Source organism: Nomascus leucogenys, chromosome 9 (genome assembly GCF_006542625.1).
Source record: "Nomascus leucogenys isolate Asia chromosome 9, Asia_NLE_v1, whole genome shotgun sequence".
Taxonomy (NCBI): domain Eukaryota; kingdom Metazoa; phylum Chordata; class Mammalia; order Primates; family Hylobatidae; genus Nomascus; species Nomascus leucogenys.
This window is the reverse complement of record NC_044389.1, coordinates 48,278,438-48,422,616: the sequence shown is the minus strand read 5'-3', so window position 1 is coordinate 48,422,616 and position 144,179 is coordinate 48,278,438. Positions and strand designations below refer to the sequence as shown.

Genomic DNA, 144,179 nt, shown 5'->3' with positions numbered 1-144,179 from the left:
GTGCAGCAAGGTGGGGGTGGTGGCAGGGTAAGTCTTTTCAAAGGAGAAGCAATGGTCTGAATATCTGTCCCCACTATGATTCATATGTTGAAATCCTAACCCCAGGCACTGATATTAGGAGGTGGGGTCTTTCGGAGGTGATTAGGTTATGGGAGATTAGTGGCCTTATAAAAGAGACCCCAGGCCAGGCACAGTGGCTCATGACTTTAATCCCAGCACTTTGGGAGGCCGAGGTGGGCAGATCACCTGAGGTCAGGAGTTCGAGACCAGCCTGGCCAACATGGTGAAACCCTGTCTCTACTAAAAATACAAAAATCAGCAAGGCATGGTGGTACACACCTGTAATCCCAGGTACCCAGGAGGCTGAGGCAGGAGAATTGCTTGAACCTAGGAGGTGGAGGTTGCAGTGAGCCAAGATCGTGCCACTACACTTCAGCCTGGGTGACAGAGCAAGACTCTGTCTCGTGAAGAAAAAAAAAAAAAAAGACACCCCAGACAGATCCTTCATTCCTCCTGCCACACATGAGGTTACAAGGAGAAAATACCTGTTTTTGAGGAATGGGCTCTCACCAGACACTGAATCCTCTGGCTGCTTGATATTGAACTTCCCAATCTCCAGAACTTTGAGAAATAAATTTCTGTAGTTTATAAGCCACCCAGTCTATGGTATTTTGTTATAGCATTCTGAATGGACTAGAGAGAGGAAAAGCATAAGCAAAATAGTAGGAAGGCAGAAACGAATATAGTTTATTTAAAAAATAGTGGGGTTGTTTTGAAATGAACATTTCTTTTGGAAAAGAAGAAGATGAAAGCAAGGAAAAAAGGCCAAAAGAAGAAAATAAAACCTACAAGGGGAAAGGAGATGAGGGTCTGTTGCATATGCAATCGATTGGCATTCAGAATCTATTTCCCTTGCCCCTGGTATATGTATGTACTGCAGAAGCTAGATAGCAAAAAAAGGCATTTTCTCAGCCCCCTTGAAGTAGGGATTGTGGATGTTAATTAGGTTCCACCAGCCAGGCCAGCTTCCAGGCGTGTAACCTGTGTTGCATAGGACCCCTTGCTCAGAAGGGCTCCAGGTTTGTTTTAATGCTCTGCTGCTGCAGTCTTGAAATCCTGAATAATTTTCGCCTTGAATTCGTGTTTTGTAAGTGAAGTCCAATGGAACAATGGAGCATGAGCAGAGAAGATATATGCAAGATGGGTGTCCACTGTGGTCCCTTGCTGCCGCGTTCCCATGCAGCTTCAGGAGTGCCCCTGAGCACAGAATCTGGTGGACCTAAGATGCATGAGAGTTCAGCCAGGCTCAAAATCAGCACAGAGTAAGCGTATCAGAGAAACAACTGAGTCCGCAGGCTGCTGAGGGCCGTGAAAGGCCACGCTCTCCATTTGAGACAGTATTTACCTGGAACACAAAAAGATGAAGCTATTCTAAGGAACATGAACCACCGAGGTACCCTCATCACATGTTTTCCTACTTGTGTATTTCTTACCTCTCTGTATTAGGCAACCACTTATGCTGAAAATAAAGACATAGAAGGAAAGGAAAAGATGGGGCAACACGTAATTCCTTTTCCTTTCTGTCTTTCCTTATTCATAAGCAAAGCCAAAGGTAGGGAACATTAATGGAATGTCAGCATATCAAGAAATAAAATACAAACAGCTGAGTTTGTTTTATGCCGTGTTTTTGCTGTTCTGGTAAGAACAGAATATCTAAGTATGTCTACAAGCTACCAGGTACAAATCGTGTGCTTTTGGTGATTCTACATATAAGTGAAATGCGATTATATTTGCTTCTGCAACTGGTATTGTACAACGTAAAAATGAATGTTAAAATTCATACTAATAATTTTAATGTTTAATTTTTCCTTCCTTAGAAAGACATTAATACCAACTAAAAAAACACCATGACAAGAGAAATACCACAGAAAGAAGGAAAAAGCTTTCTATTTTAGTACGTTTGGTGGCACTTTTTTCCTCCTTTATGAGCAAAGTGCCCCACATATTATGTAGCAAACAAACCCTGTTCACAAGTTTGCTTCCCATGTGTGAGATCTGGAAGGCAACAATAGTGTGGACACGACCTTCCTTCCTACACACTACCTGCATCAAGGTCATTGCCACTGCCTGAGGCCAGCCATGTTTCATGATTTAAGACACTTTCATCACAAGATGAAAACAAATGTGAATCCCAAAGTAATGTTTAAATTAGTTTCGGGGTTCTTTTACTTATCCCAAAGCTAATTCAGGGTTTTCAGAATAATATCATTTTAAAATTGATTTTAATTTTTATTGAGGTAATACTTTTGTATAATTTAACATTTCAAATAGCATGTGATTTTTTAAATTTAGATATAATTCGCAAACCCTACAATTCAGCTTTTCGAAGTATACAATTTAGTAGTTTTTAGTATACTCACAAAGTGATGCAACCATCACCACCATTCTAATTACAAATATTTTCATCATCCCAAAAAAGAAACCGTGTACCTTATTGGCAGTCACACCCCATTTCCCCTCTCCCAAGCTCCTGTCAGTTACTAATCTATTTTCTGTCTCTGTGGATTTGTTTATTCTGAATATTTTGTACAAATGGAATCATACGATATGAGATCTTTTGTGTCTGGCTTCTTTCACTTAGCACAATGTTTTCAAGATTCATTCTTGTCGTAACAGGTATCAATACATCATTCCTTTTTATGGTTAATATTCCATTGTATAGATATGCCACATTTTGTTTATCCATTCATCCACTGAAGTATATAAAGTTGTGTGTTTTGTGACTTTGTGGGTTTTGTTTGTTTGTTTTTTGAGACAAGGTCTCATTCTGTTACCCTGGTTGGAGAACAGTAGTGCAACCATGGTTCACTGCAGCCTCTACTCCCCAGGTCAGGCCATTCTCCTGCTTCAGCCTTCAGAGTAGCGGGGACTAAAGTCACACGCCATCGGGCTTAGCTAATTTTGAAAAAATTTTTTGTAGAGACAGAATCCTGCTAAGTTGCCCAGGTTGGTCTCAAACACCTGGGCTCAAGTTATCTCCCCCACCCCTACCCCACTTCAGACTCCCAAGGTGCTAGGATTATAGGCATGAGCCACCATGCCTGGCCTGCAGTCCATAAAGTTTTAATGAAATAAGAGTAGTCGGTCAGGTGCAGTGGCTCACGTCTATAATCCCAGCACTTTGGGAGGCCGAGGCACGTGGATCACCTGAGGTCAAGAGTTCAAGACCAGCCTGGCCAACATGGCGAAACCCTATCTCTACTAAAAATAAAAAAATAAAAAAATAAAAAATTAGCCAGACGTGGAGGCAGGTGCCTGTAATCCCAGCGATTCAGGAGGCTGAGGCAGGAGGATCTCTTGAACCTGGGAGGGAGAGGTTGCAGTGAGCCGAGATTGCACCACTGCACTCTAGCCTGGGTGACAAGAGCAAAAACTCCGTCTCAAAAAAAAAAAAAAAAGAGTAGTCGCTTGCTCCATTCTTTCCTACTTTTCCTACTCCCCAAAGGAAGCCACTTTCTAGTCTTTTCGTTATTTTTCCTGGTATTTACCTGCGTTTCTATATATCATCTTTATACTCCTATTTATTTATAATTTATATATGTATTTATTATATTCTTACTTTGGAAGATGATCATGCATCATTTTTATACCTCTTCACATACTTATTCTTTCTTCTTCGTTTCTCTTAATAGAGTTACCTGGACAATTTTTGGTTAAATTACTATTTAGCAGTTAGAGTACTGGACCATGTCAAAGAATAGTCACTGCTGAGCCAAGAATTATATCCCTGTTACTTTTGCTTTTCTGAACTGGAAGAATCACCGCTCTTCCTGATCTCACATGGGGAAATGCCACAGGGCCCAGGACTTTGGCTGCTGCTTTCCTCTGTCTACACTCCCTCCCTAGCCATCCTCATGGCTTAAATAGTAATCACGTGCTTATGACTCCTAAATTCATACTGCCAGCATGGTCTTCACCTGAATTCCAGTCTTTCTTTCTTTCTCTTTCTTTCTTTCTCTTTCTTTCTTTCTTTTCTTGAAATAGAGTTTCTCTCTTGTTGCCCAGGCTGGAGTGCAATGGCAAGGCCTTGGCTCACTGCAACCTCCGCCTCCCGGGTTGAAGCGATTCACCTGCCTCAGCCTCCCAAGTAGCATGGATTACAGGTGCCCGCCACCATGCCCGGCTAATTTTTGTATTTTTAGTAGAGAGGGTGTTTCACCATGTTGGCCAGGCTGGTCTCAAACTCGTGACCTCAGGTGATCTGCCCGCCTTGGCCTCCCAAAGTGTTGGGATTACAGGCGTGAGTCACTGCACCAGGCCTGAATTCCGGTCTTGAGTGGTTTTGTCCAAAGCTGACTTGACATTTGTTCTTGGATGTCTAACAGGCACCACGTACTTAATTTGTCCAAAACAGACCCATTTCCCCTCCTGGTGAGCCACAACCTTCACCATCTCAGTAAATGGCACTGCTATTTTTCCAGTTGGTTCATCCCCAAGCCTTGAAAAGATCCCTTTCTTGTTTTTCCTTTAACACCCTATATCCAATCCACAGAAAATTCTGTTAACTCTATTATCAAAATATATCCAAAATCCAACCACTTCTCACCACCTCTACTAGTACCTTCCCAAAGCCAGAACAGCAGCATCACCCCTCACGGTTGTTACTGCAATAATCTCCTGATGGGTCTCCCTCCTGCCTTCCTGGGCCCCTGCAGTTTTAGACACCAGTCATTTTCACATCACTCCTATAGCCAAATCTCCCCAATGATTTCCTATGTCACTCAGATAAAAGGTGGTGTAAGATCTGGCTCTGCTGTCTTTGACCTCAACTCCTTCCACTCTCCCCCTCCTCACTCTGTTGCAGCAGCACTGGCTGCCTCGACATACTTGGAACTTTCTAAGTTCATTCCAAGCTCAGGGCCTTTCCCCTTGCCATTCCTGCCTCCTGGAATGCTTTGCTCCCAAATAGCAGCATGACTTGCTCCGTTTCTTCTCAAAAGTCCTACTGGCTCAAATGTCACTTCATTGGAGTGGTTGTCCCTGATTAGTTTGTATAAATCAACATCCTACTATGACTCTCTCTATGCCTCTTATCCTGCTTTATTTCTCCCCATGATATCTATCACCCCCTGACACATTACTTTTTTATTTATTGTCTGCTTTCTTCCCATGGAAGGCAGGGATGTTGTCTGTTGTGTGTGCTATCATATCTCTAGTGTCTAGAATGTGCCTGGAATACAGCAAGCACTCAACAAATATTTGATGAGTAAATGAATTAATAAGAAGTGTCAATAAATGCATGTATTCAATCTACAAGTTGAATTTAGAAGCAGAGTTTCATATTCTGCATTAAATTCCATGTAGCTTCTCCTCATAAATGCATCCTTAGTCAGTAGGACTCCATGTTTAAGTATCTTTCTCTCCACTAGAATGAAGCTTTTCAGAGGAATTCTCAGTGCTTGCCTCAGAGGCTACCCTCAATAAAATGTTTGCGGGACTGTGCCACCTTAGAGAGCTAAAGAATTAATGGACATAACTGCTCATTAGAGTCACATGTTGCCCATCCCTAAAGTATGTTTAGGAGTGAATGCAATACATCAAAGAAAGATGATTCCAAAACCTCATTCATCCATTCATTCATCCATTCAACAGTTATTGATCGCATATGTATTAAGTACCTTCTCTGTGAAGTTTCTAGTTCCTAAACACTTTCTATTCTGTGTCCAAATTACCACTCAATTCTCCCCCTTCTAGTGATCTAAAGCATTGTTTCTGGTTCTGACCTCAGTGGAGCTGGGGAACAGCTGGGTAGCAGCATCTACCTAATCACCCTTCATCCCTTGGCAACTGTTAAGACATGCCAGGATGCTCTTTGCTGATGCCTCTCAAATTTAAAATGGGAACACTGGGTATTCAATATAGAGGCCTTGACATTTAAAATACCTGACCCTTCCTTCTCAGCCTGAGAGAAATGCCTGGTTGTTGACATTCAGGGTCCAGCACAGGCCAGCCATCCTTCCTCGGGGCTGGTGTTTGGTTTGGTGGGTTGAGTTCATAGACAATGAACATATTTTCCTGAGTCATCAAAGCAGGAGGAACCCACATCCTTGGAGGCAATTTATGGTGGCATGATGAAAGAGGAGTAATATTTTATATGAAAATTGAATTCTTTTTTTTCTTTTTCCTTTTTTTTTTTTTTTTTTGAGATGGAGACTCACTCTGTCACCCAGGCTGGAGTGCAGTGATGCAATCTCCACTCACTGCAAGCTCCACCTCCCAGGTTCAAGCAATTCTCCTGCCTCAGCCTCCCTACTAGCTGGGACTACAGGTGCTTCCCATGATACTTGGCTAATTTTTTTGTATTTTTAGTAGAGACGGGGTTTCGCCATGTTGCCCAGGCTGGTCTCGAACTCCTGGCTTCAAGTGATCCACCCACCTTAGCTTCCCAAAGTGCTGGGATTACAGGTGTGAGCTGCCGCACCAGCACTGGAACTTAAATTCTATTCAGCTGGTATAGAACTATTTTATTTTATTTTATTTATTTTTTCTTTTCTTTTATTATTATTATTTTTTTTTTTTGAGATGGAGTCTCACTCTGTTGCCCAGGCTGGAACATGGTGACGTGATCTCAGCTCACTGAAACTTCCGCCTCCTGGGTTCAAGCAATTATCCTCCCTTAGCCTCCCGAGTAGCTGGGATTACAGGCATGCGCCACCACGTCTGGCTGATTTTTCTGTATTTTTAGTAGAGGTGTAGTTTCACCATGTTGGTCAGGCTGGTCTCGAATTCCTGACCTCAAATGATCCACCCACCTGGGCCTCCCAAAGTGCTGGTATTACAGGCACAAGTCACCATGCCCAGCCAAATGGAGCAATTTTAAAATTGAAAATTTTGAAAGAAATGAGGCCAAATTGGAAACAAAGCTCGCAAGTCATATAGGAGGGCTGTTTTGTTGTCAGGACTTTGCAATTTCTCTACAAAGTCCCTGGCTCCTTGCACATTCTTCCAAACTTCTTGCTTTAGTTGGAATGAAAAGGTGTCCTTGGAATGAGTTTCCTGAAACTCTTCTCACTGTGTTATGTAAACAAATCAGTTTTATAAGAAAGTGCCATGGGAGCCTTTTCCAGGATAGGTCAGAGGTCAAGCAAGGAGGACAATTAACAATAATATTTTGCAACATTTATTCACTGTTTTTGTTAGCATCATTTTAAAAAGCTGAGCACTTGCAGGTTAAAGATATGTTTCCTTCAAGAAAACAAGAGGCAAAAGTTTATTCTTTAGAAATTTTTTTTTTTAAACCCTCAGAGCCTAACTCTTTTAACTGAAGGAGGAAATCTGAAAAAGCAAATTCCCGTTGTACTTGAGTGTTCAGTTTGCACCTATGGGTTTACATACACACTCTCACACAATCTGATTTATACCTGGCTTTTTGTTTGTTTTTTTTTCCCTCTGGTTCAAAGGTATTGTGTAAAAGGAAGCTATAGCCATTGATTTGCCTGTGGGACATTAGTAGGGGAAATGGGCTCATCTGCCTGGAAGGGTGAGCGGGGATTTCAGGATATAGAACTGACTGGGACCTGATTCCTATCAGATACATTTGCCCGTGAAATGACCCATTCAGCTGTAATGAGGTGGAGTGATCGCCAGTGGCCAGATTGTTGGGCGATCTCCCCGGAGCGGCTCAGGGACCTGCGGGTGAGGTGGGTGAGGTGAGCGTTGGATGGGTTCCCCACACAGCTCCTGGGTTAAACTGGAGTCTTTTGTTTTCCTCTGGGAAGTTGGCTCAAGCCTTCAGAACCTTGCATGTGGCCAGTTCCCCTGCCAAGTGACTTGTCCTTGGGAAGGAATGGGCTGTAAACACAGGGACAGCCCAGGTAGGACACATGGTTTGTAATTTTTAACTAACACTGTGTTTCTCCCGATATGCCCAGCCTTTCTTCAGAATCATTCTTTCCTTTTGACCTCTTTCTACTAGGAGTGACTGTCTTTTTCTCTCTTTAAAGTATTTTCAAAATCCTGTGTTCTTTATCCTAACTTTCCAAGTTTTACACTGGTCCCCATTGTTTCAGGAAAGAACACTCTCAAACTGCATTTTTCCTCTGCTCTCAAACCACCACAACAGAAGACTTCTGTGACCAAAGATGTGGGGGTTTTTCCCCATGCACCAAGCAACAGACATGGCTCAGTGGCCTCCAATTCAGTTCCGACACTGTCTACCCAGAGATAATGTCAGATCCCACAGGTTGAGGGCTCAGTCCCACAAGACATGTTCCCCCAATCCCCAGTCTCAAGTCCAAGCCTCCAGCACTTCTGACTCAGTGGCTTAAAGTTGGGGTTCCCACAACCCCCTCTTCAGGTTTGATTAATTTGCTAGAGCAGCTCACAGAACTCAGGGAAACACTTACTTACATTTACCAGTTTCGTAAGAAGAATATTTTATTTTATTTTATTTTTTTAAGAGGTGGAGGTCTCACGATGTTGCCTAGGCTGGTCTTGAACTCCTGGCCTCAAGCGATCCCCTCCATCTCAGCCTCCCATAGTGCTGGGATTACAAGCATGAGCCACTGTACCCAGCCCTAGAAGGATATTTTTAAAAGTACAAATAAACAGCCAGACAAAGAGATACATCGGGGGAGGACTGGAAGGGTGCCAGGCACAGGAGCTCCTGTCCTCATGAATTTGGGGCGTGCCACCCTCCTGGGTGCATGAGTTCTGCTATGCCTTCCTGTCAGCCTCCATGTATTCAGCTCTCTGGAAGCTCCCCAAACCCTGTCCTTTGGGCCTTTTACGGAGACTTCATCAGTTGTCTGTGATGGAAGCATGGACAACTGTGAGGAAATGAGATTGGGCAAAAAGAGTGTGATCTAAACCCAGCAAGACCTGTCTGTTCAGATTCTTCTTAGCCTCTCTGTGCAGAATTTCTTCCTCCAGAATATGGGGCAGGACCCTCTTTAGAATGAGGGTCATAGGACCCACAATTAGGTTAGAGTCCTGCCTTGGGCAGGTGAAAGGAGGACAGGGGAAGGTCAGAGAGAGATATCTTGTTTCCTGAGCCCTGAAATGCCCCCAACATTATAACAAGAGACTGTAACAATGGCTATGAGAGTTAGGAGCTAGCAACCATGGACAAAAAATGATATTTATTAATATAATCCTAATATCCCATCCATCCTACCCACCACTTCCAGATCAGAAGGTTCCACCTGCCTTGTGCCCTCAATTTCTATTTGAATCGCATTTCTTCTTAGCAAGAATGCAAGCAGGTTGGGGATCTTCTGGACTGAGTCCTCCAAAGACCATGAGCAGTCAGGTCACCCATTGATACCTGACTAGACAAGCATTGTTTTTGATGCAGATAAATAATAAAGAAAAGAAAAGCAGCACATCTTAGGGAGTTAAGCAACAGAAACAGGTGAATGCAAATTCCTTTCTTAACTCTACCATCAACTCCCTGTGTGACCTTGAGTTTCTAAGACTTATCATGAATATAGAGAACCTCAGATAACTTCCTAGGGCTATTTTGAACAATACATATTAATTAATTGGTTAAATAATGCAGTGATTACAAATCATTTTGTATATGCAGAGCTTTCACTAAGTAATTCTGCATGACTTACTAAATGACTGAACTAAAAGCAATGGAGTGAAGTTCACATTGTTTTTTTTGCTATATAATGAAAGCTAACAAATATTAAATGTTTATTATATACCAGGTGCTTAGCTTAGATGATCTCGTTTAATTTTTCCCAACAACCCTAAGTTGTCAATACTTTTGTTTTTCCCATTTTAGAGAAGAGGATACTGAGGCACAAAGAAGTTAAATAACTTCCAAAAGTCATGCAGCCAAAAGGAGCCAGAACGAGGATGTGGACTGTCATAGTTCATTTTTAGAGTTGAGCTTTTACTCACTCTGCCATAGTGCTCACATATGTCTGCAAGTCTCTCAAACCATTGCAGAAAAGTTTTGACAATTCTTTCTTTAAAACATTCAGTCCCATGGATGAAATAATGAATAACACACTTATTGAACAATTTAATTTTGACATTAACCCTATGAAGTTGGCACCGATATTATTCCCAGTTTAAAGATGAGGCACAGAGATGTTAAGAAACTTGTCCAAGTTCCCACAGCTAGCAAGTGGCAGAGGCCGGCTTTGAACCCTGGGCTGTCTGGGTTCTGACTTCATGCTCTTTATCAAGAAATATGCCCAATAAATGACTGAAAGTGTAGGGCAGCATGTAGAATGCTGTTATGGACTCAAGGAGTCGACTTGGCCACTAAACTAACTGTGTGACCTTAGGCTTGGGTTTCTTCACCTGAAAAATAGATGTTCTCCCTGACCCTGCCAGCTTTATAATTCTGTAATTTAACATATGTGCATTTCTTTATCTTTTCTTCTTTCTTTCTTTCTTTCTTTCTTTCTTTTTCTTTCTTTCTCTTTCTTTCTTTCTTTCTTTCTCTTTCTTTCTTCTTTCTTTCTTTCTTTCTTTCTTTTTTTTCAGGGTCTTACTCTAATTGCCCAGGCTGGACTGCAGTGGCACAATTTTGGCTCACTGCAACCTCTGCCTCCCAGGGTCAAGCGATCCTCCTGCCTTAGCCTCCTGAGTAGCTGGGATTAGGAGTGTGCATTACCACATCCAGCTAATTTTTCTATTTTTTGTAGAGATGGGGTTTTGCCATGCTGCCCAGGCTGGTCCTGAATTCCTGAACTCAAGTAATCCACCCTCCTTGGTCTCCCAAAGTGTTGGGATTACAGGCGTGAGCCACCACACCCAGCCATGTCTGCATTTAGTAATAAGAGTCCGGAGACAACCATTGCAGTTCCAGAAACAAATGGGTAGAAAAGATCAGTTTTAGGAATTTGAAAGGAGTCAGGAAGGATACACAGGTTTGGAGTTTCATTCAGGAGCCCTGGGATGCCGGAATCCAGAAGTGCGAGGGAGACCTCAAGGAGATGAAGGCACTTGGGAAGAGAACAGCGTCTTGATTCCAGCAGGAGAGACAGCTGGTGTGGCTTATGGAGATATGAACAGAGGAGCCCCACAGGATTCATCTGGAGCAGAGGTGACAATGGAGAAGAAGGGGGGGAAAAGTACAGTGCAGTAGACAACACTGGCATTGTGTTTTGTGAACTGGGACCTAACATTGGGGAAAGAGTAGTCACAAATCCATTATTCTTAAAATTCAAGGTTTATTTTATTTTATTTTATTTATTTTTGAGACAAAGTCTTGCTCCGTTGCCCAGGCTGGCATGCAGTGGTGCTAACCCTAACCCCACTCTGAGTTCAAGCAATTCTCCTGCCTCAGCCTCCCGAGTAGCTGGGATTTCAGGTGCACACGACCATGCCTGGCTAATTTTTGTATTTTTAGTAGAGACAGGTTTCGCTGTTTTGGCCAGACTGGTCTCGAACTCCTGACCTCAGGTGATCCACCCGCCTTGGCCTCCCAAAGTGCTGGGATTACAGGCATGAGCCACCAAGCCCGGCCTAAAAGTCAAGTTTTACGGTCAAGGCAGCATATAAAGAGCACCCCTAAGGGCTTTGCAGTGGGAGAGACATGGTTTGTATCCCTCCTCCACCACTTTTCAGCTTGGGATCCTGAGAAAGTGCCTTAATATTCTCCTTGGTAAAATAAGGATCATACAGACACCAAAAAGGGACTCAGTAAATGCTATTTTCCATCCCAACAGGCCAGGATGGCTTCTACCCAACCCCAACATAAACCTAAGAAAATCAAAACCCAATTAACTCCTAGCAGTGAGGAAAATGTTTAATCTTGAAGAGGAATGAAGATGTCATGTTTACTTCTGTTGTTCCTCTCAAGTTGCTGTAGATTTCTCAGAGAGCTTAGCCCTGATCTCAGAGAGGCAGGGCTGGGAATACAGTGATGGGCAGCAAAACAAGCAACCCAAAATTAAAAGAGATGAACTTGCTCCCAACGGTAAGTACATGAGGGTTCGACTAACAACATCGGAACAGGGGTTTCCCTTCCTCAGTCCCTGTTTCTGCCACCCCAGGTAGAGTCAGATAGGCAGATGCTGGCCAATGGCTGACCCACTTCAAGGAGCTGTTCAGAGAATGATACAACTTCTCAGGGTCCCCCAGATGGAAGAAACATCAGGCCCTTAACGTCACTCCAGGGCAAAAGTGGGGAGATGAGAGTGTCACATACATAGACTTACGAGGGCAAGAGCGAGAGAGTGGAAAAAGCCGACCTACATTAGCTTCCTATGGTTGCTACAAAAATTACCACAGACAGTGGCTTGAGACAACACAAATTTATTATCTCACCGCTCTTGAGGTCAGAAAGCTAAAATGGGTTAGCAGAGCACCATTCCTTCTAGAGGCTCTAGCGGGTAACTCGTTTCTTTGCCTTTTCCAGCTATTAGAGGCTGCCTGTGTTCCTCGACTATGGTTTTAAACCGTTCCTACCTCTACTTCCTCTTCACATCTCTGACTCTGACTCTTCTGTTTCCCTCTTGCAAGAACCCTTGTGATTCCCTTGGGCCCATCTGGGTAATCCAAGGTGTCTCCCTCTCTCAAGATACTGAATTAAATCACATCTGCGAACTTGCTTTTGCCATGTGAAGTAAACATGTTCACAGGTTCTGGGGATTAGGACACAGATATCTTCAGGGTACCATTATTCAGGCTACCACACTACCTAAACTTTGGTATCCAAAAATTTGGTTCATCTCCCTATTAACTTTGTGACCTCAAACAAGTCACTCTCTCTAACCTTGCCATCTATGTCAGTAGCAGTACTTTACTTGATTTCTCTACTTTGAGGGTTTCTGGGTTAATCCATATAAAATGTCTACCACTGAGCCTTGCATGGTGTAAGTGCTAGTTCCCCTCTCCCTTCTCTACCACATGAGTAAACATTGTGGAGATGATGGTTGCGAAAGGGCACTGGGGCTCTTGTCAGCTATCGCAGGCTGAATTCCTGAGAAAATTGACTTTGCAATGGAGATATGCATGCAGAAAGTATATTAAGGCATGGTCTTAAGGGGGACGCCTGTACAGGGGTGTGAAAGAAGCAGGACTGGGCACAGGGAGAAGTTGGGCTGCCAGGAAAAGCCAACAAAGGCCCATGGGGAACTCAGAGTTGACTCAGTTAGGATTAGGGGCCAGGCTTTTATATCCCTCCATGAACTAGTCACTACATGTGAGTTGCCCAGAGAGGGCCATGACATTGGCCAAGGTGGCTCTCTCCCATGGAGACAATCCTGGGTGGAGGGGACTCATCCGTGACCCACACTTTCAGCAGCTGGGGGAATGCATGCCCCAGTCATGCAGCAAAGACCTGGAGAGTGTCCCCTGGCATCTACTACAGCAGCTAACCCTCTTGGCTCATTAAGTGAAGACCAGAGAGAAAACAGAAGGTAAGTGTCCTAGCAAGACTATATACCTCAGAGGTTCAGAGCTTTTGCTCCCAAGCAGGTAAGCCTGAATTCAAATCCCTTCTTCCCATTGTATGATTTGGGGCATGCCCTTTAACATCTTTGTGTCTCAGCTTCCTCATCTCTAATTTAGAGGATTTATCTCTTAGAATTATTGTAAGGATTAAAAGGATAGTCAATGTCTGTGCAACCATGGACAGTTGGTCCCCTACATGTTAGATTTTGTGGTTAATAGTATTCTCAGAACCCCTTGCCTATTTGTCCTTTTTGGCTCAAATCTAGATGTTTAAAATATGGGCTGGAAAAAAAATGAAGACTCCTACAAGAACACTCATCAAGATTTAAGACATGTATCAGTAAAGACAGGGATTGGGGGTTGGAAGGTGGGAAGAGGGGGTGTTAAGAGCACACAACCTGGAGCCAAGCCGCCTAGGTGAGATTCTCAGATGTGCCACTAACTAGCTGGATGACCTCGCAGGTCACTGGGAGAACTAAATGAGAGAAAGCAAGTAAATCTCGTAAGACACTGCCCAACACATACTAGGAGCCATATGTGTGGTAATAGTATTCTTAAACTACATATAATCCACAAAGGCAACACTGAGGGAAGATTCCAACCTCAAAGATTCTCCAAGAAGTTTAAAACACTCCAGACACACAAAACGGATTCCTAAAGTTGGCTACAGACCCTCTCTTTCATCTGTTTCCAGGTTAATCCTTCACTAGCACCAATTCTTTGGATTATGTATTTAATCATTTACAATTACAACAGAACAGTCAAAGAGGATGATGTTTTCTATAGTTTCAGGGGGTATTAAGTGGAGAAAAGAGGTTCAGGAAAAATGGTTCCAGGGATCAGCTAAATGAATTTGTATTCCTTGAGAATCCTGCCCGCCCCCACCACCCAATAAAGGTAAAATAAGAGTATGGTAAGCTAGGGTGAAGTCTCCATGCATTATATGATCTTTTCATAATTTTTTTTTTCTACATGAAAAATTAAAACTTGTAGGCTGGGTGTGGTCACTCACGCCTGTAATCCCAGCACTTTGGGAGGCCAAGGCAAGTGGATCACCTGAGGTCAGGAGTTAGAGACCAGCCTGGCCAACATGGTGAAACCCCGTCTCTACTAAAAATACAAAAATTAGCTGGGCGTGGTGGCGCACATCTGTAGTCCCAGCTACTTGGGAGGCTGAGATGGGAGAATTGCTTGAACTTGGGAGGCGGAAGTTGAAGTGAGCTGAGATTGTGCCACTGTACTCCAGCCTGGGTGACAGAGTGAGACTCCACCTCAAAAAATAAAAAAAGAAAATTAAAACTTGAGGAACTTCAAACACCCTTACAAATCTGCCATTTGCCCCCATATTCGCTGTCTCCAATTTCTTTTTTCTCAATCCATCCCTGCCTGGCATACCCATGCTGGATAGGGCTGCAGAAGATATGAATTATCAGAATAGAGCTGGACCTATACTACTGGAATTGAGAGACATAGAGAATGGATTTAGGAGAACACTCTCCTCACAGATGGCCCAGGCTCCAAGCTGAGCACACTTGCCCTAGCCTCTCTCCTCATCTTGCCCCTCATTCTGCAACAAGTTGAAAAAAATCAGATGTTTACTCTGATTTTCCTTTTCAAATGCTCTTGATTTTCAAGCCCAGCTTCTTTGGGATACTGCTCCTCTAGGCCCAGGCTGGCTTTATGGACGTGCTACTCCACAGAGTGACAAAATAAACAAGTCACAGGAATCCCAAGTCACATAGCAAGTCAGTTTTTTGGGACTCATTTAAACTTTGTTCACGATTAACTTCTCATTAGTTTTATTTGGTTAAATGTTGCTATAAAGTTTCTTCTGCAACTATGGTGTCAGATTTTTTATTATTATTATTATTAGCAAGTAAACAGTAAAACGCATGCACTAAGTATTTTCATAAGAGGGGCAACTATGCTGTTTCTATCTTTTATAATCTAAATAACTCCTTGTGACACATGGTTTGGGCATTAAGGGAGATATTTAGCAGACAGGATCACGCCCCTGACTTTCATCTTTGTGGACTTAAAATCAGTCAGTTCACAGAGATGTTTTTATTAGGCTGCGGTGGACAGTTCATTTCCTGCACTGACTTTTCATATCAGAAGACATAGTTGACTTTAAATCTTGTGATTTTTATTTCCTAGAAAAAGTCAAGAACAGCCTAACAGAGAGTCATGGGACTTGAGGAAAAAGCCCCTAAACAAACTACATCTGACATCTATGCCCTTCTCACTATCTGCAATGTCACCATCCTAGGGCAGTCAGCCATACCTCTTCCTGAGGTCACTACTTACAATGGCCTCCTCATTGATCTCCCTGTGTCAATGATTGCCTGATTCCTGTGTGCCTTCTGCACACACAACAGCCAGGAAGATTTTTCAAAAAGTGTGAATTAGATCAAGTCATTCCCCAACTAAAACTCTATAGGAACTTCCCTTGTGCTTAGGGTAAACCAGAAGTTCTTACTGTGGACATGTGGCTGTGTGTGGTCTGGCTCCTGCTTGTCTCTCCAGGCTCAGCCCACTATCTTCTAGCCTCACTGGATTTCAAGTCCTTGAGTAGCTCTTTGGGGCCTCAGGACCTTCACGCATGCTGCTCTGTTTAGAAACTTTCTCTCCACCCCATCCCTTTCTTCCAAGTGACTTTCTCCTTATTCTTGAGACTTCAGCTTAAATAACACTTTCCCAGGGAGAACTTCCCTGACTATCCTATTTCAACTAGACTTCTCACTCTTGTCATTAGTCTATTTTAGACTTTTTCAGAGCATTTATCATGATTGTCATCATTTTTATTTTTATTTTTTTCTGATTACTGTGGTTGAATGTAGAGAGTCAAGATCATGATTTTGTCTTTGTCATTTGTATCCTTTTTGTCTAGGAAGCCACTTGGCACAAATTTAGGGACTCACCAAATAATTGTTGAATAAAGAAACACTTTATTCTGATAGAGAAAATGGCTGCATTTTCCAAGAAGTAGCCTTCTTTTTATTTATTTATTTAATTTTTATTCTTGGTTTTGTTGTTGTTTTTAGAGATAAGGTCTTGCTCTGTTGCCCAGGCTGGAGTGCAATGGTGCAATCATAGCTCATTGCAGCCTCAAACTCCTGGGCTCAAGCAATCCTCCTGCCTCAGCCTCCCAAGAAGCTAGGACTGCAGGTGCGTGCCACCATGCCCACCTATTTTTAAAAATTATTTTGTGCAGACAGGGTCTTGCTATGTTACCCTAGCTGGTCTTGAACTTCTCACCTCAAACAATCCTCCTGCCTTGACCTCCCTAAGTGATGGGATTACAGGTATGAACCATCAAGCCTTGCCTGCTTTTAAAGCTTTAATTTTATTAAACTCTATATGACATTCTGAAGTGTCAAAATAGTCTAGTTATAACTTTTTTTGAGATTTTTCCCATCCAATTCCTTATGTTTTGTGGTCATGTCTATTGTGAATTCTATGAATATGAATATAAGCTTCATTTTGTCTGCCGTATCTCCAGTATCTATAACGGTGCTCGGCATATAGTAGGTATTATATATGTACTGATGCTACACAGAAGCTATCCAGGATGAAATTTCTAAATTGACTTAGCACTAGGACCACAAACTCACAAAGCAGTGACTCTGAGAGAGTTTGCAAACTGGTAGCCTATCGGCTAGCAGTGTCCCAGAAAATTGTTATTATTTGACCTGGGTAATATTTTAACTTGTATTCAATCAGCTGCCAATATATTAGAATTGGGAGATTTCATATAAAAATCCTGATGTAACTTTTCCTAAAAAGCCAGAAATCTGGCCATATGGGGCACTCTTTGCCATGCGCCACAATGGGCTCAAGCTGCCCCTTTTGGAGGTGCATCTCCTCTCCATTTGCATTTTCTATTCATTTGTGTTGATGAAAGAATCATACCCCATTACTATCATCCTGAAAATAATAGTGGAGGATTTTAAAACTAGGTAAATATAGCATTCCAACAGAAAATTCATCAGAAATGAAGAACTAACTCAGGAAATATTTGTGCAAGACCGAGATGGCGTCAGGCCTGATTAGTTCTTCAGAGATTTGTTCAAAGCCCTCTGCAAGTGTTGCAGTAGGTAGTGGCTGGAATAGAAATTACTTACCCTTGAGATCTTCTCTCTTGTTAAATTCTAGGCATGGAGTAAGAAGTTAAACCATTTTCTTCCTCTCAGGACCAAACTAACTTGGCTCATAGTTATTCAAGGACACCACACCCCCAACTTCCAAAGAAAGGGGGAAACAATATAAAGGCAATATTCAAATCTACTCCTGGGTCGCCTGCTTTGAAATTTGGCAAACAACTAGTGCCTTGACGAGTCAAAGCGCACATTCCATCAATTGAGGATGAGTTAGCAGGAGCACAGTATCACCTTCATCACCATCACCCATCATCATCATCATTTTGGAAATCTGAGTTTTAATATGGACCCTTGGAAAGAAGTTGCTATAAAGGGGGTGAAGTTACATTTGATCAGAAAATACTTTGGCCATGTGGGCAACAGGGTCAAAATAAGAAATGATCTATGAGAACTGGAGATGAGTTATTGGCTCAAGTAAATTTAGACTGACATCAAAATGATAATTAAGTTTATGATAATTTTGCCTTTAGAATTTGATTTTTTGCTTCCATTTACTTGTTTTGGTCATCATGGAAAAAAATAGGCCCGATGAGGGTAAAAACATCCAGTATTGCTGAATTTGATTTGGCCTAGCAATTAGATACATTTTTATAAGTGCTACTAATTGTCCCTTAAAATAAACTGGAATGTCACAGTCTAAAATTACTTATCTATTTTGAAATCTAATTCATAGCTTCCACTTAAATGTTTACAGATTATAGTAAAAAATAAGAACTATCAAAATTATAAAATGTTTAAGTATAACTTTGAGGAATTTATCATTCATGATTTAATTAAGCAGTTTTTTGCAGCTGTTCACATTCATTCCTGGGTAAAAATATCTTGCTCCAGCAGTACTACTGAAAACCAGAATTTTTTCTACAACAAGATTTGCTCTTTTTTTTCCTTAAAAATGTAAGAAAACAAGAATTTAGGAAATTAGAAAAGAATTGTTTTTAAATGTGGAAAAAATTAACATGGAGTCACTCACTGGAATGGTAGCACTGCTCCATGTTAACAGACCACTACTTTGGATTGGGATTAATCTGCAATTTCTGGTCCAAATTCTGGTGCAAATTCTGGGTCCTTAGGATAGAGCAGCTGAGCTTCAGAATCACTGATGGAGTTAATTAAAAGCATACATGTCCCTGGAGCTTCTGATTACTTCGTTCTAGGCTGAAACCTGGAAAATCTGTATTTTTGTCAGGTGTATCTGAGGGTCACCCGTATTAGGCAAGTACTAGGCTAGTTCCAGAGGATTTAGAGACACTAGAGGGACCTGAAATGGATTTGCCATCTTGTTCTTCAAACTCAGGTGAGCCGGGAACCCATGATCTGAACCAGACAAGAGCCCCCCAGTCTGATTTGGTCCTTACATTCCATTAATCTCAGATTCAAATGCTTAATCTGAGTTGAATGATTTCAGGGGATTGGCAATCAGAAGACTTGGTCCTAGGCATCTTTTTGCTTCTAACTGGCTATATGAAATCAATTTTTTTTGGCATTACCATCTTGTAACTGTTAACAGTTTTGTTGCCCAGCACGCAGTGATTCAATATAGCAAGACACCAGGGGTTGCAGCAGAGAAAGAGTTTAATCATCGTAGGGCAGCAAAATGAGAAGATGGGAGGAAACCTCAAATCCACCTCCCTGAGAGGCTGGGGTATGAAGTTTTTAAGGGATCTGGATGTGTAATGACCTAAAGTGTGAGGATTGCTGATTGGTCACAAAGAAAGAGGTGAAACTGTGGGACAGAGAGATAGAGAATCTGCATTCTTATGCTGAGTCAGTTCCTTGGCAGGGTCTTCAGATAGGTTGGCGTTTGCTGGAATTCATAATCTGAAAAGTAATTTTGGGGAAAAAGTTCCAGTCCGAGATTCCATCTATAGGAGCAATGAAGGACCAGGTGGTCAGCGAGCTACCTGACTCTTGATTAGTTAGCAGCTGCAAGAAAGTGGGTCAAAGTGCACCAGCACAGCCTGATCAATGCCTAACTAAATCTGCCTAAAGCCTGGATTGTAATTCTCATTAACCCTGCGAGGGTAGTTTCAATCTGTAAAATAAAGAAGGTGGGATAAATGGTCCCTATGAAAAGGATTACAAGGAAGTGGCCCCAGGGCATATCCAACCTGCAGACTAATTCTACTTGGACCTACATGGTCTTTGAAATGAATTTCAGTTATGTTCCAAATAGGGATAGCTCACCCTCTAAAAATCTGGATTTTCAGATTCTCTTGGAAAATTGAAAATTCTGGGCAACACTGGGCCTCCTGTTCTTATCTTGTAACTCCGCTGGGTAGAGTAGCGTTTGTTCCTTTCAGATAGGCCATGAGTTCTTATATTCCAGCAGTAGCTTCTGCTCTTCCCCGGCAGCCTGCTCATCCATTTGTTTCCTGCTCAGGGCCTGGAGCTACTGGAGCTGTTGACTTGCCCCTAGGTCATTTTCAGGGTTAAGATTTCTGGATTTTCCAGCTTACATCTAAGAGCTGGGTCCTTTAACCAGGCCTGGCCTGATTGGCACCCTCCTTAATTTTTGAGTCTGAAAAGCAATTTTTGCTGTTTCTTTTTCAGGGTGCAGTGAGTCTTTAAAGAAGAGGTGGCCCTGCCTGGTGGCTCACACCTGTAATCACAGCACTCTGGGAGGCCGGGGTGGGCGGATCATGAGGTCAAAAGATTGAGACCATCCTGGCCAATATGGTGAAACCCTGTCTCTACTGAAAATACAAAAATTAGCTGGGCGTGGTGCCACACGCCTGTAGTCCCAGCTACTCAGGAGGCTGAGGCAGGAGAATTGCTTGAACCCTGGAGGCAGAGGTGGCAGTGAGCCGAGATCATGCCACGGCACTCCAGCCTGGTGACAGAGCGAGACTCCGTCTCAAAAAAAAAAAAAAAAAAGTTGGGGGTGGTGGACTGAAGGAATGTGGTTGCTGCTTTTTCAGAAATGATCCAAAGAAACTAGAAAATTTCTGTGTTTACAAATTCCTAAGTACAATATACCCGAGTGGATCTTATTTAGGCCAAATGTTTGTACCATGGGTTATGTGAAGTTCTAGCAAGAGCAAAGAGATTACTTAATTGCCAGGTTTTTAATGACAATTGTACGGCACTGAGTCTAAAATCTTTGTACCAATATAATAATTGCTGGATGACGAGAATTACTGAAAGGAAGTGGCTTTTCTAGGAAAACAAAAAGTGGGAAATTTTTTTTTAGCTTTTTCAGAAGGATCTTAAGCCTAAAGGTGGGGCAGTTAGGGTTGAGAGATATGTGTTTGAGATGCTATTGAACTGATATAGACCTGTTTGTGAATTAATCAGATCTCACAGTTATCAAAGGGACTGACTTATCAGGATGTGCCCCTCACACCACTTCCACTTAAACTCAAAATATGCCAAATGCAGAGTGGGTAGAGCAGATATTCTTAGCTTCCCCAAGGCAAAGTAGTGTCAAAAGTACACTTCCTGTGATCTCTTACCTCAATTCAAATCAAGCATCCCTGGTCCCCAGTAATGGGCATGATTCTACACTACAAAAGATGGATACAATTTGAGCCCAGAGCTAGTGTTATGTTACAGATATCTATGCATGTGACAATTTTTATTTTTTTTTTTTTGAGACAAGAGTCTCACTCTGTCGCCCAGGCTGGAGTGCAGTGGCGCAATCTCTGCTCACCGCAAGCTCCACCTCCCGGGTTCACAGCATTCTCCTGCCTCAGCCTCCCGAGTAGATGGGACTACAGGCGCCCATCACCACGCCCGGCTAATTTTTTGTATTTTTTTTAGTAGAGATGGGGTTTCACCATGTTGGCCAGGATGGTCTCGATCTCCTGACCTCGTGATCCGCCCGCCTCAGCCTCCCACAGTGCTGGGATTACAGGCGTGAGCCACTGTGCCCGGCCAACTGTTGAATGTTTTAAAGGAGCCCATTTTTGAGAAATAAACAATGTACTATGTAAATGAGAGAAGGATATCATTTAGATTGGGTCTGGAAGGATGAGTTGAGTTGGGTGGTGAAATGACAAGGAGTATTTAGGCAAAGAATCTGTCAATAGCAACATGTGTTTGGGGGACCCCGAATGATCTGCCGTGACTGGAGTTGAAGCTTCCTGGATGATGAAAGAAATAAAAAGGAATGAGAACTGGCAAGAAACAAGGCTAGAAAGCTAAGTTATAGCCCAATTGAGTACAGTTGTGAATGCCATGCTATGGCATTGGAACATTATTTTTAGGTAATAGTGGGTGTCATTGAATGTTTTTGAGACAGGCATCAGAAATACCTTTTTTTTTTTTTTTTTTTGAGGTGGGTTTTCAGTCTGTTGCCCAGGCTGGAGTGCAGTGTTGCGATCATGGCTAACTGCAGTCTTAACCTTCCAGGCGGAAGTGGTGCTGCCACCTTAACCTTCTGAGTAGCTGGGACCACAGGTGTGTGCCACCACACCTGGTTAATTTTTAAATTTTTTTCCATAGAGACAAGGCCTCGCTATGTTCCCCAGGCTGGTCTTGAATTCCTGGGCTCAAGCAATATTCTCACCTTGTCCCCACAAATTGCTGGGATTACAGGTGTGAGTCACCATGCCCAGGTGGAAATATATTTTTATTTTAGAAAAATAGCTCTCCCTGCAGTGTGCAGCATGGATTGGAGAGGCAGGAATGATGGAGGATGGGTGGCGCGAGGAAGAAGCAAAGTTCTATTGAGGTTTCTAACTTAGGTTTGTCATTATCTTCTGCCTTACATCTAAAAAAAAAAAAACAAAAAAACAAAAAACTATCCATTCATATTTCGTTCATTAACATTTGTTAACTGTTAATTTCAGGTTAGATTTGAATAACAGTCCTTCCAGTAAATTGAATTATTCTGTTAAAATAAATAATATATATTATTTTATTCTAATATACTCTTTCATTAAAAGCATACATAAAAAATAATCACAGCTTAATTATTTAAGGAGTCCTCTCACCCCCTTTATGAATTTCCCCTTTATGTTTTTCACTGTAGACATCCTCCATCCATTAAATGCCTCCATCCACTGGCCCCCATCCACTAAATGCCAGTTTCACCTCCCCGCTCTCCTCCTCCCCTAGTTGTGACAACTGAAAATGTCTCCAGGCACTGCCAAATGTCCTCTGGTGTGCAAAAGCACTCCTCCACGGTATCCAGTGATTTTAGGAATCTACCTGGCACACAGTAAGCAATTTTTTGGTACTTTATGAGCTATACAACAAAGTTTGGCCGCTGAATCAGTAATGGGAATTTGAGGTTCTGGCTGGAGAGCTGAATGATTCTGGATATCCCTGCTTTCATTTGCTGTCAAAGCTGAAAGTGTTGTAAGACATATAGAATGGAAACTATTAAGTAATAAACCAATAAGCAAGAAATCTTATTATGACAAGAAGTAACAATGAAAAAGATGCATAACCCATGGAGAAGGGGACGAAACACACATATTACTATTTCTAGCATGTTTTATATTGGTCCATTATATATGGGTCCTGTTTCAGCCTCATAGAAAATGGATGATTTTCAGGAAAATCTACCAATGGCAGGCCTTTGGGGACACTGGAGGGAAAGGGAGCCCTTATGTATAAAATGCAATTATAACCATGCGAAATGGCTTATTGCTGGGTCTGGCATTATTGTACTGCTCTGGTAGAGACATACTTAAATGTTCTATTCCTATAAACTGTGGGAAATGATGGCTGATAAAGAACATAAGGCTGTTTCATGAATTTCACATAACTTCAGACACATTCTGCCCACCGATACGCATGGGAAGAAGAATTCCACGGAATGAGAAAAGACTGAATTTGATATTCTATTACTTTGCTAATACTTTTATTATTTTGGAGAATTGTAAACTTTATAATTCTTTATAAAGCCCTATTTAAGTAGGACTGTTACTAATTATAGATTAATATTATCTTAGTAAAAATAATACAATTTCAGAATGTTTTGGTTGGAAAGATGGCAAAGAGCAATTAATACACTCATAGAAATCACACTTTGAGCTAAGAGAACAGATGGAGTTGAAGACGCCTGCCTCCAAGTTCCTATACAGTGACAGTGATGGACTCTAGGAATTTATGGCAGCAATTCTCTGTCATGTAATCATAAAAGCCACAGTGTAACACAAGATTATTTGCTGCTTTCCTGCCAATACACGGCGGTCAAGGTTAAGACCTCCAGAGTCAGACAGGATTGCTCTGGAAAGCTGCTGTGCTGCCTACTAACTGTATGGTCTGAAGCAACAGACCTACCTAGCCTTTCTGTAACTCACTTTTCTCATCTGTAAAATGGAAATGACACTATTCTAGGGTTGTTTTGGGTTTTACATGAGATAATTTATTGAAAGCAGGATTTATCAACTTCAACACTATTGCGATGTGGGCTGGATAGTTCTTTGTTGTGGGAGGTTGTCTTGTGCATTGTAAGATGTTTAGCAGCACCCTGGCCTCCATCCACTAAATGCCAGTTTCACCTCCCCGCTCTCCTCCTCCCCTAGTTGTGACAACTGAAAATGTCTCCAGGCACTGCCAAATGTCCTCTGGTGTGCAAAAGCACTCCTCCATGGTAACCAGTCATTTCAGGAATCTACCTGGCACACAGTAAACACACACAAAAAATTAGCTCTCACTATTATTATTATTTTGTATTCGTATTAAGGAGCAGTAATTTTGTACTTACAAAATCTTTGTTTCTTTTCTTGGCCTTCATGAAAATGTGTAGAAAAATGGTAAAATGCAAGGCAGAGGGAAAAGATGAGCCACAAACTGTAGAACCAGCTTCTGAACAGTTTTGTTAAATGTAGTGATTATCTTTTCTTCTCGTTCTCTCAGGAGAAGAAGGTGACCCCATACCTAACCCTTGGATACTTTCTGATGTGTTCCAGATTTTACCATGCCCTGCAGATGCCTGAGTCAAGGGAATGTTGTCACCATACCATGCCTGCTGTATGAGGAAAAGAGAAAAAGATAACATGCTTAAATCACTTGCATGCTATTAACACAAGTTGCGCTCTGGTGAGCCAAGCCATCCCCGAATGTAATTTCCGTGTATTTCTTCACCTCTCACCTTCTACCATTGCTATTACTTAACCCACTGACCCAGATAGCTGCTTATTAACATTTAATACATGTTGAAGTGTTAGTGGGCTTTGAACAAAACATGAAGAAGTTTCTGATTTGCTTTTAGCTCATTGCCCTTGAACCATTACATGAGTAATTCTTTAAAGTCCTGCTCTGTCATTTCTATAACTGTGGTATGCATATTTTCTTTAAGATAAAAATGAACAATTTATGAAAAAGAATTTCCACCCTCCTCCATGCATGCAAGCTCTCATTCATTTAACGAATGTTGATGAGTTGCTATTATGCTAGACATTCTAGGCTGGAGAGGTCACAATGAACAGACATGGTGTTTATTTTCCAGTTGCTTGTAGTAGGGGAGGTGGGAGGCTGGGAGACAGGAGCACGTAAGAGGGAGATTACAACACAGTGTGAGAAGTACAAAGACATAGAAGGTGTGTGTCTATAGGCACACAGGGGACAAGTGAAATCCATCCGAGGGCCCCTAACCGGTCTCAGGGGTTAGAAATGTTTTCCCCATTTAAAAACAAATGAAAATAGGAGTATCCTCCCTCCCCTCCTAAATAAATAAATAGTCACACTGAGAAAAATACGGGATTCAATCAGGTGGGAACCTGAAAGTCTGTGACATCTGAAGTGTGTGGCCCTCATATATGCAAAATGCAAGAGCATTTCAGAATAGGGATGTTTAATTTGACATAAATATTTATTAATTCCTAAGTTCATTCCAGAAAATATTTGCCATAGCTAAATTGGGCAAACAGCAACTTATTTTTTTATTTCCTAAAATGTAAAAGTAATACATGAACATAATTGAATAAAAGTTCAAACATTACAGAAACAAACAGAGAAAGAAGTGAACGCCTCTACCTAGCCCCCTCCCCCTCATTCCTTAATTTTACCCTCCTAGCCAAAGATGAGCAATTAACAGTTTGGTTCATGTCTTTTCAGAGATATATTTATATAAAGTCACATTATCAGCATCTTGGTATGATTTAACCTAATATTTAACCTAATTCAAATTATCCTACACATATTATTCTGTGACTTTCTCTTTTCTTTCTTTTTAAGACGGCGTTTTGTTTTTGTCGCCCAGGCTGGAGTGCAATGGCGCAATCTCAGCTCACTGCAACCTCCGCCTCCCAGGTTCAAGCGATTCTCTGGCCGCTGCCTCCCAAGTAGCTGGGATTACAGGTGTGTGCCACCACGCCTGGCTAATTTTTGTATTTTTAGTAGAGACGGGGTTTCACCATGTTGGTCAGGCCGGTGTCAAACTCCTGACCTCAGGTGATCTGCCCGCCTCGGCCTCCCAAAGTGCTGGGATTACAGGCATAAGCCACCGTGCCTGGCTGACTTTCTCTTTTTCTTTAACAACACGTCTTTAAACTTTGTGTGAACAAATAGAGATTAATCTTATTTCTTTGGCACATAACATCTCCAAAAGCATTATTAAAAAATACTCTTGAGAAGATAGATTAATACTACAGCAGAGATGCCAATGATGGAAGAGCTGCTGGAGAAATTACTAATAACGAGAGACAATTTGAAAAACAATTCCTGGTCACCTGAGGTCAGCCCAGAGGCCCAGTTCTTTCCAAAAGGCCCAGAGTACATGGTTAAGAAGCTTTTCAGTATGCAAACAAAAGAATGCCCTGTCCCCTTCTCCCTGCTGCACTGGCTTTTGCTGGCTGGTATAATTTACCTTCCAGCCACCCAGCGCTCTCCAACTGCACTGTGCCCGGGCTCCAAGCTGTCTGGAAGAGAGGCTGGCTGGCTCCAAGGCCCAGAGGCTGCAGTCTGAGACCCAGATGAAGTTTCTGTGGTTAACAACAAATGTTAACTTATTTTCTGATGACTGCTGGAGTCTTGGGATACCACCTGATCCTCCTAGATTGTTGTCTAGTATAATTTTTCATAATTTGCTTTTTTTCATAATAATACCCTAAGAGGGCAATTTGAGTAGAAGCAACATTGGATTTATGGTTTAAACATTGCGTTTAAACGTCCACTCTCTCCACTGTTTATTAAAATGGATAGACTGGCTAAATTGCATATCCTCACTGAGCCACAATTAGTTTTAATAGCTGTACAACTGGAATAGTAAAAAAAAGTGTATCTGTCATTTATTGGGTGCTTCCTATATGCCAGGCACTGCTTTTAGCACTTTACATATATTAACTCATGTAGTAGTCATCATAGCCCTAGGAGATGGTTATGACCCTATTCTCACCCTATTTTACAGATGAAAAAATTGAGGTTCAGGGAGGTTAAATAACTTGCCCAAGGTCACACAGCTAGGGAGTGAAAGCAAAAGGTGCAGTGTTTGAAGAGGAATGAAGAGAAAAGTTGGAGTGGTTTCAGTAGCTGCACTTGGCCACCAGAGCTAGCCAGGACAAAGAGTTAGGGAACTTTCTTTTTTCCTTTAACTTTTTTTCTTTTCATTTTTCTTTTTCTTTTTCTTTTTTTTTTTTTTTGAGACAGATTCTCACTCTGTTGCCCAGGCTGGAGTGCAATGGGGTGAGCTCAGCTCACTGCAACCTCTGATTCCTGGGTTCAAGCCATTTTCCTGCTTCAGCCTCAAGCCATTTTCCTGCCTCAGCCTCCTTAGTAGCTGGGACTACAGGAACATGCCACCATGCCTGGCTAATTTTTCTATCTTTAGTAGAGACGAGGTTTCACCATGTTGGCCAGGCTTTCTCGAACTCCTGACCTCAGGCGATTCGCCTGCCTTGGCCTCCCGAAGTGCTGGGATTCCAGGTGTGAGCCACCGCACTCTGCCTTTTCCTTTAACTATTGCCCTCATATCAGATAATTAAAATTTTAGAGCTGGAAGGAACCTCAGAGACAAGAGATCATCTGGGGGCAAACCTCTCATTTTAAGAGGGACAACAGTAGGTCCAGAGCATTGAAGGGACTTGGACAAGGCTCAAACTTGCTGATAAGAGTGCAGGGCAAAGATTTTGCTGACTATGGTCCTGTCATTCCCTTGGTTTTGTCCATTTGGTTAAATACCGTCAACAATGTAAAACCACTGTTTATTGTGGAAAAAGTTAAACATCTACAAACATCTACAAAAGTATAACGAAACTCTGCATCCTGCCTCCCAGGCTTCAGCAACCATTTGGCCAATCCTGCTTCACCTATCTTCCCACCCGCTCCCTACCGCCCCTCACCCCCGCTCCACTGGAAAATTGTGAAGTGACTCTCGGGCATCATAGGATTTCATCATAAGTACTGAATACATCACTAAACTGTAAAGACTCTATTTTTAATGTTAGTACAATGCTATTATCACACCTTAAAAATTATCTTGCTTAAAATCATCAAATATCCTGTCAGTGTTCAAATTATCCCATTTGCCACACATATTTATTTTTATAGTTGGTCTGCAGGAAGCAAGTTTTGAACTTTTATTCAGTATAAGACATGGTAGAGGACACAGAGATGGCTAAAAAAAAAAATCCCTTTGGTTCTAAACAGTAAAGTGTGAAGCTGAAAACCTACTATTAAAATGGAACAATAGTGCACTATAGTACCGTGGTGCAGAGGGAGGCAGCAGTGTGGAGGTTTGCCTGGGTTCCCTATCCTATCCTATCCTACCCTACCCTACCCTACCCTACCCTATCCTATCCTATTTTTTTTTTTTTTTTTCGAGATGAAGTCTTGCTCTGTCGCCCAGGCTGGAGTGCAGTGGCGTGATCTCTGCTCACTGCAACCTCCATCTCCTGGGTTCAAACAATTCTCCTGCCTCAGCCTCCCGAGTAGCTGGGATTACAGGCGCCCACCACAATACCCAGCTAGTTTTAGTATTTTTAGTAGAGATGGAGTTTCACCATGTTGGCTAGGCTGGTCTTGAACTCCTGACTTTAAGTGATTTGCTGGCCTCGGCCTCCCAAAGTGCTGGGATTACAGGTGTGAGCCACCACGACTGGCCTATTTTATTTTATTTTATTTTTGAAATAGAATCTTGCTATGTTGTCTAGGCTGATCTAGAACTCCTGGGCTCAAGTGATTCTCCTGCCTCAGCCTTCTGACTAGCTGAGACTACAAGCATGGGCCCAGCTGGCTACCTGGGTTCCAAGCCTACCTCCACCACTTCCTAACCAGGTGACCTCAAGTAAGTCACTTGACCTTTCAGTGCCTTCCTTTCCTTATCTGTAAAATGGGGCTAATGATAGACCTACCTCAAAGGGTTGTTTGAAGGAGAAATGCGATAATACAAGCAAACACTTCCATCAGCACATGAACCATCAGGATTAATTAATAAACATTAGCTAGTATTATATCTTGATATGGTTATGGCCCATAAATAAGTCTTAAAGTCACTTGTGTAATAAAAAGATGGGTACTCTGATCATTATGCCATGAATATACAATTATGTATTATTATAATGATAATGAGAATGATTATTTTGGCCAGGAATTTTTTTTTAATATGCAAGTCAATACTATTGGTGTTTTTCTTTCTTTCCTTTCTCTCTCTCTCTCTCTCTCCCTCTCTCTCTCTCTCTCTCCCTTTCTGGAGAGAGTCTTGCTCTGTCACCCAGGCTGGAGTGCAGTGCCATGATCTCAGCTCACTGCAACCTCCGCCTCCCGGGTTCAAGTGATTCTCCAGCCTCAGCCTCCCAAGTAGTTGAGACTACAGGCACGTGCCACCACGCCCGGCTAATTTTTGTATTTTTAGTAGAGACGGGGTTTCACCATATTGGCCAGGCTGGTCTCAAACTCCTGACCTCATGATCCGCCTGCCTCGGCCTCCCAAAGTGCTGGGATTACAGGCGTGAGCCACTGTGCCCGGCCCCCATTGGTGTTTTTCAACTGGCTTAAGCTCTCTCTCTCTCCCTGACACCCCACAATCTTCACACCCTCCTCCCAAGCTGAGGTCAAAAGCATTCAGTACTTGCAGCCACATTTCTAGGGCATTTCTGTCCTAAAGGGCCTTAGGGATAGAAGAGACCTGATTCCTAACTGAAAAGGGTGGCAGCAGAGAAGTTTCCACAACTCTTATCCTCAGGATAGCCGTTCATCCTGGAGTGCCTAGTTTATGCCTTTTGTTCTTTTTCACTACTAGTAGTGCCCTAGTATGGATGATAAATTATATGATCACCCTACTTATATGCAACTCAAAATATCAAGTGCGTTTTAAAAAACACACCTTGTAGAGTCAACCTTTCCTCATTTATCTCCTTCCTCTTGCCTCGGGGCCCTGCCAAGTAAATATCCCCATCTCCAGAGTCACTTTAACCACTGGAGGCCTGTGGTCTAGCGATGATCAGAGACTCCTTCTGTCGCTGGGAATGGTTTATGCTACAGCGCCTGTATAATAAAGGCCATGTTCATGTTGCTATTTTTCCATTGTGTTAATAGTTTCTGTCAATCAACAATGAGGGATAGGTGGCTTACGCCTGTAATCCCAGCACTTTGGGAGGCTGAGGCAGGCGGATCATGAGGTCAGGAGTTCGAGACTAGCCTGGCCAACATGGTGTAACTCCATCTCTACTAAAAATACAGAAATTAGCTGGGTATTGTGGTGGGTGCCTGTAGTCTCAGCTACTCGGGAGGCTGAGGCAGGAGAATTGCTTGAACCCGGGAGGTGGAGGTTGCAGTGAGCTGAGATCACACCACTGCACTGTAGCCTGGGTGACACAGCAAGACTCCATCTCAAAAAAAAAAAGAATGAGGGGCAGTCCCTAATCTGAGATCATTTAGTTGCAAATGTTAACAATTGCATACAGATTATAAACAGTTCTGTCTCCCCAGTCTCCCACCAATCAGGAAACTTGGTTTATCTTTACTCTTTCTTGTGTTAAACACATATTTACTCCTTGTATTTACTCAACCATTTAAGACTTTTATTCTTAAGAATAGAAAGAAGGGCCGGGCAAGGTGCTCATGCCTGTAATTCCAGCACTTTGGGAGGCCGAGTCGGGCAGATCACCTGAGGTCGGGAGTTCGAGACCAGCCTGACCGACATGCAGAAACCCTGTCTCTAGTAAAAATACAAAAAATTAGCCGGGCGTGGTGGCGCATGCCTGTAATCCCAGCTACTCGGGAGGCTGGAGACTGAGGCAGGAGAATCGCTTGAACCTGGGAGATGGCGGTTGCAGTGAGCCGAGATTGTGCCGTTGCACTCCAGCCTGGGCAACAAGAGCCAAACTCCATCTCAAAATAAAATAAAATAAAAATAAAAAGAAGAAGAAAACCAAGTTTTTCTCCTGCAGCAACGTAATGTAACTTCTTTATCAGATCAGAGAGAAAATAATAAAAAGTAAAAAGAGTCATGGTGTTCACTATGAGATTAACACAGATTTGGATTATACAAATTTATGACAATAATAATAATAGATTGGATTTCCTGGGGCCAAAACAAATCCTGATGAAGTAAAAAACATAGGGAAATGCCTCCAGATGCATAATTTGTCAGTAATTATGGTTTTGTAAACACAGTGCCTATTGGGTGCCTGGCTTGCCTGGCTTTTTGGGCAAACCCTTTGTTTGAGACTCACAGTTGACTTATAGTACAATTTCCTGAAATAATTTATTATTTAGTAAAGAGGCTGTGACAAGGTTACAAATAATTGTTATATAAGCCAAAAAAAGATATATGACTTAAAAGATGTCTGAACCACGTGCTAAGGAGATTTACGGAACTCTAAAGTTTAGAAATACTCCTAAATCTGGGAAGCAACACGGATTTAGACAAGATGCCCTATTACTTTACGTATGTATGTATGTATGGATTTCTGTGCAGTGCCTTTGTTGTAGGAAGTTCTCAGGAATGATTGCTGATAATTATGAAAAAGTTACCTATTAGTATCATATTTTAAATACTCATATATACAATGGGACTCTAGGGTTTTTAAATTGACCCTACACACTTCTCCCATTTCTCATTGGACTTGTTCCTTCTGGTTTCTAATGTTCGTTCTTCCATCTTGGCTTTAGACTGTGTTTCCATTTCCCTTTTCAAATCATCCTCCCCCCTCACCTGGATCTTCCAGATCCGTTTTTTTTCTTTTTCTTTTTTTTCTTTTTTGAGACAGGGTGTCACTCTGTTGCCCCAGGCTCAAGCCATTCTCCCACCTCAGCCTCCTGAGTAGCTGAGAGTATCAGCACACACCACCAAACTCAGCCAATTTTTGTATTTTTTGTAGAGATGGGATTTCGCCATGTTACCCAGGCTGGTCTCAACTCCCAGGCTCAAGCCATCCTCCCACCTCAGCCTCTCAAAGTGCTGGGGTTATAGGAAAGAGCCACTGTGCCAGCCCAAGATCTCTTTCCTCTGGTGCTTTCAGCGGAGCCCGCAAACACTCAGGGCTTCCCAATCTTCCCTTAATCTCTTGACTCTTCCCCTCTTTCCTCATACCACCAAACTTGAAAACCTTCCAAGGAATAAATCCCTGGGCCTACCTCTTCACTTCTAACGTATTGCTCAACCCACTACATTCTGAATTCTGACCCCACACACTGTGCGTGTGTGTAATGGGTGCGTAGTTGTGACGATATGTGTTTAAAGTTACCAAAGACTTGTAGGTTTAGGGACATGAGTAATTAAGCACAGGGGCTATGTTAAGGGTTCCAATCCTGGCACAAGATTCAAATTTTGTGCAAGTTACTTAACTTCCTTGTGCCTCAGTTTCCTCATTTGCAAAATGGGGAGAACAAGAGTATCTATCTGGTAGAGTTCTTGGGAAGATTAAATGGGTTAGTGTACATAAAGAATTTAGAACTTTGGTAGACGTTGTCAGTTCTTATTATGATTACAAACTCCTGCTGATGCTTTCTGCCCTTATCTTATTTGACCTCCCTAAGAGATATGATACAGTTGAACACTCCAGCTTTCCTGAAAATCTCCTTTTGCCACAGCCCTTTTTTGCCTTTCTGACCCCTGCTTATTGGGATCCTTTAAGGGGTGGTTTTTTTTTTTTTTTTTTTTTGAAACAAAGTATTGCTTTGTCACCCAGGCTGGAGTGCAGTGGCGCGATCTTGGTTCACTGCAACCTCTGCCTCCCAGACTCCAGTGATTCTCCTGCCTCAGCCTCCCGAGTAGCTGGGACTACAGAGGCCTGCCACCACACCCAGCTAATTTTTGTATTTCTAGGTGAGACAGGTTTTTGCCATATTGGCCAGGCTGGTCTCAAAGTCCTGATCTCAAATGATCTGCCGCCTTGGCCTCCCAAAATGCTGGGATTACAAGTGTGAGGCATCATGCCCGGCCCCTTTATGGGGTACTCTCTGCCTGTCCCTTACTGATATTCCCTGAGGAGAGGACGTCTTCCCTCTGTTTTCTTTGTAATGTACATTTTATCCGGAGTGACCTAATGCAAATCCGAGGCTGCAGTCCCCTCTCTGCAGCCTGGTCCTGTGCTGAGCCCCAGGCTTCCATATATAGTGTTAAGAAGTCTGGTCTGGTGCAGTGGCTCATATCTGTAATCCCAGCACTTTGGGAGGCTGAGGTGGGAGGATCGCTTTAGCTCAGGAGTTTGAGATCAGCCTGGGCAACACAGTGAGACCTCATCTCTTTAAAAAAATTAGCCGAGTGTGACAGCATGTATCTGTACTCCCAGCTACTCAGGAGGCTGAGGCAGGAGGATGGCTTGATCCCAGGAGTTTGAGGCTGCAGGGAGCTATGAAGGCACCACTGCACTCCAGCCTGGACAACAGAAGGAGATCTTGTCTCCGAAAAAAATAATTAAAAAAAAAAAAGTCGCTCATGCCTGTAATCCCAGTACTTTGGGAGGTTGAGGTCAGGAGACTGAGACCATCCTGGCTAACTGGTGAAACCCCATCTCTACTAAAAATACAAAAACAAAATTAGCCAGGAATGGTGGCGGGCACCTGTAGTCCCAGCTACTCGGGAGGCTGAGGCAAGCGAATGGCGTGAACTCGGCAGGCGGAGCTTGCAGTGAGCCATGATCACGCCACTGCACTCCAGCCTTGGCGACAGAGCGAGACTCCGTCTCAAAAAAACAAAAAAGTCCACGAGCATCTCAGAACAAACAGGCTCAACTCCAAATCCTTCACTGTCCACTACCAAGTACCTCCATGTCTTGCTGGATGGGAGCACATGTAGCTCCACAATACTTTTGGTCACACAGGCCTATTGAGTCTTCTTAACTTCCTTATTCATCCCCTCTCACTATTCTCACCTCTGTGGACTTAATTCAGTTCCCTGTTTCTCCTGTGGATCACTGCATTAGGCTCCTTACCGTTTTCTTCCTGCCTTAAGTTTTGCCCCCTTTCAAGTCACCCTTCACTGAGTTCCTTCACTGTTTTTCCAAAAATGTAAATCTTATTACAACAGGCCGCAGCTTAAAGTCCTTTAGTGACTCCCTGTAGCTCAGAGGATGAGGTTCTCATTTCCGAGTATTTATAGTTCTTGTCTATCTCTGTGGCCTCAACTCTCCCCACTCCCCTCCAAGCCCCGTTTCCTTGACTGGGCAGCACTCCTTGTTCTTCCTATTCCTCACGCTGTTTCCTGCCTCTAGCCCTGTGCGTTTGTACTTCCCACTGCTGGAACATTCTTCTCTCCTTTCCCTTTCCCTTTCCCCCCTCCTGATCCTTCAGAGTCTAATGCCTACCTCTCAGGGAGGCCACATGAGCTCACCGGACAGGTGCTCCTCTGTGTGCAAACATTACTGTGCATGGCTCCGTTAGAGTACTTCATGCCATGTAATTTTTGCCCCTTTATTCGTGTCTCCCCTCATTCGCTGGAAATCCTGTGAGGGCAGCATCTGTGTCTTGTCTAACTTGGTATCCCTGGCACCTAATATACTACATCTGACACAGAGATGTTCAATTAATACTGAATGAAAGCTGGAACGAAGACCATACATCATCTCCTTTCAGACTCACAAACTGTGAAGTGGTTATTGTTAGTATGGAATCTAACCAGAGGGATTGTATTAATCTATTCATTTCTTCAACTTCATGGACAAAAGACTTTCAGACGATTGCTGAATACCAAGAAAAGCTATTAAAAAGTAAACTTGAAAAGGATTATACTCTCGGTGTAGTAATTCCACCCCTGGGTAGGAATGCATACTTAATAACTCATCAGAAGCAGGCAAGTTTTATTCACCAAGACATTAATCATCAAGTAATTTATGATCGTAAAAAAAATGGAAAAAAAGAGAAAGAAATGATTAGACACCCAGAATTATGGTACATCCATACAATTGAACATTATACTGCCATTAAACAGTATGTTTCCAAAGGATTTTTAATGATCTGTAATAATGCTCATGTTATTTGTGAAAAAGCTGGATAGAAAACTGAAAATATACTAAGATCTTAAATTATGTAAAGGGAAAAAAACCTCACACATAAATAGAGAAAAAAGAAAGGAACATATTAAAACAAACTCTTCGGCGATTGTATCTTGAGTGCTTTTTTTGTTTTTTATAATTTTTGGTATTTTCCAAATTTTCTACAATAAGCATCTTTACTTTTACAGTCAGAAATATAATAAAATATTTTCAAGTTCGAGATTTTAGCTGTTAGTTGTATTTGTGTGGCATTATTCCTCTTTCTTCTGTTGATGGTGCATCAATTTTTCTTTGGGGATGCACCCTTCCCCATCTCAGGCCACTGGTGTGAAGAGGATCCCTGACCCCGGCTTCAGGGGTGGGCACACGACTCAGACATGGCCAATCAGCATGCTCCATCCCTCTGGCTCCTTCCCAATGGGCACATGACTTAAGCCACGTCAGTGAGACTCGGTTTCTCCCATAAACTTTTATAGGAGATGTTTATGGGGGCAGGAAAGCTCTACTTCCGTTGGTACTAGTGAGCTGTAAGCCTAGAGCTGCCCTGAGTGTATACAAGGATGGCAAAACAACACAGGAAAGTATTGTTGAGGATAAAGGTGGAGGAAAGTGTACGTGCACTTGTGCACACATGCATCCACACACACTCGCCCTTCAAGTCCTGGTAACTTTGAGTCCTTGGATCTAGGAAAGTCTGAAACACTATCATCCCTGGACTTTCTGGCTATAAGAGCCAATACATTTAGGCTTCTTTGTTTGCTTGCTTAATTTAAGCTGCTTCTATAAGTTGCAATCGAGAATCCTTGCTAAAAGAATTATGAAAACAATGAAATACATAAAGCACAATCCCTGAACATGCCCAAGACTATCACAAAATACAGTATAGAATTAATCCATACATCCTACCTGAGATATAAAACATTTCCATCACTGCCAATGTTCCATTGGACACTGCTGATCTATAATATAGTTCCTTATATATTACAGCACATATGTCCACTCATAGTGCCTTATATATATGCTTCCTTTCTTTATGTAACAGGCAGTGGGTATTATTAAAAACAGCTAGCAACCCTAAAGGTACAAGTACTGGAGGCTCCCCGTTGTGGCCAGCATTAAAATTTTAATTCCCGGATCTAAGGAGATTTAGCGTGTCTCAAGGTTGGGCTGGGAGATATTTTAGGGGATGGTTTTTTTTGTAATCAGTACAGAAGGATTTCAATATTGTGTCCACCAATAAGGCCAAATTGGTGTGTACTGGCTGAACATAAGCTCTGTTAGCAGATATTATAGTTTCTTATTTGAGTACCTATTTTCCCTGCTGGACTGTGAATTCCCCTAGGCAGAGACTTTGTCTTACTCATTTATGTAGGTCTTATGCCTACCTAGGTGCTCAAAAGATATTTGCTGAATGAAAAACAGGAATGATAGTCCAACATGGTATAACTCCCTAACCAGTTTTTTTTTTTCCTGATAGAAGTTCCTTGCCTAGAATTAAATTGCAATATGGTCTCTTTTCACCCACTCTTTTGAAGATGTTATCCTCTCCAATATCAGCTGATTGAAGAAGAAAATTGTAAATTTTCTCTCAGGCATAATGTTGATATTTTAACTCATAGTGATTTTTTCTGAGTACAAAATGAATTTTAGAAATAAATCAAGATCCCAGAAACTTACGATTGCTTTGAGTGGTATCTTTTATCTGTCATCCTAAGAAAAACATGAGATCTGATGGCCCAGAGCACAGAGACCTTTTGTATTTCAGTTCTCCTACAGCCGCATGACTCGAACCTTTTGCTGGGAGATTGGGATGTAGGTCCCCATACTTGATTATAAGGATTGTGAGGGCAGGGGCCACATCTGCGTATCTGTCTATTAATAATAGTACTCCTGGTACCTAGCTCCTCCTTGCTTCACAGCAGACACTAAATAAATGCTTGCTGAGTGAATAAATACTTACATTTAAAGAGAGGCAATTATACACAGATCATTTGATCACCCTCTAGTACTGATTATTTTTAAGTGATTAGCTTTAAAAATCATTTTTCTTACATCAACCTGGGTCCTCACACTATTAAGCAACAGGAGAGCTTTCAATATTAAATGAAGTGGGGCAGCTGGGCAACTGTAAATTTTGGATGATACTTCAGAGAAGAGTCTAGGTGTACCTGTTCTATCTCTTTTTCTGATGGGCATCTGCCATTTATTTTTCCATTCTTAAGCTCTCAGGAGGGATGTCTTATTAGTTTATCAGAATGTACAGGGAAAGTTCATCTTTCTTGGAGTAGGTCTTCCAATAAGGGTTCAAGCCCTGGGTCTTCCCTCACTACAATAATAAACATACCTGCTCTACCTTCCTCACAAAGCTGTTATCGTGAGCACGAAAAGAAGAGTCGGTGTGGGGAAGAACTATTAACCCCTATACAGATACTGTTGTTGCTTTCCGTTCAAGGATCCACCATGAGACTGTGGGTAAAGCACTTTCTGGGCAGTGAAATCGGGCTTAAGAGAATCATTGTACTTTTATTTTGCTCCTGGGACCGGCAAGGGCAGTTAAGAGCAACACAGGGATCCCTAGCCCTAAAACTGTCGTCCATTACAGAGGCAGAGAAATCATTACTGGGGTTGGCAGCGTTGGGGGGAGGGGGGAAAATGTGTATGAAAACCTGGGCTCCCAGAGCAAACTTCCCAACGCTCCCTTCCCCACTCCACCGCCCGTCTCCACACAAGTCCCGGCAGGGGCTTCTTGGGCGGAGGCCACGCCGACCAATAGGAACCCACTGTGTTCTTACAGGTTAAGAAGCAGGTGGAGAAATTGAGCAGAAACAATTAGCTAAACCGGGCTCAGCCTTTACCGCGGTGCCAGGCGCTCTTAAACAGGCCTGGAGGGGAATGTCGGGGCTCAATTTCCTAACGCTCCCCTCCCCATCCCCGTGCCGCCTCCACCAGCAGCGGCGTCCAGCCTCCTCCCGCCCGAACGTGCTCGAGGGGCGGGCAGCCGACCTTTATTGTCTGGGGACCACCTGGCAGGTGGCGAGCCCGTGCCCTAACGTGCGCGTGGTGCCCAGCTTCACAAAGCGAGCGGGCAGCACCTCCTTGGTCCGGGAACGGCCTCGGCCGGGCCGTCCACATCCCAGGGGTGGAGAGGTGGAGAAAGAAAGGGGCTCCGGAGTCAAGAGCGGGGAGCGAGGGCGCGCGCGCCCTCCTCCACCCTGCGGGCACAGCCCCCCAGCATTAACACTTCGAAAGAACAGGGGCCAGACGCCGGCGGGAAGGAGCGAGACCCGGGCGGACGCGAGGGAGGGGAGGCGAGGAGGGGCGTGGCCGGCGCGCAGAGGGAGGGCGCTGGGAGGAGGGGCTGCTGCTCGGCGCTCGCCGCTCTGGGGGCTCGGCTTTGCCGCGCTCGCTGCACTTGGGCGAGAGCTGGAACGTGGACCAGAGCTCGGATCCCAGCGCAGCCACCGCGATGAGAGGCGCTCGCGGCGCCTGGGATTTTCTCTGCGTTCTGCTCCTACTGCTCCGCGTCCAGACAGGTGGGACACCGCGGCTGGCACCCCGACCGTGCGACTACTCGGCGAAGCCTGTGCCCGGGAGGGTGGTACACGCCAGGGTGCATCCGGAGAGAGGACTGCGGGCCCTCAGTGCCCGTGCGTTCCAGCCTCCGGGGAGACTCCAGGTGGCCCTCCGACTCTCCGGCGCCCTGCCTCGCTCACCTGCGCGAGGAGACCCCAGCTGCTGGTGGTGGGGGACGCGAAGCCGGGGTTCTTCGGGAATGGGGACAGCAAGGGGGGGTTAGGCGTGAGCGAGGCTGCAGGCTGCGTGCGAGTTTGGGGTGGCTTTTGTGCCGACGTTGCGCGGGGGGCGGAGGCGGGGGTCTCAGGGGTTTGCACGGAGCGCCTTCTCTCGCCGTGCGAGGCGCGGCCGCAGCTTCCTTTTGTTAAAAGTTGCGTGTGTGTGACCGGCGCCCAAGAGGACCTGCCTGCAGGTTCTCCGCCGCGCGGAGGGCAAAGTTAGCCCTTTCTCTCCTCTGCGGCTGCTGCCTTCCAACCGCAGGCGCTCTTTGTGCCCAGAGCTGGGGACCGACCCGCTGCCGCCTCCGCTCGCGGCGCCACCAGTGGAGACGAATCGAAGGCTGCGGCGTTTCCCCGCCTCCGGGTTAGGCTTTTGCGCTGGGAGTGCGCGGCGTGGGGCTGTGGGGCCGGACTCCCGCGAGCCTGGAGGTGGTGGCGACAGGGACAACTTGGGCAGGGCGTGTGGAAAGCAGCCGCTAGGTTGCAGACTTTTTGCTTTCCTACATCCCGTGCTCGCCCCTTTCTGCCGCGGCGCCGTTTCATTCCTGCCACGCGCCCCGGGGCGGCTGGAGGCTGCGTTTGCCGCCTGCTCTGGGAAGGCGAGGGACAGCGTGCTGGGACTCTGCGTTCCCTGACTCCGGCCGCCTAGCACGCCGGCCAGAGTGTCCGGCCTGCCTGGCGGGTTCTGGAAGCCCCTAGTTCCCGGTGTCTGCGACCTGTATTCGCAGGTCCTGTTTTCTTCGGAAATTTTTGAGATTCGTGACCGCCCGCCTCCCCGCCCCCGGGACATCTATACTTCAGGGCTGCCTGGGGGTGGGGTGGGAGATGGAGTGGAACTTTCTGCAAATCCTACTCAGTTCTTAAAGCTATAACAGAAATCCAGGTATATCCGCGCGGGAACTGGGTCTTAGGTGAAGTATTTGCAGGCTGCTGGAGCCCCTCGGTCAGATTCCTGCCTCCCGTTCCCTTTTTTCCAGGTGTCGCTGGTGCGCGCGAGTGCAGGTCGCCCAGCTCATCCCTGAAGCCCTGCTCTCTCCCAGGTCATTTTAAAAAACAAACCTTTAAGGTTACCCTGATGATGTAAGGATAGAAAGTGAGTCTTGGCTGGAATCAAGCGCTTGAAAGGAAGCGGCGCAATGAACGGTTGTGAGACTGTCGACTACCGGTCAGTTTCTCTATAAAGTCTCCAGGCGCGGTCTGCCGCGTCCTGGCCTTGTAACTATTGTGAGGGCTTTCCTGTGGGGGCAGAGAGGCCTTGCATCTGGACCCCTGTGCAGCAGGACGGGTCAGCAGGGGTCACGAGGGAGTGTTCGGATTCCCTGGAGGATTTGATCACCTAGCTTAAAACAACACATCTGGTCTTTATGTTTTTGTGCCTTGACCTTTTTAATATCAGTTTTAAGGTACGTGAACTAGACCCTAGTAGGAGACTAGAAAGACCACATCGAATATCTCCCTTTTAAAAATTTAAAAGAATCAGTGGTTTTCTTCTCCCCAATAGATTTTTGGCAAAGGGGATTTTAAGGTCTGTCTCCTGGGGGGGCAGTGTGGTGTAACGACAAAGCCTTGCTCTGTCCCCTGGGTTCTCCTTTTCTCTGCCATTTCTTGGCTGCTTGCCCTTGGCCAGGTTGCTTAGGGCAGTTTGCTTAAATTCTGGGAAACCCAGTGTCCTCCAGAGTGCAAGGAGGCATCTGCATCATGAAGGATCGTTTGGGTCCAGAATTCTCCTCCAATGTTCTGAGTGTAGACTCAGCACTCTTTTTAACTATTCCCCTGGCCCCTGTCTGCCTCTTTGAAATTCCTCTTCCTCTCCTGCTCACAGGGAACTCATAGAGTATGGGTGCATCTGACCGGTCTGTCCCTGGCTGAAGCAAGGAGCTGTGGTTTATGCTTTCTGCCCTTCAATTCCCATATATTCCTCTGCATTGCCCTTTGAGGGCTAGGAGGTGCCCACTTTGTCCTAACCGTCATTCTTCCCGCGGCACCCCCCCCCCCCCAATTATTACAGCTCCTGTGCCTAACAGGATGAACCTGCAAGGAATAGTGAATCATACCTTCCCCTCTTCGTTCCTGCAGGTGTGAGGCTGGAGTCATTCTCAGCAGCTGGACACAAGGCATTCTAAATTATTATCCTGCTGGAAATAAGAGATCCCAGATAATTCATTTATCCCTATTCTGTTTTTTCCCCCACTCATCCCCATTTTTTTTTTTCTCATGACTCTGTAAATCACGTAATGCTGTGCATTTATAGCATGCTTTCTAATAGGCCTTAAATTTCGTATGACATGTGTGGTATACATAGTTGTTGCTCTTCAGTTGGAAACGATGTGCCAGGCCTGTTGCTTGGGGCTTTACCTGCTATTTCTAGTAGTCTCAATGAGCCTAGGAAGTAGTACTATTATTACCCCTAACATTTTACAGCTGGAGAAACTGGCTAAGGATAAGTCCTAAATCATCAATGGTGAAGCCTGATGAGATTGGCTGCATGTGCCCAGCTCTATATCCATTCACATGATTCACCAGAATCTGTTGTAAGACTCATTCAAAAATATTTAATGAGTTTTTACTGTGTGTCAGGGATTGTTGGAAGTTCTGGGAATGCAGAATGACCAATGTCACTACCTTCCCAATTTTGGTGAAAAATATTTAGAATTGCATGTCTTATGAAAAGGGAGTATTTGTGAAGGGAGGATTAATTAAATTTTAGCTTGGAGGAGGGGCTGTAGGCATTTGACGCTGTGGTATGCTGGCTTAGTTGTTAGCTGTCTCATTCCAGTTAGCGTCCCTCAGAAATGAAGGTAAGCTGTTTCTAAAATGATGATGCAAGCCAGTTAAAAATCCATCTCCCACTCCAAAACATAAAAATGGTCTTGTGCATAGGTGTGAAAGAGAACACCCCCAATAATGGCTGATGCCATTGGCTATTTACCCTGGATAGCACGGTGAGAAATAACGGCAATCTACCATCCAAAGCCATTTTTTCTCCCAAAAGAAATTCTCATCAGAAATATGCCAAGTATTCTGCGGGCTTCCCTTGGAGCACATTTATGTACAGATGTTGTTGTGGTGATGAATTTTGCTGCTGTTGTTGACAGCCCTTCGAAGTTACCCTCAAGGTTTTGACTCATTTCCTCAAGTCTCTTCCAGCTGATTAGAGAAGGACATGAGGAAATGAACCTCGGTGTCTCTAGCGGAATTCTCAGAGCTGGCCTGCAGCTTGGGGACCCCTTCAAGGTAGTGGTCAAGGCTGTGGCAGCTTTTTCTTAAGAATGAATTTAGTTTAAGAGTTGGCAGGCTAGGATGTGGGAAGTGCTTTCTTTTGCTGCATTAATGTGCGGTAACTTTTAAAAGTTGAGATTAAATGACATTTGCAGGAATCCAAATATGCAAATTTCATGTGCAGTTTTGGTAACTTGAATAGGTATTGCTACAGCTATAAGTCCGGAATGAGGAAGGCCTGGGGAGGAGTTAGAGGAGGTAAAAGTTTGCCTGGAGGGCAAATCCAGTGTAAATCTTTGTTGTACGTAGAGAGGAATTGAGTTAAGTCGTCTTGGCCCAGCAGCTCTGATTTCTGACATTTTTTGGACATGATCATACAGCTCATCTTTTGACCTCAGACTCTTAATAAGTAAAGAGCAGTTGCAGTCTGATAGCCCGCAGAGACATGTTTTCTTTGGCCTACATGACGCTTTTTAGAAAACATTGAGGCGATATTAAACAATCTAGAGATTTTTTAAATCAAGATCTCTATTTCTGTCTCCTCTTTAAGAATTGAAGGTCGTGGCACCTGTAGATGAGGCCTGTGCTCTTCAGGTTGCATTAGGCTCTAGGGCTTTATCCTGCCATCCCTTAGGCATTTCCCACTGGGCCCTGGTGAGTGCAGGAATCCAAATATGCCCCTGGGACCGGCAGATGACAAGTGGGAGGAGCACAGGCCGGCCTACCTTGTGTTGGTCTGATGGCTTCATGACTGACAGCTCGGTGGCCTTAGATCTAATTGTTTAACCTTTTTGAGCTTTCATTGTCCATCCTAGTTTTGCCACTTATTAGCTCTGTGACTTTGGGCAGATTACTTAACCTCTCTGTGCCAGTAAATGTGTTGCTACATGTAAAACTTTTAGAATGGTGCCTCATAGTACAGGCTCAATATGTGTTAGCCATAATTATCATCTGTAAAACAGGAATTATTATTGTCCCTAAAATGGGAATAATGCCTACTCTTTTAAGATGATTGCCCTAAAGATTAGAAAGGGATTTTTTTTGTTTGTTTTAAAGACAGTGTCTTGCCCTGTTGCCCAGGCTGGAGTGCAATGGCGCAACCTCGGCTCACTGCAACCTCCACCTCCTGGGTTCAAGTGATTCTCCTGCCTCAGCCTCCTGAGTAGCTGGGATTACAGGCACCCGCCACCATGCTCGGCAAATTTTTGTACTTTTAGTGGAGACGGGGTTTCACCATGTTGGCCAGGCTGGTCTTGAACCCCTGACCTCAGGTGATCCACCTGCCTCGGCCTCCCAAAGTGCTAGGATTACAGGCATGAGCCACCATGCCTGGCCGACGGTTTTTAAAATAAACTTTAATTTTTTTGGTCTTGTTTTATTTAGCTTTTGATAAGAGTTAAGAAATCACTAGTCCTAGAGATTGAATAGATCTTGAACTTTTTTTTCTCCAGGGGGGGAAAAAAATACACATCTTGTAAGATTCTCCAACAGAAACATTTGTGTCTGGTACTTTTCCCATTCATCTTACGTTTTAGCTTTCATGCTTACATTTTGGTTATGACACACTTTTGTTAGACATCTTCCCATGCATACGTTTCTGACAGGTTTTCAACATTTTTGCAAAATTTAAGGTTTCGGCCAAATTATTATTCAGGACATGTGGCATCAGTTAATTACGAGCTTGGGCTCTGAAATTGACACCCTAGATTTTTATTCCAGTTCTGCCTCTTCCCTGCTGTGTGCTCTGGGACAAGACACTTAACCTCTCCTTAAGCTTCATTTCCTCATCTGTAAAATGGAGATGACGACATAGGGCCCCTGCGAGGATTAAATGAGATTCCTCATGTAATATGCTTAGCATAGGGCCCTGCATAGAGGAAGTGTGTGGACTCCACTATCGGGCTGATTTTCTTATGTTCCCCTTTCAGCTTTGCCTCTTAGAAAAAAATTGAAAATATGTAAACAGAATATGTAGAGTGGTTTTTTTTTCGTATTAAGATGAAGTTGTTACATTTAATTAATATACCACAATTAGTGGTAATGCATGTTTATCTGCTTGGCTCTTTGTTTAGCTGTATTCTTGGGTTACTTTCCACCAAAAGAGATACAAATTTCTTGATAAAAGTTTAGGTTGAGGGTATGTCTGCAAATGGCCATTTTCTCTAGGTGAATAAGTACATGTAGTTCACCTAGGGTCCATGAAAGCAGTCAAGGAGTTTTTCCTCGACTGCTTTCCCTAGGAGTTCAAGGACCAAGCTGAACTTGTCCATTGCCCCAGGCTAGACACAGTGGTTAGTGTTCAGTAAGTATTAGTTTAACATCTTTTCTATTCTCCAGCACTTACACTAAGCTTTGAACATAATAAATGCCCAGTAAACATTTTGGATTCAGTTTAACGACGGCTTATCAATCCCCATGCCTTGGTCCTCCGTTACAGGCTGGGGGTGGAGGAGATCCAGGGCAGGAGCACAGCCCCTGATTTGAAGTAGAATTTAGTTGTCTTAAGTGCAAAGTGCTCTGGGCAGGATTTTCAAGGAGATGAGCTTAAATCTTGATGGGCAGGTAATAGAGATCAGGAATCAGTAAAAGCATCCACATAGGAGATAATATTTGAGATTAATTTCTGAACCTTAAAGGAAGAGGGCAGTGTAGTTGTGGCTTCAGCTGGAAAAAACTACAGTACGTGAAACAAGGCATTAGGATCTTACTTCAGGATTATCAAACCTTTCTATTGGTATGATGGCTGGGGGTAGGGAATTGGCTGGGAAGGTAAGACTCCTCTTATTAGCCTCAGGGAGCATGGATGGAATGTGTATTTAGTGCTGAGTTTGGTCTAGGTTATGAAGAAGGCTTTGAAGTCAAGGCTAAGATGGACTTGACCCAGGAGTGGCCCCCCAGGCTTTGCTTACTAGTCCAGGGCTGCCCGTTCCACCATTCTGTCCAGTTTAACCTGTTCCAATAGTCTGACCAAGCGAGAGGCCAAGCCCTGCCTTAAAACTTGGACACTCCCTTGCTGTGGGCAACCAAGACTAAGGGAGAGTCTGCTTTTATTATTTATTTATTTATTTATTTATTTATTTATTTATTTATGAGACAGGGTCTTGCTCTGTTGCCAGGCTGGAGTGCAGTGGCCCTGATCACGGTTCACTGCAACCTCCACCTCCTGAACTCAAGTGATCCTCTCATCTCAGCCTCCTGAGTAGCTGGGACCCCAGGCATGTGCCACCACACCGGCTAATTTTTTAATATTTTTTTTGTAGATCGTAGTCTCTAACTTACGAGCTCAAGCGATCCCCCAGCCTCAGCCTCCCAAAATGCTGGGGTTACAGGTGTAAGCCACCACACCTGGCCTGTTTTTTTTTTTTTAATAGTAAAACATAACATGAAATTTACTACCTTAATCATCTTTAAATGTATAGTTCAATAGTGTTAAGTACATTCACACTGTTGAACACTTTCATCTTGCAAAACTGAAATTCTATACCCGTTGAAGAGCAGCTCCCCTCTCCTTCCCCCAGCTTCTGGCAACCACCATTCTACTGTCTGTCTCTGAATTTGACTATTCCAGGTACCTCGCAAATGCAGAACCATACTGAATTTGTCTGTTTTTTGACTGGTTTATTTCACGTACCATAACATCCTCAAGGTTCATCCCTATTGTAGTATAAGTCAGAGTTTTCTTCCTTTTTAAGACTGAAAAATATTCCATTGTATGTATAGACCACATTCTGTTTACCTGTTCCTCCTTTGATGGACATTTGGGTTGCAAACAATGCTGTAATGAACATTTGCATATAAGTATCTAAGGGAGATTTTTTGTAGAGGCTATTTAGGAGGGTTAAACTCATGGCTGCGAGCTACGTGTTGGGGAGCTGGGCAGAAGATGGGCTCTTTAGATTATCTCTGAGTGAAGGGATAGTGGACCTGGGTATGAGGATGCATACTTTGGAAAGAAAGCGCCCTTAAGAGACACGAGGAGGATAAAGGTGCAGGTCTTCTCTCACTCGGCATATTTATGGGCACCTTCTGTGTGTCAGGCACTGATGAGATTGAGGGGAAGGAGAACTGGAATTATCATGGGTGTAGGTAACTGGGAGTATTGTTGATACTGTGGACTTAGTGGAAATAAAGCCAAGAGGAGGGGTGGCCTCTTTGAGGGAGAGAATATGATGTTGGACTCTGCTGTGTTTGTTCATTGATTATTTGTGAGCTGCACTTTCTTGAAACTCAATTTCACAGGCATGGAGGGAAGATGTCAGTGAAATTCTTCTTAGGGTCAGGTCCCTGTAAGAAATAAAACTAAACCCCAAAGTCACAGAACATGGCTCTATAATATTATGGTAGCATTGGGGATTATAAAGAATGGTGTGTTAACTGTGAACCAGTCATATGGTGAAAAGTAACTTTTCACGAAAAGAAGTGTTGTACTAGGAAGAGAATCCTGTATTCTCTGCATTAGGCCATGTTTAAGGTATGTTTTTTGTTTTTCTCAGAATAAAATGGCCATATTGGGTATAGAGGAGGACATAGAATTGATGAAAGCTTTGGGAAATAGGCCCTTTGAAAGCAACTTAAATAAATTGGATTTATTAAGCCTGGAGAAGATAAGGTGAGGGAAGGTTTAGTGAATGACAGTCTTCAAATATTTTTAGTGTGTGAGTGAAGAGTAGAAAAAAATGAGAGTCATTTAAATTGCCCCAGAAGGAAATTGAAAATTTTTTTGTTTCGTTTTGTTTTGAGACAGAGTCTCGCTCTGTCGCCAGGCTGGAGTGCAGTGGTGTGATCTCGGCTCACTGCAGCCTCCACCTCCCGGGTTCAAGAGATTCTCCTGCCTCAGCCTCCCGAGTAGCCGGGACTACAGGCGCACGCCACCATGCCCACCTAATTTTTGTATTTTTAGTAGAGACGGGGTTTCACCATGTTGGCCAGGATGGTCTTGATCTCTTGACCTCGTGATCCACCCGCCTCGGCCTCCCAAAGTGCTGGGATTACAGGCGTGAGCCACTGCGCCCGGCAGTTTTTTGGTTTTTTTTTAAAGGGAAAATTCTTTCATTGGAAGGGTTGGCAGAGACTTTATTCAGTTATAGGGCCTTTGCTGGAGCTGTGAAGAAAACCAACTAATTGTCATTTTGAAATGGTTCTTAGGTCCTCCCCAACTCAGTTGGTTTGATGGCCCTTTAAGGGCCTGCCTGAAATCGTTTGGGAATAATTCAGAAATTGGAAAATAACCAACCGTTTTTCTTTCCTCACTGCCTTGGCTGTGGGGCAGAGTTTCTCATAAATGCTGAATAGACTCTAACATAACCCACTGCTATAGTCACAATTTCGGCTGTATTGATAACAGCTAGTAAAGAACCCACAGCCTAAAAATGGGTTATTGATCTGTTAGGTGTGGTGGGATCTAAACACAGAAGAAATTGTACTGTGTGGTAGCTTAAACTGAGTGTCAAAATAAGACTAATAAAAGAAAGCTCAAGGTCTAGAGAAATCCATAATCAATCATTTAGTCCTACCCTAAGAATCGCTGTGCTATAACGCAGCACGTAGGCAGAAAGTCTGTAAGGATGAAGGACGGCTCCCAAAGTCCTTTTCTCTTGATTACTCAGGGATGGATTGGTTACCCACGACTGACTATCCTTTCCATCTGTCCTTTCCCTCTGGTCATTTTGTGGTCATGGCTCAGTGGCATGTTTGAGATCAGCCCATGGTCCAGTGGGGAAGGTGGTAGAAATGAAATTGCAATTCAGCAGCTACTGGTTGATAACATTTTATTAATACCTGTCACTTCGAAATTGATGATGTCTAAGATGGGATCCCTGCCTTTCAGGGGCCTAGGACCTATAGGAAGATGGTCTTGGGTAGGCGCCAATGTTACAGGATTTGTAATAAGATTTAAATTAACAATTCCGGTCCTATTCATTACCATTGGTTTGGAGGACATAGGCATCATTTCTTGAATGGCCAGTTGAAAGGTAGATAGGGGCCTGAATTAAATCTTAAAAGAGTGGGGTGGAATTTGGTCAAGATGTGAAGAGGGAAAAGCAAAGGTTAGAGTTAGCCGGAAGGCTCTGCTCCCGCCGACAGAACGTCTGTAGAGGCTAGCAGAAGATGAGATGGGATAATTTTTAGGGCACCTGGATTTTTATTCTTCAATAATTGAAGTCTTTTCTGCAGTGCTATATGTGATGAGATTTTTGTAAATGTAATCTGGCTAAGTAGTTGCCTATTCAGAGAAATAACTTTTAAAAATGGAAAAGTATGGATATCACTTTTGCATGTATTACCTGTGTTGTATGTTCAATGCACATCCAGTACGGATATGTATTTTGAGTTGTTTTTAAGTCCAAGGCTAATTCTGCTCCCTTCTCCCTACCGACCTTCCCCACTCCTAGCCAAGATTAGAGATTTTGTGGGCTCAACTTCTGATTGTGGCAGTAGATGAGCTTTCATTTGCTTATTAACATATTTTAAATATTTAGCAAAATAATACACCTTGTTTATGTCAGTTTATTCATTGAAGCAAAGATAGCAACAAACAAGCCTGCAAACCTTGATAAGGTGCCTATGTGGTTTGGAACATCTTGAGATTCTTCCCTGGATTCCCCCCCCGCCCAGTCCTGTTTTAGAAGGCTATTGGGGCACACTGGTGGCTGCCCTCCCCAACCCAGGGAGTCTGGGGAGGGAGGAGGAGGTGGCTGTTTGTGGTGGGCAGAACTCTGTCACTTAAGGAAAAGGCGTGTCTGATAGCACTTGCCAGTAGTGAATGCCTCATTCTTGACCAAGTAGAAAAAGATAAGAGGGAAAATGAAAAAGGTGAAACAGTTCTCCTTTACCTTGTATTTTAAATTGCTTAGTGGGGCAAAATATCCAACTTCATTTGGGTTTACCCCAGGTAACTCATTTCAGAGGGTGTTAGGACATTTCAGAAGGTGTTAGAAAATTCTTCCTAACAACGGCCGGGACTCCCAGTAATTTAAATATAATGGCCTATGTAGGTTCTTAAGCAGAGGAATTAGTTGACAGAGTTAGAACAAAGGAGAGCATTATCACAAAGAGCTCTGGAAGTTAATGTGTCTCTTTTTATTGGAAAAGAAGTATTTTTAGAATAGGATTCAATTGGCTTCTGGGGAAAATATTTACTGGAGATTTTAGAAGTGTGAAAGGTGGCAGGAGACATTGGCTGCCTATTATTCTACTTGGCTAGTGCATACTTACAAATAAAACAAGACTATGTTAAAAAGATCTTGAGAATTCTACTTGGAAAGACTGAAGTAAAGATAGTACAGGTACTTTTCAAAGGATATAAATTTTGGCTTATAAAGTATTTTAAATGCAATTCCATTCCAACTTTCACAATGCAGACTTTCTTTTTAATGGCTAATGTTGAAAGAAGGTACCTTAGAAAAAGATTTTCCACTTAAGAAATGGGTGATACTTATTTGGCTGATAAAACACCACAAGGACTGGTTTTTAGAATTTTTTGTCATCGTTAAATCAAGCCAGGATTCTTAACCTAAAATATGTTAGGATAGCTAATGAAAATACTTAATTGGAATGTTTAAATGTTTCTCTACTTATTTTAGTATAGTCTGTATATGTGCTGCTGGGAAATAGTATATACATTTTTAGCCGAACCAAAAAGCATCACTTTGATAAAAGAGGACCCCCCTCCCCTTGCTTTTTTAAAATAAACCAGCATATGTAGAAGGGTTTGTGAGTTTTTTTAGTAGATCTGAATGTGTTGCCCAATTTACATTCCAGCACTTTCAAGGGATATTATTTAACATGATCATCTTGGTTTCAGAACCACTGCCTTTCAAAGAGTCTGGCCCAGAGCATTGCGTGTGCCTGCGATTGAGGTGGGTCCCCCACGGGGTCTAGTGGCTTTGCGCCATACTGGCCACTGGGAACACCAGCTCTGGCGGTACAGCGGGGGTGCTTAACATTACAGCTTTATTCTTCATTCTTTTGGTCCCTTCTGTATCTTTAATCTGCCCTTATACCAGAAATCCATAGATTTATTCACAAATAATTATTGAAGCATCAGAGGTGTAGCAGTGAACATACCAGGCAAAAGTCCTTGTCCTCTCTTGGGGCTTATGTTTTAGTGAATTATTTTTCTCTCCAGGAGAGAGAAAAGTCCAGGAGTCCAGAAAGAAAAAAAAAAGAAAGATGTAATTTGAGGGGCTCTCATAGAAAGCAGTTTAATTTAGACTTACTTCAGTTCCATATTATGGTTAGTAAAGGAAGAAAGAAAAGAAAGGTGATGCAGAGGGTCAGAGGGTACCAGTTCAAAAAAGAGGAAAGCCAAAGAAGGCAACTAGAACAACAGGAAAAGGAGATTCAGGGGCTGGGGGAGGTGGGCAGGAGTGGAGTCAGGGAAGCTTTGTGAGGCGCTTTTCACTACCTGCCACCAGTCCTGCCCTCCGGAGGGCTGAGCGCCAGTTCCATCCCACCATGTCCCTGCCCCAGTTTCTGTAACTTCAGAGCAGCAGGCCTCTTGATTCAACAGGTGTTTTTGATGGAGAATTTACCAAACAGGATTGACTAGTGATAGGTGTCTTCACTTTCAGGACCTTTGGAGCCTTTAGTGTGCTTTAGTCTGCAGGTTTGGAACTGTTTTTTCTGGAATGTGCTGGAATGCTCTTTCACAGCCGAGAGAGATGTTTCAGGGTCCAGGCTAGATGCTCTTTGGTATCTCTCCAAGGACTGGAGTTTCTGCCCCTCTTTTTAAAATTCATTCATGTTTTTCTTAAAATATGACCGAACTCCTAACTCTTGCTAACCTTACACCTGGGATTCTTAGGCCCTCAGCTGAAGAACTTGATGAATTTCAACTTTAAAGAGGTTCTTCTAACACTTGGCCATTTCAACCAGGCTTTGCTATAAAGTCCTGTGAAATTGGGGGACTGAAAGCCAATTACTTGGATCACAAGTTGCCTGTGAAAACTGCAAGGACCTGCTGTCAGGGCTCATTAAACCCCAAAGTGTGGCACCTTGGCATGCGGACTGCTCTGACCGAGAGGAGACTGGAAGGCCTCAGAAGCCAGGTATCTGTCCTTCCCTCCTGGTTCCTGCTCCCTTTTCTCCCGCAAAGTGAGTCACAGAAACCAGAATTCTTTTTCCCCAAGGCAGGTCATAGAAACTAGAACTCCTGTCTCCCAAAGCCAGTCATAAAACCTAGCAAGTTCACTCTCTCCCTTCTTCCTGGAAGACCCTCATTCCCGAGGGGTCCTGCCCCATCCCCGGGGGAAGGGGAATTGTACAGAGCGGCCTTGCTGGGTTTCCCCACTCTGTCCATCACCGTTAGGCCAGATCCTTTGTGTCCAATCACATTTCTGCATGGCTGTTCATTCATCAAACCTAAATATAAAAATAAAGGTTTTCCCTGGGGAAAAAAAAAATGACAGACTTCGGTTTTAATAATAACTGTTGTAATAACTGTCGGTCTGCTTGACACGGTACTATTTAGCCGCCATCAGCCCTACTGCATGTCACGTTTCAATGCTCCTGTTACTGTAGCTGGCCTGGGTGAGGTGCCAGCAGAGAGGTGATAGGGTGACTTCATCCGGCTTTTTGCGTTTTCGCTTTAGGGTGGCCTTTCACAGTTCCATGAAATGATAAGCTCTCCAGTTTCAAATGAAGGATGCCTCAAATTGAGAACTGACACCATTGCATTCCTCAGGATGGGAAAGTTCCTTCTCCATCAATTCTTGGGCACTGGAGTTGGACTGTTGCTGCAGATGGTATTGTTCTGGTTCTCGAGAAGGAATCCAAGATAAAGGCTGTCTGGGGATAGAAAGTGGTACCCTCTTGGTATATGGGCAGGAAGGCATCCCCAGTGACCATAGCCTTGGTTGAAGGTATTAAGGAGGAATCTTGAGGTGCTTGGCAGGGTGTCAGTTGACAATTTCAATGAAATTAGCAGCATTAGGTCTATAGGCGGCTGCTTAACTAATTATGAACTCAGCTGCTTAAATATATTTGCTCCAGGTTTCACAATTCCGTTTATCTACAGTAATTATCACTGGTTAGCACCTATTGTTTTGGGTGAGAATTTCAGGGTCTACATTTAAGTGAACCCTATTTAAATTTATTAGTTGACTAGGGAAGGGTTAAAAAAGCAGTAGGGAGTCTATGACTTCTAGAATATTCCCTGGCTTTTTTGAAAATGTGCTAGCAGCCATTTTATTTCAATATGAAAGAACTGAACTTTAAAAAAATGTATACTTTTATTTATGGCAACATTTCAAATAGGATAGTGTAATGAACCCTCATTTAACCGTCTAGCTTCAACACTTACCAATACAGCCTCTACCCACTTTATCTTCCCATTATTGGGAAGCATGTCTCAAGCATCATAGAATTTCATCTATAAATATTTTCTGTATGTAGTCCTAAACTACAAAGACCTTCTTTTCTGAACATCATGATGATGCCAATATCAAACCCTTCCAAATAAACATAATTACATAATGTCACTGAATCATATTCACATTTTCCTATTGAAGATAAATAAAAATATAAACAAATGTATGCACATTTAAAAGAAAGCAAACAAGATCTACACATTGTAATTGGTTGGTATGTCCTTTAAGTCATTTCTTCTCTGTAGGTGTTAGCCCCGTTTTTGTTAAGGAAACTGCAGTTGTCCTGTGCAGCTTTTCATTCTGATTGCATTCCTTGGTCTTCACCTCTACCATTTTGAATATTTCCTGTAAATTGGTGACTTAGACGTTTGATCATATTCAGTTTGATTTTTTTTTTAATGAGGGTACTGTGTAAGTGATGCGTTCTCTTGTTCTGCTTTCTCTTTTTGGTGTACCTTTGGGTATTTGTGAAGATTCATATTTTTTGTTAGATTTGTATTTTTGGTTTTAATAGTTGCCTTCAGACTGATACCTTTCTATAATACCCTTGTCTGCTGTTTTTGAGGGGGCTATTTTCCATTTTTGCTACCATAATATTTAAATCAGCCAGCGTTTGTTCTTTGCTCTCTCTTACTCTCCTAAGCTGGGGATTGGAAGTAATATTCTTTTACTTCCAGTTAATATCTAAAAGGCAATTAGCAAGCATATTCTACTTTTCAGAACTTCACCTATTCCCCATTTTTCTGATGGCTATACTCATTTTTCAGAGCATACAGCAATTATCTACTCTATCTCCCTTGTTACCATCATTTAGTCTTAGCTGTACGGGTAAATATCTGTTTAATGCTGGTGACCAGTCCTTATATCGTGGCTTTCCTGGCATTTTGGTTTTCTGAAACGCACCCTCTAATAGATGCCTTATGGGAAGTAGTTCCTGAATTATATGTCCACAATGGCGAGTGTGTAGTCTGTATATTTAAAGGTCAGGTTGGCTAGTATAAAATTACTGGCCCATCTTATCTTTGCTTGGATACCTTTATTATTTTACTGTATTGCCTTTTGCCATAAAGTGGTGTCAGAATCTGATGATAATCTTATTTTCGATCCCTCAAATTTAACTTGGTATGTTTGCCTAGATACCCAAAGAAATGTTTTTCCCCCTTTATTCTTTAAAGTCCACTAGTTAGTTTTATAGTATTGGCTGCTGTAGGTTGATTATTTTTTTCCATAGACACAATGCGCTGCTTTAATGTGTAATTTTAAGAGTTCTTTTTTATTTTATCTCCAATAAAGATTTCATTTACTGTTTGTTCTGATCTTTGTTGGCTTTAGGAACTCCCATTATTCATGTTAGACCTTCTTAGCCTGTATTCTGTATCTGCCACTTTCTCTCAAATCCTTTTAACCTCGTCAGAATTCATTTGAATTGAAAAATTTTCCTCCTTTCTGTCTTCTGGTTCATTTAAGACACTGTTCATTTTTATTTGCTCTCGTGTTGTCTTTACCTGTCATTTCTGAAATGATTATTTTCTTTATTTTTAATTCTTAGTTCTTTTGCCTCCATTTTTAAATCTTCATTTTCTTCAATCAACTCATTTCTGAGTTTTAAAAATTCTGATGTATGCTGTTCTTCATAGCTTCTTTCATTTAGTTAATTTCTCTTGGCTCCTTCTGAAATATTAGGTCATGGCTTTCCTTTGTGCCATTCTGGCATGATTTTATTGTTTACACGATGGATGTCATTCTGCTCCTTAGTTTTTCTTTAAAAATAACTATGTAGAATTCAACTGGATTCTTTTCTGTTGCTGAGTTTTCCTATACTTTTAGGAGGGCCAGTGTAGATTTCCTAGCATCAGAGATCTAGGAGACTCTCTTAGTTGTTTTCATTTTATTTTATTTTTGAGACAGTCTTGCTCTGCCTCCCTGGTTCAAGTGATTCTCGTGCCTCAGCCTCCTGAGTAGCTGGGATTATAGGCATGTGCCACCATGCGCAGCTAATTTTTTGTATTTTTAGTAGAGACGGGGTTTCACCATGTTGGCCAGTCTGGTCTTGAACTCCTGAGCTCAGGCAATTCGGCTGCCTCGGCCTCCCAAAGTGCTAGGATTACAGGCATGAGCCACCGCGCCCGGCCTCATAGTTGTTTTCGTAAAGTGGTAATAAAAATATGAACTCTACTTTCCTATATCCTAAGACTTTTTTTTGTCCCTACCCACACTGCTCACCTGCCCAGACTTTCCCTTACCTTTGCCCCTATTTCCTCATCTTAGATCTCATCCCCAGCAGCTTCTCCCCAGTGTGGGGCTTTGTCTTGGCTTGCTAATTCATAGGAATCAGACCTCTCCCACTCCAGAACATTCTGTCACATTGGACATACAGGTGGCACAGCCCTCTCCGCACTCACTAATTAAACTGGAACTTTTTTGTCTGTCTACTCTCAGGATGACCCTCTGAGCTTTCCAGTGAGTGCCTGATGGTGGTTCTTGTAGCTGATGGTAGTTTGTCATCTAGAGTTGTCGTGGATGTTGTCCATGCTTTTTAAGTCTGCTCTCTGTCAGTTTTTTTGGTTGGGGAGAGTCAATAATTATGCTGCCACCACCATCTTCCCAGAATCTATGTTGACATTTTAACATAAAATTTGGCAACCTTTGGGTCAACCAAATCCGGACTAAAGTCCTGTCTTGAAATCTCAACTCACAGGTAGCTGTTTTTCAAAATGATTTGCTTCCAAAATAAGTTATTAAAAATTTTAACTATCTGAAAACTGATTACTATGGAAATTAACACTGTATGGCCTACCTAACATTAGCTTTCTGAGCTTATTGTTTATGATAAAATATAGTGGCTGAAATCATCCGAGTGCCAGGAAACTCACTGCTGAGCTATTATTTCTGAGAAAAAATTATAAGAACTGACATGCTTTTGTCATTATTTGTTTAGTGTGAGATTCCTTGAGTTCTGAAGGAGAGAGTGCTATTTTACAGTTTCAAAAGTATTAAGTCACATTTATACTTAATATCATCTAATAAAGATAGCAGAATTTCTTAATTAGGTGTATTTTTCTCCGATTTTTTTTTCCCCACTGAAAAATTTGCATATCTCTAATTATAATCTTTTCTGGAAAAAATGCTGCTAGGGATTGACATAATATTAATTTAGATTTCCAGAAATACTAAATTTCCTTCCTTCAACCTGAGTTTTCCTCCAATTGGCCATTGATTTAAATTACCTACTAAAAGGTTCCAATTTTAGAATTGACCTCTTTACCCCTTTGTTTTTGGGGATGGCAATTATCCTAAAGCCATATAAAGAATAAGGACAGATTTCTCAATAGACATATTGGAAACTTTTGTTATTTAAATTCTGGAAAATAGAGCAAGATTGTTTTTAGACATTTCTTCTTGTTTTCCACAAAAAGATTGAGAAGAAGTCATTTCAAACACAGGGCTGGTCGTTAAGAATTCTTTGCAAAGGGAAACAGGCTTAATGTATTGCTGTAAGTGAATGTCACCCAAGAAAAATTAAGGGAAAAATGAATACTCATTAAGCAAATTGACCAGCAAGCGTTCTGATGAATGTTGAAACAAATTTGAATAAACCAATTTTGTCCATTAGTGTGCTTTTAAACCAATGTGATTGTTTTGGCCTAATTATTTTCTGTTTTGCTTATTCAAATGTAGAATGGCTACAGAATTAACTATTGCAGCAATTATCTGATTAGCAATTTAGAAAATTGGTGAATGGTATCTGACTACTCACCAAGAAATATCTGGTATTTCATAGGGCTGTGTGGAAGAACACAGACTGTCCAAGGAGGATATTTGCTGTTTTTCACTCACTACAAATGGCAGCTCAGAGGATCTCACTGGATTAGTATGGGCTGTGGATGTGGGCTCCGGGCTCTCGGATGCAGTGCACCAGATTGAGGTCTGATGTGCTGCAGAAGTTGTATTTGCCACCCGGTGTCACTATTCTGGAGTCCCGTAGCTGTGACTGGAGAATTCTGCAACATTTCCCACTTCTAAAGCTTGGGGATTCGAGAAATCTGTGCCCGACTGGCTGCCAAAGCTTGTCAGGGGGACCCAGTGCTAGGCCGATTTCTAGGTGTAAAAGCCAGGCAGATTTGCTCACTCAAGAAAATCTGTTTTTGCAGGTTTGCTTTGAGTTCCAAGATACAGATCCTGGTAAAATTGTTTGCTGCGCTAATGCCCTGGGTTTCTTCTGGTAGCTGGGTTCCTGAGTGTGGTCTGGACCAGCAGCGTCAGGATCACCTGGGACTTATTAGAAATGCAAACTCTCCGCCCCCACCCAAGAACCCGCTGAGTTGGAAACTCTCAGAGCAGGGCCCAGCAATCTGTTTTAACAAGCTCTCCAGGTGATTCTGCTGCAGGCGAAAGTTTGAGAACCACTGGCCTTGAGTGTAAAAATTACTGGGCTTTGTCACAGCTGTCAGGCTGTGCTAGTTAAAAAGTTAAAGCCCTCGTGGAGTCTTCAATTCTCTTAATGTCAGAATGTCAGACCAGGGTGCAATTCTCAGTTCTCCTTCTGTCAGACTGAGATAGATAGGTGTGAGTTTCGGTTAGTCCAGACAGGAAAACAGACAATTGGAGTACCATGGGACAGCGCTACAGTAGAGGCTTCGAGAAACCTGCATGGGTGGAGGGAGCAGGGGAAGAGTGGTAGTTTCAGAGGACAAATACGATTGTGTCCCACCCTGATGAAAACCTTTCAGAGACTGCCCAGTTCTTGGAATAAAGTCTGTCTCCGTAGATCCCTTTCATGCCTCCAGTGTCTCCTTTTGATCTCCATTTTGCACATAGCACCTGCCTCATTGTTGGCTCTGAGTGCATGCTGCACCCCCAAAGGTGTCCAGCTCCTATCCACCCATATGTGGCCTCTGCAGGAGCTGCCCTTCCGTCCACTGCCAGGGGCCCCATGCTTCTCCCTGGCCTCCTAGTACACTTACAGCCCAGCTCCCACCCGTCCTTTGCAATCTTCTCTGACCTCCCAGGGTAGGTCAGATCAGCTCTCATTGTACAGTGTGCTTGTTCGAACTTATCACATTGTAATTATCTAATTGTATAATTACTGGTTTATTGCTGATGTGGAATTAAATGTAAACTCCATGGGTGAGGGGTGGGGAATTCTTGCCCTCTTGACTGTCCCAAGGGCCCAGCACACAGCAAGCTTTATTATTGGATGAACGAATGGTGGAGCAGTCCTCATCTTTGTTGTTAGGACACATGGGCTGGTTAATATATTACATTTTGATTGAGGTGTCACCTGAGTTTTAGACCCCTCCATCCCTCCCATCCCCATCCCCACCCTTGTCCCCACCCTCGTCCCAGGAGCATTTGCTACCACCATCTCATTCTACTATGGGAAAGTCAGGTCCCTAGCACTGTGGCAGTGAAATTTCATAAGTTGGTTCTAACTTGGGGTCTGCCCTGTGGGACACTAGAGAGAAGTTCTTGAGTATCAGTATTTCAGGGATATGGGGAAGGAAGAACTCCTTTGCTTTTGCAGACATTCATAATACATGGGTCAGAAGCCAGCAGCCTGAAGAGTAAAGGTGGCCCTGGAAGGTTTTCAGGGAAAATGACTGTTACCTCCTCTTTCCTCGGGGCTTCCAAGAAGCGCTGCCTCCTTCTCTCACAGAAGTTGATGGCAGGCAGGGGGTTGTGGGTTGTGTTTCTTCCCACCCACTTCCAAATCTATTTGATAGAAAATATGCACTCCTTTGCCTATTTTAGTCAATTTACTTTGGCCTGGTTAAAGCCAGTGTTTTTTATTCCTATTCTAGAAGGTAAAGGCATGCAAATTGCCCTTCAGAAGCAACAGCTGTGCAACATTGGGACATTTGTCTACATTAAGAATCTCAGCCTTGCTGATTTAATAGAAAGCTTGACAATAGCTTATAAAACTACATATATTGAGAATGAGGGCTCATGTTTTGTGAAAGATTGGGGTTTCAAGACCTAGAGGGTAAAGAGGCTGACGTGCTTATGGGAATCTTTTGATAGAGGAACTGGTAATCTGTTCACTATTTTATTTGCACATTGATTGTTGTGTGGTTTTTGTTTTTACATTTGAGGCTCAGCATACTCTCATACCTATTGTAAACGTCTGCTAGATTAAGTGAATGTAATAAAACACAGTAAATTTGGGAAAAATTATAAACCCAATTCCTCACTCACTGTCAGAATACTGTAGCTACCATCTGCCAGGAGTGTTGATAGCAGGAAGAACTATAATTTTGTGCTTTGATAACCTATGTTGTCTGTTTCCTTTATCTTCATCAGCTGCCATTTTTCTTCATAGCTTCAATGCATTCCATGGCTGGCTCGCTCCTTCCTTCCTTCCTTCCTTCCTTCCTTCCCTCCCCCCACCAATCCCTGTGAGGCTGTCTCCCTGCTCCTTCATGTTGCCTTACCCCGTTCTCTTCTTGCTGTCAAGGGCAGTAATTATAGTAGTACTAACAACAGGACCATTTTATTTGACTATAAAGCATTTAAAGGATTTGAAGGTGGAGATTTTGACCTATTTGACCCCCATAGATGTCAAAACTGAAGTCTGTAGAGGTCAAATGAGTTTTCCCAAAGTCTCACATTGCTTAAATTGGAATCCATGCATGTCTAACTCCAAAACCCACACCTGTTTTCGTAATATTCCTCTTGTTTTCACCTGCTCATCCAAGCTCAGAGAAGCACCATAATTTCCAGTGTCTGATCCTCCTTCTAGACTTTCCAATATTGCTGAGTAAAGTTACAAAGCTGGACCCACTTTTTGTTTTAAAGCTCCTTTTTTGGAAATAATTTCAAACTTACAGGAAAATTGCAAGATTAGTACAGAAAACTCCAGTACACCAGTTGTTAACATTTTGCCACATTTATTTTGTTTGATATACATATTTTTTTCTGAACCATTTGGGAGTAAGTTGCTAACATGACCCCCTCCCCCACCTTTGCTGTGCCCCCTTGAAGACTCACTGAAGGAGACAGCCTTGTATTCTGGGAGAAACACCGAGGCCACCCAGGGTGAGTTCCTCTGCCTCCACCCAAGCGCAGCCTTTACCTTGTCCCTCTAGAGCTGAGGGCCCTGCTCCCAGGAGTGACACTGTGAGCTGCTCACTTGTGAGCCCTTTAAATTAAACTCATATTCTAAAACACATGCACTGCCTTCCTGGAAATTGGCTCTCTCTAGCACTTAAAAAATAGATCCTCCTCTATGGCAAGGTAACACAAAGGCAAGTGAAAAGGGGCTCCTTGAATGTTTTACCAACTCCAGAAAGAGGGGAGAAAGGAGATTCGCCTCTGCTTGTTATCCGGAGCTGTAGGTGAACTGTTCTGCTGATAATTGAAGTCTATCTGCAGAACAGTTATCAAGGGCAGTAACCTTTTTTCTAGCAACGGCCTCAGATAAAACTTGTTTTTCTTATTAATAATTTTGTTTTTACTTCCTTTGATATAAACCATCCCTGTGGCCATAAAGTGACATTTTTGAAAGTGGAAATAGACGGAAAAATGTCCTGCCTGTTCAGTGTGGGATGGAGGGGAAGGTGCAATTTTCCATATTTGACAGGCCCATTAAAGCAGGATTTCAGAGTATATTCACTAACAAAATGTACTGATTTACCCATTATAATGAAAATTAGCTTAAGTATCTGAGTCAAGTAAAATTTCTAGCATTTTTAAGAGCTAGAAAATCAGGCCTTTACCAAATGTAGATAATAATTGAAGACAAGTTTTAAAAATGCCTTAGGGAAATAATATTAATAAAATGTCAAGACAAATGGATAAACAAAAATATAGCATATACACAATGGAATATTATTCCGCCTTAAAAGGGAAGTCAACTTTTACAAATGATACAACATAGATGAACCTTGCAGACATTATATTGAGTTAAATAAGCAAGAGACAAAAGGACAAACAGTGTATGATTCCACCTATACGAGGTACCTAGAATAATGAAATTCATCCAGACAGAAAGTAGAATCATGTTGATCAGGGGTTGGAGGGAGGAGAGAATGGTGAGTCATTATGCAATGTTTCTGTTTGGGATGATGAAAAAGTTCTGGAAATGGATAATTGTGATGGCCGTACAACAATGTGAATGTACTTAATGCCACTGAACTGTATACTTGCAAGGTTAAAATGGTAAATCTTATGTCATGTATATTTTACCATAGTAAAACATTTCTTAAATGCCCCAGTTGCCAGATATATGCATATATATACACACGTGCACACAGATACGCATATGTGTATGTATAAATGTTAATCAGCCTCTCACTTATCTATGTTTCGTTTGATATCATTCAAATTAGATGCCATAAGTTAGAACTCGAGTTTAGGGTTGTCACACTTTTTTTATGTCTTGAAGTTTTCATTCGTCCTTTTTTTTTTTTTTTTTTTTTTTGAGAAGGAGTTTTGCTCTTGTTGCCCAGGCCAGAATGCAGTGGCATGATCTCAGCTCACTGCAACCTCCTCCTTCCCAGTTCAAGTGATTCTCCTGCCTCAGCCTGCCGAGTAGCTGGGACTACAGGCGCCCACCACCACACCTGGCTAATTTTTTATATTTTTGGTAGAGATGAGGTTTCACCGTGTTGGGCAGGCTGGTCTCGAACTCCTGACCTCAGGTGATCCACCTGCCCCGGCCTCCCAAAGTGCTGGGATTACAGGTATGAGCCACCGCGCCGGCCTTATTTGTCTTCCTCAAAAACCCCATTTCCCCTCCTGAGCCTGCAGGGAATTGACATTTTGCAGAAGTTTGAGTTTCCTGATAGGAAGAAATGTGGTGATTAGTGAATATTGGAGCGCCTAGCTCACACTCGCCCACACCCGTGCATGTCCAGGACAATGCTAACATGAAGGCAGTTTGCACTTGAGAGGTACTCCTGCAGGATCTTGCAAGGATCTGGCGGCGCCCATCTGTTTGTGGAGCGTGCAGCCAGGAGGATCTGCTCAGAGGTGAGACTGCACCAGGGCTCCCTTTTGTATGTCCTAGGTCTTGGGGGGTGAAGCCTTTGACTAGTGTGGCTGATCTCTGCCATGCTCTTTTGACCTGTTTCTTTTTACTTTGTTCTGAATTGTTCTTTAAGTGAAGGAAGCAAATGTTCAAAGAAGGGATGAGCTCTCTACTCTGACCCCAAACCTCACAGATGGTGAGGGCCTTGTTCTGGTGTTTATTGGATTCCAATCCTTAGTGCTTTTCTGGTTCACGTTTCAATATGTGCTTTCCAGAAATCAAAACACAGAAATCTACATATTTACGGCGGCGGGGATGGGGGTGGGGGCTGCGGGGAAACGGGGGACTGTGCTGGGCTGTTGGGAAGAACCCACTGGAAATGAGAAAGTTCCTCCTTTCTGCTCAGGGATGGATCCCAGTATATTTTGCTTGTCACATCCAGACCTTATCCAACTCCTCAAAGACTGACTTCATCATGGCAGAGAAGGGTTTCCTCTTAGTCTGTCTCTGAGGTCAAAAGGGGAGGTCTTTCCTCAAGCATTAGGTTGTATTTTTGTTAGGATGAGTGAGTGAGAAGAGAATATATTAAGTAGTCCTATGAAGGTCTTTGCTGCTGGTAATGTGTGTGTATCTAGAAGTCTGACCACATAATTAGCTGAGAAAGGTCCGTCTTTGAGTGTCGAATGATATTTGCATCTTCAGAGTTAATTATAAGATGTCAGAGCCGTAAGTCAAATTTCATGTTTAGGTCTTTATTCTAATTCTGTGTCCAAAGAGTAGTATAAAAACAAAGTAGGCCTGGCATGGTGGCTCACACCTTTGTAATCCTAGCACTTTGAGAGGCCAAGTTGGGTGGATCACCTGAGGCCAGGAGTTCGAGATCAGCCTGGCCAACATGGCGAAAACCTGACTCTACTAAAAACACAAAAATTAGCTGGGCACGGTGGCGGAGGTTGCAGTGAGCCGAGATGGTGCCACTTAATTCCAGCCTGGGAGGGCGAGACTCCATCTCAAAAACAAACAAAAACAAAGTAGATGTTTAGTTATAGTTATATTATAAGAGAATCACTGCTATTCATTCTTGCCACAAACATTTGAGTGTTTTCTATGTACAAGAACTGAATTTTCTTTTCTTTTTTTTTTTTTTTTTTGAGATTGGATCTCTCTTTGTCTCCCAGGCTGGAGTGTAGTGGCACGATCACAGCTCATTGCAGCCTCAACTTCCTGGGCTCAAGCGATCCTCCCACCTCAGCCTCCCAAGGAGCTGGGAGTACAGGCACATGCCACCATGCCCGACTAATTTTTGTATTTTTTGCAGAGATGATGTTTAGCCACATTGCACAAGCTGGTCTCGAGCTCCTGGGTAAGCAATCCTCCCACCTTGACCTCCCAAAATTCTGGGATTAAAGGCATGGGCCACTGTGCCTGGCCCAAGCACAGAATTTTTATTAATGTAAGAGATTTCTTTATCTTTTTTTTCTTTTTTTTGAGATGGAGTCTTGCTCTGTTGCCCAGGCTAGAGTGAAGTGGCACAATCTTGGCTCACTGTAACCTCCGCCTCCCAGGTTCAAGCGATCCTCCTCCCTCAGCCTCCTAAGCTGAGATTACAGGCACATGTCACCATATCCGGCTAATTTTTTTGGTATTTTTAGTAGAGACAGGGTTTCAGCATGTTGGCCAAGACTGGTTTTGAACTCCTAACCTCAAGTGATCCATCTGCCTCGGCCTCCCAAGTGCTGGGATTACAGGTGTGAGCCACTGCGCCCGGCCGATATTTCTTTGTCTTGACCGTTTTTTTTTTTTTTTAAAGACAGAGTCTCGCCTTGTCACCCGAGCTGGAGTGCAGTGGCGCAATCTCGGCTCACTGCAACCTCTGCCTCCCTGGTTCAAACGATTCTTGTGCCTCAGCCTCCTGAGTAGCTGGGATTACAGGCATGCTACACCACGCCTGGCTAATTTTTGTATTTTTAGTAGAGACGGGGTTTTGCCATGTTGGCCATGCTGGTCTCAAACTCCTGGCCTCAAGTGATCCTCCCGCCTCAGCTTCCCACAGTGCTGGGATTACAGGTGTGAGCTACTATGCCCGGCCTATCTTAACCTTCCGATGGCCTACGTGTTTAATTCCAAACAATGTAGAATGATTAAATCAGGATAATTGGGGTTATCCTATCACCTCAGCATTTATTTCTTCTAAGCATTTAATTACAGATCTTAGAATTGTTAGTGGCTTTAGACTAACTCTTCTCATTTGTCAAATGAGAAAAACAAGGCCTAGAGAACCTAAGTAACTTGCCTAATGATTTAGAATCCAGAACTGCTATGTCTCTACCAGTATATACTTTCCCCTTCGCATCCTTCACTAATTGCTTAAGAGCAAAAGTATGCAGTTATGGCCGGGTGCGGTGGCTCACACCTGTAATTCCAGCACTTAGGAAGGCAGAGGCAGGAGAATAGCGTGAGCCCAGGAGTTCGAGATCTGCCTGGGCAACATAGTGAGACCTCGTTCTCCACAAAAAGGCAGGGGGATGGGGAAGACAAAACCCCCAAAACCCAAGTGTAACTACCCGCAAAAGTATGCAGTTATACATTTCATCTAACATATACAAATATTAAATATTTAACAGACACCAAACATTTAATAATTTTGCTTGTCTTCTCCAGCCTGAGAAAAGCTTTGACAGATGTCCTATCTCTAAAACACACTCACCGGAAGCGTGAGTCATTGCTGCTGGGTCCTCTTAGTAAGTTTCCTTAGAAGCGCACAGAACATTTAACATGTTCTCTATCCTGGGAGTGCTGTTCAAAAAGCAGAAGCAGCCTGAGGGCATCTTCTTTTGCCACCAGGTGGCACGCTTGTGAATTGGGAACTGGTGGAAGGAATGAGTCAAGGTGAGGGTTGCACTAAAATGAATCTCCCAGCTGGGCAATGTTGAGGAATCTGAGTGGGGAAATGCTTCATCACAGAGAATGAAGTCTGTCTGATTTGCCCAGAGATCACAAAAATAAAAGACAGAAAAACAGAACATGAAGATGCTACAGGAAAGGTGGGATTGGCACAAATGATACCTTGGCACTATGTCCGTGTGGTTTAAGGCAGAAAATTGAAGGGCTGACTTGGCCCTGAGGAGGAAACTACTCAGCAGCAGAGGCAGGAAGGGCCCAAACTACAAGTGAATCCACCCAGGTTGAACGCCCACACAGAGGTGTGCGGGTGGAAGGTGGGTGGGGTGGGGTGGTGCAGCCTGACTGCCTCCGCTGCAAAGGATGTGCCTTTGTGTGCAGTGTGACATCCCTCTCTAGCCTTGGCGAGCCTGGGAACCACTTCGTCTCACATGTCCTGGGAAATGTGGGACCTACATGTACCATAGGCGCCTTTGTACCACTGAGAGTCTCCCGAAAAGAGTAGGTCCAAAAAAGGGGGGGGCTTGAGCCCAAAATGGGCTTCTGCACCTTATTGACACATGCATCAGCTCCTGGGCAGGTCAACTTAGGAGCCCTTCTAGTCACCCCTCTGGCTATCCCTCCCCTCAGTTCCTTCTTTCTTTATTGCCATCTTCCTCTGTGGATGTTCATCTCCCCAACTCTTCATTCTGAGCCCTCTGGAAGCACCCTGTGTCTTCATGCTGCCATCAGGCACTGTCTCCCACACTCACTGACTCCGAGGGTCCTCCCTCCACCTCCTCCCCCAAACTCCTCCCTGACACCAGCCAGCCCCCACAGTTGCTGCTCCCCCAGCAGCACAACAAAGCTCCCTTCTTCCATGTCCCACTTCTGCCATACCAATGGCCAGGTCTGCTTCTGCTGTACCAGTCGCCAGGCTGTGCATCTAGAGATCCTGGTTTGACTCCTGTGGGCAAAGCTCTGGTGGTTCTGACACGCAGCTGGGGTTGCTAATGAGTGTGTGAGTTCTATGATTGTTTCTCCTCACTGCTGTCAGTGGCCAGTCCTGTGCCCTGGAGACTTGGGGGTGGGTTCCCCATCCTTCTCTGCTCCCCAACCTACTGCCTTGTCCTGAAATTCTAGTGTCCATCTATTTTGCCACTAAAAGTAATGGCAAAAACCACAATTACTTTTGCACCAACCTAATAGAAGGCCCTGTGCACTGTCTGATCTGGCATTTCCTGGTTCTCCTTTAGCAGTGGAGTCATTGTCATCTCTATCCTACTTGAGCCACCCTGGGCCTTGTCATTTCTCTCTGGCCCCTCTGTTCTTTGTAGTCTCCACTCCCTCCCTGGGGGATTTAATGGATACCACTACCACCCTCTGTGTGCCAGTAAGACTCCAGAGTATATCTGTGGTCTCGACCTGTCCCCACCTCCTGCCTCCAGTTTCCAGAACCTTTTTGCTGCTGCCTGCTGGGCCAAATGCCTCAAACTCTGTTTTACCCCTCCAATCTATTGGCACCCCATCTCCCCATCATGTAAGACAAAACCAGGGATATTTTTCTCCTTCTTCTTCACTGTCCAGGGCCAGCCCACCCAAGGTCCCAGGCTCACCTGGCATATAGCCACCCCTCCCCTTCATCCCACCACGTCTGGTTGATGCCTTCATCAGCTCTTTTCTGGGTCGCTGACTGGTTGTCTCCTGGCTGACCTTTCTCCGGTTCTGTTCCCCTTGCACTGTCCTTCATGGCTCCCAGAGGAGTCCTCCTAAAACATACATCTGCAGCTCACCCCCTTACCATGACGGAGGAGGCCTCAGGGGGTCCTGCCCTCCGTCCCTCTCTGGCCTCACACCTGCAGCAATTCTGAATGATTTTGTGACTCCTAGGCACTGACGCTACTGGTTCTGTGATATTTGGTCTTGAATGTCTCTCCCTTCTCCCCTGACCCAAGTGATAGACCTTTCTCCTCTTCTACCCCTCAGCCTGGCCACACACATCACTTGTTTTGAGCCCTAGGAATCTTTTTCTGAGCCCTCTCCGCGTGCCCACTGCCTTAGTTTCCCAGCTGACTTCTACATAATACTCTGCCCTGTGTTTTAGCCTGTACTTGCTTCATTGTATGGTAATTATGTGAGTCTGTCTTCCCCACGGGGCTGTGAGCCCCTTCTTTGTACTCCCAGGCCAAATGATAGGAGCTCAATTCCCATTTCATCAATGAGGACACATCACACAAGTGCTTGCTTTGTTACTGATCCAGCCTTGTTTGCCATTAATTACTGACACTCTAGCTTTAGCTTTATTTCTCTGTTCTGTGATTCCCCTGTGTCAATTAGTTCATCATCTTTAGACCAACCTTGAAATATACTTAAGGAGCTACTTAAAAAAAAAAAAAAAAAAAAAAACTAAATATGCTGTAATGAAGTCTGTTATTTTGTGAATTTTAAATGGCTAATCATTTTAAAATGGTATAATGCTATTGCTTGAAACCTTAAACTGTCCAAATTCTGTAAAATCACTAAATATCATGTACATAATACAGCACTGAGACCTGGCATGCAGATAGGACATATCTTTAATTTTTAAAAGCTAAACAGAAATTTGCATTGTCCAAAGGAACTGGTTTCTCAGGCCTGGACATGGGAGTATTACAATGAAAGATAAGGAGGAGATGATGTCAAACAGTTACCTATCATTCACCTCATGACTAAACCTGAGTAGGTTTTTTGTTTTTCTTGAAATGGGGCCCTACTCTGCTCCTCAGGCTGGAGTGCAGTGGCACAATCTCAGCTCACTGCAGCCTCGACCTCTTGGGCTTAGGTGATCCTCCCACGTCAGCCTCCTGAGTACCTGGGGACTACAGGAGCGTGCCACCACACCTGGCTAATTTTTGTATTTTTTGTAGAAATGGGGTCTCACCATATTGCCTAGGCTGGTCTATAACTCCTGGACTCAAGTGACCTGCCTGCCTCGGCCTCCCCAAGTGCTAAGATGACAGGTGTCAGCCAGCACTCCTAGACCTGAGCAGATTTTACTCCTGAGTTCTGCCTAAATAAGTGCTTTAATCTCTGTATTACTGGATTAAAGATAGATCTGAACTTTCTCTTACCCAGAAAAATCTTTGGAAATAGAAAGTGTGATCCATCCAGGCATGTTCTCAAACTTTTCCATGGAACTACTTTTAAAGATTGGAGGTACCAGGGATTTGAGTGGGACATTTGGGAATATGTAGTTGTAAAGTGATTCAGTTTCTTCGAAAACTCATTTATTTCCTCCTCAAAAAAGTACGTTTGATTTTACCTTCTATATTACAATATGTAAAACAATATGAAAGACTGTTTAAAATTATTTACCACTGAGTGAAATCGACCTTCAAGAAGACTCATAATCAACTTTGGGAGGCCAAGGCGGGTGGATTACCTGAGGTCAAAAGTTCGAGACCAGACTGGTCCACATAGTGAAACTGCATCACTACTAAAAATGCAAAAATTAGCTAGGTGTGGTTGTGTGCCCCTGCAATCCCAGCTACTTGAGAGGCTGAGGTGGGAGAATTGCTTGAACCCAGGAGGCAGAGGCTGTAGTGAGCCGAGATCGCGCCACTGCACTCCAGCCTCAGCGACGACACAGCAAGACCCCGTCTCCAAAAAAAAAAAAAAAAAAAAAGACTCATAATCAAACATCCTCAATGAAAAAGCATTGCTCTGTAGGGTGATGCCACAAATTATTTAACCATTCTTTCCTTTCTGCCCTTTTGCATCTTCTGTACTGTAGGCATTCCTTCCCCCTGCACTTAGTACGTGCTATATTCCGGGCACTGGACAGAGACCTTACTTTGGATTGTGAGAGCTCACAGTTTGGTTGGGTTGGGGTCACCGTAGGACTAGCTTTTCCTGAAGCACCACACCCCTTCGTGCTTTGAGAACTTCGTCTTCACCTTCCTTTTCCTTGAATACACATAGAAACACATACACATGCAAACACATACACAAGGTCTTCCTGGCTCAGCTCTCCCCTACACCCTTTCATGGTCCTTCCGGGCAGCACAGGCCTGTAGCACGTGCGTCACCTCTTGATGTTTTTATTTCATTAGCATTATGTCTTTGTATGCACAGGGCTGTGAGTTCCCGCATGAACATCTAGTTCTGGTTACGCAGTACATGCATGTGGAAAGGTCAGACTTGAATGACGATGGTGCAGTGGGCTCCCCACAGTAGAACAGGGACATTTTTGGGATTCTCTGTTGCATGGCTTCCTTTGGTTCATGTGGGTGATGCAGAGTTGATTTAGTCTCCCCACTGCTGGGCAAGAGTGTTTTGAGGACTCGTGTGGTTTTCACTGAGCTCATACTCCCCCTCCCCAATCTGCACGCTATTTCCAGTATCATCTCTTTGTTTGTAAAGCCTCATGGGTGTTGTGGGCGATTACTGGGATCCTTCCATCATGGTTTTCATCCAGTTTATTCCTATGGGGATATAAAAGTATGTCTGAAACAGTATGATATACAAATCATTAGCTTTTTTATTACGAATTGTGGTTAAACACTATGTGAACCGGAGAGTAGTTGAACTGCAATGCACAGGCTCTGCCCTAGTCACAGTTCTTCCTGCTCCACTTCCCCAAAACTAGAATAGGCCTCTCTAATGTGGTGGGTGTTGTTCCCCGCCATTATTTTGTCTAGTTCCTTATATTTGTGTCCAAAGGAGGACAGTTTAGAAAGGATGACAGTTTAGAAAGGACTTCCTTACTTTTAACCGCAGCTATCAATCCAGTTGTTGGAGCTTTAGCCTTTTGTGAAGGATAGAAAGACCTTGCAGTCGTGGTTGACCTGGGCCAGCCACTGCTGAAGTTGCCGGGGAGCACCCCTGGGCTCCATCAGCAGGTCGCTCCTACTTCCACAGATTACTGCGCCCAGAATTGCAGTCTCAACTAGTCTGTGAATTGACGTGTTAAAAAAAAATACTACAGGTATGCTTTGAATATTTCATTTTTACTTAAAAACAGAAGGTGGACAGTTGCCTATCTTTTAATGGAGGGCCAAAGCCTCTTCTTTGAGTTTTGGTTGAGCGATGGGCTTTCTCAGGAAAGTTCTGAGCTGCCATTCTTTCCATACACCACACCCACAATGCAGGGTCTGTGATTCCTTATTTCTGTGTCCTTAAATGGAGTACTTGTGAAACAACCCAAATGCAGAACCCCTGCTAAGTTTTTGTAAATTGGAGGCCCTCCTCCAATCTGCTAATGTTTGCCCACATTTAATTCAATAGTAGGCTTTCTTTAGTTGAGCGACCCATATAAAGCCTTTCTTAGTTATGGAAAAATTAGCATCTTTCTCCCCAGAAGCACACACTCATTTTTCACCAATTTTCATAATGTGCACTTTATACATTTAATTTATACATAATAAAATATCAAATACAACTCCCTTAAGCAGGTTTGGGGATAAAACCAGATGACTCATGGTGTGAGCAGAAGAGCGAAGATACACTAGAGAAGAACTTAATAGTATTGGACATTAAAAATGCCTTAGGCAGGGTCACTGTGGTTTAAAATAAGAGCTTCCAGGTCTTTCCGCTCAGAGTTAAAAGACCTTCTCCTGCCAATGCTTATTTAGTATAAGCTCAACTGTATAGAAAAACTAAATAAAAATAGTGAAGCAATTAATTTTTTAATGACGTGATTTAAAACAACATTGAGGGGCTCACAGAGGCTAATAATAGAGGCCAGTGTGATCAGATAAAAAAGCGTCAAGATAGCTGAGGCAGGTTTTAGGTTTAGCTGGGCTTAAAGAATTGTTGAGTTTTTAAAAAATTAATTGTGGTAAAATACATGTAACTTAGGATGTACTATTTTTAAGTGTCCCAGTTCTGTGTGGCACCAAGTATCTTCACAATGTTGTGTAACCATCACTACTAATCATTTCCAGAACTTCTTCATATCCCAAACAGAAACTGTACTTACTAAATAATAACTGTCCATCCCCCTCTGTACTCCCTCCCCACACCTTGATTAACCTGTTCTACTTTCTGTCTCTGTGAATTAGCCTATCCTAGGTACGTCATATAACTGGTATCATACAATATGCCTTTGTGTCTGGCACATTTGACCTAGCATACTGTTTGCAAGGTTCATTCATGTGTGGCATGTATAGAATGTTACTTTTTTTTTTTTTTGGCTGAGTAATGTTCCATTGTATGTATATACCACATTTTATCCATTCATAAGTTATTGGACCACATTTGGGTTGTTTCCACCTTTTGGCTTTGGTGAGTAATACTGCTGGGAACATTGCTGTACAAGTATGGGTTTGAGTTTCTGCTTTCAATTATTTAGGTTGAATTGTATACTACTAGTGATGAGGGAGACATAGCAAGTACCTGAAGAGGTTATAAGCCAGAGGGTGTGTTGGCATTTCTTTTATTTTGAACTATCACTAAAATCTCGCATTGTTGACTGTTCATAAATGTCCCCTTCCTCCTTTATGCTCTTTGAGAGCAAAGGCCATTTTCTAGGTTCAGCACTTATCAAGTAGCTGGGATAAGTATTTATTGAATAGTTCCTGGAGTTCCTAGCTTAAAGCCATCATTCCTTATGGTACTAGTTGGTCTCCAGAGTGTTGGGTTTTACCACCTATCCTTTTTTTGGGTTAATTAATTAACATGTGTTCAGGGAACAGAAAACAACTCTTAATATTAGCCTTAGCCAAACATAATTTGGGAAGTACATTTGCTAATGCAAAAAGTCCTGGGGTAAATAAAACACAGTTCAACAAACATTTGTTAAGAACTTGCTATCTACCATGCACATTTCAAAATTTGGAATTTCAGAGCAATTTCAAAGCTAAGTTGGAATACCTTTTTGAAAGGCGTTCTCTTAATATGAACCTATACTCTTAAAAAACTTTACGTTTTTTAAAAATTGTGAGACTACTATAACAATATTAAAGAATTTTAAAAAGAGAATAAACATTACAGTCCCACCCTAATAAAAGCCCTATTTTCGTTTTATAATGTGAGTTTATAAATCATTTATTTTGAAAATAAAACCCTGAATACTTCTGGTGGCAATTATTTTAATTATTTTTTAAAACTCTAGAAGTGAAGCATGAACTCATGATCTTGAGTTTAGAGGGCCCTTATTTGGAGGGATGCGTGGCTGTTTGACTTGATGAAGCCAAGCTTTTCTTGGTGGAGCAGCAGAATCGACATGGGTCATCTTTTGGGGATAGATCTGTAGACTGTTGACATCTGTTATAGGGACTGGGTGTTTGTTTAGGAGCCTATCCTCTCTTTATTCTTTCATATGCTCAGGATTGAAGAAAATGTTTTCATTACTGTGCTAGAGGGAAAAGGACGATTTAGGATCCTTACCTGCGGGATCTAAGACCTTGGAGTGGATGTAGGAGATAATGGACACAGTTGAACATCAGTACAAGGCAAATGAGTGATGGGCTGCCTCTGTTGGTGGGATTTAGTGAGGACAGGTTATCGCAACATGGAGTGGCTAGGGAACAATATCCATGAAGAGGCTGTCTTCAGCGGGGCTTTACACAAGACAAGACGTGTCCAAGGGACACAGGCAGAAAGGATGATGGGCATGACAATGGATGAAGAATGTTCTCAGGATCCTTAGCCAGTCAGCCTAAGGAGAGGCAGGTTGGGTCCAGGGAAAACAGCTAGAAGTTAACCCCATGGCAGTTTCTTTAAAGTTGTAAGAGCTGCTACTGTTGTTAGCTGCTGCTGCCTCTGTTGTGGTTTTGAGGCTGGGGATGGAGTTGTTAAAAGGATATTGTTTTAGGCTGATGGACCTCAGAGTTTTGAGGGAGGATGAGTTGGGGTGGGGTGGGTGGCGGCTGGCGGGGAGTCCTTTAGGAGAGGATGTTACCTCTGTGAAGTAGTTGGCTGGTCTCGGGTGGGACAGCAGGAATGGAAGGGATGCAGGGTGTGTGGAGGGGGCTCTGAAGGAAAGAATGCTAGGATATGCTGCCCGAGAGGGGGAAGCCAGTAGGAACATGTTCGGCAGATGATGGAAACTCTTCCCATACATAGGAAGTGGGTGAGTCCGGACTGATTTGGAGGGCCAATAAGAAGTTCCATTTCTGGAATAAGTGGGCCTAACATTTACTGTGTTTTCCATGTACCCAAGCATCGTTCGAAGAGCTTTACATAACAGCCTTATAAAATAAGTACTGTTACTATCCCCACTTTACAGATGAGAAGCTGAGGGCAGAGTTGAGTAGGAACTTGCCTCAGGGTTATGCACTTAGTGGCAGAGCCAAGATGCAAGTCCAGACGGTCCTAACTCAAGAGCCAGGCTCTCGCTTGGTGTGCTAAAAGGCTTTCCTGCTTTTCTATGATAGCATGTATTAAAAACTATCCAGTCCTGTTTTAATCTCCTTGCGTGTGTTACTTCACTTAATTCTCAGAAAAACTCTATGAGATGAGGGCATTTTTATCCTCATTTTCCAGGTGTGGAAACTTGGACACAGAGTTAGGGTGATACGCCTATGTCACACAGCCAGACTTAGCTGCATTGGCCTGGTGTGTCTCAGGAAGTCAAGGCTGTTTGACTGGATTGTAATTATCTATATCCATTAGATCAACCCATGAGAAAATGGAATTGATTGAAATAGATTGCAGTGTAAATTCTTTAAGAATTATTGGGTCCAATTTGCTATCAATATCATGCACATTCATTGGGAACCGTTCCTTTTTAAAAGGAATAAATAATATAAATAATAGCATCTCTATTGCTGCCTCTGTTTTTATTATTTAGTGCTCTGTACAACGCTGAAAATAATCCTGGCCACTGCGTGTCCATATTCTTGCTGCCACATTTAGATGCTGCACCTAGTGGACTCAACGTCTCATTCTATAGCCTTTATGACATTGTTGCTGCCTAATAATATTTAATGCTTATAATTGGCCTTACTGTCTTTTGGTCTGGGGTGTACTTTGCTTGACATAATGGAGCTACAGTTGATGCCAGCACAGGCAATATTTGGCTAATAAAGAGGAATTGAGACTGGTCATCTATACACACACCTGCAGGAAACAATTTCCACCCTCCTATAAAGCACCTTCAGTCTGTCCCTACCCACAAGTGCTCTTCTTTCTGTTTCATATGTGAGGGGGTCTCCTGTTTACCTTTAAGCCTGGTTTGGCTACAGATCTCTATTTCTGTCTTGTACTGCCAGAACCACCCAAGGCAGAGGTCTGCATTTGCAGCCTGTAACCCTGGAGCAAACGACACTTCCCACTCAACTGAAATTGTACTTTAGAATTTCCAGCAGTCTCTTTGTAACCAGATTAGGGGTCTTTTGTTCATTCCCTGCCATCTTACTGTGGCATCTGCCCTTAGAGCCACCACCCTCTCTTTGCAACGTTGTACTGCATTGCCTTCTTTGCCACTTAGCCTCTCTCCCTTTTCTTCCTGGTGGTTCTTTTTCTTAAATCTTTTTCTTAAATCTCTCATGACCCTTTCCTACACCCTCTTGGCTGGAAGAGCCCTTTAAGATCAGCTTGGTTGGTTCCTCAAACCCTTTTCTTTAATGATCTGATCTTGTTTTTTAACTTCACAAGGTGTCACTGGACTACCATCATCTGAATTCCAGGTCATAAGCAACCCACTGCTGAGAGGTCCCATTACTGGCCAGGTTGTACCTGTGGGCAAATTACACCTCTCACGTCCCCTCCCCTCAGAATATGCCCCCATCCCCTATCCTCAGCCATCCTGAAGTTGTGTGGCTCACTCAGATCAGTCCTCATCTGCAACCTTGCATATGGTGGCAGGGGACATAAATCTGATGTGCATAAACCATTCCCTTCACCCTTCTGCAAGAGGTGACTGAAGGCCCTAGGAAATCTTGTTATCACACTGCCCCAGCCCACCTCACGTGGGGACCTTGCCTTCTGCCTCCTCACTGAGGTCTTCCCTGAGTCAATCTTTTGCTTTTTCATCCCGCTGTTATGGCCCTCCTCTGACAATCTATGGTGTCTTTTCCTCTTTATTCTGAATTCCTTACTGTAGGTTCTCATTACTTCGGCCTGCGACCAGCATGTTTCACTCATTTCCCTGAATCTAGTTGATTCTCTGGGATCTCACTGTGCATGTCACTTCTCTGCTGAAAAACCTAGATTGAATCTACAGGGTCCCTGAGGTACATTCCCAGAATTTACATCCAGAAGTTCAGGACCCTTGATGGATCTGGTTTCACTCCACGTAGTTTCACCTGTCACGTGCTCTGCAAGGTACCCTGTTTTTTAGCCAGGCTGGTTTCTGAATAACTCTAGAGGCTTTGTGCTCACTTCACTGCCAGCCCTTTCTTCATGCTGTCGTCATCTTCTCCTCCTCCTCCTTTGCCCTTATGATATGGTTACACTGCAGCCCACCTCTTGCTTTTTCTTCAGATTGACAGTAAACCTCATAGCTATGTTTTACTTCAGTAGTTCTATTGTTTTTAGAGAGACAGAGTCTCGCTCTGTCACTCAGGCTGGAGTGCAGTGTTGCAATCACAGTTTGCTGCAGCCTCGACCTCCTGGGCTTAAGTGATCTCCCATCACAGCCTCCCGCCTCAGCCTCCCATATAGCTGGGAATACAGGTGCCCACTACCATGCCCAGCTAATGTTTTTTCTAGTTTTTGTAGATGTGTTGGGCAGGGGGTCTCACTGTGTTGCCCAGGCTGGTCTCGAACTCCTAGGCTCAAGCAGTCTTCCCACCTCAGCCTCCCAAAGTGCTGGGATTACAGGCGTGAGCCACAGCACCTGGCCAGCAGTTTGTTCTTTAAACCCTGAAGTGTATGTGAGGACCATGTGTCACACTAGCATGGACTTTTCCCCAGCATCTAGCATGGTGCTTTTATAGATGATAATTCATGAATAGATATTTGAATACATGGAGGCATGCATGGCTGAATGAATTGGCTGTTGTAAAATGTCTAGGGTTCAGGTTTCATATTCAGAGCTTAAAGTTTGCATCTTTATAAACTAAATAGTTTCATATCTAGGAAACCTATTTAGGCATTAGGGTGTTAAAACAGGTGTATCATTTTCTGCCTTAATGTTTAGAGATTTGTGAATAGTTCTCCTTTTGATGAACATTGCCATGTAAAGAGAGTTATATAGAAATAACTGAATTCACACAGTTTTAAGGAAAAGCTATTCTATGTCATGGTCATGTATATTCTGCCAAAAAGAGTGACAGGCCAGTAGTTTTTTTTTTTTTTTTTCCTGTAGTGTGAGATTTTGTTTCTGTTGTTTCTAAGCTGGGTGTCTGCATGTCCACACTGCGAAGATGGCCCATATTCAGAATGAAAACTTGACCCAGTTGTATGTTTAGCCCAGGGAAGGCTGGGACATTCAGCACATCCTGGCTTGGGGACCAAATGTGACCCTCAGGATTAATTGAGGGTTGGAGAAAATAATTTTCTAGATGAACTTAAGAAATTTTAGACAGAACTCTCTTTTCAGCCATAAATAGCAGGGCAGCTTTGTCCTATTTTTATTGTAGAGTACACAGAAGATGGAACTCAGTATTGGAAGAAGTGCTTTATTTCGCCAAGGAAGAAGATCATACTCAACACGATTCTGTTTTTCTTGGCAGGCTCTTCTCAACCATCTGTGAGTCCAGGGGAACCGTCTCCACCATCCATCCATCCAGCAAAATCAGAGTTAATAGTCCGCGTGGGCGACGAGATTAGGCTGTTATGCACTGATCCAGGCTTTGTCAAATGGACTTTTGAGATCCTGGATGAAACGAATGAGAATAAGCAGAATGAATGGATCAGGGAAAAGGCAGAAGCCACCAACACCGGCAAATACACGTGCACCAACAAACACGGCTTAAGCAGTTCCATTTATGTGTTTGTTAGAGGTAAATGCTTGGCTTTCTGCAGTGCTGTGCTTTCGAGAATTTAATATCCTGCTCTTAATTTTGGATGACGTCTGGATGACTGAGCCATAGATAAAATATCTCTGGCTGGGTCTAGAAGGCCTAAAACACATGTTTCTTTACTGTTCTCTCCCATCTTTTGATATGATGCATAGTGGCTTTGGGGTTGGCCCCAGCTGGAGGACTGCAGGACTGTGATACTTTTCCTAATGAGATTACAGTAGGTTTAGCCCATTTGTGCTGGTGCTTTGAGTAAACCCTGAGAATCAATTAGGCCCTTTGGGAAAGCTGCATTTTAATGCCTTGAGATACTAGATACTCCCACTTAGTAAAAACACTTCAGGGAACCAAAGGCCTCTCAAGGCCTAACCAGACTGACACTGCAAAAGATGTGGCCCACTCTTAAGGAGTAAATTTCAGAAAAATAATTTGGTCAGCTAAACATCCCATGTCTGTCATGGGTTCTTTGTAGAGTTGTCCATAGAAAAAAATGTGACCTCATATAAACAAAAGAAAAATAAATACGGTAGTTGGAGTTCTGTGCTTTATTTCCTATGACAAGTTCAGTGATTTGTCTGTGATTTTAATAGCCTTGTCAAGAGTAAGCATGCTGGGCAGGGGTGTATCTTGTAGTTGATGTAAAAACTGTTCCACTGACAGCTTAAGGGACATATCCAAGTGACGGGAGGAGAAATAGAGTCCTGTTTTCTAGTTCTGGGTGTCCCTGGACTGGGGCTGTCTTTGAAACGGGCCTGAGTGAGAGGCCTTATCCATGGTATTGTGAATGAATAATGGATACTTTTATTCTAGATTGGAGATCTTGGGTACCTCCTGAGTTCAGTTCCTCACTACAGTATTTGGATAAGATGATCTGTTCTGTCTTCCTTACGTAATTGTTAGGGAGCCAGGATGGTACAAATTCTAACATGCTCCATCAGGAGGTCATAAAGCTGACTCTAAAGCTTGACTGTGCCTCTCCACTTTATCAGTTGTCCTTTCTGAAATAGGTAGCTGCGAAGAGATATACCCTGGTAAGTCACCACTTCGCCTCAGGGCATGCTTCTGTAATTGCTGAGCTAATCCCTGTGCTGTTCTTTACATTCAGGAAGGTATTCTGCAATTTCCAGGTGGCAATGAAGTATCATGACAATTGAATAAATGAGGAAAACTGTTGAATTGGTTAAATAACTCTAACGGGGCTCACAAACATTCTTTATAGGGAAAGTCATCTTCTGTATCTTGGAACTATCCTTAATTATAACAAATGTAAGATGTTTGAATATTTAAGTAATCTCTGTTACAGCAATGAAGGAAGGTGGGGCATCGTTGTAGGAGCTAGACTCAAGTGACCTACAAAGAGTAGATAGAACAGTAACTAGCTATGGCCTGGGACCATCCATAGTTCAACCATCATGAGGTCATTTATTTGCAAAATAAATTAGTAAGGCTGGGAGATGCATAATTTATCTTGGAAAACTTCTTTTCAAAATTGGTCAAGGTTAAGGATAAAACACAAACCTATTTCAATGATGTCAAGTTCATGTTTGTGAAACACCTGAGTTTCAGATGGAAAGGACAGTTTAAAAACAGATTTTTAATGAAATCTGTGGACCTAAACATGTATCCGTATTATTACACTGTAGAGGGTGGCAGCATATTGTGTATACGGAATTAGGTTTGTCTGTCTTCTATGAGGCCCCAGTCAGCCTGAGCCACTCCGAGTCTGTGCCTGGTGTCCTGTCATAAACACTAATAGTGTTCACCTTCACTCACAAGTGTCCTGGTGGGCTACGGTATTTGCCACAGCATTCCTGAAACTCACAAGCTCCCCTTGTGCATTTGAAATTATTTGATTTCCAGAAGTTACATTTACATGTTTCTTCAGAGGAATATGAATCAAGTGAGATTCACCTATCATGGGTACTGGGTGGCCTGGTGAGAGTTTTCTGGATTCTCTTTAGAAGCTGAAAGACTCTGGAACCTGGAAAGAGTCCTGCACCGAGTGGTTAGAAGGAGGAAGCCTTTCCTGCTCTCACTAGGAATCATCACACTGGCTTATTGGCAGATGATGCCTGGAGTTGTAATAAAGTTTTCCCAAAGTTTTAAGAGCTCAAATGTTGCTCTCTGTTGGACCTGGGTTTGAGTTCCAATCAGCCATTTCCAGGTCATGTCACTTTAGGAGGGTTGCTTTTATGACACTGCAGTTTCATCTATGAAATGGCAATAATGATAGTACTGATCATGGGAGGGGCAATTTGAAGATTAAATGAGATTAAGTGTAATGGTCCAAGCTTAGTGTGTGATACATGGAAAGTGTTTAATAAATGTTAATTCTCAATAGTACTAGATGGATAAATTTTGCTTTTGTTTACACAGAAAAAAGCAGCCATTTGGGCCGCTAGTCATGGAAGGCAACATATTAGATCTTTTAAAAATTGTTTTCAGTGTCTGTGACCAGCCATTCCAACTACTAATTTTAGATATGCTTCTATAGATCCCGCCAAGCTTTTCCTTGTTGACCGCTCCTTGTATGGGAAAGAAGACAACGACACGCTGGTCCGCTGTCCTCTCACAGACCCAGAAGTGACAAATTATTCCCTCAAGGGGTGCCAGGGGAAGCCTCTTCCCAAGGACTTGAGGTTTGTTCCTGACCCCAAGGCGGGCATCATGATCAAAAGTGTGAAACGCACCTACCATCGGCTCTGTTTGCATTGTTCCGTGGACCAGGAGGGCAAGTCAGTGCTGTCGGAAAAATTCATCCTGAAAGTGAGGCCAGGTACTGGCTCTTTCTTATCTGCCTCTGGGAGTTGAGAACTCACTTATCTGAAGAAGACTTCTCTTCTCGTTGGTCCATCTTAGTGTAGTCAATCAGGGAGCTGGCTCTTCATAGTTCCCCCAGCTTCAAAAAAATGTCATCTGCTTTTGAGTTTGTTTATTTCATGGTCCTGATCCCGTGTGGCAGTTCATGACTGCCTCTCATAGAGGTGAATGTATCTGCCATAGATTGGCATTTAGACTGGACTGACCTAAGTCAGCCCAAAGTTTCATAATTGCATCAAGTATTCCTTCCAAGGGAAGTCCACTGGGCAGCTTGAATTATGTTGATTGAAAAGATTAGCATGCAGATGATTCATTCTTTGATTTACTATTGACATACGAATTGGCTTTCCCTTCAGCTGATCAATTGCAATGCATCCTCAAACTGTTTGAGATCTGAGAAGGAAAATTCCAGTTGACTGTGGAACTTGTTATGGTTGTGCCATTAAGTAGAATATTTCGTTAGCTGGAAGATAATCTAGGTTTTAAATCTCAGAGATCATCTAATTCAACACCAGTTGGCATTCAGCTATTGAGTACAGTTTTTATTAAGGCTTTTGAAAAAGTATACTTACTGAAATTAGGGACAATTTGATTATTTAAAACCTGGGATTTCCAGAGGTGAGCAGGGTAGGATTTGCATGAGAAAGATGCCTGTTTGTTTAAAAGAATATAAGTAGTTGTTGGTCACATCCTCATGACACCATCAAGGTTGTCTGAAGTAAAGATTAAAGCAGCTTCCCTATGCTAGGGCTTCTACTTGGTTTGGAAAAAGCATTTTCCAGAAGCATTATAATCTCACAGTGGGCATTTCTGTCTTTTTTTACTCAATTTACTTGAAGGATGCATGATTTAATTGCTGATATCTTCAGATATGCAAGTAGTAGAGACAGGTTAGCACCATGCTTTGTATTTTATTTAAAAGATGACAAAGTAAGCTGTACACATTTGAGGAGAAATGGTAAATCAAAATTTCATGCTATAATACAAATTATTTGAGGGGCCACATTTCTTTTCATTCTAGCCTTCAAAGCTGTGCCTGTTGTGTCTGTGTCCAAAGCAAGCTATCTCCTTAGGGAAGGGGAAGAATTCACAGTGACGTGCACAATAAAAGATGTGTCTAGTTCTGTGTACTCAACGTGGAAAAGAGAAAACAGCCAGGTGAGTGAATCGCTTCATTCTTCTCAACATATTGTTCTGTCTCTGTGGGAGATGATAAGTTTTTCTCTTTCAGAAGAGTCTGTCCTGAAACTGCCTCGGCTAGTGTGTCTGTCAGAGGTGGATTGTCTGGGAGAGTGTGGGGATTGCATATTTCCCCCTTTCATACCTCCACATGGAGATATATACATTTATTATTAGTAACAAATAAATTTCATTTTATACATTTATTTTGAGAAACTTGAGAGAACTTCAGATTCATGTTATTACTTCATGCTGTTTCTTTGAAAAACTCTGTTAGGGACTTTAAAAACATGGTTAACTGCATGAATACTTTGATTTAAAGCTATTATTGATACTGTTTAGGCCAGACTATTTAAAATATTGAAAAGAGTTGCCACTTCCGTACTTAAAAAGAATAGGCAGTCTCAGATATTCACCAGAAAACCCTTCCCTCGCCCACAAATTGGCCTATCCATTTGAAGATGGGTTTCTTTTTGTAAGGATCTGATTTCCTCCTTTGAGGCTGGTTACCTGAGATTAAGTTGCTAATGGTTTTCTATTTGTTTTAGTCACTATTAATAAAATTGTTATCCTTAATCTGAAACATCTGGGCATGTTTACGTTCCCATTCATTTAACAAATGCATATTCAATGCCATTATACCTCAGATACTGGGTTAGGCATATCTTAAATAAATTTTAGCTAGTTATTGAAATTTTCTCCCTACTCAAAGAGCAGAGTTTTTACACTGTCTTAATTTCCAAATACTTTGCTTTAAACTTCCCATTGAGCAAGTTTTCAGTAATTTTTGTTTGAGTAATCTTGGCCATCCAGTTAATTAGCTACCACAGTGGTTTTTATTCATTACACATGCATGCATTACATTGGAAAAAAGAAATACTATGTCTTCTTTCTCCTCCTCTTCCTCCTCCTGCCCCATGTTCAACATTGGCAATTTTATGCCTGTTTAAAAAACTCTTTGCTAAACAAATAACCATGGTGATTACCATAATGCAAAGACATCGTGATGATATTCATGTAGACCTGTGATGGATGATATCTTGCTAAATGAAGCCTGCCCTTGACTGGTAGAATGGATTGTACCATAGACTTACTCTTTTAAACAAATGACTCAGAGAAACATTTTAGTTTTTGTATCATATAATGTAATAAAAACAATAGCTTATGTATGGATTTTTGGCTAACCTTACAGAATACAATCTCATATTAATTGGCTTTCTATAATCCTTGGCTTCAGATGAGAGAACAATTTAGACTGGGTGTGCATTTGAGCCTCTGTATAACTTGAACATTACCCTTTTTTGAGATGAGAAATTAAATTGCCCCAGGCAGTTTTGTTCTGAACCATTTTTCCCAGGAGCCTTGCATGCCATTCCCAATTAATCCACTGGTGCTGGTAGATAAGCCTGCAGTGTTAGGAGCTCTTTGGGGAAATGCCAGTGTGCACCTCCAAGGGTTAAGGAAAACCAAATCACGTGCAAACAGTATGTAATGTGTGACTTGCAGATGGGGCTCATGGCTGTCTGCCAAGGTTCGTCCATGAATCTTTTATTGATATCTTTTGGCTTAATTTGGAATACTATTAGCACTATCAAATTATTAAAAAATCCATAATATTTTATTCTGACGCTTTGGAATAAGTTTAACTCACAATGTAATTTAGGGTAAAATGACTTTTTAGCATTGTTGCCATTGTTTAAGCGCAAGGGAGTCTTGGAGTTTGTTCAATACTGTTAATCTTGGTTGGTTAGCTTTCTTCATGCCTCTAAACCCTCGCATTTTTACTTGCTTGTAATCAGAATTTTTGACAGTATCCTAAATTATGGGCTTTGGGTTTGGATGTTCATGCTGCATCTCTTATGACTGCACTATTCCTTTCAGCGGTGACAAGTTCAGAGGTCCTGTTTGAGTTCTGTTGTGGACTCTTGGGCTCTTGAAAGAACTAGAAGGAAGATACCTTAAATTGAGACTTTGATATGTTATCTGTCCATTGTCACTCTGCCTTTGTGGAGAAGTCTGTGAAACTATGAACTGGGAAAAGCCAGTTTGAAAATGTTGCTTCACCTTGCTCTTACATCTTCTTGACAATTGATCTTATGCTGTGAAATGGTAGATTTCTGCCAATTATTAGAAGACTCTCTTAGAAGGGGGTAGTAGGAAATCTACATAGTGTTACAAACTAGAAAAGCCTTTAAATATAGTTTTGTTCCCACATACCCTTTTAGAAACAAAAGTTAAGACTAGTGATGCTCTTGACTTACCTAAGATCTCACAATTAGTTAACAGCAAAGCAGGTTTCTGTTCTTTTTAGTTTGAAACATTCAGCTTCAGCAGTCAACTTTTTTTTTTTTTTTTTATTATACTTTAGGTTTTAGGGTACATGTGCACAATGTGCAGGTTTGTTACATATGTATCCATGTGCCATGTTGATTTCCTGCACCCATTAACTCGTCATTTAGCATCAGCAGTCAACTTTTTTGTGTGGTTACTTTAATGTAAAAATATTTGTAAAACCATAATAACATTAAAAAATGGGTATAATCCCACCATCATAGATAGCAATGCTGTGTAATAGAAATACATGAACCTTATATGTAATTTTAAATTTTCTAGTAGGCACATTACATAAAATTGATTTTAATAATTTATTTCATAATGTAATGAACATAAAAATTACTAATTAGGTGTTTTACATTTTTTTAAATACTAAGTCTTCGAAAGCCAGGACATATTTTATATTTACAACACAACTTATTTTGGACTACCAGATTTCAAATGCTTAGTAGTCCCAAGTGTCTAGTCCTTATAAATGCTATATAGTCTGCATTTTTTCATATTTTTTTCTCTTTTCCCCTATGCATATGTATTATCACATGATTGCAATTTTAAGGTACATTCAATTTGTGCTTTTTAAGTAGGTAAACACCTCTCTTATAGTCATAATGCTGTACTTGATACACATTTAGGTCGTTTCTGAGTTTTTACCACAACCAGCATGTTGGAGCTTTTATTTTCTGTTGAGCAATTTCCTTGAGTTAAATTTGCTGCAGTTGATCAGAGGGTATGAACATCCTGGTAAGCTCCTTTCCAGAAGGATTTTTCTGATTTATAATACTGTCAGATGCTTTAACTCTATTAGGTTTACCAAAGCCTTGCCAAGGAATCACCCTTGATCTCATTCCATGTCAGTATTAGCTCCTTTTACTTTAATTGGTTGTTTTTTTTTTCCCCATTGTAATATGAGTTTGTGTACATTACAGAAAATTTGGAAGATGCAGAAAGCTATATTCGACTTTAATCTTTTCAGAAAGCTGCTGTAGCTTATGTTACGGTTTCCCCATGACTTTTTAAATACAAGAAATCTCTCCATGTCTTGTCTGCAGACAAAAAATGAGTGAGATGGTGATAGCACAAGGGTAAATTCACAACCTTTTCTTTTCAGCTCATGCTTAAATAATTTGGGCCTTGTTCTTAGATGTCTCTTATACCTTGGAACTCCCTTCAGTAGTTCACAAGATTCTGCTGGGTGAGAACTGCAGGATGAGTTTCCAAGCTAGGTGTTGACATTGTGATTCTGTTTTCATTCTTGCAAATAATAACTTTTAATAAAATAGAACATTATTGTTATTAGCAATGTGTTCGCTCTCAGTCATTGGGACATAGAATAGAAAAAGATATAACAGGACATGACAAAAATATGCTGACTCGTATTACAAAATATCAGTATCCCATAATATTTCATATATAGCAACTTTTAAAATTTAGCGTTGCATAGAATTTGGAATTATATATACTAGGGTTAAGAAATGAATTTTCATTTTTTTCCCAATCGTTAATAATGACTGTCTTTCAACATAATCCTGTAATATGAAGTGTTCCAATGACAGACTTGTCATGATGCTTTATTATTCTTACTTAAGTAGTGTTTAATGAAAGCTAATATGGAGAAGTTAATTGCTGCTATTTTTAATTTATCTAGGAAAGATTCTGAATATAAATTATATGGTAATCTTCATTTTTTTTCTCCTTTTCTGAAACCAGCAAACTAAACTACAGGAGAAATACAATAGCTGGCATCACGGTGACTTCAATTATGAACGTCAGGCAACATTGACTATCAGTTCAGCGAGAGTTAATGATTCTGGAGTGTTCATGTGTTATGCCAATAATACTTTTGGATCAGCAAATGTCACAACAGCCTTGGAAGTAGTAGGTAAATACCTCTATGGGAATGTTTAAATTACTGGCAGTAGTGAAAGAAGAAATTATTAGTTTCCTTTTTATGTAAATGGAATGTTGAACAGATTCTTAGAATTTTGTTATCACTGAATGAATGAATGAAAATTATCACTGTAGCCTCTTGCAATGAAAGCACAAAACCAAAATCTACCAGTTTAGTGGAGGAAAGTGCAAAGCTGTTACTAAAATTGTTCAAACCTATTATTCTCTGTGCACCCCACCCTCCTTTCCCCACCAAACAAAACATAAGTTGAGATTTTTCAAAAATGCTAGTGCTTGCTGAATGACTTGAGTTTGGAAATGGATGTAGAATTTATCAAGGAGCACAAATGCTTAGAGCCTGAAGTACTTCTCTGAAACTTTTGGTAGGGGCTCTGCCCCTTGGTTTATTGTTTTGCCACTCATCAGATCTAGTTCCTTCTAGTAAGGACTGAATTGGACTTTTCCTCCCTAGTATGCCCTACCTCCTTATCTCACCTGTTCTCTAAGCATAAAGATTATAGCATAAACCTTCAGGAAGGAGTGCCATTGGGACACAGGTCATTGGTTCTACAGAGCATAAAGTACAACATGGTAATCTGTCCCTGGACCCCATCATATCTGGTATGCACAATTGGTTTAGCCTTATCGTCTCTACTCTAGAAATTTCACTAAATATTTATTTTCCAAGCATCTTTATTTAAAGAGAGCAGAGCATAGTGAGTTTCTTCATGCTTTTGATTTACTGAGAATAATAATTATTTTAAAATTACTTGGTTTACAATTTTTTTTGTCTTTTGAGTATTGTTTGAATTTAATCCATTTTTCTGTCTTTTTGGTACAACCATATTCCTAGTGCTTGACTTTCATTAAATACTTCTAGGGTGGCAAAATTCTTTATCAAGAACAATAATAAAGTGATGCGGTATTTGTTTTCGTCTCTTTCCCCGCCTCACCAAATTTCTTCAATAATTTATGTAGCAGTATTAAAGCTTTGTGATTATCCCACAATAATCTCGTAAAATTTTGGCGTTTCTGCCCATGTTATAATGGAAAGTTTCTCCCCAGACTGAACATGGAAAAGATACTTTACTTGCAATTATAGTCAGCACACAGAAAGTGTACTACTTTGTTCCTAAACATGATTGTGAACCATTTATTAATTTGAATAAAAGGCTATGCTTTTAAAATATTAAACTCCATAAGCACTAATTTGCTAAGTTGATTAGGGAGCATGTTGATATATCAGCTTCAGCTCCAGAAAGCAATTAGTAAGGATGTTTTGAGAACATTGTTGTATGTAATCGGATTTTTAAAATCCATTCATCAATTTCCAAGAATTATCACTGTATGACTGGAAGGACTTGTGGCTGTGAAACCTGAATCTGGTTTTGTATTGTTTTGAGAATGGGTTGAGGTGGAGCAGGAACAAGAGGAGACAAACAGAAAAGTAATTTTTTAGTGGCTGGGAGGAGGATTTGGATCCATCATGGAGTGATGAAGAGAACAAGGCTTTGAGATCACTCTTTTTTTAAGAAATAATTTTTTTATTGTATATTTTTAAGATACACAACATGATGTTATGGGGTACATACAGTAAAAAGATTACTATAGTGAAGCAAATCAATGTATTCATCATCTCACAAAGTTACCCTTTCTTTGTTTTTGGTTTTGTGATAAGAGCTGTTAACATTTTACCTGGTTTTGAATTGGAAGCTCTGCCTGTAATCCCAGCACTTTGGGAGGCTTAGGCGGGCAGATCTCTTAAGCCCAGGAGTTTGAAACCAGCCTGAGCAACATGGCAAAACCCCATTTCTACAAAAAATACAAAAATTAGCCAGGTGTGGTGCCACATGCCTGAGTTGCAGCTACTTGGGAGGCTGAGGCAGGAGGATTGCTTGAGCCCAGGAGGTGAGGCTTTAGTGAGCTGTGATTGTGCCACTGTGCTCCAGCCTGGGCAACAGAGGGATACCCTGTTTCAAACAAAATAAAAGAGTAAGTGTCACGATTATTAAGTAAAAGGTATGCTAAAGTACTTAAAGCAGTTCTTAGCACACAGTAAGCACGTAAATGGTGGCCATAAAAATAATGTTAGCAATTACTTTGTTGCTCTCTTTTTCAAGATATTTTTTATATTATTATATAACCTTTTCTAAGGACTCCATTATTTATTTAACCAGTTCTCTATTTTGCCATTTTAAAAATTATTATAATAGCGTGTAATAGTGTAAATAGCACTTTTTTTTTTTTGGCCTGTAGCTATCTATCTCATTTTAAGAAGAGTTCTCAAATGGAAATTACAAGATTTAATCAAGGAATAGATAATTAAAAAAAAACCTATATTGCTAAATGCTTCCTAAAAGAATTGTGCCAATTTACAGTGTGTAATTCAGCATGCTACTTTTACCACACTTGCAAAATTATTGAGTTTAGTTAAAATTAGTTTTGCTATTTTTAATAAGTGAAAAGTGATGTCTTATTTTAATTACTAGTTTAGCTAAACATTTTTTCTACATTTTATTCTCCTCTTTTTCCTGTTACATTAATTATTTTACTATATAGACATTTAAAAATATTTATGGATTTAAATTTGTCTTCTATGATGTTTTTCTTCTGTTGCTTCTAAAAAGCCTGGAAACTTCCCCTCTGTAGAAGTTTCGTAGGAGCCAATTGTTATTTAGTTAAAAATAACATTTTATTGTTAAAATGCTCTTTGATTTATCTGGGATATATAAGAAGACCTAAGGTTATTTTTCTTCAAATACTAAAGAACATTCTTTGAACATTTTTATTAAACATTAGGGCTCTCTTTTTTTCCCCTTAATTTATGACACCTTATCACATATATAATTATATTGGGTCTGTGTATGAACTCACTATTTATTCCAAATACTTTTAACCTAATAAACATCAAGACTAGTAGATTTAGAAGACTTTTAAGATGGTGATAGATCTTTAAGAGAATTGCTTAAGAGACAGAGATGGGAGAATCAGTATTTCAAATCTGTATCCTTTCTCACTTGTGACAGTGATTCTATAAGAGCAAAATAAAATGAAAAACAGCTAGTTAAAATTCTCTTATTGCCAATTAATACTAGAAATCAACCAGTTATCTTTGTAATTCCAAGATGAGGTTCTGCGTTTTTGTCCAGTAGTTGTAGATAATCGTTTCTTTCTGTCTTATTTCATTCTAATTAGATAAAGGATTCATTAATATCTTCCCCATGATAAACACTACAGTATTTGTAAACGATGGAGAAAATGTAGATTTGATTGTTGAATATGAGGCATTCCCCAAACCTGAACACCAGCAGTGGATCTATATGAACAGAACCTTCACTGATAAATGGGAAGATTATCCCAAGTCGGAGAATGAAAGTAATATCAGGTAAGAAACTGACCTTGCCCTGGGGGATTACACATTATCCCCTTTTCCACTGGGCTTATCAGATCTTATTTCTGTAACCCATAAATCCACGAGAAGATACCTGGTAAAGAAGAAAGTCTGGGGCTGCCTCCTGTGTCCTCATCCTAGTATTCCATTTTGTTGTGTGTTTAGAGCATGCACACTCTTGCACACGCGTGCACACACACACACCTGTGTGCCTCAGTTTTCTCACTTGTAAAATGGAGAACAGTTCTCTAGAGATCTGAGCTTAGCTCAAAGCAGTAACTGGCATGTACTCAGGATACAGCAAGTTTCTTCAGAGAAAAAGGGAAGTCAGTACCTATAATTGTTTCTTAAAGCTGTAAGAAAACTAAGAGCTAAATAGCTTTGCTTCAGGCAGTGAACCCATGTTCTTTCACACTAGACCTCTCATTTGATCCTCAAAACATTATAGTAAAAATAGTAGCAATAGTAATACTTCAGGTAAGACATAAGTGCTTTTTTCTGAAGCATGGTTCTAAGTACTTTACATGTATTCACCCACTGACCTGAAGCCTCACAGACTTTGTGAGTAGACATTCTTATTTCCCACCATTTTTATAGAAGAGGAGACGGAGGTACAGAGGGGTGAAGTAATTTGACCAAGACCGAATGGCTAATAAGGGCTAAGTGCCTGGACAGGGTTTTGCTCTATTCTTCCTGTCAGGACTGTTGACTGTTGGAAAAATACAGGTGAGAGATGATAGCGTCCCAGGCCAAGGACTAAAGGTTGGAGGGAAGAGGATAGATGTGGGAGGTCTCCAGGTGATTGAGAGGGCAGGAGAGGCAGGGAGGAGTTGAAGATGCCTTTAGGTTGGGTGGTGGGAGACTATACCATCCAGGGAGAGGAGGAGGGGGAGGGAGAGGGGCAAGTTTCTGAGCAAAGACAGTGACTTTGGTGTGGGGTTTGTTGGGTATGAGATTGATAGTGGGGTCTTGAGTGGGATTGTTCAGATAGGAAGTATGTTTTGTCAAACGCCCTAGAAGCAGAGCCTGAGACAGGGATTCTGAGGCAAGTGACTTATGCAGGGGGAGACTGACCAGGGAGTAGGGGAAGAGGCATGGCAGGGAAAGGAGGCAAGTAAGGATGTGGCTCAGATGACCCCAAGCCTCAGTCTTATCCAGGAGCTGAGCGGGGCTTTTGCACCTCTCCAGCTATCAGTCACTTACTGGCTGCAGACCTGGCTGCCCGGTCAGCTTCTTCCAAGGATCGTGCAAGGACAATCCTGGGGAGAAGGCTGCCGGCAAGTGTTTGGGGGCATGAAAGTAGCTCTGTAGAGGAGACATGGTACAGAGAACCCTGCGCTGGAAGTAAAGACGTGAAGGTTATAAGCCAGCAGCCAGCAGCTCAGTGTGAGAGAGTGGGCCGCCCAGGGAGTTTGCATAGTGTGACAGTCGGAACACCGCCTATGGCAAGTTGGTGTTGTGGCCCGTGTGGATCGTGTGGGTAGTGGGCTGCCCAGGGTGACACATGTACATCGGAGCCCCTGCCAGTAACCCCGACAGGGTTGTAGGGGTGCTCAGTGTACACAGCCCTATATGGCGGTCCTGCAAGAAGTCAGAAGCTTGAGTGGCAAATACTGCCAGGAGCACTGAGAAGTCTCCAGGGTGGAGGAAAACCAGGAGATGGGGGTGTTGCAAGAAGGAAGGTGAGCAGCGTGGACCTCGCTGAGGGCCCAGAGTGTCTGTGCGAGGGCAGTGAGCATGTGCGTGCAGGGCAGGCGAGTTCAGGACGCTGCGGAGAGCAGGCTCCTGCAGCGCCATGGGCAGGGGAGGAAGTGGTGTCGGGACAGCGCAGGGTGGTGGGGGGAGGGGGAGGCGGTGGGCCAGTGGAGAGGCTGCAGCCTCTGTCAGGTTGCCTTTGTGCTTCACCATTCCCCACTCTGTGCTCTCTCACGACAGGCGTGGGTCCCAGATGGAATATGTGTGTGCCTGTGTGTGTATTTGTGAATGTGGATTTTGCTAATACTTACTGAATTAAATGAGTTATATTTTTCCCCAAACAGACATAGATTTCCAGGTAGAAACTGAAAAAGACATGCCTTCCAAGGCAGGCTATCCACAGGTGATTGACTAATTGTCTTTTCTTTGTAGATACGTAAGTGAACTTCATCTAACCAGATTAAAAGGCACTGAAGGAGGCACTTACACATTCCTGGTGTCCAATTCTGACGTCAGTGCTTCCATAGCATTTAATGTTTATGTGAATAGTAAGTAACATGAAGGGCTCCTTTTAATTTTTTATTCTTTTAAAGTTGTGGCTCGTGTTTGTAACAGCTGCAAGGACTCAACTTGTGTACTATGTAAATAACGTTTCATGATAATCTTGACCTCCACAGAGACTTCGTGGTTTGGTGGTTAGAGTGTGTCAAAAAACCAGTTCCTTGTCCTACATTTCACTGATCACATGACCTTGTAGAAGTTGCTCAAACTCTGCGTGCTGCCTTTGAAGTAAACAGAGGAGCCATAGAAGTTGAACATACAGTTGTTTGAGGGAAAGTGTATTATTATTGATTGTTGGAATGGGGGGCTAGCGGTTGAATAGGAGCTGAATTACTGCGTTAGGTAGGAAAGAGATGCTACCGAGCCCTGACGTGATTTCTTTGTTCAGTGCTGTCTCTTTTGAGGCTGTGATGTTATTTGTGTTTAGATTGTTCTTCCACTGAGACAAATGCAATACTGACAGGCGCGTGGCTCACTACTGAGTACCATGTGGTATGTGGGAGAAGGTAGCAGATGGTTTAGGATGGGAGATGGCCATGACCATGGGCACCTGAGCACCCGAGTCCTGCACTGCTGGGGCCCTACCGACCCCACTCCTACATCCCACCATGTCTTAGAGAAATGTCTGCTCTGAAGTTGAGGCCAAGGGAGCCGATCATGAGCTGGAGCTTTTGCCAAGTGCAGGGCTTCGTCCTGGCTCCACTCTGGGCCCTGTGTGCATTTCCAAGGAAGGTGCCTGCCACACCATACCTGCTAGGGCAAGGGAGGCCCCCAAAGACTAGGAATTCCAAGGGAGTGGCCCAACAAATGACTATTGGAATTGGCTTTCCTGGGTGTGTGGAGGATGAGGAGACACCTGGAATATTTCATAGAGAAGAGCTTAGGAGTTATGCTGGGCACTTTATGTGTGCTGGGCTATAGGGAGTTGTGGGAACAAAGGACTGGGGCCAATTCCTTGTCTTGAAGGAGCTTACTTTCTGTACGAAGTGCTGTGTTTTTTTGTTTGTTTGTTTGTTTTTGAGACAGAGTCTCTCGCTCTCTCTCCCCGGCTGGAGTGCAGTGACATGATCTCGATTCACTGCAACCTCCACCTCCCAGGTTCAAGTGATTCTCCTGCCATAGCCTCTTGAGTATCTGGGACTATAGGCATGCCACCACACCCAGCTGATATCTGTATTTTTAGTAGAGATGGGGTTTCACCATGTTGGCCAGGATGGTCTTGAACTCCCGACCACAAGTGATCACCCGCTTCAGCCTCCCAAAGTGCTGGGATTATAGGCATGAGCCACTGTGCCCAGCTAGATGTTTTGTTTGGTTGATTTTGAGACATGTTTTTGTTTTCAAACATGTTGACAAACATGTTGAGCCAGCATCTGTCTCTGTCACCCAGGCTGGAGTGATCATAGCTCACTGTATCCTTGTACTCCTGGGCTCAAGAGATTCTTCTGCTTTAGCTTACCAAGTAGCTGGGAGTACAGGCATGCACCACCACACACAGCTAATTTTTAAATGTTATTTAGAGATGGGGGTCTTGCTTTGTTGCCTAGACTGGTCTTGAACTCCTGGACTAAAGCGATCCTTCTGCCTTGTCCTCTCAAAGCACTGGGATTACAGGAATGAGCCACAACGCTCAACCTGTGTGAAGTGATTTTACATAATTGTCTTATTTGATGCTACAGCTCAGGAAAGATGGTAGGGTGGGTGGTGTAAGCCAATGAAAAGAAATAGCTGGGCAGATTTTTTATTGCTAATCAAGTCTTTTGACTATAAGAGCATTTCAAAAATTGTGTTTTCTGAATAAGACATTCATACAAGTTTAGGTGAAGAAGGTCACATTCATGTAATTAAACACATATCTTTATTACTGGCCTTCCCAGAATCCTAATATGTTGATGTGACTTTGCCAGAGGGGGCCATGGGATAGGATGTATGTATCCCAAACTTATTTGATCACACAGTTCTCCCTTTTCAAGGGAAACATTAATTATTATCTGAGTTCCAGCAAACAGTTTTGATTACATAGCATTTCACTGGTCCTCAATTCAAGTATCTCTAGATTAATTTCAATGTGAATCAGAAAGTAATAGTATATAGAGGCTGGAGGCAGTGGCTCACGCCTGTAATCCCAGCACTTTGGGAGGCCGAAGCAGGTGGATAACCTGAGGTTGGGAGTTCGAGACCAGCCTGGCCAACATGGTGAAGCCCCTTCTCTACTAAAAGTAGAAAAATTCAGCTGGGTGTGGTGATGAGTGCGTGTAATCCCAGCTACTTAGGAGGCTGAGGAAGGAGAATCACTTGAACCCCAACCCGGGAGACAGAGGTTGCAGTGAGCTGAGATCGCACCGTTATACTCCAGCCTGGGCAACAGAACGAGAGTCCGTCTCAAAAAAAAAAAAAAGTAATAGTATATAGAGCTTAGTATATTAACCATGGACAAAATTACCTGCTTCTGAAAAGTCTTAATGTTCATCTCATTTAAGAGATGACCGTAGATAAATGGGTATCCTTGCAAGCATTAATATGCATATTGTTCATACAGAATTTTATTGTGGCTGCTCTTGTGTGATGCTTCTCAACCTTTCTATGTTAAAAGACTTTCTTTTCTAAGATTCCCAATTCATTGTGGATCAATACTTCTTGTAAAATATAGTAAAAATCAATTACTGGAAAAGTGAAATGAAAAAGAACAGCAATATACAAAATACAAGCTCGGTTTTTTTTTATTTTTTAGATTCAATAGGTATAACAATTACTCTTTGTCAAATTGCTCCTCCCCAGTGCTTCTTCTCAGTTTCTGTATTTATCTCCTGTGCACCAGCAACAGCAGATCGTGGGTGGGGCCCACTCCACAGACCTCAGTTTGAGAGCTCAGTGGTTGGGAATTTTATGAAGTGAGGTACTTTGCGTTACCACTGTTGCCCTGGCTTTAAGTCCAAAGGGGCGTTTAAATGTGTCTCTTTTCCTCTTTTTTCATTCTTCCATTTGCCAGTGTGTGGTCTGCCAGTTGGTCATGAGATATTGACCTCAGGAAGATGTTTCTGACTTTTCTCTGGTGGGGGCAAAATTGCTACCAGGCTAATTTGCCATTCCAGCAGGCTCAGTTTGAATCAGTGCTGCTGGTGAACCCATGCTTATTTGAAACTAGATAGGATGTGTTGTTAACCTTCCAAAAGGATATCTTCTTGGATTCCCTGTAGGTAGGAGGTCTTTTCTGCATTCTGGGGTGTGGGTCTCTAATACCCACCCAGCACTTCCTGAGGTCCCGCTGTATTTCACTGCATATACAGGTGAGGATCATGTTGGTCCTGACCTCAAGTTAAGCTCTTCAGAGAGTCTTTTCCTTGGTATTAGTTTGTTACAAAAAGCAAACTGACAAAGGCATTTATTTCACTTACCTAACACGTTGGATTTCTTGATTTGCAAACGTTTGGACAGAGGTAGTAGCATTTATGTTTGAGCTTTAAACGGTCTATGAGCTACATCCCAGTTGCTCTTTACAGATATAGTTAGCTGATTTGTTTGTTGATTTTTTAACTGAAAAAAAATTCTAGTTAACATTATTACGTAGTAGTATTTTTAAAAATTTTATTTCAATAGTTTTTGGGGAACAGGTGGGTTTTAGTTACATAGATAAGTTCTTTCATGGTGATTTCTGAGATTTTGGTGCACCTGTCACCCAAGCAGTGTACACTGTACCCATGTATAGTCTTTATCCCTCACCCCCCTCCCACCCTTCTTCCCAGGTCCCCAAAGTTCATTCTGTCATTCTCATGATTTTGCATCCTCATTGCTTAGCTCATGAGGTAGGATTTTTTTTCACGTTAAATTTTAAAATCAAAAGCTAAAATAATTCTACAGTTTTAAACTTAGAATAGTTGTGGCCTTTTTGACATCATTTTAGCTGAGCCAGTTACATATATAGGTGTACTGTATGGTTTATTTTGTAAATAAGCTCAGCCTCAAGGACAAAAGGGATTGTGTTCTGCAAAAATCAGAATTGATAAAAATCAGAATAATGAATGCATAGTGTTTGTTAGTGCAGAAATTTAGCCTACTTTTACTCTGTGACACTAATGCGTAATTGCTTAATAGATTCATCTGCAAGAAATGCTATTGAAAATCCTCGATTTGGCATGGTTAAATGTTTGGCGGTTGAAAAATCTATTTGTTTTGAAAATTCCACATGTAAATTTCAGTATACTGAATGTGGGGAAGGGGCATGTTTTAATTGCTTATATGGTAGACTTTAAAAAAATATTGTGCTCTGACAATTTGTGTTAAGAAAACACGTATATAACATGTTAAGCTTGAAAATGTTCTAATACTGTTTCTAACCTCTCTAATCAAGCCATGATTTACATGGGCCTATTAAACTGACTCAGTGACATTTAAGGTGGTTTATAATGGCCAAGAGCCATTATAACATGGTTGCCATCTTTGAGTAGAACTTCTAGTGGAAAGTGATAGGAATTTTCATTAAAAAACAAAGCAAAACCAAAAATTAGTGATTATATCTGCATTGAATTTGCATTACTCTAATTACTTTTGGAATTGCTTATCCAAGATGTGTATAGACATCAAATTTTTAGATCTGAAATGTTTGATATCCTTCAGTGAAAATGCTGATTTGTTTTTCTTGGAAATGAAAATCAGGAAAAAAGTAGAGTTTTGAAACATCACCTCAAAGTCCCTTCTTAATAGGCATTACCCTTTCCAAAATTCTTGGAAATATTAGAAAAAAGTGACATTGCCAAGATGCTATGGGTAGCTTATGCTACTTATTTAGGAATTGATGGCCTCTTTGGTTATATTAAATGTCACACAATGAGGTTTTTTGCCAGATCCAGGACAAATAAAAGGCCAAATATGCACTTTAATCCTGATATATCCATTTGGCTTTTTTCCCCACTCCATCTAGTATTTCTTGAATAAATAACAAACTTGATATTGGACTTAAAGGATAATCAGTAAAGTAAATATTTTGTAGGTTTATTTTGGCTTCAATTTTAAATACCCATGTGAATCCTGAAATAATTTACATAATTGTAGAAATAAATTATGGTTGATATGATAAGCCAGTTGTTTTTCAAACCTTTGGAATGATTTTAAGAAGATCCTGTAACCTTAAAGTGGATAGTTCAAAACATGATCTGGTAGCATTTCCAGGGCGGTATTTTGCATTTAAAATATGTGGCAAATGGTATTTAAGGATCATAAATAGATCCCTCTCCCATTTTAAAGGCTTATCCTTTAATGATGAGCTTCAGCCAGTGCAGTGGGAGTTCTGTGATCCTCACGTGGTGGTGGCCGGGAGGCAGATATTGAGAACTGAAGGGCTCCCTTTGATCATTAGCCTTACATAGGATGCATTTAATGTTGAGCTAGATTGGAAGCCCAAGTGACTGCTGAAGTATACCAAATTAACTCAGAAGTCACCAATTTCACGCCATTTCTGGAAGGGTATTAACAGGGGGTTGAGAAACAATTTAAGGAAGTGTTAAATAATGTATTATTTCCAAATCACTGCATCATATAATTAACATCCTACCTGTTGTTAGCAATTATTTATAGGTCATACAGTATACCAAAATCAGCCAAAGCAATAAATCACCCAGAATAAGGCTTCTTGATGAGAAAGATCCCCTTTGACCATGTATGCAAAGTCTGGGCTACCTTTTAGTATTTTTGGTCACAGTTAAATCCAGTTACGGATGGCCGAACCAATTCTAGGGAGAAGCTCCTGCAGGTAAAGCACATAGCCAACTAGCTTTTGGCCAGCCAACCAGAAATGATCACAGGTAGACTATCAGTGCATTTGTGTTGCTGTTAAAAAAAAAAAAAAAAAAAAAAATGCCCAAGGCTGGGTGATTTATAAAGAAAAGAGATTTATTTGGCTCACAGTTCTGCAGGCTGTAAGAAACATCTGCTTCTGGTGAGGGCTTCAGGAAGCTTCCACTCATGGTAGAAGGGGAAGGGGAAGGGGAACAGGCATCACATAGCAAGAGAGGAGGAGAGACAGAAAGGAGAAGAAGGGTGCCAGGTTGTTTTTAAAAATCAGATCTCGAGGGAGCTAATAGTGTGAGGAGTCACTCATTACCTCTAGTACAGCACCAAGCTCATCATGAAAGATCTGTCCCCACGACCCAGACACCTCCCATCAGGCCCCACCTCCAGTATTCAGGATCAGTTTTTAAACGTGAGATTTGAAGGGGACAAATATTCAAACTGTATCATAGACCTGTGAAGCCAGCCATATAGATGACTTCACCTGTTTGCCAGCTTTCTGGGTCACCCACCTGGCTGGAATCTCCAACTACCCTTATCCAGAATAAAATAATAACGGCAGTCTTGCCTGCAAGGACTGCTCAGATTTGGTCCTTAAGGCCACTGTGCTCTTCAGGAAGATCCTCACAAAACAGAGCAAAGTTACTGGAACTTCAGCTTTTTTGGAAGATGGAAATGGCTTCCCACCACTTAACCTATTAGCTTTTTCTTTCCATTTTTTAAAAAAATGGTAGGACCTTTCAAACACTTGTGCGTCCAATCCATGCTTGTGTTAGAGGCCACAAATTTGAAGACTTGCTGTTGATTTTTGCTTGAAAGTCTTTGCTTTTCAGTGTTTTCCCCATCAGATGGATACTATTAGAGTGACTTCCTCTTGTATTAAATAATTGGAAATTTTAAACGTTAAATAAAGTGCTGACTAGAACTCCTTTCTGATTTATTTACTTGCTTTTGAGAGTTTGCTGTAAGGCTGCAACAGTAACTGGAACATAGCTTGGTTCGTGTGAACATTGTATGCTGCGTATGTTTTTAAATTGAAACAATTTTTTCTTATTACAAAAGCATTATGCGAAGGGTAGAACAATTAGAAAATGTAAATAAGCAAAAATAAAAATCAAGTTTTAAGTTTATTTTTACTTTTTATGTTTATTTACTTTTTATAGATTACCATTACTAATATTCTTTATTATATATTCCTCCAGACCACTAATTTTTTTTTAAAATAAAAATGAGGTCATATTGCTTTATAACCTGGATTTTTGGTGCTGCACAACAAAAGCATTGTGAATATCTTTCTATAACATCATTTTGGCATCTCAGTGTATAGATCTTTTATAATTTCTCTAGCCCATGCCTGATGCAATTTTGAGACATCCAGGAGTGAGGCGGGACTCTGAAATGATGTGACTGAATTTTAAAAGAAACCTGTCAGATGATTATTTAAAGTTTATAATTATCTTGTTTAATGAGTGACCCTGCTTAAGTGGCTGGAAGTTAATAAGGTTATCATCTGTTGTTATCTTTCATGCTCTGTGTCTTCAACATATGATATGGCAGATATACTGTGCTGGCTTTCAGGACAGTTCTAAATTAAGGAATAATTTTCAGATCTTCTTAGTGTGGTAGCTAATCTATGTAAGAATCGTTGCTTGTCTTTTCATATTAATCTTTTTATAGATAATTTGTGTTCATTTGAGATATCTGACAGTGTTTGAACTCTGTTTTTATTTTCTCTTCCTAAACTTGAAATGAGTTTTTGTTCTCAAATTGCTTGGGAATTATGAATGTTGTTTTTGATGTGACACTCTAATATCTCTTTCTCCTTATAAAGAGAATGTCTGTGGAGGCAAGAATTGTTACAGATGTTTAAATTGGAAAAAGAAAAGATATAATGGCAACCTACTTTTAAAGTAGAACTTGATTCTCTTCTGTTCTGAAAAAATTTAGCAGATGTAGCTCTGAACTAAGCTAAACATCTTTCCCTCCTCAAAGGTTGGCGTCATTACTGTTCCTCCCTATCTCATAAGAAAGTTGGTCTGGTGGGTGTGTTGCTAATGTAGGGGCCTTGATGTAAACACTGAACCTGTAAGAGAACCAGGTAAACTGTCTGGATCCATAGCCCTTGATTGCCCCCGTTTGTGTGGTTTGGCCATTTTTTTTTATATTGATGGTGGAAAAGCAGGAGAAACAGGTTTAGGTATGTAGCCATGTAAACTTCTGCTGGAATTGACTAAACTTGGATACATAGACTTTGCTAAAAGCAGTGAGTGGTCCCTTTTATATTGTGGAACTTCCACTCTGTGGAGATTTTCTTTTCAGCTGAGCCATTTGTTTTTACATCAAATTAGCTTCCTTCATTTACAGGTGTATGCAAGGTCACCTGTAATGTAGTGAAATTTAAATTAATCCAAGAATAGGGACATAATGTTTCCATGGGCATTCTGTCAATACCCTTCTCCTCCACTTCTGAATTATGTGGCAAAATGAATTAGCTACTTTTCCAGAGTAGGAAAAAAGAGGATTTTGTCCCATGCCTGCACTCCTTGGCAGCAAGCAGAGTGGCATTGCGATGTGTGTACGGGTCTTCCTCCCCACGGCTGGGTGATACAGCAACGGTGCTTCTGTAAGTTGAGCAGTGATTCTGGCTGAAGAAGTCTCTCTCAAAGTAGTTTCATCATTTTTCAACGTAATCTCGTGACTGAGATATCTTTTTGATCGCTGTTCAGAACAGGGATTGGTAGAACTATAGCCTGCTGGCCTGTAGCCTGTTTTTGTTTTGTTTTGTTTTTTTGCTTTTGAGACAGAGTCTTGCTGTCACCTAAGCTGTAGTGCAGTGGCACAATCTTGGCTCACTGCAACCTCCACTTCCCAGGTTCAAGCAGTTCTCCTGCCTCAGCCTCCCGAGTAGCTGGTATTACAGGCACCTGCCACCATGCCTGGCTTATTTTTGTATTTTTAGTAGAGATGGGGTTTCACCATGTTGGCCAGGTTGGTCTTGAACTCCTGACCTCAAGTGATCTCCTGCCTTGGCCTCCCAAAGTGCTGGGATTACAAGCATGAGCCACTGCACCCAGCCTATAACCTGTTTTTGAATGGCTCACAAACTAAGAACGTTATTGAATTTATTTCTGATTAGTTTTAAAAAAATCAGGAGATTTCATGAGACATGAGAATACAACTCAAATGTTAGTGTCCACAAGGAAAGTTTTATTGAAAACAGCCATGTCTATTTGATTATATAATGTCTGTGGGCACATTTGTACTACAGCTGCAGAGTTGAGTTGCAGGAAAGACCTTATGGCCCACAAATCTAAAATATTTACCTGAAATATTTATCTTGCCCTTTATAGTAAAAATTTGCTGAGCCCTAGTTGAGAACATCACTTCATTAAGAGAATGATTGTTTTTCTTTTTAAAATGACAGTCACTGTTAAAATAAATAGGTACAGGAGATTGTAGTTGAAGTTTTGTTTGTTAAATAAACTTCTGTTAGTGTCCATATGCCAATTTCTAGATATCTTTGAGAATGTATAAGACACAGTGTATGTCCAAAATGTCTATTCTGGGAATTTTTTAAAAAGTATAATATTCCTTTTATAAGTAAGGTTGAGTTATTTTTCTACTCCAATTTTAGCTGACTTAAATTTCTTTATTATAATGGTATTATGGCACAAGTGTAGGCTTTACACAGACCAAAACTGGGATAGTGAAAAATTCCGGAAAAGCATTGCTTCATTGCCTTTAACACCAGCAAACCTCGAATTTTAAAAACAGAAATTCATTCTTATGATCCCTCTTCATTTAGTCTTTTATTATTTGGAGACTTAAGTGTTTGCGTTTTTTGTCCTGCTGATTATAAAATGTGGGCAAATGTGCATTTATAGCGGAAGTTGGTTAAAGTGGCTGGGGTGAGAGAACTGTACTCAAAAAATGCTTCCCCACATTTAGATGAAGAAAGCAAGACCCCTTCTACCACTGGCTTGTGTATTGCCTTTCAGCCACCAGCCCTTAGCTTTGTTATCTGTACTGTGTTCTTAAAATTCATTTTGTTCTTGCTTTCCACATGGACTGGATGGTGATGAAAAGGAATGTTTTCCAAGATCACAAATCTGTGGGGTAAATCACTGGATGTGTAGGATTTTTAATTGCATGAGCAATAAATTCTCAGCAGAGTTACAAGCATCTGAAATCTGCCTACAAGCTGATCGGTGGTGTTGGAGATATCAGAATGACTCAGGTCCATGATGTTTTTAAAGGCAAAAAGGCTATTTTTTTTTATCTCCACAGGAAATGCATAACTTATACACCTCTTAGGCTTATCTAAACCTCCAACTTGGGAGGAATTAGAGAATGTGTCATTTGCTATACTGCTTATTGCAGAATATCTAAGAAGCCACAGCTCAGATTTAACCTGGAGAACTGCAGAGTTATGTATCTTTAAAAGCAAGATGTATATTTAATGCCAAACATGGTGCATTGAGGCACTTACAAAATGCAGATGAGCCCAGATTTTCATTTTTAGGAATTAGATTTCTACCTGGCTCATTCTTTATGCATTAAACATTTTCATAATGCAACTTGCCATGTACAGCTCATGCTGTACTAGTGTGTCTCATCCTTTTCAGAAGGAGGTCTCTTAGCACCAATGTTAGGGAAAGGGCTGGACCGAGGTGAGGCAAGAAAGGCACCTAGAGTGTGAAATGTAAGGAGGTGCTCTCACAGATACCCACTCATAGCCCTTTAGGGTTAGTGCCTTCTTATTTTTATGCCCTGCGTGCTTCTCTTGCCTCACTCTAGTCCTGGCTTTGATAAGGGTTCCTTAAAGGCCCTTTAAAAAAGTACATTGCTGGGTCATATCCTCAGCTTACCAGGTCTCTGGAGGTGCGGCCCAGGAATGTGCATTTATTCTCTTCCCTTAGAGAGTCTAAGGCATATTGAAGATTTAGGACCCTGTCAGCTTGGTTGGCCAACCTAAGGCCAGCAGGACAAAAGCTGCTCAGTTAGCCTCAGGTTATGACCCACCTGGGATAGGAACTTAACAAAACTGCTTAATTAACCGGCACATGGGAACAAGTAGGCCAGCCAGACCACACCGTTGCCAGCCATGGCTGTTGTATAACTGCTACCAGGTGTCACGCTAGAAGGCTTGGATGTTAGAGCACACTTGTAACCAAAGCTAAATGGAATTGATTATATAATTTTGAGCTGTTCCAATTTTTTAATTAAACAATGTTTTATAGGTTCACTTTCAGCTACCCATTCATTGCAAAATAAAATTAGAAATAAAATAGAATAGAAACTTTCATAGCCGTACTACCCAGAGATAAGCATTGTTAACATCATCTTAAACTGTTCTTTCAGCCTTTCCTCCGCCTGTTGAGTTAATATTTAATTCCACTAAGAATTTACCATGTAGTGTTATGAGCATTAGGAAGTATGAGTGTCAGGAATATGAGGGAATATAGGTTATGAGTACATCTGTGTTGTGAGCTTAGCTCCTATTTGAGTCCTATTCAGTTATCTCTACCATCTTTGTGTAGACTGGTCCCACTCATCATTCATCTCAGTGTTATAAAAAATTCATGTGGTCAGGCACTTGGATTTCTTATCTCATGGCCCTCTATTGCAAAAATAATAGAAATAGTGCCATATTTACAAAAGTCACCATTAGACTGTTCTCACAGGTCTCTTCTTGTGACTCTATAATTGAATGTCTTTGGAATCTTAGAGACTTATTCATTTGGGTGGGATCTTCATCATTCAACAGCTCTTACTGTGTGCCTGTTGTGGGTCACACTGAGCTAGGAGTTACAAGTATACTCAATCAGTAAGATGTCGTTTCTGCCCTCGAGAACATCGAGTCTGATGGAGGAGGCAGACCAAGATCTTGCATACTAGCGTCGGGTGTTCTGAAATGCTTTGGGAATAAGGAAAGGAGAGAGACCAACTTGGCATCAGAGAGTTTAGGCTTGCTTAGAAAAGGAGTTGACATTTAAACTGAGTCCAGAGAGACCCACAGTATGGCACCTAGAGTCCCCAGCAAATAGCATTCTCCTAAGGGTCTGCTGATTTTTTGTGTTGTGTCCTACTTTTCAGCCTGATCACACAGTTGCCCATGATAATTAAATGAAACTTGCCAGATGGATGCTTTCGCAAGACGATGGCTTGTCTTCTTGCTCTATTTGTGAAATCTGGCATTGGATCCAAACTCTCAAGGATGCCCCTACCTTGAGATTGTTTTGGAGAGTTTCTCTTTTGTGTATATTAGCCAAATGGCCTGCTCATCAGCAGGGCCAGGTTGAGTGACAGGTGGGTGTGTCATGCATGTGGATACTCTGATCTCCGCCAACTAGTTTGCCTCCAGGGAGGTGAGGTGCTGAGAGGTTGTTCTATAAAGATGTCATTTATCAGTGTTACCTTCCTTTGGGGAAATAAACTTCCTAAGTTTCTGATCTGTCAGTCTTTCCTTCTCACTGCGTATATTTTCCCTATCAGTTGCAACATAATTGATGTTGAATTCCCTGCTCATTGGGTTAAAATATATAGCTTATCAGACTATTTTAAAGAAGGAATTTTTAGATTATTGAGGAGAATATTTAGAGTGGCAAATACAGTTCACTTCATTTGTAGTGAAATTGGTTATCCAAGAAAGGTAGATATTCTGATTATAAAATAGTAACTCAGTAATAATAGTAATAATAGTAATAATAAATTTTATTGAGATGGAGTCCCACTCTGTCACCCAGGCTGGAGTGCAGTGGTGCTTACTGCAACCTCTGCCTCCCGGGTTCAAGCCATCCTCCTGTCTCAGCCTACCGAGTAGCTGGGACTACAGGCACATGCCACCATGCCCGGCTAATTTTTGTGTTTTTAGTAGAGACGCGGTTTCACCATGTTGCCCAGGCTAGTCTCGAATTCCTGACCTCAGGTGATCCACTGCCTCAGCCTCCCAAAGTGCTGGGATTACAGGCTTGAGCCACCGTGCCCAGCAATAATAATAATAAATAATTGTTTCGTTTCTATAAGTCATTCTTAGCTCTCTGTATGCACCATCTCATTTAATTGTCTCAATGTCTCTATGAGATGGGCACAGTTATTATTCCCACTTTACACATGAGGAAACAAAAACTTAGAGAGATGTAGAAACTTACTCAAGTTCAAAGAACTGAGAAATGTAAGAGCTGGTATTCGGATGTGTCCACTATGCATGGGGCTCCCGTAATTCTGTGCTTAGACTTGGCACAATCAATGCTATTCTTCCAAGTACAGGGTGAGCATATCAGCATCCCTGCCATCCTGATGTTTCTGTTGAGCTTATTTATTCTCAGAGGGTTAGAATCCTTCAGATGTATTGCCATCAGAACCACCGAGTACAAGTGCATCTTCCTTTCACTTTGTAAATAACTTCAAAAATTAGAAATTCTTGAGTGTCAGCTGGTTATTGTAGTTACACAGAAATACCAAATTAGAGCATTTCTGCTGTTTCAGTGAATATATTCAGATTTATATATATATATATTTATATATTCATGTTCATATATACGTAAATATATAAATCTTGGGCTGGTTTTCTCTTCTAGTTTTCTGTTCATATTTTGCATTTGAAACAAAGATTTGAAGTAAAGCCCGTATTGTATTTTGCTGTCTATGTTCTAGCTTCCCTGTAAATAGAGTGATTCAGCTTTTAATCAGCACCACCCTTCCACCCCCAAAAAGGAGAAAATTCGTGTAAGAGCAAAAGAGTCGGGCTTATCTTTTCCTCTAACAACTCCTAATTTCATCCTTTCCAGTTCCCACAATAACTTGAAATTCCTAGGGCAGGTACAGTTGCTTGAAATCCCATTGGCAGGAATCCTTTAAAGTGGATTTTTACCTATAGAACACTTTGGAGTCCTAGAGTCTTGATTAGAAGCAGTCTTCAGATCCCCACTCCCTGAAAGCAGAGAAACCCTGCAGTTGGCCCTGCGACCTCTTCCTCAGCCATCCCCTCTGGGGCTGGGCCACTGTCGCTGGGAAAGCCTTTCTGGGTTTGGACCCTGACAGCCGCCTCCTTGTACCTTCCACTCCCTGGTTCAGATTCTGCCCTTTGAACATGCTCCCTCAGGCTCCTCAGCAGCCTCAGGAAGGTTGCAGGGAGTAGAGAGGGAGTGAAGTGAATGTTGCTGAGGTTTTTCAGCACTCTGACATATGGCCACTTCTGTTTTCCTGCAGCAAAACCAGAAATCCTGACTTACGACAGGCTCGTGAATGGCATGCTCCAATGTGTGGCAGCAGGATTCCCAGAGCCCACAATAGATTGGTATTTTTGCCCAGGAACTGAGCAGAGGTGAGATGATTATTTTTGGCACTGCTTATAATGCAGAGGGGAAGGACTGCAATTCACTTGAATTTCAAATACGTTTTCTGATTTTTTTAAAAAAGCTTTGTTTTGATTATTGTTTTTTTTTCTAGCCATGTGGCTTTTTAGAAGGGATAATTGCTATATTTCTTGGTAGACATTAATTTTGTTTGCTGAAAAATGATGACTGAATGACTTCTCTATTTTGATGGTTATCTTTCTGGATTTATCATGCAATTTCTAGCCTGCAGGTAGATAAAGCAATTTTGCAGGACAGAGTAATTAGATTTCCATTCTATACACAGGAGGTAATGTGTGTGGGAAATGTGACTGTAGTTATCATGAAAAAATTACCTCAGTAGTTAATTGCCAAGTTACCAAAAAGTAATGATCGCACAATTACAACATACATATGGTGTTTGCAAGCGACCGCTTTTAAAAAGGGTTTCTTCTTGATTAGGTGCCCAGCCCCTGAGCAGAGAACATCTGGCACTGTGCTGCTTGCCCCTCACCATCCACACTTAAGCCTTAAATTGCCCTTTTGCATTACCTGAAGACGAAAGTGGGGTTACCACAGCTGTTTTTATCCATCAATTGCTATTTTATGTTCAGGCTTTAAAAGCCCAGGTTAACATCACAATTGAATAGTTAGTATGATTGCAGAAATTTTATTTTTCATGGAATAAGCCTCTTTATCACAACAAGTTGGAAGGGGTTACATCGGATTGCTGTTTTCAGCTGGGTTTTAGGAGAGTGTTTTCTTTTGGGGAATACTAAGTAGGGTTCAAGGCCCCTGGGAGGAATGGCCACAGCAGAAGCGAGCCCCATGGTTACAGGCATTCATTCAGTAGATACACAGAGAGTGGCAAGTGTGTACCAGACACTATTCTAATAGACAGAACACACCCAAGTCTTTTTGCCTTTATGAGTTTATGTTCTAGTGCAGGAGTGTTCAATCTTTTGGCTTCCCTGGGCCACATCGGAAGAAGACGACTGTCTTAGGCCACACATAAAATACAGTAACACTAACAATAGCTGATGAGCTAAAAAAAAAAAAAAATTGCAAAAAAATCTCATAATGTTTTAAGCTTTATGAATTTGTGTTGGGTCGCATTCAAAGCCGTCCTGGGCCACCTGTGGGCTGCAGGTTGGACAAGCTTGTTCTAGTGGGTAGAAACACATAATAGATGGAATAAACAATGAATGTATGTAGGTGTTAAGAAGGGAAACGGAATAGCTAGGTGTTTAGAATAGGGAAGTTGGGGTCTGGCTCATGAAAAGGATCCCTTGCAGTGGTGGTCTCAGCCACCTGCAGTACAACTAGGCCTTCCTGCTTAGAACTCAAACTTTGGTCCTCACTTTGACTATTTTCCGGTCTACATCCTTGATTTTTTGTTGTTGTTGAGACAGTCTCACTCTGTTGCCCAGGCTGGAGTGCAATAGAGTGATCTTGGCTCACTGCAACCTCTGCCTCCCAGGTTCAAGTGATTCTTCTGCCTCAGCCTGCCAAGTAGCTGGGATTACAGGCGCCCGCCACCATGCCCAGCTAATTTTTGTATTTTTAGTAGAGACGAGGTTTCACCATGTTGGCCAGTCTGGTCTCGAACTCCTGACCTCAGGTGATCTGCCCACCTCGGCCTCCTAAAGTGCTGAGAATACAGGTGTGAGCTACTGTGCCTGGCCCCTTGAAGATTTTTTATGCTTTCCTCCTCTATGCTATTTCTTTTCAACCATTCATGTACCCTTTTGAAGCTTGTTTATTTTAGGGATCTACTGTGTACCAGCATATATGCCTGCCATTTTATTGAATTCCTTTCCAATCCTTTCAGTAACCCTCTGTAATGGGTATTACTATCCCCGTTTTACAGTCGTAGAAACTCAGTCTTGGTGGGGGTTAAAGTAACTCATCAGGATTCAAAACCACATCTGACTCCAAAGCCTCCTCTGCCCTTTCTTCTCTTCCCCAGTGCTTTTTTCACCCACTAGGTCATCAGAGTGCTTATTCTTAGACACTTGTAGAAGGACATTTTCTGTTGATTATGAACCTCTAACTTTGTTTTAAAAGTATGCCACATCCCAAGTGTTTGACGTATATATTTTCCTAGAGTAAGCCGGGGCTTTTGTTTTCTTCCCTTTAGATGCTCTGCTTCTGTACTGCCAGTGGATGTGCAGACACTAAACTCATCTGGGCCACCTTTTGGAAAGCTAGTGGTTCAGAGTTCCATAGATTCTAGTGCATTCAAGCACAATGGCACAGTTGAATGTAAGGCTTACAACGATGTGGGCAAGACTTCTGCCTATTTTAACTTTGCATTTAAAGGTAACAACAAAGGTATATTTCTTTTTAATCCAATTTAAGGGGATGTTTAGGCTCTGTCTACCATGTCAGTCATGATTTTAAGTTCATTCCAACGTTAACCATGTCATTTCTGGTAATATGTGCATCACACCATACTGTCATCAAACTCACTAAGTTTCATTTTGTACTAGCTTGTTAAGTATATGCTTTTACCAGAGCAATTTTAACCATGCTACTTTATATATTTTATATGTATGCATGTCTCTATTATATAATTAGTTGTATATTTACAGTTGTCTCTATTAAAAAGGGGTAGAGAAAGCAAATGGGGGGAATATATTTACCTTACACCCAAACAGAATTAGAACAATCTAAAATTTAAATTCAATTAAAAGTTTCAGTTATTTTAAATGAATTATTTTAACACTTTGCCAGACACTGTATCCAAAAGTTAACACTGCCTTTATGAAGTCATGTTAGCAAGTTATTTCTTTAAAATATTTAAAATTTGATTCGTGTGTGACTAACTCTCTTAACAAGTTAAAAGATCTTTTGGGCAAATTGATGAATTGGTACAAAGTGGGAAGACAAAGAAACGGGGCACTTACTTTTTAGGCCTTCTTGGGGTTTTGTTTGTTTGTTGTTTTTGTTTTTTGAGTCGGCAAAGACTAGTGCCAAAAAGTGGCGTATTTTCTCAGGTTTTCAGTAGTGAGGGGAAGAATCTTCCATTGTTATACATCATCGATTTTTCAGACAGGGCAACGAAAAGAATATCTTAAAAATGTTTTTTGGTTGTGAAAGACATTCATGCTCAGTGTAGAAAATTTGGAAAATACAGGAAAGCGTAAAGAAGAAAATATAAACCGTCCATAAAGGAAGCTTCTTTTTTTAAAGTTGTACAAGGCAGGAATTTGATTGAGGTACAAAGTGCATTCAGATGTTGCTTTTCATTGAAAAACAGCATAAATTATTCCTTTTCTACAGAAATCTCAACTTCTATTCTGCAGTATTGTGGTTTCAAGTTATATTTTTAAAGATTCATTTGAATAACAAGAGTACAGTGTAACCAAGGTGAAGCTCTGAGACTCACATAGCTTTGCATCCTGCCATGGGCTGTGAGTTGGGAGGTGGGTCAGTTTGGGACTGAGTGGCTGTGGTAGAGATCCCATCCTGCCAAAGTTTGTGATTCCATGTTTCTCTTTCATTGTAGAGCAAATCCATCCCCACACCCTGTTCACTCCGTTGCTGATTGGTTTCGTAATCGTAGCTGGCATGATGTGCATTATTGTGATGATTCTGACCTACAAATATTTACAGGTAACCATTTATTCTCTCTCCAGAGTGCTCTAATGACTGAGACAATAATTATTAAAGGGTGATCTATTTTTCCCTTTCTCCCCACAGAAACCCATGTATGAAGTACAGTGGAAGGTTGTTGAGGAGATAAATGGAAACAATTACGTTTACATAGACCCAACACAACTTCCTTATGATCACAAATGGGAGTTTCCCAGAAACAGGCTGAGTTTTGGTCAGTATGAAACAGGGGCTTTCCATGTCACCTTTTTGGGTACACATAACAATGACTTTAAGGAACTCCAGTGGCTTCCTTTGTTTTGTTCCACCTGAAACAATGAGTTTTCTGTGAAATTGCACCCCTTTTGACAGGTTTGGCATAGAGAACACTGTAGGAAAATGTCTGTAGACAAAATTGTTTTTAATTCCTTTATGGATTTTGAAACTACATAAATGGTCCTTCAATTCCACCACCAGCACCATCACCACGTACCTTGTTTTCCTTCCTACAGGGAAAACCCTGGGTGCTGGCGCTTTTGGGAAGGTTGTTGAGGCAACTGCTTATGGCTTAATTAAGTCGGATGCAGCCATGACTGTCGCTGTAAAGATGCTCAAGCGTAAGTTCCTGTATGGTACTGCATGCACTTGACATCAGTTTGCCAATTGTGCTTTTTGCTAAAATGCATGTTTCCAATTTTAGCAAGTGCCCATTTAACAGAACGGGAAGCCCTCATGTCTGAACTCAAAGTCCTGAGTTACCTTGGTAATCATATGAATATTGTGAATCTTCTTGGAGCCTGCACCATTGGAGGTAAAGCCATGTCCAAACTGCCTTTTATTGTCTGTCAAGTTATCAAAACATGACATTTTAATATGATTTTGACAATGCTAGATTATAAACTGCTTGGAAGATTTTTTTACCCAGACTATTCTCTCTTGCTAGATTTTGTTTTCCTTATTGTTCTGAAGAATGCAGATTTTAATTTTATCATTATGGGGTAGAACAGCCCAGACATACTCTAGTTATTGTCGTGTTTGTAACATCAACAGCATCAGCCTCTTGAATATCTCATCCCAACCAGAAGGCTTCTCTTATCTTGTAAGCTTTATACATTTCTTGATCATATTTAGCCACTGAAAGGGTTAATATTAATTTGCATACTACAATTTAAAATAGGCCCCTAAGCCTACTGGTTCTCACATATACACCAAATGAGGCAAACATTTCACTTCTCTAAAAATAAGTTCCCAATTTGAAGCCCTAGTTGAGGTTCCCATCAAGGATGTCTGTGATGTTTGCAGAAAGTATTTCAGTTGAAAGAAACAAAGATGTGTAAAATGAGCTGTTTCTGGAAATCCACGGTAAAGTTGACAGCCTCATATAATGTCTTCAGATAACCCCCATAAATGTCGCTTCACCACATCATGAATTGTTCACGAGAAAATTTCTTACCCAAGTTAATTAGTTGCCTGTTACTTCTAAACTACAGTTTAAACATTCATAAGACCAAAAAAATTTTCAACTAGTAGCGCTCAGAACACAGGTCATTTTAGGTTTTCACTCACTTTCCAGTCTTGTCCCAGCTGGCTGCTCCTTGTGGCTGATTTTCCCACTATGCCGCAGTTTGTGCCTTCATTATTTCCATAATAACGTCACAGAGAGTGTGTGAAGCCCTGCTGTAAACAGAAGTGAATCAAAGGATTCACGTAGGAAGCTTGATAATAGTAGGACCTTTGAAAGCAGTAACTTCTGTCTGTAAAACCAGCAGTCATGCTTGGCCCCAAATACTAAATGTCACTTACAAATTCAGGTTAAAAGAGGCTTGCTTGTTTTATGTTACTCCACATAATGCTGCTTTTTTGATAAGCAGTGTTAATATATAGGATTGTATTGGGACTAAGTAGGCTTATCCACTGAAGCTGAATATTAATGGCCATGACCACCCTTGGGTATTTTTATGGGAGGCAGAATTAATCTATATATCTCACCCTCTTTCTAACCTTTTCTTATGTGCTTTTAGGGCCCACCCTGGTCATTACAGAATATTGTTGCTATGGTGATCTTTTGAATTTTTTGAGAAGAAAACGTGATTCATTTATTTGTTCAAAGCAGGAAGATCATGCAGAAGCTGCACTTTATAAGAATCTTCTGCATTCAAAGGAGTCTTCCTGGTAAGACTGATTTACATAAATAGTTAGCTGTTGACAGGCAGTTCGTGGGGTCATAAGGGTTTGCAATCAAGGCTGATTCTTTAAAAAATGAACTGAGGTACTCTGAGGTATGAGATCAAAATTATTAAATCATTTAAATGTGATTAACAGTTTAGAAAGTTCAAATTGTGTTTTTAAAGATTCAAACTTAAACCTAGATTTTTGCTGATTTTTAAGAAATGCGTTTTTAGTTTTCTTCTACACTTTAGTTCCATGCAACTGAATGAATTCTATATCTGTTTCTCTTACGGTTCTGTCCTGCATGTATTTCCATTTATACCGTTGAGCTTGGTACTATATGCATGTTTCCAGTGAGATACTGTTTATAGGGAAAATGCTGAAGTCTCTCAAGTTGCCACAGTAAAGTCCCTTTAAAACCTTTAGCAGAATGACAAAGAGCTCTGAACGTATCTCTACACGTAGGCTTTTTGCCATCGACCTCTGTATTATTCCTATATACCTTGCCTCTTGCCCTTTTTATTTCATCATGCTATTAGAAGACATAACTACTCCAGCACATTTTTTAAAATTCTGGACATTATTCTCATCTCTTTCATCATTGATGCCATTCTGAATTTGAATCATGTATAAAGAGCTTCGAGTTTGATTTACAACCAGAAAAGAATTCTTCTCATACCTTGCCTATTCTTTCTTTGGAAATGCTGTTAAGAGCCACCATTTGAGAAGACTTCCTAGATGTACCCAGTCCAACAGAAGTCATGGTTATTTTGCCCAGTCCCCTATCCTGTATATTGCTGCAGTTGTGGGGTAGATTTCTCCTATCCTTTTCATGCACTTTATATCCACTGCATCTTGCAATGGCAAGACATTGCTTCCTGAACTCTTGACACCAGGCCCTCAAGGAGACCTCAGTAAATATTATTGATGGGCAATTACCTCTTAAAGCCCTTTTCGGTACCTCTGGCTAAAGTTTAAAACCCCAGGTGAAACTTTTTATTTTTTTAATCCTATAAACTTGAGTAGTTTAAAGTAGTAGTAGAAACTGTACAAAACCACTTTTTGTTAGTTTCTCCTGGGCATGTGCTCATTATATGAAGAAATGAGCCATTTTGCTGCTTTCCGAAACCTTGGCCCTATATATATCCTTTAACTTTCTGATATAATGGCCTAAATTGTTCAATCCTGTGTGATGTTCTTTGTGCTTTGGGATCCCATATGGGATTGGAACCACCAGCACGCTCTGAAGGAGATTGTTGTCATGGTGTTTCTATGCTAATCAGAAGCAGGAAGTACTAGAAATCTTGAAGAGTCTCCAGCCAAATGTTGCAGATTGAAGAGGTCCAGATGGTTCAGAAAATCATCCAAATTATTGGTGTTTATCTGAACCAACTTGATTTTTTTTTAAACCTTCTTCCATCAGTCACTATATGTTAACGATCTCTGCCTCCCGCATAACCCGTCTTGGAAGCTCTTCTTTGTCCTTCTTTCATCTTGTCTCCTGGGGCTCATTTAGAGAGTTTAAGGTAATACGGGATACCATATTTGGCTCTCTGTCTCCCATTAAATTCATTGTGTCAAGAGATGGGAAATTTCTAACCTGAGTCCTCTGTATGATTAAACACAAAAAGGACACCTAGTTTCTGGGCATGGACCCCAATGTCAAATATTAAAAACTCATATCTTACAGAACAAGATTTTCAAACTCTTTATTCAAACTTTACATGACTTTCCTCAAATTGGTCGAGTCTATTATGTAGCAAAGGGGATGAGGAGGTAGAGCCTGACCCGTGAGTGCCCGTCTACACGTCCCACTTGATTCAGTCATGACTTGTTGCATCTCTCCCAGCAGCGATAGTACTAACGAGTACATGGACATGAAACCTGGAGTTTCTTATGTTGTCCCAACCAAGGCCGACAAAAGGAGATCTGCGAGAATAGGTGAGTACCTACCTATCAAGCAACAAGAGTAACTTTACGGAGAGTATATATATATCATGCTAATGTGGAATATACCATCATTCCCAGTAGCAATGATGCAGACCAGTTCTGCTTTACGGTAGCAATGCCAATGGTCAATGGCAGTTAGGGTTGCAAGTGGGTGTTTGGGGTCAGAGCATATGTTTTTGTGCCTGAGCGTCTTACTATAGATAATGGATCTTTGCATTAATTCGCCATCCCTCTTCTCTACGGATTTTGTAACCCAGCCTAGGATTGTTAAATATTAACTTTGTGATTCAGCAGCTACCTTTCTTGGACACCAGGGAAGTGATCTGCCTGCAAGTTCACATTACTTCATTCATTACCAGCCTTTTGTATGTCATTGCCACTGTCTTTTCCTTTCCTAACCTTTATGGTTTTCATTGCTAAGAAAAATCCTCTCTTCCTCACAGGCTCATACATAGAAAGAGATGTGACTCCCGCCATCATGGAGGATGATGAGTTGGCCCTAGACCTAGAGGACTTGCTGAGCTTTTCTTACCAGGTGGCAAAGGGCATGGCTTTCCTCGCCTCCAAGAATGTAAGTGGGAGTGATTCTCAAAAGAGTTTTGTGTTTTGTTTTTTTGATTTTTTTTTTTTTTTTTTTGAGAACAGAGCATTTTAGAGCCATAGTTAGAATGCAGAGTGTCATTTTGAAGTGTGGTAACCAAAAGCAGAGGAAATTTAGTTTCTTCATCTTCCAACTGCTGTCTCTTTGGAATTCCTGTTCTAATTTATAAGCTGTAAAGTACAAGCCTGTCTAAATGAGTTTTTCTATGAATATTCTTTTATATGCAGTGAAATTCTTTTAAAACTTTTGGCTTTTAGGATATAGGATATGTTCCTAGAGAACAGAATCATTTTATCAGTAAAAGCAGAGGGTACCTCATAGTTACAAGGCTTGGGGTGAAGCATAGACTTGAGTTTTATTGAAGTTAGATCCAAATATTATATGTGTGGCTTATGAAGTGTCAGGAAATAAGGGGTCAGAGAGAGTAATAAACACTTGAGAGAAGGATAGGAATGGAAAGAATGATGGAACCAAAACCAGGAGCATGGTCTGTGGAAGGGTGAGAGGAATTCCTTAGGAAGTAAGATTAACCAAACAGAATGAGTTACCAGTCTTACCCTTAAATGTCATGGGTGACATTTCCCAACAATTACCAAACTAAGAAAGGATATAGGATGGCTGAAATAAAGACCTTCTTCCGTGTGTCCTTGGGAGATGTCAAATTGAAGTTGCAAAGACATGTTGGGAACTCTGTGAAAGGACATTCAAAGAGATGCATGCAAAATGAATTTTCAGTTTAAACAATATGATATGACTATTTCTTATGTATTTCCCTATGAATGAAAGCAGTCCTGAGAAGAAAACAGCATTTATTAGAATTGCTTTTGAAAGAGATTATAGTAATTAGACTCTTGATTTTGTGAACATCATTCAAGGCGTACTTTTGATTTTTATTTTTGGTGTACTGAATACTTTAAAACAAAAGTATCAGATTTTTTATAATATAAGCAACACTCTAATATTAAAAAGTTAGTTTTCACTCTTTACAAGTTAAAATGAATTTAAATGGTTTTCTTTTCTCCTCCAACCTAATAGTGTATTCACAGAGACTTGGCAGCCAGAAATATCCTCCTTACTCATGGTCGGATCACAAAGATTTGTGATTTTGGTCTCGCCAGAGACATCAAGAATGATTCTAATTATGTGGTTAAAGGAAACGTGAGTACCCATTCTCTGCTTGACAGTCCTGCAAAGGATTTTTAGTTTCAACTTTCGATAAAAATTGTTTCCTGTGATTTTCATAATGTAAATCCTGTCTAGGGATATCACACATTTTAGCAGTCAAATTAAGTGTACTTCAGCAAAATTTGCACGGTATACTGAACATTACTACAACTAACATTCAATAGTAGAAGTCCTAATTCTAATTGTGTAATTATGGGGCATGTGAAGGAAACAGAAATAGCCTTAATTTTCATTATAGCCTGAGAATAGCAATGAACTTGATTTTGTTCAAGTGTAACAAATGTAGGTCATTGAAGGTCACAGCAGGAGAAATTTTGGGGGGATTGACATGCTGTGTGAAAAATATTAAAATCTAAGATCATGTTCAGAGTTAGCCATATAGAATGTTGGATCCTAGAATACACGGAGAGCTATTAATTAGGTTCATAAGTAATAATGGGTTTGTAGAACATAGCAAATGTTTTTCAAAGTGCTGTATTTCCTTGCCAATTTTTATTGAATCCTCAGAACAAACCCTTGTCCCATAATTGCAGCACCTTCCTATTTTAAAAGTTGGAGAAACTAAGGCATAGCATATTTTAGTGCTTTTTATCTGAGGTGACACAGGGCAGTAGAGGCTGAAATCAGAGCCTGTGATTTCCAGAGTGGCATCCCATCGCCATGGAAAACCGTATTGCCCTTTATATTCTTCTCTGCCTGTCTTCCTGGGCCCATTTCTGCAGTACAGATTTATTCCTGGAGGTGGATTTTTGTGTCCCTTATGATAATGTAATGTTTTCCCCCCATCACTATGGCGTCTCTGTTGGTAGCCTGTACTCGATTTGGTTTTGTAAGAGTGTTGCTGTGTTTATCTCCTGGCCAAAGCATGAATTTCTGGAAAGGCTGCCCTGAAGCTAGATATTATCATCAGGAGTGATAATAAAAACAACTTCTCTTCATCCTGGTGCAATTTTGGAAGGAAGAATGATAAGTTTTTAATTATCCAGTCCTCTGAATATTGACCAAAGGGAGGAGGAAGAAGGTGGCAGCCTCCAGGCCCAGTCTTGATGAATTCTGCAATCTGTCTCCATTATTTCATGGCTGTGTAATTTTGTCAAGAGTTGTCCGATACCTCTGAATCTTTGTTTTTCTTCCCTTGGGAATAATAGTGATTCCTGACTCAGACAGTTATGAGTTAATATATGTAAAGTGCTTACGACAGTGCCAGACATGTTGTTACTATTCTTATTTATAATAAGATGTCTTATTTACGATCTAAATAATCGTGACGATGGTTACCTGCTGTCTTGTTATTTGGTTAGTGACCTTAGTTTGAATTGACAAAGAGGGGTTGGCTCTATCAGGCTTCCAGATTGTAGACTCCAGTTCAAGTCAGTTGAACTAACCAATCACAGATGTCGCTTTCACCAGGCTAGTGGGTAAGGAGAATTTCTGGAACAAGATAAGAACAAGGAAACTCACATATGTTACTGCCCCACATTTTTGTCATCATCATTTGAGATCTCCTTGTTGTGTCAGGTTCTCTGAAGTTCTTTCCTTTCACATGAGTTCTTCATTGTTTTTCATGTCATGGCCCCTTTTAGAGTCTAGTAAAGCCTATGGAAAGCTTATCGGAACACTGTTTTCAACGCCTATGATGAAATACATAGGAATACCAAGGAAAACAGTTAAATCGAAATATAGCTATCAAGATACTAAGTAAATTTATGATATGTCAGTACATGTGTTTACTACAGACAGTAACAGGCTCTGTTAGGTTGGTGTAAAAGTAATTGTGGGTTTTGCTATTTTTTCTAAAAACCACCATAATTTTAGAGTGGTGATTAATGTAAATATGATTTTGAGATACCGGTAAAGACTTAATAGGATATGAAGATATTTATGATTACTGTTCATGACAAAGTCACAGGTACAGCTGATACTACTGTGGTTTATCACCTTTGTTAGTAATTTAAAGAAATGCTAAATTTCATCTAGAAATTAGCGAAAATAAGGATGTCATTTTTCCTTTCCAAGTTCACAGGCCCCTGAATTTGACACCCATAGATCTCAGGTTAGGAGCCCTTATAGGAACTTTAGCACCACATCTAGGAAGGGAAGGGATATTGGAAGTTTTTTGTTTTGTTTTTGTAAACTGACTAAAATAACTTTAACACCAAAAAAAAAAAAAAAAGCTTTCCCAGTTTTCAATCCTAAGTGGATTAAGAGAAGGACTGATTTAGCTTTTTGTGGCAGATTAAGATTGGGAATCCAGAATGCATCTAAAAGGAATAGTTACAGAAAGTTTAGCTCAACTTTAATGGAGAGAGTTCTCCAAAGAGTCATGATCACAAGCCACTACTGTTTATCAAGTACTTGCCTTTCTTCTAGGCAATTTTTCAGATAGCACTGAGTCAGGCAGTGCTAAGCATTTTTACCCACATTATCTTATTTAACCCGCAGGACAATTCATAAAAGTATTCATTTTGTTTTACAGAAGAAGATACTGAGGCTTAATTACAAATATTTTAGTGACTTTCCCAGTGTATTAGAGAAAGTTTTGGGTTTTGACAGAAAACCCAAAATAAAAGAAGTCTAGGGGTAGCAGGCCAGGATTGGTATAAAGGTTCCATGGAGTACCCGGGCCAAGTCTTTCCTTTCCATGCTTAGCCATTCCTGGGTGTAACCCCCATGTCCATGGTCCAAGATGACCACCAGGTAGATAGCCAGCCATCACATCCAGAAGGCAGGGGGCCCTTGCACTAGAGAAGAGAGGGCAGAGGGCACGTGCCAGCTATATTGTAAGGAGGTTTTCCTGAAGCTGCCATACAGCACTTAACAACTTAGTGGCCAAAACCGAGTCACCTGACTACAGCTAGCTAGCTGCAAAGGAGGCTGGGAAATGTAGTCCTAATTGTGAGAGGCCGTGTTTGTCTTTTTAAGGAAGGAGAGGGACATATTCAGTGGAAACTAACAAATCTCTGCATTACCTAAGGCCCATGGTGGAACCAGGGCTAAAATGTCTGGCTGTCTCTGACGTTTGTGCTCAATCTCCATGCCGTACTGACATAGTGTTCACATCTTAAAATGGGGATAATGCACTTGTGAGCCATGTATTTCAGAGGTGATTGGGGTCATCTGAGATCATATAGGTAAAAGGTTTTTGTGAGATGGTACTCAAGTTATCACCCCACATTTCAGCAACAGCAGCATCTATAAGAATATCTTCTGTTCAGTTTTGTTGAGCTTCTGAATTAACATTGTTGACTCTGTTGTGCTTCTGTTACAGGCTCGACTACCTGTGAAGTGGATGGCACCTGAAAGCATTTTCAACTGTGTGTACACGTTTGAAAGTGACGTCTGGTCCTATGGGATTTTTCTTTGGGAGCTGTTCTCTTTAGGTAAAATGATCCTTGCCAAAGACACCTTCATTAGACTCAGAGCATCTTCTTGAGGTTTCATTGGTGTCCTGCTTCCTTGTGATTAACACTGCTTTGCAAACTGTGTCTCAGGAAGCAGCCCCTATCCTGGAATGCCGGTCGATTCTAAGTTCTACAAGATGATCAAGGAAGGCTTCCGGATGCTCAGCCCTGAACATGCACCTGCAGAAATGTAAGAGCCAAAAAGTTTTTCCTTTAGATCACGTTTTCCCTTTTATTTTTCTTTTTAAAGACAGAAACCCAGATGTTGAGGGTTTTCATAACACAGTTTGAAATGTCACTTGGATTCTTTATGACACTGGTCAAATGTCATTTCTGTAGTTTATTTTCATAATCTCTTGTCACCAAAAATACAGAAAGTTTCAGCAACATTTCATACATGCAGTGTTTTATGTTATCTGTGTGTCAGGCCGTATGTCCAGTCGCATAGCCTTGGAATTATTACTGAAGTTGCTGGATGCCCATACATTTGAAAACAAGCTGAGGGCAGTGAGGAGGGATAGGAAATGGCCCTTGTCTTACAGGTATGACATAATGAAGACTTGCTGGGATGCGGATCCCCTAAAAAGACCAACGTTCAAGCAAATCGTTCAGCTAATTGAGAAGCAGATTTCAGAGAGCACCAATCACGTGAGTATACCCTGGCCAGGCATAAGATCCCCCTTCTCCCAGTTCCAGGTGTGTCCTCCTCCTCCTCAGGCTTTCAGGGTGAGGACTAACCTCCCAACCCCTTCTCTCCTCATCTTAGGTTGCAAATTGGGCTTCAGGTAGGGGAAGTAAAGCAATGGAAACCAGTTCTTTCTGCCCAGCCCTCCTGTTCTGAGCCAAAGAAGGATGTGAGATTGAGGGGGAAGGGTGGAGAGTTTTGTACTCACTGGAAGTAGAAGTTTCCATAAGGATTTGCCGTGTTTCCTCCCCCATCTCAAATGCTGGTCATGGGGTCAGTATTTTCTCCCTCTCACATGTCAGGGCCATGCATCCTTTGGAGGGTTGGGGTGATGTGAACTAGAATAAAAGCATAGAAAAGACAGCTTGTTACTGCAGTGAAATAAGCCTTCTGATCAAACAAGCATAGCCAGAAAATGGCAGATAGCTGTCATGCCCACAAGCCATATAGAATGAAGAGCTGTTTGAAGTTGAGAGATCCCTCCCAGTGATTTGGGAAGCGTGGGGGAATGAAAACTCAAATCCATTATTTCCTCTCTTGCTTTTAAGCAAGAATTAGTGATACTTTGACTCAGATTTTTTTAAGCTGCTTTCTTTACTGGGCTGTGTGCTTGGAGCTATCTTTCCTTTCCTAATAGCACAGCACTGATAATTTTTGGGTTAAAGCTTGTTCTTCTAGGTGTCAAAGCATGTTTCAAATTAAACAGCGTTTTCCACCCAGTTGCTTTGATTCTTGACAAGAGACCCCTGGAAGGGCCATGGGTTTCTCAGCAAATTACATTGGTTGTTGGGTTGTAGTTGGCTGTAGAGATTTACAAGCCTTTTAAATAGGTTAGATAGTGCTTGCTGCCTGGTGTGCCCTATTAGAAGAGCTAAGCTTGTGCATGTTTTGTCCCCACTTCTTGTATAAAGTTATTTCCTTGGAAAACTGAAGGGGAAAACAAGCTTGTGTTTGTTTTTGTCAGTATGACTTGGGTTTTGGCCACAAAGTTCTTGTAAACCACTTCTCTCTTAAGAGTTTCCATCGGTCGTGATCTTGACACTGTAAGTATGTCTTTTGTTGCTGTGTTCATTGTAGGGACTGGTGTGTTGACTACGGGCTTGTTTTCCCCAGATTTACTCCAACTTAGCAAACTGCAGCCCCAACCGACAGAAGCCCGTGGTGGACCATTCTGTGCGGATCAATTCTGTCGGCAGCACCGCTTCCTCCTCCCAGCCTCTGCTTGTGCACGACGATGTCTGAGCAGAATGAGTGTTTGGGTCACCCCTCCAGGAATGATCTCCTCTTCTTTTGGCTTCCATGATGGATATTTTCTTTTCTTTCGACTTGCATCCAACTCCAGGATAGTGGGCACCCCACTGCAATCCTGTCTTTCTGAGCACACTTTAGTGGTCGATGATTTTTGTCATCAGCCACCGTCCTATTGCAAAGGTTCGAACTGTATATATTCCCAATAGCAACATAGCTTCTACCATGAACAGAAAACATTCTGATTTGGAAAAAGTGAGGGAGGTATGGGCTGGGGGCCAGAGTCCTTTCCAAGGCTCCTCCAATTCTGCCCAAAAATATGGTTGATAGTTTACCTGAATAAATGGTAGTAATCACATTTGGCCTTCAGAACCATCCATAGTAGTATGATGATACAAGATTAGAAGCTGAAAACCTAAGTCCTTTTATGTGGAAAACAGAACATCATTAGAACAAAGGACAGAGTATGAACACCTGGGCTTAAGAAATCTAGTATTTCATGCTGGGAATGAGACATAGGCCATGAAAAAAATGATCCCCAAGTGTGAACAAAAGATGCTCTTCTGTGGACCACTGCATGAGCTTTTATACTACTGACCTGGTTTTTAAATAGAGTTTGCTATTAGAGCATTGAATTGGAGAGAAGGCCTCCCTAACCAGCACTTGTACATACGCATCTATAAATTGTCCGTGTTCATACATTTGAGGGGAAAACACCATAAGGTTTCGTTTCTGTATACAACCCTGGCATTATGTCCACTGTGTATAGAAGTAGATTAAGAGCCATATAAGTTTGAAGGAAACAGTTAATACCATTTTTTAAGGAAACAATATAACCACAAAGCACAGTCTGAACAAAATCTCCTCTTTTAGCTGATGAACTTACTCTATAGATTCTGTGGAACTAGCCTATCAGCTTCAGAATGGCATTGTACTCAATGGATTTGATGCTGTTTGACAGAGTTACTGATTTCACTGCATGGCTCTCACAGGAGTGAGAAGACACTGCCGTCTTAGTTTGAATTCTTATGTAGCAGGAAATAAAGTTTAGGTTTAGCCTCCTTCACAGGCATGTCCTGGACGCTGGGCCAGTATCTATATATGTGTGTGTACGTTTGTATGTGTGTAGACAAATATTTGGAGGGGTATTTTTGCCCTGAGTCCAAGAGGGTCCTTTAGTACCCGAAAAGTAACTTGGCTTTCATTATTAGTACTGCTCTTGTTTCTTTCCACATAGCTATCTAGAGTAGCTTACCAGAAGCTTCCATAGCGGTGCAGAGGAAGTGGAAGGCATCAGTCCCTATGTATTTGCAGTCCAGCTGCACTTAAGGCACTCTGTTATTTAGACTCATCTTACTGTACCTGTTCCTTAGACCTTCCATAATGCTACTGTCTCACTGAAACATTTAAATTTTACCCTTTAGACTGTAGCCTGGATATTATTCTTGTAGTTTACCTCTTTAAAAGCAAAACAAAACAAAAAACTCCCCTTCCTCACTGCCCAATATAAAAGGCAAATATGTACATGGCAGAGTTTGTGTGTCGTCTTGAAAGATTCAGGTATGTTGCCTTTATGGTTTCCCCCTTCTACGTTTCTTAGACTACATTTAGAGAACTGTGGCCATTATCTGGAAGTAACCATTTGCACTGGAGTTCTATGCTCTCGCACCTTTCCAAAGTTAACAGATTTTGCGGTTGTGTTGTCACCCAAGAGATTGTTGTTTGCCATACTTTGTCTGAAAAATTCCTTTGTGTTTCTATTGACTTCAATGATAGTAAGAAAAGTGGTTGTTAGTTATAGATGTCTAGGTACTTCTGGGGCACTTCATTGAGAGTTTTGTCTTGGATATTCTTGAAAGTTTATATTTTTATAATTTTTTCTTACATCAGATGTTTCTTTGCAGTGGCTTAATGTTTGAAATTATTTTGTGGCTTTTTTTGTAAATATTGAAATGTAGCAATAATGTCTTTTGAATATTCCCAAGCCCATGAGTCCTTGAAAATATTTTTTATATATACAGTAACTTTATGTGTAAATACATAAGCGGTGTAAGTTTAAAGGATGTTGGTGTTCCACGTGTTTTATTCCTGTGTGTTGTCCAATTGTTGACAGTTCTGAAGAATTCTAATAAAATGTACATATATCAATCAAGTGGAGTCATTTGATTGTTGAGATTCGTGAGATCAAACTTTAAAGCATTAAAGTGCATTCATCCTGACAAAGTTTTATACTCAGTTTTCATAAAATATGTGCAGGGCTATCACATCACACTAGGATTTACATGCTTCGAGATTCAACAGATATTAAGAATTTTCATACGTGTGATATTTTCTCATTTTAGTGTTACAACCTGAGGTCTCTATTTAAATAGAAAAATAGATACAGAGAACATTCTAAAAATTTTACACATAGCTATGATTATTATTAGATTGATTCATGTGAATTTTTGGTATTCATGTGAATTTGCTGCCATTTTTGGCAGCAAAATAATGGTCAATTAACAGCAATTTCATGTGCCTTAATCTGACTGGCATGTTTCCTCCCAAAAGAGACTGTCTAAAAACATGAACAGTAAAATAATAGACCAAGTTGACATGAGGAATCCCAAGAAAGTGGCTTGTATTCTTGTTGGCTTGGGTTTTGAAGAGAGGTTATTTCAAAATGAGATATTCATGCTCCGCCTGAAGTCCTTATTCTTACTTGCTTCTGGAACACAGTTAGGTTCCACTTCTACTTGGAGGGAGGTGCTTAGTACGTATGAGCTGGGTGCTGTCATGTGGGTGAAACATTCTGCATACCCAAGTGGTACCGTCCAGACCGCTGGAACCCAAACAGAGGCTCAGAGTTCTTCAGCTTGAAACAAAGGAAGCACCCTGAATCACATACTCCTATGAAGAATGAGGCACCCACACACCCTCAGTCAGGACTGCCTTTATTGACGTGACATCTACACCTGCAGAAATGTCTCCTGAAAGGAAAGGGAAGGGGTGAAAAGTGACCTGTAATGAAAAGGAATCCTTTTAAAATCGAGAGGGAATTGTGTGGCAAGGAATGCATCAATAATCAGTGAAAAACAGACCTACATTTCAGCCAGGCAATTCCCATTATTTTATTACAGACAGGAATGAATGCTAATTGACCACAAAACAAAGAAGTCTTTTCTTTCCAAATGTTTTCACTGTCATTTAGCCTTTGTCATGTGTGAGAAATTTGCGTTAGAAGCAGTTGACAGGCCCCTGTGTTAAGAGTCTAGCTAATTTTCCTCACCAGCCTAGCTTTTCATAGGAAAGTAATACCAGGTTTTGGTGCCCAGGCTCAAACTTGGTTAGAATCTCAGTGCCACCCCTGTGTCTACCGCTTAACCGTTGTGTGACATTAGGCAGATTAGCTCTTGAAATCTCAGCTTGTGGGAGTAGTGTCTACCTTGATGTATTAATGTGAAGCTGTCGAGGCCAGCTCGTTCATATGTCTAATAAGTTTTGCCACGGCCAATTCACCTTATTAAGCAGGGAGGGCGGTGTTCCTCTACTGACATAACCCATATAAAATTACACGGTCAAAAGCTTGATTCTAATTTTCTTTTAGGTGCAAACAGTATTATACAAGTGTGCTGTAAAACTTGACATTGCTATAAAGATTTCTGGGTGGTGGTGGTGATTTTTTTTTTTTTTTTTTAATTCCAGTGTTTGGCCAGGAATTCAAACCTCTCTATTCTTGCTCCAGCCTTCCTTCCTACTTCTCTCCTATTATCGAAGGCCCATGAGTATGCCCCGTGCTCTTCTCTGCTTCCATTCTCAGACTGCTTACTGTCTCTTCTCTCCAGCAAGACCCCATCTTTCAAGACCAGCAAAATCATCTCAGTGGGAAGTTGTCGCCGAACTACCACAACACTCTTTACTTCTTATGGCTCTTACAATTGATTTTTTGGTTATTTTGGCTCTTGTCCCCAACCATACTATATCCAGACTTAAAATCGGTTAAAATTCCCGTATGTGCCAGGGTTACTGGTGTCAGTGGTATCATTTATTTGTTTAAATATTGAATTGTCCAGACACTCAGGGGTTAAATTGCCCAAGAGGTTGCAAGAGTTGTGTTTTGCTCAAGTTCACGGAGCAGTACGTGAAGCCAGACTTGGAATCCAGATGGGTACCTCAGTGATGGCAAACACCTGGTCTTCCCATGCCGGTGTCTCCCACCACCCTAGCCATGCAGACACCACTCATCTGCCACCACACCCTCCAGCTGAGCCCAGGTGCCTTAGAAGTCACAGTCTTCTCCAACAAGCTGATAGGAATCAATTGGTGTTAGCCTGCAGAGAGACTTACCTGTCCCCCTTAAATGATGACCAAGTTTCCATCTTCCTGAGGGACAGATGTTCTTCATCTCAGACACCCCCGAAGCTGCTAGCACAGTACTTCAAGAGTGGTTCTTTTTGAACAAATAATTAAACATCCCATCAGTGTTTGGATTGAGAGAGAGCCATTTGGGAGGAAATGGGCCCAAGAAAGAGAGGAAATAGAAGGAGACAGAAGCTAGTGAAGTTAGCTTAATTTCACATGAGGGAGTGGCGCTTTGGGGAGAAGAGAAAGGGGAACTAGAAACATTCCTTCGGACAGCCTTACTGAGGCCTATACAAAGGCTTTGTGGGAACAAGGAGAAGAGAAGGAGGGCGTTGGTAGATGAGGAAGGGAAAGTGGCAGGAGTGCTCTTCCTTATTCAGAAGTAGGGAGAGGAGCTGCAGCTGACAAGCAGCTTCTGGGCTTAAGGTGCAGAAGCTGAAGACAGGAAGACTGTGCCACCCCACATTGGTCTTGGAGAAGGTCAGCAGCACCAGGGTCTGCATGAGAAAATGCCCCACAGGAGAGGTCTCGGGATGAGCAAGGCTTCAGGAAGCACCAGCTGGGCAGCCTTTGAGTGAACCTGTATGAAGAAAAGTGTATTGGTTTCCTAGGGCTGCCATAACAAAGCACTTGAAACTGGCTGGCTTCCATATGGAAATTGATTATCTCACAGTCCTGGAGGCTAGAAGTCTGAGATCAGGGTGTCGGCAGGGTCGGTTCTTTCTGAGCCCTGAGGATCTGTCCCATGCCTCTCCCAGCTTCTGGTGGTTTGTTGGCAGTCTTTGGCATTCTTTGTACGTCTCTGTCTTCAACTTCAACTTCACATGGTGCCCTCCCTCTGTGTGTGTCTGTGTCCAGGTTTCCCCTTTTGATGAAGACACTAGTCATATTGGATTAGGGATTCAACCTACTCCAGTACAACTTCATCTTAACCAATTACATCTCCCAAGACCTTATTTCCCGTAAGGCCATATTCTCAAGTACTGGGAGTTACGGATATGACTTCAACATAGGAGTTTGGGAGAGACACAATTCAACCCAGAACAGAAAAATCTCAGAACCCTCTTGATTGCAGGTGACCTGGTTCTCCCTAGAGTACAAAATGGGCTCTCTAAAAACTCTTGAGTGATCTGCAAAGTTCCAATTTCAGAGCACTCTGTTCAATCATTTCATTGCCTAGAGCAGTGTTTAGAACAGAGCCTGGTCTGCAGCAACCACTCAATTGTCAGATAAATGAAGCTTTATGCATTGAAGGACTCCTCCTTGAAACTTGCCTTCTTGCCTGCATTCACCGGTCCTCCTCTTTGTCTTCCTCCAGCACCCCTTTAAAAGGGGGAGTTCCAGCGTTTGGTCCTTTCTTGTCTTATTTCAGCTGATATGTTCTCCAATCTCTGGTCAATCTTGTCTAATTCCTGAGATGTGGCTGTCATCTACCAACCTACAATTTCCAACTCTGTCTCTGGCTCTGACATCTCTCCCTTTGTATAGACTAGAATTGTCAGATAAAATAGAGGACATCCAGTTAAATTTGAATTTCAACATTTAATATAAGTATGTACCCTTAAGTATTTAGGACATATGGATCCTAAAAAATTGTTATGCACTTGAAGTTCAAAGTCAACTTGATGACCAGTATTTTGTTTACTAAATCTGGTAACCGTCGTCTAGATTGTGAGACTCTTCAAGTTAAGGACGATACTTAATTAATTATTGGATATTCTAGGTCCAGCACATGGAAGAAATGCAGTTTCAAAGATACTAAAATATAGAAGAGGAACTTTATTTTATTGAAGGTCTGCAGGTGGCAAACCCTTTACTTTTTGATGTCTAAATTGTCATTTCACCTTCATTCTTAAAAAAATATTTGCACTAGATATAGAACTCAAGGATGGCAGTTGTATTTTTCAGCACATTCATTTCCACCCTCTTCAAGTTTCCATTTTTTGCTATTGAGAAGTCTTTTCAGATTGTCATTCTCCTGAAGATATTATTTTTTTGTTTTCATTATTGCCTCTAACATTTTGTCTTTGGTCTTTACAGTTTCACTATGATATGTCTAAGATTGAATTTCTCCTTACTTATCTTATTTGAAATTCTTTGGACTCCTTCAATCTATAGATTGGTGTCTTTCATCAGTACTGGAAAAATCTCAGTCCTTTTAAAATTGTTCAGTCTTTTAAAAATCTTTCTTCTCCATCTTATTTCTCTTCTCTTGCTGGGACTCCAATTCAATGCATCTTAAAGTCTTACTGTATCCTCCATGTCTCTTAATCTGGCTTTCATATTTTCCTTCTTTTTGTCTTTCTATGCTACATGCAAGGTAACATCTGTTCTTCCTGTTATCTGAATCCCCCTTCAGCTCCTGTCCATGGAGAACCATTTTAGTACCTTTACTGAGGCATAATTAACATACCATAGAGTCCACTGGCCATTGTAAGTATATAATTCAATGATTTTATTAAATTACAGAATTGTGCAACTATTTCCACAATCCAGCTTTAGAACATTGCTGTTATCCCCAAAATTTCCCTTATGCCTGTTTGCAGTTAAAAGGTATTCGAATAATTTTAATGGATTTTCAGTTATTTTTGCCCTGTGAGATAATACCACATATTTGACTTTCTCTTATATTACTCACTCATTTATTGTCTCTGGGCTCTTCCCAGATGTTTTGGTCACATAAATAACAGTGATAATCAACAGGTTGCCTTGGCTGGAGAATTATCAGTGGTGATAATACTGATGATAATGAGAGCTATCATTTATGTAAAGCCTATTATGTCCCTGGATCTTTATTGGGTGTGTTATACGTATTACCTTATTTAAGCCTCACAACAATCCTGGAAGGTAGGTATTATTTGTCTCCATTTAAAGGTGAGAAAACTTGGCCTCTGAGAGGCTTGCTATCTTGCCCTAAACTTCACGGCTATGGGCAATGGAATTGAGAGGTAAGCTCTAGTTTGACCCCTGAATCATAGGATTTTAAGCAGGAACTTCACCAAGATGAGCAAGTCCTTTCTTGTCTGTTTCTCAGTGTTGGATGATCTTTGAGCCATTTCATTTCACTTTTAAAAATACAAGAGAAGGCTGAGCATGGTGGTTCATGCCTATAATCCCAACACTTTGGGAGGCCAAGGGGGAGGACTGCTTCAGCCCAGGAGTTTGAGACGAGCCTGGGCAACACAGCGAAACCCCATCTCTATAAAAAATAAAAATAAATAAAAATACGAGAAGGTAAGGAAATCAAATCAGCCACTTTGCTACTTATTACTAATTCCTCTAAAATGTTGGTGGGAATGTGGTTGAAGTAAATGCTAATATAGGCTCCAGAATTATCTGTTGATGTCACAGGTTTGTGATCTGCCCACTTCCTGGTGTGCCATGAGAGCTTCCCCATGTCCTTCAGAGACATTTATCCCCCTCTGTTTCAAAGAATAATCTAGTTCATTTGAGCCTAGTGAGAAAAACAAAATGCTGGATTTACAGAGGGGTGTGGGGTCTGAACTGTGGAGAGGAGCATTAGATAGAGCCAATCAGGAATTTCAGATCAACGAGAGTGTGGGTGAAAATACTGCCTTCCTCTCGATCCAACAGTTGTTATTGTTGGTTATAAATTAACAAGCTGTTACCCATATGTCTCCTCCACTGTTGATTCCATGTTCATTGGTTGAATGCAGCTTCTGTGATGTGGGTTCTTCTATGAAGGGTTTAACTTCACAAGGGCTAAGTCCTCAGGGTAAACACTCCTAGTTGAAATAAATGTTCTCGAGTGGCTCAGCTGTGTGTCTCCATCCATGGCTGACTTTGAAGTGTGCGTGCCTCTTTGAGCACATCAGCAGGGCTGTGGTGTATTTTATGAGACTGACCTTTTACTTTGTGGTCTGTGGCTTAGCAGCCACTCTTGTTCTGTAGCAAATGAAGAATGAGGACAGGCAAAAGGACTTTCTTAATGGCTGCTTGTCTCAGGATATGAATAGGCATCCTAAGGAAACTGAAAACACTTGTGTCCACACAACAGGCCACCTGGGTGGCCTGAGTGCCAAACCCTCTTATATGGCATAAGTTGCTTCTAATCAGGGTGCATTTTACTCCTATGGAGTGTTTGGTACAGAACGCGGGTATGTGTGAACTGAATTTCTCTACTGCTACGTTCAGATACTCCAGTTGACATGGTAGCATGATGTGACAATAGCTTTTAATTGAGTGATCTGGTTCATTAGCAAAGACATGAAATGACTTTTTTGAGAAGGATACACAGGTTTCCAATAGGTTCAGTGAGAAAGAATGCTGTGGTTAAGTTCTGTCTGCTTGGACATAGGCACGGGGAATTGTATTTTGTGTGCTAACTCCTACATAGCACCCAAATATAGCTTGTATGTTCTCAGTGCTTTACATACATTCATTAGTCTAATCCTCTCAAAAACCACATGTAATAGTTATTATTTTACAGATGAGGAAAATAAGGCACAGAGAGGCCAAACAGCCTGCCCAATGTTACAAAGCTAGTAAGTGGCCAAGGCAGGACTGGAATCCAAGGAGCCTGGCTTCAGAGTTTGGGTTCTGAACCACTATGCCAAACTGCCTCTCTACGTACTTATTTTCCTGTTCTAATCAAGACAGACTACCTAGGTCAGCTGGGTTCCATACAGGCCTCATATTTTTCCCTGGCCTAGGATGCAAGAGGGGATCTTCTCCACATGGATGCCTCCTACACGTGAGTTTCATGGGACTCAAATGCCCTTCTTTTCTCCTAGGCTGACAAGGATTTAGATTCCTGACCTTGCAAAATGAGATGGCTTTTTCAGGAAGACAATGAGGAAGCCCCAAGGATAAACAGGCACCCAGAGCAATGTTGGTGACAACTGAACTGTCTCTGAAATGCCTGATATCTAAGGATGACAGGGAAAGTTGAAGACAATGGTACAGTGTAAGGCAGCAGTCCCCAACCATTTTAGAACCAGGGACCGATTTTGTGGAAGACAATATTTTCATGGACAGGGGTGGGGAGAATGGTTTCGGGTTGAAACTCTTCCGCCTCAGATCATCAGGCATTAGATTCTCATGAGAAGTGGGCAACCTAGATCCCTCACATGTACTGGTTAACAACAATAGGGTTCATGCTCCTATGAAAATCTAAAGCTGCCTCTGATCTTACAGGAAACTGAGCTCGGGCAGTAATGCTCCCTTGCCCTTGCAATGCAGCCTAGTTTCTAACAGGCCATGGACCAGTACCGGTCCCTGTTGGGGACTCAGGTTGTAAGGAGTCCCAAGCCCATCCTGTTGCCTTAGTTGTGCTACTATTTACCACTTACCTTACCTCCTTTCTTAAGCAACCATTTATTAAGCATTAAACACTTAACTTGCATTATTTCATCCTATCCTCACAACAGCCCTAGGAGATAGGGAGTGATCTGTATTGCAAAGATGAGGAAACTAAGACTCAAGGAGTTTAAGTAAATTTTGTTTAACTCCAAATTCCCTCTCAATGGATTCCACAGAAAATTTCCACTGTTGTTGCTGCTGAACCCCAAATTAAGTGAAAAGTCCCAATGAGCAAAATAGACAACAGTGATAGGGGTCCCTGAAGTCCACTGGCCTGCCCAGCTCTTCCTCCACAGCTACCCCTCAGACTCTCTAGTCCTTCACAGGCCACATTTGGGAAATCACTGAAAGTTCCCTGCAGTTCAGCAGCTTAAAATCCCAACCTGTCGTGATGTGGTTGACTGTGGCTGAGGTTTCCTGTTACTGAAAGACTTCCAGTCCCTGGGGCACCTTGGGGGCATTCCCCAGTCTCTTAAATGCAGACTCTTCTATTGACTCAAACAGGAAGATATGGAAGGAAGCACATCTTCCCTGTCTACAAGTTCCTGAGATTTCTCCAGCACTAAGGCTCTTGTTTTTAAATTTCTTTTTAATTATTACGTAATATACTATTATTTTCAAAAGATCTGCTCAGCTCTTATTTTCCTTTAGGTAATCAATGTTAACTTTCATATAATAACTTCATACCTTTCTATTCTTGTGCATATATTTATATCTATTATTTAAAGAAATGGGATTATTCTATTAAGGAAGGCAAAGAATTTTTATCTGAGGAATGTGAGCCCTTTCTAACTTTTAGGCCTAAAAAGCCATTAAAATGAGAAAACAATCACATCCTACTTCCCTGCTTTGTGAGCTATGCATTCATCCATTGAACCTGCTTGCTATGGCCTATAAATTAATCTAATAATGCCACATCAAATACTATAACCCACACTCTATAGTTTAACAATGTATAGCCAATCACTAATCAATGTCATTTCTGTAAACCAATGAGAATTCCTGACAAACAATGAATGTCCTATCAACCCCCTGTCCATCTTTTTTTTTTTCCTTTAAAACTCCATTTGTAACTGCCACTAATTGAAGTATACATTCATGGCAACTTGAATCTATGCTTCTGAGTTGCAGTTCTCAACCTTGGCCCAAATAAACTCTCTGCTTATATTAATTTTGCCTCAGTTTCTTCCTTTCCTTTTATGTCAACATTATATATATATTATATATATATACACACATACACACACACATATATATGCAACTGACATTGCATTGCATATATATATGCATTGCATGTATATATTCTGCAACTAGCATTTTTAACTTGCAACGTATCATGATTATCACTCCATATCGTCACATAGATTAAATTTACAATTTTCCACAGTATGGATCTATCACAAACCTGATATTTTCAGGTAAGAACTTGTCATGTTGGCTATTGGCAGTCTAAGATCTTATCATTTTTGGTCCACTTCTGCCAAATATAGAGGATGGCATACATTTGTTTGTTTGGACTAAAAGCTAAGTCAGGGGGAAGTAAGTGATATTCTATTTTGGTCAGCTTAGCAAATAAAGATAATTTATATGAGAGGGCCTAGTGCAGTGCCAGTTGAGGCACATGTGCTCATTAAAGGTTAGTTAAATCTCAAAATATAATATGCTTTGGTAAGTAAGAATGAACTGAGAAAGTAGAAGGAATATTAGTGTGCCTGGATTGATTTTTATTGAATGTATTTTAAAAGTAAGATTATTAGCTTTTTGTAGATGTCTAAAGGAAATTGGAAGAAAAGGAGTTATTTTCCCATCACACACATACTTCTACAGATTGGCTGCCTATGATTAAAATAGAGCCAAACCACACCAGGGTTGCATTAGACATTCACCCTTCAGATAACAATAGGTTATCACTTTCCTTTGGAACTGCTATCCAATGAATGCAACCCCCCTCCTCCCAAGAATGTCAATCAATCCTTACTCCAGTTTGGGCTGATTGGTAAAGCATTAGCCTGCTCTTAACCACAGTGAAAATAGCTGCACTCCAGGTACTTGTCAGGCAGTATAAGCTCCAACTCCCTGGCATTCAGAATCCATCGAAAGCCTGGTTGATAGAGACAATACTTATGCACAATTGTCTAAAGAATAATCAGTTCATCTGTCCTCTGTTTTGAAATTCAGTTCTATTCATGAACTTAAGAAAGCTGTGTGTATGGATTGGGTTATATTGTACCATAACCCCATAAATGCTTTTGCCAAATTATGCTTTGGGTTTAATCCATCAGCTTCCACCACAGATTAAAGAAATTGTTAAAAAAAAAAGAACATTATTATGATTAATGTTTATTGTTTGGAGTCCAGAAGAGTTGAGTTTTCATTCCACCTCTGACATTTATTAGCCATAAGACATTAAGGGAGTCATATAATTCTCCAATATACAGAATTTAAAAGGAACAACAACAACAACAACAAATAATCCCATTCACAAATGGGCAAAGGACATGAACAGACATTTTTCAAAAGAAAACAAATTAAGTGGACAAGAATATGAAAAAATGTTCAATATCACTAGTCATCAGAGAAATGCAAATTAAAACCACAATGAGACATCATCTTATACTAATCAGAATGACTATTATAAAAATGACAAAAAATAACAGATGTCGGTGAGGATGTGGAGAAAAGGGAACTCATACACTGTTGGTGGGAATGTAAATTAGTACAACCTCTATGAAAAACAGTATGGAGATTTCTCAAAGAACTAAAAATAGAACTTGCATTCTATCCAGCAATCCCACTACTGGGTATCTAATCAAAGAAAAAGAAATCAGGCCAGGCGTGGTGGCTAATGCCTATAATCCCAGTACTTTGGGATGCTGAGGCATGTGAATTGCTTGAGTTCAGGAGTTCAAGACCAGTCTGGGCAACACGGTGAGACCCCGTCTCTACAAAAAATTCAAACATTAGCCATATGGTGGCTCTCACCTGTGGTCCCAGCTACTTGGGAGGCTGAGGTGGGAGGATCACTTGAGCCCAGGAGATGGAGGTTGCAGTGAGTTGAGATCATGCCACTGCACCTCAACCTGGGCTGAATGAGACCCTGTTTCAAAGAAAGAAAAATAAAAAGAGATTACATCAAAAGATACCTGTACTCATATGTTTATCTCATTACTATTCACAATAGCAAAGATAAGTAATCAATCTAAGTGTCCATCAGTAGAAGACTGGATAAAGAAAACATGGTATATATACACAATGGAATACTATTCTGCCATTAAAAAAATAAAATCACATGTTTTGCAGCAACGTGGATGGAACTGGAGGCCATTATCTTAAGTGAAACAGCTCAGACACAAAAAGACAAATACCACCATGTTCTCACCTGTAAGTGGGAGCTAAATAATGTGTACACATGGAAGCAGAGTGTGAAATGATAGACAATGAAGACTTGGAGGGGTTGGGGTGTGAGGGGGTGGATAGTAGGAGGTTGCTCTGATGGGTACAATGTACACTGCTCCAGTGATGGATGCACTGAAGGCCCCAACTTCACTGCAATGCAACATATCAATGTAGCAAATTGCACCTGTACTCCATGCACATATACAAATAAAAAAATTTTAATGAGGAAAATACTATTTAAAAGTCTAGAAGAAATATATAATCAAAAGGCTTCAAAAATTGTGTAATTTCACACTCCAATTTAAATAAACTGAAATACAAAATCATAGATGATGTATTGTGGATGTGATTTATACAAGAAAAATGACACCATAATTCAAATCAGAGGACTTTTAATCAAAGAAAGGGCATTGAAAGATTGGGGAATGAATGTATGTTCATAGGATTAATTTAAATAAAAGGTTTAAGGTATTACTGAGTGGTTTTTTTTCTTTTTTGGCTTTTGTTTTTGTTTTCAATCAGCCAGTGAGTTACTAGACCCAGATAATTTCTATTGTATTATTTTCACTAACAGCACTTTTAAGACTCATGAAAGTAATCTCATGAAACAGAATGTTTTGGCTTAATGGATTTTGTGAATCAAATAATGTTTTTTTCTCTTTGTAGTTACTCCTAGAAAGCTTGGAGCCAAATGAGTGATTTACCCCTTGCAAATGGAGAGCATTTGATGATACTCATTTTGTATTAATTTTGTGCCTGGCTCCTTGTTTCTTCCCGTATTTCATTTCCCTTTATTTGTTTTAAAGATTTATGTTATTTTATGTAACTATATGTATCGTTCAAGATACAGATACCAAACCTGCGACCTTTCTATCTCAAGCAGAGAGGGATTTAGTGTAGAATTAGGTGCTTCATCAGGGGCTGGGATGGTGGGCTCTAGGCTGGTTCTCCAAGAATATCTTCTTGAAAAACATGGCTAAACTGGCCACAAGGGCTGCTGCTGCCTCTGGCATAGCCAGGATATGGAAATTGGGAGGCCACCACTGGAATCACTGATCTCAAAAGCTCACCTTGTAGCTGTATCCCAAAGTCGAGGAAACTACTGTTGCTAAGATTGCTGCCTCTGCCTTCTCATGCCCATAAAACTAGGAGCTGGACAATGTAATACAGAAAAACACCCTTCCCTATGCCCGTGTTTCCCAACAGCAGCAGCTGAAGCAGGGGGGAAACGATCGTCTCCACTTCACTTCCTCCTGCTACACCTCAAATAAGTACTGCTGACAGGTGGAATCGAATTCACAGCAAGAACCCTAGCTTCAAGAGAGTCCAGGAAATACTTTCTCGTCAGGTACTCTGCAGCACTGCAACCAAACCAGAAGAAGGCTGCAATGAACGCTAAGAGCCAATCCAACTGTAAGTATTTTTGTGAGTCGCCATAAAGCCTTTCCGGTCTAATGTAGGGTGGGCAGGGATATAATTAGCAAAATGCTCCCAATCCCTTCACCTTTTAAAAAATAAAAGTGGCACATCCTCTCGTTATGTTATATCCAACATACCTACTTTTTCCCTCACACAAATATTAAGAGTAACACTTGGAGGAAAGAGGAGACTGGAAATTAATAAACTAGAGCTGAGCACTGATTCTACTAGCCTTGGGACATGAAACAAGACTGAGACCCAGTTTTCTCACTAATACAATGAGAATAACAGTAACACCCTCCCTAACTACCTCACATTATATTGTAGGGATAAGGATCTCTTTATTTTTGCCTTTAAGGACGTGACATTTATGTTTCTAAATAACATTTTATCTGCTGTACACCCCTTATCCTACCAAGCTGGCAAGAGATTTAATCTAAGTCATAATTGGGCTTCCTTTCTTCCCCAGAGATGTGTGGAAAGGCACTGGGACTTACACAGTGAGAGAGGAGAGATGGATTTTTGCCTTTGGTTGGTAGTAGTCAATGTAAGATCCTCATTTAAAAGTCATGCGTGGTCCCTTGAAACCAGGCATTTCTGTTGCTCCTGTGCCAGCTGGGGAGCCAGGTCTTTGGTGCCAGATATACATTGATAAATGAGGCATAGAGAGCGTCCTTAAGAAGTAGAAGGGCTCCTGGGAGATAGAGATCATAAATATATAATTTATTACAATGGGATCAGGGGTAGGTATACAGAATGCCTTAAAAACATAGAGAAGGGAACGATTAGTTTTGTCTGGTGAGTCGGAAGAGACTTTATGGTGCCTGTCGTATAGTAGCTATTCAATAAACCTGGGACCTGGCTCTTCTTTGCTTTTCGGAGTATTCCTACTAGAGTATTGTGGTGTTGCAATGCATGAGCCCCACTTACTTGCTGCATTGCAAAACTCCTATTTCCTTGCGAGTCTCAGGAAATTTCCCCAAATATCCCTTACCCCCTCTGAGAAAACCTAACATAATGCATTCTATAAGCCCAGGTTTTAAAAAACGAAGGCTACAAAAAGGAACGGGTGTTGTCTTCCGGCAACTTCTGCCTGCCACACAAATTAATCTCTCAACAAATTTTACTGCCACATCTGAAAGAGTTCTCAGACGTGTCAAATGTTATATAAATGCATAGAACATAACTCAAGGCTTTGCTGTTTGTCTAATCTAGTACGAGGCCGGTCCTAACAAGTAGCAGCATTTTGGCTGTAAGATTCAGAGAATGCCCTGAAAATTGTACAGATTAGAAAATATGCAGCATTATTTTAATTGTTACTTTTAGAAGATTAGAAAGAAAGGAAGCAGAGGGTCAAAATGAAAGAAAACCTTCTTCAGGTCTGTCTAATCCCACCAATATGCTGCCAGGCAGCTGGGGGGCTTTGCACAGGTCATTTAAGGTTTGTGGGAGCTGCATTTGTCATCTTTGAAATGAGATGGCCATGATACAGCAATGGTTTTCAACATACTCGGTGGGCATGATGATGGAGGTGGACAGGTCTCTAACCTTGTTTTAACTAGAGCTGTCTGACATTTATCTGGTTTATAGATTGAGTTAGAAGAAAGAGTTCTGCACTCAAAGCAAGAAAAGGTTTTGAAAACCACTACACAGATTGATCTCTAGGGTCTATGCTTCTGTGAATGCAGGTGAATCTTCTGAGAACAGGTGGTGCATGCTGTCCCATCGAGGTTCTCTATTAGATGCCAGCAAATGATGGCTGCAGCCCCAGCCATGGGCTCAGAACCCAAAACTGTTGTAACAGGACTGACCCTCCTGGGATGTGCATAGCTCCTTGGGAAATAGGAGTTGATGGTGCAATGCCTCCTACCCTGGCCTTGCCAATCCCTCACCCTTGTTTTCTTTTTTAATTTTTTTTCCCGTAATCTTGCCTTGGGGTGCACATGTTTGAGGTAAATGAATCAGGACACAGGCAGGCAATTTTACACTTCTCTTTTGGCTGCCTTCATGGCTGCTCTGTCATCTTCCATACTAGTCAAATGAAGCCCACAATCCTAGGATCTAAGCCACTAGCTCAAAAGTCACAGCAGGTAACATAAATTATTTAACCACCACCGTCTTCCATCCAAAAAAAACATTTTCTGCATACCTGCTCTGTGTGAGGCACAAGAGTAGGGGGCAGACATACATTGATAAAGAAGCCATAGACAGAATCCTTAAGAAATATATGGGCTCCTGGGAGATAGAGATCATAAATATATAATTTATTGCAATGGGATCAGGGGTAGGTATACCGAATGCCTTAAAAGCCTAGAGAAGAGAACAATTACTTTTGCCTGGGGGGTCGGAAGAGACTTTATGGTGCCTGTCATATAGTAGCTACTCAATAAATATTTATCAACGAGAAGATGTTTGAGGTGATAGACTTTGAAGTTAGATTGCATGGAATTGGATCCCAGCTTCATCACTTTATAAGCTGTGTAACTTTGGGCAAGATATTTAAGTTTTCTGTGTCTCAGTTTTCCTATCTGAAAAAATGGGGTACATTGTACTGGGGTCAACAGTTGTGAGGATTCGGAGTTAATGTAGATAAGGTACTAAAACAGTGTCTGGCATATGGTAAATGCACAGCATAGGCTTGCAGCTTACTGTGGGCATTGAACTGGAGTTTGCAGGGTAGAGAAAAGAAGGAGAGATAGTGCCTGGGATCCAGATTAAAAACAGAATTTTTCAATAACTCAGTGAGGAAACTTGCTCTGAGTGGAATTAAAGAAAAGGGGTGGGGCTTGGGGGGCAATGCGGGAGCCCCAGCTCCCTGTACTTGTCCTCCCTTCCTCTCTGCCTCTGGCCTCCTGTCGTCTTCCTTCTCTGACTCTCATTTTTTGTAACGTTTTGTTCTCCTTTCTTTCTTTGTCCTTTTTTTTCACCCCAATTCCCCTTTCCCTCCTCCGTCTTTCTTCTACTCTCTGCTTCCTCCTCTCCTTCCCTCTATCTCTCTTCAGCCTCCTGAGACCTGCTCTTTGCATCCTCTGTTTCCTCCTTTTTATTTTATTTTATTATATTATTATACTTTAAGTTTTAGGGTACGTGTGCACAATGTGCAGGTTTGTTACATATGTATCCATGTGCCATGTTGGTATGTTGCACCCATTAACTCGTCATTTAGCCTTAGGTATATCTCCTAATGCTGTCCCTCCCCCCTCCCGCCACCACACAACAGTCCCTGGAGTGTGATGTTCCCTTCCTGTGTCCATGTGTTCTCATTGCTCAATTCCCACCTATGAGTAAGAACATGCGGTGTTTGGTTTTTTGTCCCTGTGATAGTTTACTGAGACTGATGATTTCCAGTTCATCCATGTCCCTACAAAGGACATGAACTCATCATTTTTTATGGCTGCATAGTATTCCATGGTGTATATGTGCCACATTTTCTTAATCCAGTCTATTGTTGTTGGACATTTGGGTTGGTTCCAACTCTTTGCTATTGTGAATAGTGCTGCAATAAACATACGTGTGCATGTGTCTTTATAGCAGCATGATTTATAGTCCCTTGGGTATATATCCAGTAATGGGATGGCTGGGTCAAATGGTATTTCTAGTTCTAGATCCCTGAGGAATCACCACACTGACTTCCACAATGATTGAACTAGTTTACAGTCCCACCAACAGTGTAGAAGTGTTCCTATTTCTCCACATCCTCTCCAGCACCTGTTGTTTCCTCACTTTTTAATGATCCCCATTCTAACTGGTGTGAGATGGTATCTCATTGTGGTTTTGATTTGCATTTCTCTGATGGCCAGTGATGATGAGCATTTTTTCATGTGTTTTTTGGCTGCATAAATGTCTTCTTTGGAGAAGTGTCTGTTCATGTCCTTCGCCCACTTCTTGATGGGGTTGTTTGTTTTTTTCTTGTAAATTTGTTTGAGTTCATTGTAGATTCTGGATATTAGCCCTTTGTCAGATGAGTAGGTTGCAAAAATTTTCTCCCATTCTGTAGGTTGCCTGCTCACTCTGATGGTAGTTTCTTTTGCTGTGCAGAAGCTCCTTAGTTTCATTAGATCCCATTTGTCAATTTTGGCTTTTGTTGCCATTACTTTTGGTGTTTTAGACATGAAGTCCTTGCCCATGCCTATGTCCTGAATGGTATTGCCTAGGTTTTCTTCTAGGGTTTTTATGGTTTTAGGTCTAACATGTAAGTCTTTAATCCATCTTGAATTAATTTTTGTATAAGGTGTAAGGAAGGGATCCAGTTTCAGCTTTCTACATATGGCTAGCCAGTTTTCCCAGCACCATTTATTAAATAGGGAATCCTTTCCCCATTGCTTGCTTTTGTCAGGTTTGTCAAAGATCAGATAGTTGTAGATGTGCGGCGTTATTTCTGAGGACTCTGTTCTGTTCCATTGATCTATGTCTCTGTTTTGGTACCAGTACCATACTGTTTTGGTTACTGTAGCCTTGTAGGATAGTTTGAAGTGAGGTAGCGTGATGCCTCCAGCTTTGTTCTTTTGGCTTAGGATTGACTTGGTGATGCGGGCTCTTTTTTGGTTCCATATGAACTTTAAAGTAGTTTTTTCCGATTCTGTGAAGAAAGTCATTGGTAGCTTGATGGGGATGGCATTGAATCTATAAATTACCTTGGGCAGTATGGCCATTTTCACGATATTGATTCTTCCAACCCATAAGCATGGAATGTTCTTCCATTTGTTTGTATCCTCTTTTATTTCATTGAGCAGTGGTTTGTAGTTCTCCTTGAAGAGGTCCTTCACGTCCCTTGTAAGTTGGATTCCTAGGTATTTTATTGTCTTTGAAGCAATTGTGAATGGGAGTTCACTCATGATTTGGCTCTCTGTCTGTTATTGGTGTATAAGAATGCTTGTGATTTTTGTATATCGATTTTGTATCCTGAGACTTTGCTGAAGTTGCTTATCAGCTTAAGGAGATTTTGGGCTGAGACAATGGGGTTTCCTAGATATACAATGATGTAATCTGCAAACAGGGACAATTCGACTTCCTCTTTTCCTAACCGAATACCCTTTATTTCCTTCTCCTGCCTAATTGCCCTGGCCAGAACTTCCAACACTATGTTGAATAGGAGTGGTGAGAGAGGGCATCCTTGTCTCGTGCCCGTTTTCAAAGGGAATGCTTCCAGTTTTTGCCCTTTCAGTATGATATTGGCTGTGAGTTTGTCATAGATAGCTCTTATTATTTTGAGATATGTCCCATCAATACCTAATTTATTGAGAGTTTTTAGCATGAAGGGTTGTTGAATTTTGTCAAAGGACTTTTCTGCATCTATTGAGATAATCATGTGGTTTTTGTCTTTGGTTCTGTTTATATGCTGGATTACATTTATTGATTTGCATATGTTGAACCAGCCTTGCATCCCAGGGATGAAGCCCACTTGATCATGGTGGATAAGCTTTTTGATGTGCTGCTGGATTCGGTTTGCCAGTATTTTATTGAGGATTTTTGCATCAATGTTCATCAAGGATATTGGTCTAAAATTCTCTTTTATGGTTGTGTCTCTGCCTGGGTTTGGTATCAGGATGATGCTGGCCTCATAAAATGAGTCAGGGAGGATTCCCTCTTTTTCTATAGTTTCAGAAGGAATGGTACCAGTTCCTCCTTGTACCTCTGGTAGAATTCGGCTGTGAATCCATCTGGTCCTGGACTCTTTTTGGTTGGTAAGCTATTGATTATTGCCACAATTTCAGAGCCTGTTATTGGTCTATTCAGAGTTTCAACTTCTTCCTGGTTTAGTCTTGGGAGGGTGTATGTGTCGAGGAATTTATCCATTTCTTCTAGATTTTCTAGTTTATTTGCCTAGAGGTGTTTGTAGTATTCTCTGATGGTAGTTTATATTTCTGTGGAATCAGTGGTGGTATCCCCTTTATCATTTTTTATTGCGCCTATTTGATTCTTCTCTCTTTTCTTCTTTATTAGTCTTGCTAGCGGTCTATCAATTTTATTGATCTTTTCCAAAAACCAGCTCCTGGATTCATTGATTTTTTGAAGGGTTTTTTTGTGTCTCTATTTCCTTCAGTTCTGCTCTGATTTTAGTTATTTCTTGCCTTCTGCTAGCTTTTGAATGTGTTTGCTCTTGCTTTTCTAGTTCTTTTAATTGTGATGTTAGGGTGTCAATTTTGGATCTTTCCTGCTTTCTCTTGTGGGCATTTAGTGCTATAAATTTCCCGCTACACACTACTTTGAATGTGTCCCAGAGATTCTGGTATGTTGTGTCTTTGTTCTCGTTGGTTTCAAAGAACATCTTTATTTCTGCCTTCATTTTGTTATGTACCCAGTAGTCATTCAGGAGCAGGTTGTTCAGTTTCCATGTAGTTGAGTGGTTTTGAGTGAGTTTCTTAGTCCTGAGTTCTAGTTTGATTGCAGTGTGGTCTGAGAGACAGTTTGTTATAATTTCTGTTCTTTTACATTTGCTGAGGAGAGCTTTACTTCCAACTATGTGGTCAATTTTGGAATAGGTGTGGTGTGGTGCTGAAAAAAATGTACATTCTGTTGATTTGGGGTGGAGAGTTCTGTAGATGTCTATTAGGTCCACTTGGTGCAGAGCTGAGTTGAATTCCTGGGTATCCTTGTTAACTTTCTGTCTCGTTGATCTGTCTAATGTTGACAGTGGGGTGTTAAAGTCTCCCATTATTATTTTGTGGGAGTCTAAGTCTCTTTGTAGGTCACTCAGGACTTGCTTTATGAATCTGGGTGCTCCTGTATTGGGAGCATATATATTTAGGATAGTTAGCTCTTCTTGTTGAATTAATCCCTTTACCATTACGTAATGGCCTTCTTTGTCTCTTTTGATCTTTGTTGGTTTAAAGTCTGTTTTATCAGAGACAAGGATTGCAACCCCTGCATTTTTTTGTTTTCCATTTGCTTGGAAGATCTTCCTCCATCCTTTTATTTTGAGCCTATGTATGTCTCTGCACGTGAGATGGGTTTCCTGAATAGAGCACACTGATGGGTCTTGACTCTTTAGCCAATTTGCCAGTCTGTGTCTTTTAATTGGAGCATTTAGCCCATTTACATTTAAAGTTAATATTGTTATGTGTGAATTTGATCCTGTCATCATGATGTTAGCTGGTTATTTTGCTCGTTAGTTGAAGCAGTTTCTTCCTAGCCTCGATGGTCTTTACAATTTGGCATGATTTTGCAGTGGCTCTTACCGGTTGTTCCTTTCCATGTTTAGTGCTTCTTTCAGGAGCTCTTTTAGGGCAGGCCTGGTGGTGACGAAATCTCTCAGCATTTGCTTGTCTGTAAAGTATTTTATTTCTCCTTCACTTATGAAGCCTAGTTTGGCTGTATATGAAATTCTGGGTTGAAAATTCTTTTCTTTAAGAATGTTGAATATTGGCCCCCACTCTCTTCTGGCTTCTAGAGTTTCTGCCGAGAGATCAGCTGTTAGCCTGATGGACTTCCCTTTCTGGGTAACCCGACCTTTCTCTCTTGCTGCTCTTAACATTTCTTCCTTCATTTCAACTTTGGTGAATCTGACAATTATGTGTCTTGGAGTTGCTCTTCTCGAGGAGTATCTTTGTGGCATTCTCTGTATTTCCTGAATCTGAATGCTGGCCTGCCTTGCTAGATTGGGGAAGTTCTCCTGGATAATATCCTGCAGAGTGTTTTCCAACTTGGTTCCATTCTCCCTGTCACTTTCAGGTACACCAATCAGATGTAGATTTGGTCTTTTCACATAGTCCCATATTTCTTGGAGGCTTTGTTCATTTCTTTTTATTCTTTTTTCTCTAAACTTCTCTTCTCGCTTCATTTCATTCATTTCATCTTCCATCGCTGATACCCTTTCTTCCAGTTGATTGCATCAGCTACTGAGGCTTCTGCATTCCTCACGTAGCTCTCATGCCTTGGTTTTCAGCTCCATCATGTCCTTTAAGGACTTATCTGCATTGGTTATTCTAGTTATACATTCGTCTAATTTTTGTTTCAAAGCTTTTAACTTCTTTGCCATTGGTTCGAATTTCCTCCTGTAGCTCGGAGTAATTTGATTGTCTGAAGCCTTCTTCTCTCAGCTCGTCAAAGTCATTCTCCGTCCAGCTTTGTTCCGTTGCTGGTGAGGAACTGCGTTCCTTTGGAGGAGGAGAGGCGCTCTGCTTTTTAGAGTTTCCAGTTTTTCTGCTCTGTTTTTTTTTTTTCCCATCTTTGTGGCTTTATCTACCTTTGGTCTTTGATGATGGTGATGTACAGATGGGTTTTTGGTGTGGATGTCCTTTCTGTTTGTTAGTGTTCCTTCTAACAGACAGGAACCTCAGCTGCAGGTCTGTTGGAGTTTGCTAGAGGTCCACTCCAGACCCTGTTTGGCTGGGTGTCAGCAGCGGTGGCTGCAGAACAGTGGATTTTTGTGAACCGCGAATGCTGCTGCCTGATTGTTCCTCTGGAAGTTTTGTCTTAAAGGATTACCCAGCCATGTGAGGTGTCAATCTGCCTCTACTGGGGGGTGCCTCCCAGTTAGGCTGCTCAGGAGTCAGGGACCCACTTGAGGAGGCAGTCTGCCCGTTCTCAGATCTCCAGCTGCGTGCTGGGAGAACCACTACTCTCTTCAAAGCTGTTCGACAGGGACATTTAAGGCTGCAGAGGTTACTGCTGTCTTTTTTTCTGTGCCCTGCCCTCAGAGGTGGAGCCTACAGAGGCAGGCAGGCCTCCTTGAGCTGTGTTGGGCTCCACCCAGTTGGAGCTTCCCGGCTGCTTTGTTTACCTAAGCAAGCCTAGGCAATGGCAGGCACCCCTCCCCCAGCCTCGCTGCCACCTTGCAGTTTGATCTCAGACTGCTGTACTAGCAATCAGCGAGACTCCATGGGTGTAGGACCCTCCGAGCCAGGTGCGGGATATAATCTCCTGGTGTGCTGTTTTTTAAGCCCGTCGGAAGAGCGCAGTATTAAGGTGGGAGTTACCCGATTTTCCAGGTGCCGTCTGTCACCCCTTTCTTTGACCAGGAAAGGGAAGTCCCTGACTCCTTGCACTTCCTGAGTGAGGCAATGCCTCGTCCTGCTTCGGCTCACACATGGTGTGCTGCACCCACTGTCCTGCACCCACTCTCTGGCACTCCCTAGTGAGATGAACCCGGTACCTCAGATGGAAATGCAGAAATCACCCATCTTCTGCGTCGCTCACACTGGGAGCTGTAGACCGGAGCTGTTCCTATTTGGCCTTCTTGGCTCCACCTCTTTTTTTTTTTTTTTTTGAGACGGAGTCTTGCTCTGCCTCCCTGGCTGGAGTGTCGTGGCACGATCTCGGGTAACTGCAAGCTCCACCTCCCGGGTTCACACTATTCTCCTGCCTCAGCCTCCAGAGTAGCTGGGAGTACAGGCGCCTGCCACCATGCTGGGCTAATTTTTTTTGTATTTTTAGTAGAGATGGGGTTTCACCATGTTAGCCAAAATGGTCTCGATCTCCTGACCTTGTGATCCACCCGCCTCGGCCTCCCACAGTGCTGGGATTACAGGCATAAGCCACCGCACCCGCCCTCCTCCCCTTTTTAATTTCCCTGTATCCCTGTTCTTCCTCCCCCTGCCTACTCAACCAAGCTGGCTCTACAGATACTTCTCCAAGGCCTGAAAAACCAGACCTTCTTCTTCTCTCTGCCCCACTGCCCCTGGCAAGAAGCATAGTAATAGGCTTAGGACAGACCAGAACAGATAAGTAAATCTTTTTTGTTATTGTTGCTTCTCAGAGAATGATACCAGTGGTTGCCTCTTTGTTCCAACACAGCCAGGGCTCTCTTTATGACATGTGTAGCTTGCGGTGATCATGGCTTTTGGTCTTCTAACTTCTCACTGTCAAACATTCTAGCAGTTTTCAGGGTTTAAATGGCAGTCATTGATATGAACAGAACCACCCCTGCTGACACCCTGAAGGGGATAAAGCCTGAACCTTCAGAAGGAAAAATTCATGAGTTTTCTACACTCAGAAATTAATGCTCAGGCATGAAGAGTAAGCCTGGAGCTGGGGAAGAAGGCCTTTGAGAAGTCTGGCCTGGGCATCTCCTAAGAGGGGCTTTCATTCTTTTTTTTTTTTTTTTTTCACTCTGCAAATGATTCCTGCACATCGACTGCATTCAAGGGGATGCAATGTTGATAAGACAGACAAGGTCCTTGCCCCCCTGGGATAACTTCTGAGGGGGCAGGTAGACCATAACAAGTCAAAACATGAATGAGTTACATTTAGATAATAGCGCTATAGTTACTTTTAAATTACTGGTGCTATCAAGAAATTAAGACAGTTATTAACACAGGGATTTTTATGGGGAAAGAATTTGCTTCAAATCACATAGTGAAGTCCTTCCTGAAGAGGAGCCATTTGAGCTGGTTCTTCAATAATAGTAAGAAGCCACAGAAAGACCTGGGGAAGGGAATTCCAGCAGCCAGAAGGGCAAGTGCCAAAGACTAGAGATGGGAAGAATTTAGAGGAAAAAGACCTCAACAGATGGAGAGTAGGGACTGAGTGGGGAGGGTGGTATGTGATGAAGCTGGGGAAGGAGGCAGTGACCAGGATATAGAAGCCCTTCTAAGTCATGTGTGTAAGTCCATTTTGTAAGTGACAGAGACTGATTGGCTGATTATATCAGAAAAGTAATTTGTTGAAAGGAGCTTAGGTGTCCCACAGGATTGCCAGGGAAAGATATGGAAAAGAGATCAGAACACAGGGAGTAGCCGGACACTTGCAACGCCAGTGTTGTACTACCACCCTTGCCATCACTAGACAGCAGACTTGTTGCCTCTTCCCAACACCTGGAAAGAGTGGTGGGAAGATTAACATTCGAATGTTAATCTCATTCAAAAACACCTTTGCAGACACAACCAGGATAATGATTAACCAAATATCTGGGCACC

The 144,179-nt window shown here is 41.6% G+C and overlaps 1 protein-coding gene across 4 annotated transcripts; it reads left to right on the top strand.

The window, feature by feature from the left end:
- Positions 1-38,250: 38,250 nt before the first annotated feature.
- KIT (KIT proto-oncogene, receptor tyrosine kinase) lies at positions 38,251-120,997 on the top strand. Of its 4 annotated transcripts, none has more exons than XM_030818927.1 (21): positions 38,251-38,439; positions 75,735-76,004; positions 78,517-78,798; positions 79,864-80,000; positions 84,063-84,234; positions 87,438-87,627; positions 89,761-89,876; positions 103,885-103,999; positions 106,150-106,331; positions 107,521-107,627; positions 107,715-107,841; positions 108,119-108,223; positions 108,307-108,417; positions 109,628-109,778; positions 111,628-111,716; positions 112,169-112,296; positions 113,362-113,484; positions 116,780-116,891; positions 117,003-117,102; positions 117,455-117,560; positions 118,711-120,997. In XM_030818927.1, the coding sequence occupies exons 1-21, from the start codon at positions 38,373-38,375 to the stop codon at positions 118,837-118,839; spliced, it is 2,919 nt and encodes a 972-aa protein (XP_030674787.1). In that variant the 5' UTR covers positions 38,251-38,372; the 3' UTR covers positions 118,840-120,997. The 4 variants fall into 4 exon arrangements, with proteins under 4 accessions (XP_030674787.1, XP_003268433.2, XP_030674786.1 ...); XM_003268385.3 differs by having other exon boundaries at positions 111,625-111,716; XM_030818926.1 differs by having other exon boundaries at positions 106,150-106,343.
- The last annotated feature ends 23,182 nt before the right edge of the window (positions 120,998-144,179 follow it).

Bases quoted from the DNA above. Each gene is read 5' to 3' on its own strand.
- KIT (XM_012499334.2), top strand. From the start codon at position 38,373: ATGAGAGGCGCTCGCGGCGCCTGGGATTTTCTCTGCGTTCTGCTCCTA. The intron at 109,779-111,624 runs GTAAGACTGATT...CATCTCTCCCAG, and splicing joins CATTCAAAGGAGTCTTCCTG to CAGCGATAGTACTAACGAGT. The intron at 112,297-113,361 runs GTAAGTGGGAGT...CCAACCTAATAG, and splicing joins CTTTCCTCGCCTCCAAGAAT to TGTATTCACAGAGACTTGGC.